Source organism: Protomyctophum parallelum (assembly GCF_964188405.1).
Source record: "Protomyctophum parallelum genome assembly, chromosome: 9".
NCBI classification, from domain to species: domain Eukaryota; kingdom Metazoa; phylum Chordata; class Actinopteri; order Myctophiformes; family Myctophidae; genus Protomyctophum; species Protomyctophum parallelum.
Genome location: NC_139706.1, coordinates 1405215 through 1542500, shown reverse-complemented (window position 1 = coordinate 1542500; position 137286 = coordinate 1405215). Strand labels below are relative to the sequence as shown.

General features: G+C 43.7%; 2 protein-coding genes across 4 annotated transcripts in view; both read left to right on the top strand.

The window, feature by feature from the left end:
- Positions 1–2710, top strand: part of bmp16 (bone morphogenetic protein 16) — a 22147-nt gene extending 19437 nt beyond the window's left edge. Inside the window, exon 4 of one of the 3 annotated variants that reach the window (XM_083773792.1) lies at positions 22–2710. In XM_083773792.1, the coding sequence (XP_083629918.1) occupies positions 22–190 (169 nt within the window). In that variant the 3' untranslated portion in view covers positions 191–2710. The other 2 variants (XM_083773793.1, XM_083773794.1) reach the window with 2 other exon arrangements.
- Positions 2711–46205: 43495 nt separating this feature from the next.
- On the top strand, positions 46206–121049 carry ppp1r37 (protein phosphatase 1, regulatory subunit 37). Its single transcript, XM_083773494.1, has 13 exons — positions 46206–48257; positions 79119–79216; positions 89601–89646; positions 91589–91689; positions 98947–99066; positions 100671–100821; positions 102404–102559; positions 109908–110020; positions 114346–114487; positions 115098–115264; positions 117005–119762; positions 120031–120128; positions 120682–121049. Exons 1-12 carry the CDS (start codon positions 47504–47506, stop codon positions 120117–120119), a joined length of 4695 nt encoding a protein of 1564 aa, XP_083629620.1. The 5' UTR covers positions 46206–47503; the 3' UTR covers positions 120120–120128; positions 120682–121049.
- Positions 121050–137286: the final 16237 nt, after the last annotated feature.

Below are 137286 nucleotides of genomic sequence, written 5' to 3'. Positions count from 1 at the left end.
TATATATAGAGAGAGAGAGAGAGAGAGAGAGAGAGAGAGAGAGAGAGAGAGAGAGTGGACTAGTAGCCTAAAGGGAACAGCATATCGTTGCATGGACAACTGTAAAGTATATATTGATAAAAGGCTAGAACATAGGGAGGAGGAAGCTGGTGGTGACCTCAGGCACCTACAAGGGAACACTTGGTTATAAACATGATGAAACCACAGGGACGGAGAGGGTGAAGGAAACTGTCAATTGGAAACTGTGAGAAACACAGAGACACAAGATACATGACATGAAGAGAACGGGGAGATAAAATAAACTCATTAAGTAAAATCTGGAGTGTTAATTCAACGCCCAAAGGTGTACAAATTGAGCTTGATGATGGGCTCATGCACCATGAGGCTATATAGGGAAAGACGGTCTGTGAACCCCCAGGAATTTATTTAGCGGTTGGACCCACTGCACTGACGACGTGGGGGTCTGAGACCATCAAACCACAGCTTGCTTTTCCAGTGTTGACTGTCTATAAGGACCTCTCTAACAGCCTGACTATAAGGACCTCTCTAATAGCCTGACTATAAGGACCTCTCTAACAGCAACAGCCTGTGTATGTGTGTGTGGCTTTGTTACCCATTTCATCCTCTCAAATGATTCTGACAGACACGTGCAGTCATTAAACAGACAGACAGACACCTGCGCATGACTGCTGAAGAGAGAACTGGCATGGATTGGTCTGGATTGGTCTAAAAGACGATAGTCAGCGTGCACCGATAATGCAATGGACAGCATTTAAACGTTTACTCATTGACTTATACGCTCAGGGCCTTTCTCAGCTCCACCCCTCTCCCATTGTTTATATTGTGTTTAAGACCCAAGATGGCCGCAGCACCAGGAGGAGGTGAGCGGGCGGGGTCGACATTTGCCCTTACTGGGCTGCATTCAAGACACTTGCCTTGTGTCTGAACACATGCTTTGATGGATGTGTTCTGCCCCCCCCTCCCCCCCATCAAACAAAATGTTTGGTCAAACCATATGGGCTTCCATTGGAAAGCGGCCATTAAACACAGACACAAGACAGACACAAGACAGGTGTCTTGAATGCTCACCTCCGCCCCACCCCCTCCTGGTGCTTGGATCCTAAACACAATATAAACAATGGGAGAGGGGTGGGGCCGAGAAAGACCCTTAATTATTGTGCTGATGCTGACTGACACGGTAGCGGAGGTTTATGAGTGTTGTTATATTTCATGTTTCAACCTGTAGGGACAAGGGGTGAATTATCCAGTCAAAAAGCAACAGAGATTGACAACTGTACTGAAATATGCACCCGCATCACAGTGTATTTAAAACCACAATGATAATACAGAGGAACTATTATGCTATTATTTGAATGTACTGTTATCATGATTATTTAAAGAGTCATTTTTTTTTCTCTCCCCTGTACATTTCTTTTACTGAGATGAAGAAAGTCCAAGTGATAGTTGTGTTATCATTAAACATAATTCCATAAATCTAACTTAAATGACACGTTGTGTATTTAAATAGCAACCAAACGGTGTATTTAATCTTGAGAATATTTAAGATATGCGCACTCTTCAAAATGGTCAACCTGTAAACCTGATGCCTGTAATAGTCCATACCATATACTACTGTATGTCCACAGTGGCCATTTAGCGCTTATACCTCACACTAAACGCCTGTGGTCTCCGAGGCTATACACTAAGGCTGGGAAACCCATACTTACATTACCATAGATACTGTACTGTACATATAACTGGATTTCCCAGCCTGTGGGTGATGTAAGAGCAAAATTGCCACTGTGTAAATATGGTCAATTGCTTTGGTACAGTAGATTATGGTGGCGCTACATCTGTACTTACTGTATATGGTCTCTGTGTGTGTGTGTGTGTGTGTGTGTGTGTGTGTGTGTGTGTGTGTGTGTGTGTGTGTGTGTGTGTGTGTGTGTGTGTGCGTGTGCGTGTGCGTGTGCGTGTGTGTGTGTGTGTGTGTGCGTGTGTGTGTGTGTGTGTGTGTGTGTGTGTTGAATTAACAGCCATTGTTACTTCAAAATGTCTATCCTGTCATTCACATATTTTGATGTACAATACATGATAACAGAGTTAAGTGGTGTTGCCTTTATAAGCTCAACTAATACGTCAACATTGAAGCTCAATGTATTGTAGTCTACTGAACCATATGTAGCAGCAGGTGTCTTTGCTAGTTGTAGCCTAGTCTCGCGTTGCCAGACTGTTGCCTCTCGCAATTTCCAAATGCTTCCGTCACACAATCTGGAGCAACGGAAGAGCTGCCATGAGTAAAATATAAATGCTTCCATCATACAGTCTGGAGCAACGGAAGAGCTGCCATGAGTAAAATATAAATGCTTCCATCATACAGTCTGGAGCAACGAAAGAGCTGTCATGAGTCAAATATAAATGCTTCCGTCGTACAGTCTGGAGCAACGGAAGAGCTGTCATGAGTAAAATATAAATGCTTCCATCGTACAGTCTGGAGCAACGAAAGAGCTGTCATGAGTAAAATATAAATGCTTCCGTCATACAGTCTGGAACAACGGAAGAGCTGCCATGAGTAAAATATAAAGCGGAAGTGGAGCCTCCTCCCAACTTCCGTTTCATCTTTACGGTCGCGCAAATTTATCCTAATATAAATATAAAACAGCTAAGCATATATAAGCTTGTTGTTTAGCAGAAAAGGAAATTCAAAAAATATATATATATATTTGTGAACGGAAATAGCAGCTTCCTTACTCTGTAGTTCCAGAATCTATATAACATTCTGGAGGTGTAGTTCCAGACTCTATATAACATTCTGGAGGTGTAGTTCCAGACTATATAACATTCTGGAGCTGTAGTTCCAGACTCTATATAACATTCTGGAGGTGTAGTTCCAGACTCTATATAACATTCTGGAGGTGTAGTTCCAGACTCTATATAACATTCTGGAGCTGTAGTTCCAGACTCTATATAACATTCTGGAGCTGTAGTTCCAGACTCTATATAACATTCTGGAGCTGTAGTTCCAGACTCTATGTAACATTCTGGAGGTGTAGTTCCAGACTATATATAACATTCTGGAGCTGTAGTTCCAGACTCAATATAACATTCTGGAGCTTTAGTTCCAGACTCTATATAACATTCTGGAGCTGTAGTTCCAGACTCTATGTAACATTCTGGAGGTGTAGTTCCAGACTCTATATAACATTCAGGAGGTGTAGTTCCAGACTCTATATAACATTCGGGAGGTGTAGTTCCAGACTCTATATGTAACATTCTGGAGGTGTAGTTCCAGACTCTATATAACATTCAGGAGCTGTAGTTCCAGACTCTATGTAACATTCTGGAGCTGTAGTTCCAGACTCTATATAACATTCAGGAGCTGTAGTTCCAGACTCTATGTAACATTCTGGAGCTGTAGTTCCAGACTCTATATAACATTCTGGAGCTGTAGTTCCAGACTCTATGTAACATTCGGAGATTGGGGAATAGTTGTCTGGCAACGCGAGACTAGTTGTATAGCATATCTGCATGTCTTTAAAGACTAATGCTAAAAAACGTGACTATAGAGTGCCTTTCAGAACAGGGGCTTTGCAAGTGTTCTCTCTCTTCCGAGCTAAATATTCAGAGTAATTGTTTTTCAGTGTTGCTTTGTCCCTCTAAACCAGGGGTTCTCAACCTGTGGGTCGCGACCCCTCGGGGGGAGAGGGGGGGAATGGCTGGAAAATGGGAATTAAGAGTTTACATAGTACACATAGTACATGCATACACCTTCCCTAATGATTATTTCTGGGTTTTAGTATTTATTTATGGTGTATTGTCTCTATTATTAAGGTTATTGTAGCAGTCAATTTATATTGGGGGTCGGGAGGGGGCGGGGCGGGGGTCCCGAGACATTGCCAAAGCATGTCCGGGGGTCCCCGGCCCAAAACGTTGAGAACCCCTGCTCTAAACGGTATCATTTAAACCGCCTGTAAAATGTCTTGAGAAGTCATTATAATGTAATAAAGGGAGCAACCAGGACGGCTGTCATGTGACTATTCTTTTACATTAATATTCAACATTCACACTTTTTCCTGGCCTAATTATAACTAAAAATACATGGCATGGAGGCACCTATCCTCTGATGTATCCTGAGGTCAACGGGGTTCCGGGTCTTCCAACAGCATACCCCTCACTCAGGCGACGCAGCCGGGGTTGATCAAATCCCGACTTACGTCCCAGTATAACTACCCTCGATCAGTCCATCAGGGAATGAGCAAGGCCACACAATCCGTTGCTCCGGAGTCCGGAACTACTCTGCCGGGACTGGGAGAACAAGATTCTGGCACAGTTTAGGCACAGATATATGTATCCAAAGGAGCCACAGACACGAGAGGTTGAATGGTAACACAAACATTCACTGGGAAACAACAGGGGGAAATGACGGTACAGAAAGATCCGGTCACCTGGGGCTCAGGTGCCTATATGCTGTTCCCACACTGACACGTTGCCATGACACTGTTGTCATGACAATACCCATATCATATCATAATATGATATGATATGATATGGGTCATGATGTATTGTCAAAAAGGAAAAAGGGTGGTGCCAGGAATGATATTATCATTCCTGGCGCCACCCTTTTTCCTTTTTTCTCTTTTTTTTCCTTCTTTTTAAATGCGTTTCTGTGGGTTGACTCCGGTCCGGGCCCCTCCTACGTCTCACCAGGTCCACTCTGCTCTCACCATGGTCCAGGACCTGTGCGTTGCACCAGGCACTTCATTCAGGAGTGGTGGACTATAATGGCCCTCCTAAAGGCCTCACCAAGGTTTGTTGGGCTTCCTCCTCACGGAGGACACAGGCTGGGGCGCTAACCCATACTGCTCATCCGGGTGCCGTCTACATTCCGGCTGCCACCCGTCTCTCCGGTGGTCACCAGACTATATCCTGATGATGTCACATAGTCTATTCCTATGAGTCACTATAAATAGAATATAAATTAGAAATGAAATAGGCTACTCCCTATATTTACAATTGGCTAAATGTTTGTTTGTTTGTCCAGGCTACAGATGTCAGGGAGGTTGGCTTTGACGAATGATAGTATTTAGCCGATATTTTAGCCTACTCGATGTTCAGGCCTGCGTAGTGGCCCGAACGAACCTCTAGTTAATTACAATCTCTGTCCATCAATATTCATAAAAAAATCACACCTGTGTGAAGTGATCGAGGGGCGCTAATATATTAAAGTCTAACTCATGTTGATTAGGGGATGTAATGATGATGTAAATGTAACCCAGCCAACATGGCAACCCGAAAATGGCAACCCATTGTTTACAATAGGGTCCACCATGTCCACCATTCATTATAACATTTAGAGACGTACAAATATACACTTCTATATAGCCAAAAGCATGCCGGAAATCATCACAGAGGAGGTAAAAAGGGGAATAAAACATATACAGTGAGGGGAAAGAATTCAGATTTTACGATGTACGATGCTAAGAGCGCCCCTCACTTCACACAGGTGTGATTTTTTCATATCTATGCTAGATACCACCTTGCTGGCAAGATGGCTGTGGTCTGCATATGGTCTCCATTCATCTCCAACTCTTTATTAAACAGAAAATGCATTTTCAGGTCAGACAAATTTGGAACAATATAAAAATCACACCTGTGTGAAGTGAGTGGTGCAACTCTGTGTGGGGTCCCCGGAAGTTCCAGACCCACTGGATCACGGCCAGGGTGCCGGCCCGGTTCCGGCGAGCCGCCCCGCGTCCGAAACGGTTGAGAAATGACAGAGTTACCGTGTGGGGCTCCCTCTACTGTTCTGTACTGTACTGTCACTGTACTGTACTGGCAATTAATATGTGCGTGTGTGTTTGTGTGTGTGTTAGGTTGCGCACAGGTGGTGAAAAACAACCATGCTATTTCCGTGCTCATACCCAGGCACCCAGCTACCCAGCCACACACATAGCTCCGTAAGGGAGTGGTTGCACCACTCAAAAATGAAGCTACACTCTCTCCTGATTGGCTGAAATGTTAACTTGTGACCTACGTGAAAGTCTTTGTTGAGTGCAGCAGGCCAGCCTGACGTCCGCTGTGGTAACCTAGCAAGGAAGGTATCCCACCTTTGTCATATACCTCATACTGTACATAATGTATTGTTGAGGAGAGAAGTTCACATCACCACTACTGAGTTCAATTCAATTATTGTACAAGGCTCCATGTCTCACTATACGCCTCCCACTCTGGAAGCTGTTAAACCAGCTTATCAATTCACCACACACGCAGCACGCACGCTGCACGCACACACACACAGGACTCCAGCAGCACACCTGTTTCTGATCCCAGAACCCAAACGAGAGAGAGAGAGAGAGAGAGAGAGAGAGAGAGAAGAGAGAGAAGAGAAGAGAAGAGAAGAGAAGAGAAGAGAAGAGAAGAGAAGAGAAGAGAAGAGAAGGAGGTGGAGAAGGGAAGGAGATGGCCGGTGTGTTTGGTTGCAGATCATTACTCATGTTGTGCACACAGCGGGGGTCAAACCGACTCTACGGCCTGCCTGACCCCCCGCATTCCTGTGTGTTTGAAAGGGAACCGACGGGGCCGCGTCCCGGCCAGATGGGCCCAGTGCACTGGAGAGAGGTGGCTGGACGTGAAACCTGCAGCGCCAGATCCTTCCATCCTGGGAGAGGGGATGACCCGGCTCCTGTTGGAGGCTGGACGCGTTCCAGGCCGTTCTGGAACCGTCTGGGTCCCAACATACTCCTCTCACCACCTGTCAGCGGCACACGGTGGGGGTCCTGAGAGTGTATGTGCGTGCGTGCGTGCGTGCGTGCGTTCAAACGCTCAAAAAGAATTGCATTCCATATCATGCATCGTATAATATCATAGCCAAGTTGCTCACCTATAGTCACTCCTTTAATCACCCGGCATCGACCCAGTCTTCATCCTATGATTTCTCCTTCCCTTCCATTATCTCTGATCCCTCAGCGCACTCTCAACGTTTTGTGACCAAGTCAAGTCAAAATCCTGCCCCACAAAAAAGGCACACTTGTATTCGTAGCGAAAGTAGAGGTTCCAGAAGCAATTTTAGATTATTTTATGTAAGAAAATGCTAACAACAAATATTACAATTTTGCCTAATGTCATGCCCACAATAGGGACAGATTGAAAGTTAATATATATCTAGACGTGACCTTTAGTTTACCGGAGACTTTTCTCATCTTTAACTTTCACCCTCGGGATGGATTTAATGTTCATCGCATCAGCACCTCTTTCACAATTGAAATACATTCTTCATCACCCTGACACCCTTCCTCTCCCGTGCAGGTCATGAGACGGACCAGGAATGCCTCTGAGGCTGCGAGGCAGGCAGCATCCATGACCCCCGCTGGCCCTCGAGAACATCTTCCCTTCGCCCACCATAAATCTCAATGGAGCCTAGTACAAAACACAGACACCACGCTGCGCCTCAGACCAGGTGCCTGGATTTATCTGTGATGGACCCCAGATACAGTAGACCGGCGCGGGAGAATTAACAGCCTGGTATTACAGACTCTCTCACAGAATGAATGGGTTTTTTTTTTTTAAGATTTCTTTATTGACAACTTGAAGTTTAAGAGATTGTGTCACGTTAACATGCTGAAGCGATATATATTCAGGTTCAGGGGGAAATGGCCAGCTTCAGTCCCAGCCGATGCATGGTGCTGAATCTGGTAAAGCCTGAGTTCAGTGTGTGGCTGAGAGCCCATGGTAACTTTCCACTGGGGGTTTCCTTGATTAGTTATTGCACTCACCTGGCTGCTCAGAATCAGAAGGAAATGTTTGAGGCAAGCAGCAGCAACAGAGAGGTGTTGCTTTTATGTAAATGTGTGTTTATTCATGTTATGTTTGTGTGTGTTTTAAAGGCCCATTCTGTATGTTATTGTTTTATGACCTGGTTTGTAATGTTTGTATGTTGTAATTTTATCTTGTTTATTTGTCCTATAGTTCTTACGGTGTCTGTCCAGAAAAGAGGTGTTTCACACAAAGGAAAGGATGTTCAAAACAAGGTCTAAGGCTGAGCATAATTAAAACCTTCTGGAAACATCAGTACGCTTCACCATTCTCTGGCTTGGGTTCGCTTCAAAGAAGATACGTTGTTAACTGTCTGTGGCAATGACACATGGGAAGCTGTCAAGCACAGAGGTGTTGAAGTCACTTGCGTCTCAATTGGCCCCCTCCCTGTTAGTTTTTGTTATTCTTTACTTTGGTTACAGCGTTTGATTTTGGTTAGTTTAGTTTTAGTTTTGTTTGGTAGTTTATGAGGAGTCTGGGCACTCCGACACATAGTGCGTCGCTGAGACAGGCTCCCCAACGTATTAGTTGTGACCAGCACATCCTTTTGTTTGTTTGTTAGTATATTTAGTTATGTCTTTAGTTTACATGTATTATTGATTTCGGATTTCGGAGTTATTATGGTATGGTCCTGGTGTTCGAGCCAAGTCTTACCGTCCGTACGTAACACCCACAAATTATCATGAAGAGAAAGCAGAACATTTAGAAGGGTGAATTCTTGTAGGCGCAAAAAGGCTCAAAGATACTCAATTAAAAGAATGAATGCCAGCACTCATTGAATGTCCTTTTTCACATGTTTATTTACCTCTGAGTCTGACGGGCCAACATACGCGTTTTGGCCAGATAGCGTTCGTTGTCAACAAAATTATCATCACAACAACAATTCATGTGCCAAAACAATTCCCTCACAGTTGGCCAGGGGCCTGTTTCACGAAACTTGGATTAACTAATCCAGGATTTAGGCCAAAACCAGGCTTTTTCAATCCTGGTCTTTACAGCCTGGTTTATTCCGTTCCACTAAAGCCAAGCGAGGCTCAGAATTGGCGGATTTGGCGAGCCGGGATCAGCAAGCCAGGCTTAATAGACAGTCTGGCTTTTTGTCTCTAGACCCATTATGTGGATCACAGATTTACTGATCCTTCTTCATGGGGTATTAAGGCAGTTTGCATACTTAATAGTTGCATTACAGCCCCCTTCTGTATATCTCATTATCTTTACTAATCTATTCAAGACTTACTGATACAAGGACTTAAGCTTCTAAAATAAATACTGCTGCTGTAATTAAAGAGAGAACATACTCTCAATAGTGGATAGACTGAATGATTAACTACCCCAAAAATAAAGTTTACATTTTACCACTACTATTAACTTAAAACAGAATTCTTAATATTGTAAGCATAATGATATTGTCGCATTGTGATATTTGGCCATAACTGAGCTACCTTTGGGGAAGGGGGTTGTTGTCCAGACAGGGGCCAGACTGGTGAGGGTCATGGGTTCATGTAGCATGCCAAAGTTTGTGCTATTGCTATTGAGAATGCATTGGGCGTTTAAGTTAAATAACTCAGAAACTACAAAACATTTCAAAGTAAAAAGTTCCAGCATGTGTCTCCACAGTAAGCTGAATTTGACAAAGTGTGAATGGAGTTTCTAGGTGAAAGTGATTTTTTGAAGTGCCACTATCTGCCTATAAATGTCTCAAATTTGAAAGCACTATATTTCTAAAACTATGAAACATTTCAAAGATTCCTTTTCAGGCACACATGTCCACCGTAGGATGAACCTAAATAGGTTTGAATGGGGTTTCTATAGGTGTAAGTATGTAGGACTAGTAGTGGGTGAAACGTTACAATGGTAATATGTTGTAAAACAATGAGTAATGGTAATATTTAGTGGTTTTCACTTTTACAAAAAAAATAAGAATAATATAATATAATAATTATTCTTAACCGTGCACTTGCATGACAGCAAACCTATTCATGGGGAACATTCACCAAAAGCAGCTGAACTACAAGCTCACAAGCTGTCATGATGCAGCTTATGCAGCTTGTGCAGCCTATATATTTTGGTTATTTGATTTTATATAGTGCTTAAATTAGTCCTTTAATGCAGACCGATACAAATAAGGCAAGATAAACCCATAATAATTGAATAAATCTGGAAAACATCATTGGTTTGACTGCTTAATGAACAGTAAAGACATCAGGATTAGGTTAAACCTGGCTGTTAGCCTGGTCCGGAGCAGGCTAATAGTCCAAAGCATTAGTTTCCATGGTAACTAATGTAGCATCACTTTCATGAAACCGAATCAAGCCTCAACATATCCAGGTTAACTGGTTAAATTAATCTGGCAAGATTAACCAGCTTTCATGAAACCGGTTAATCGCTGATCCAGGATATATTAAGCCAGGATATGTATTAAATCCCGGCTTAATCTCTAATCCAAGTTTCGTGAAACAGGCCCCAGGAATATGCATCATAACATCATTTTAAAATAGCAGGTACTATAGGCTACATCAAATCCTACTATAAATGTGCCTCTTTGTGTGTGTGTCTGCGTGTGTGCGTGTGTGTGTACGGTTGTAATGCACGTAACTTGAGAACCGTTTGCCCCACCGACTTCATATTCGACACACACGTTCCACACCCCCGCAGGGAGTGCTGTGCCCGGACTCGAGTCGGTCGGACCTACGGTTCTCCAGGACCACCACAAAAGGCTTTGGTCAGGCTCTGACAGTGGGCCTATAATCGGCCAAAATCCCCTCACCTGTGCAATTTCCAGCCTCTGCCTCAGCCAATTGATTGCCATGGCAACCTGTTACGGCCGCAGGCCTATAGGTATGTCTTTGCGTGCGTGGTGCGCACAGTGCGCGCCACCTTTGCCTAACCCCTCCCTGTAGATCCGTCAGCGCAGCCATTGGTGGGGAGCATTACCGTCTCTCAACTGTTGGTCGCCCGCTCCGCACCTCGCTCCTCCAACCGGCTTCTGCACCTACGCCCACCTGACGGCATAAAGCCGTCCTGCAGCCTTCAATCACGGCCGCTGTCCAAACAGTCACTCCAGAGTGGAGCAGACTAGAGGCAGCGCGCCCTCCGTGCAGTGAGAGAATGTACGGAGTAATATTATGGAAACCTCACTACCGCAAGAGTTGCTATATGTGTGTGAACCGTTTATTGTGTAGTATTCCTACGCTCTGAGCACCGGGCCACGGAAGCCTGCTTTTTGTACACTTTGTTAGATTAGAGTAGAGTAGGCAATAGTAGGGCACTGTTGTCTCTTTATTTCGTTTGTTAGGTTAGTGTCTAAAACTCAAGAGGTTAGTTTTAGTATGCTTTTGATTATTTCCCTTAGTTGCTCCGTGTGTCATTTATATGTCTGTAAGTAGACTAGAGTAATTCATATTGAATACTTATGTATATATTGTTTTCCACCATTTGTATGCCACAGAGAATAACTAGAAAAAGTGCCCTTCCGGGCACAGGTCTCCACCAGGTTATCCACAGATCCGTGCAGTTAGAGGTAAAAACACTTTTCGGCCAGTTATAGCGCCACCTTGAGGCTGAGTTGAAATTGTTCATGTGGCATTTCGTCCTCGGCCTAGTGGGAATGTGGGTGCACAATTTCACGGAAATCACGCGATGTGTTCATGATTTGCAGCATTTTGTTTGAAACTGAGCACTCCTGTGAACTTTGGAAGCCAATCTTAACCAATCAGGATGGAGTCTGATAAATCTGAAAGACCCGTTTCGTTGAATGGCTCTAGAGAGACTGTGTACCAATTTGCGTGATGTTTGGACAAAATCTGTAGGTGTACTGTGCAAAAACTTGTTTTGCACAAAGCGGCCTCCTGGTGGCGCTATAACAGGCCGTTCTGGAAAGTTTGGGGCAGAGGTTCATGGTTGGCATCCAGGGAGTGTGTGTGCAAAATATGGCATCGACCGGGTTAACGGTGGCCGAGATTAGCTGTTCACGGACACACGGACACACGGACGGACACACGGACGGACACACGGACGGACGGAGTGCAAAACATACTCTCCCCACATGCCTTCGGCCTGGTGGAGACAATAAAGAACTTTGGCATCTCACCAACTTGCCTTCTTTAACCGCCCTAGACTCGGTGAGTCGTAACACAACCCCACACCTGACAATTGATTAGCCTACTTAACCAGTCCACTTTTCACAGTCAGTCAGTTTTCCCCTCTTCAGACACAGGCAGACACAGAGATCTCCATGTGGGACACAGACAGACAGACAGACAGACACAGAGATCTCCATGTGGGACACAGACAGACAGATACAGAGATCTCCATGTGGGACACAGACAGACAGATACAGAGATCTCCATGTGGGACACAGACAGACAGATACAGAGATCTCCATGTGGGACACAGACAGACAGACACAGAGATCTCCATGTGGGACACAGACAGACAGATACAGAGATCTCCATGTGGGACACAGACAGACAGACAGACACAGAGATCTCCATGTGGGACACAGACAGACAGATACAGAGATCTCCATGTGGGACACAGACAGACAGATACAGAGATCTCCATGTGGGACACAGACAGACAGACACAGAGATCTCCATGTGGGACACAGACAGACAGATACAGAGATCTCCATGTGGGACACAGACAGACAGATACAGAGATCTCCATGTGGGACACAGACAGACAGATACAGAGATCTCCATGTGGGACACAGACAGACAGTTAAAACGGGTGCTATGACAAGTTGACAACGGGTATTATTAGGTTCCCAAGTTGAATCGTTCTCTTCAGTCTTTAGCAGTCCACAAAAGAGTCCCAAATTATGGCATATGTAGGCCTTTATAAAAAAAATCACATTGTGAAGTGAGGGGCGCTAATATAGTCTAACTCATGTTGATATGGTGATGTAATGGTGATGTAAAACAAACGGTGCAAACACAAACATTAAACGCCATTAACAATAAAGACATATATTAATAATACACAAATATATGACATATAATGAGGCCCATTATGAATTTATGATGTACATTGTCAATGGCGTTTACAAAACAAACATTGAACTAAAGACAAACATTAAACCTGTGTATAGGTGGGGCTCAAACACACAAAACTCTATATACTTTGTTGTCCCCTATAGGGCTACCTGGTCCACTTCTTCTCACAACCCAAAACCTTTTGTAACTCTAGGGTTCATGTGGTTAAATCAGACCTTCTTTTGATTCAAGTTAATTTAGTCAAACTGGCAAACATTGTTTTTTCATTTACTAAAACCGATTTGTAATCTACCTATAGTGAGTGATTCGCACCGGGCTTGGATCGAACCCCAGTCTCCCACCGTGCCGTATTGAGCTGAGGCCGAATGGCGCTGTTGGATCCAAAGTTCTGTACATTTATAACAAGGCGAGCTCCTCTCCATCCTCCATCTCCATCCTCCATCCGTCCTCCTCAACAGACATTTGGAACGGATGAAATAATACAGCTTTCAAATAAATCACACCCGTGTGAAGTGAGGGGCGCTCTTATCATCATACATCATCTCATTCCGGCCAATCACAATTTGCGTCCTCACTTTTGTTTTCAATGTTTGTGTTTATGTGATTGTTTGTGTTTACGCAAACACTCAAAAATGGCCATTCATTTTCAATGGCCTTTAAAGGACCACTTCACCACTTTTCAACCGATCTTCATATAATAGGTCCTCACTAATAATCATGATAAAATGGCACGATTTTTTTCTACTCAGTCTGTGTCTCATAGGAGGGCTGTGGGCAGTTTAGAAACAGTCTTCCAGTGACATCATCATTAGGCAGATTATTTTTTAAACAAGATTCTTTTACAAAAATGTTTAGATTTTCATTATCGTGAGAACGATGGCTTCCATTTTCGCATTGCAACTTTTCAGGACTAGAAAGCCTGCAGTTTTTATTAGCTTGTATTCCCCATCGATAATGTCACTGGAAGACGGTTTCTGAACTGCCCCACAGCCCTCCTATGAGATGCAGACCGAGTAGAAAAGAATTGCGCCATTTTTTCATGATTATTAGTGGGGACCTATTATATGAAGATGGGTTGAAAAGTGGTGAAGTGGTCCTTTAATGTTTGTGTTAGGATAATGTTTGTGTTTACACACACCCTCAAAGCTGGACATAGGAGGGGCTAGCGGCCCTCAATAAAGAAAATGAAAACGTAAAGAGTTGGAGGGGCACTAAAGCTACAGGAATCTCTGTATGTACAGTATGTACAGTAGTGTAGTATGTCTGTGTCTTAGAGTATATGTTAATAGAGAAGGCACCCGATTTCTCCTCCCATCCACTTGCATTCAGTTGCTCAAAAGCGCATATGAGGCGATTTCACTCCTCCTTCCGGGTAGGAACAGAGTGCATTCTGGGATTGATTGGGCCAAATCGATTGAACGCGCTGTGCCGTTGACTATCATTGCACGCGTTCACGTATGAAACAGCGTTCACGTGTTCATCATGAACATGCGCAATGATAGTCAACGGACCAGAATTGGCCCAGCGCTGCAATACCAGATTCGGCCACTATGTCCATTTGGCCTCAGGGTTTCCTCCGGGTGGCGTCTCTATTAATATATACTCCTACTGTCCTCTGCATTGCGCAACAAGTCATTCATCCTGATCGCAGGGAAGTGCCGTGTTGAGTGTGAACTGTGAAGTGGATCAGAACAGTGGTATTCCAGAACGGTGCCGTGTTGAGTGTGAACTGTGAAGTGGATCAGAACAGCGGTATTCCAAACAGTGCCGTGTTGAGTGTGAACTGTGAAGTGGATCAGAACAGCGGTATTCCAGAACGGAGCCGTGTGGAGTGTGAACTGTGAAGTGGATCAGAACAGTGGTATTCCAGAACGGAGCCGTGTTGAGTGTGAACTGTGAAGTGGATCAGAACAGCGGTATTCCAGAACGGAGCCGTGTTGAGTGTGAACTGTGAAGTGGATCAGAACAGTGGTATTCCAGAACGGAGCCGTGTTGAGTGTGAACTGTGAAGTGGATCAGAACAGTGGTATTCCAGAACGGAGCCGTGTTGAGTGTGAACTGTGAAGTGGATCAGAACAGTGGTATTCCAGAACGGAGCTGTGTTGAGTGTGAACTGTGAAGTGGATCAGAACAGTGGTATTCCAGAACGGTGCCGTGTTGAGTGTGAACTGTGAAGTGGATCAGAACAGCGGTATTCCAGAACGGAGCTGTGTTGAGTGTGAACTGTGAAGTGGATCAGAACAGTGGTATTCCAGAACGGAGCCGTGTTGAGTGTGAACTGTGAAGTGGATCAGAACAGTGGTATTCCAGAACGGAGCCGTGTTGAGTGTGAACTGTGAAGTGGATCAGAACAGTGGTATTCCAGAACGGAGCCGTGTGGAGTGTGAACTGTGAAGTGGATCAGAACAGTGGTATTCCAGAACGGTGCCGTGTTGAGTGTGAACTGTGAAGTCGGTCAGAACAGTGGTATTCCAGAACGGAGCCACTCCAAGCCGCCATGTGTATCCAGATTGCTGCAAACTGCTCATCTGATCAACTCTATAAACTTGGCAGGTGGATTCCTGAAGCATCCGAGGAAGTGCATGCAGTGTGTGTGTGTGTGTGTGTGTGTGTGTGTGTGTGTGTGTGTGTGTGGAATGAATCAGATCAGTGAGAACCGGACCATTCCGGTCGGCATTGCAAATGGTGGATGACACGTACGCCCTGAACAGGCTTGAATGTAGGAAAAATGAACGTTCAAAATTAGTTTCTGCTTTCACTCAAATAGAAGATATATTTGGCAGGCCTTTAAGAGTGGGTGCTTCCTGACTCGGAACACTGTGGTCCGAGTGTGGAGCAAGTTTATCATCATGGAAATGGAGTTAAGATTTTACGGGCCTGCCAATCTTCACACACACACACACACACACACACACACACACACACACACACACACACACACACACACACACACACACACACACACAGTCAAGCCGTAGAATGTCCCTGGTGTCCCCTGCAGATTGACAGGCTGCTAGCCGCTCACGTTGGCACATGGTTCAGTCCTTGGACCACTGCTGGTTATAGTAATACTCTGCTCCCCATCGCCTGTCTGTCAAACGACTGGCTATGGGGTCAACTGTGCAGCCCACCCACCAGAAACAGACACGCACGCAATACGCATGCACGCACGCACGCACGCACGCACACACACACACGCTGTGCACTTAAACAAATAAAATACGACTGTGTAAAAGGCTCTATGCTCTTACCTAAAAGTTACAAAAGTCTAATGCTACAGTTTCAAGGCACCCGCACAGCACTCAAATAATAAATACATCAATAGATCAATAATTTAATAAAAGCCCAGCTTGCAGTGCTTACAATTAATCAGGGTGTCAGTTTTATTGCAGGGTTCAGACATTTTCCCCCAATTTACATTAGAAATACAGAATATTCCACCTTGTACGCTTGCTTCTTCAGTCATACACACAGTAAATTGCAGTAACGATACATATTGTATATCAAACAATAAAACAATAGCGTCCTAAATCACCATACCAGGTGCGCGTGTGGTTGAAACGTTTCCATGCATGTCGCTGCTGAGTTGGTGGTTTTTCTTTTCTTTTTCTGTATTTTCTTCTTCTTCTTTTTTTCTTTTTTTCTTTGGTCTGGAATGCATAAAACAGATAGCAAGGGTTTCGGGTTTCGGGCTCCGTGCTTCAAAGAGAGACACATGGCCCAAACGGAGAGGCCAACCCTGGACCTCTGGGGTCCGGAGCGAGGCAGGTGCAGCGCCTAAACTAGTTGGGCAGGCCGGCCGGAAGAAGGCCTGTCATGAGCCGGGAAATGGCGTGACGCTCTCTCTCTCTCTGTGTGTGTGTGTGTGTGTGTGTGTGTGTGTGTGTGTGTGTGTGTGTGTGTGTGTGTGTGTGTGTGTGTGTGTGTGTGTGCGTGTGTGTGCGCATGTGTGCGTGTGCATGTGTGTGCTCGCATGCGTGCTATTGGTTGATCCGTCGTTGGATCCATTCCTCTCTGTCTCTGTCCCGTTCGGTTCACAGGGAAGAAAAACGATGTTTTTACAGGTGTCCCACAATATGCCGATATGCTCCCCGCTTGAATGGAAATCACATTCATTCCTTGCCTCCGCTCTACGGTATATCCTTCTCTGACCACCTCCGATACGCTTTACACACTGGGAGCGTACCTACGTATGTTCCCCAGGTTATATGTTCCCCATGACCATGCAAAAAAGGTTCTTTGTTCCCCCACTTAGAATAAACCTAAACCAGAAACCTAACCTAGTAATTTTAATAATTCTAAGACTGAAAGTATTTGAGCAACTTAGTCTTAGTATTACTTTTAGTAGCAAATTGTGATTTAAGCTCAGTCTTTGAACAATCCATTGAACTTTAGGCCTGCCTAGGCTATACTTAAACTATAGTCTTAGCCAACTAAAAATTAACACTGGCATACAATTGCATACAATTGTATAGTACAAAACACTGCAGTCCTTAAACCAGAAACCTATAACGCTAACCCTAAACCCTAAGGTAAGTGGGGAACATATAGAACCTGGGGAACATAGAACCTGGGGAACATAGAACCTGGGGAACATATAGGGATGACCCCTCCACACTTACTCCAGACATGTGTCTAGTGCAGTATGTGGTTCTCAAACTTTGTCATGTCAAGGACCCCCAAATTGACATATATTAGAGACCCCCATTTGAAAAGATATGCCAGGGACCCCCATAAGATAAGTTTTACGGTTATAGCAGCGATTCTCAACCATTTCAACTTCAAGAACCCCCAGTTTGGCATGCCTTAGGGCGGCTATATGGACCCCCATTTAATGGCATTTATATCTCTGGGACCCCAATTTATATTGTAAAATCAATGGAACCTATAACGGGAACATTTGGTTCCATTTGTACACTCCCAGAGTTATACTGTACATATACCCATAAGGGTCTATTAGGTTCCAAACTATCATTTAGCTGGGGACCCCCTGAACTCCCTCAAGGACCCCTGGCTGGGGATTTGAGAGGAAAGAGGAGATGTGCAGCTTGAATGAGTCTGATGTGTGAAGACAGAGGTTTGGATGCTGCCTGCCTGGCTGCCGGAATGTTGTGAAGACAGAGGTTTGGATGCTGCCTGCCTGGCTGCCGGAATGTTTCCCACTCCCAGCTTCCCTCAAGCCCGAAGGCGCTTGGGCGACTCTCCGAGAAGTGCTTAGTTCAAAGTGCATTGGTGAAAGACACGTTCTCCTCATCCAATCATCTGAAACTATATCTTTCAGTCTGTGTCCTTAATGTCCTGGCTTACTACCATCACAAAAGCGCAGCACGGCATGATAAAAAAGGGCATATAAACAATACACATCCATCACTTCACTTGTGGTCACTTCTGGTTGATGAGCCGACAGACGAGGAAGAAGGGGGGCGGGCTCAAACTGACAGGAAAGGAGAAAGAGAGTTCAAGTGTACATTTAGTAGAGCAGGGTTTCTCAAAGTAGGGTGCAGGGACCCTAAATGTTCCTTGGGGGGGGCGGGGTCCAAATGGACTCTTACAGGTCTGTAAGAGACAGTACGAAACAGAATTTTAAAGCTGCGCTAGAGCAACAAATGGAGGGACGGCGAGGAGACGCGAATTCAAGATATAGCCGGGGCTGGTGGACAGCTGTTGGGTCTGTTTACTTAGGGAGGATGTCACTCTTCTCCAGATGTTTAGAAATTAGGAGTAGTGTGTGTGTGTGTGTGTGTGTGTGTGTGTGTGTGTGTGTGTGTGTGTGTGTGTGTGTGTGTGTGTGTGTGTGTGTGTGTGTGTGTGTGTGTGTGTGTGCACGTGCATGTGCGTGTGCGTGTGTGTGTGTGTGTGTGTGTGTGTGTGTGTGTGTGGCGACAGCTACATGGAGGGTTGGAGGGATGGAGAGATGGAGAAATGGAGGGATGGAGAGATGGAGGGATGTGGGTGTTTGCCTATGGTTGCCATGAGGGAATCGTCATAGCATCGGTGTTGGGTGGTTAAACAGTTATACTTTTTTAGGAAATGGAAAGACGAACCTGCACCTGTTCCAATGGATCCAATGCCGTTATTATTTTGTTACGAGCTCTGGGGTCCGTATACGCTTTTCCGACCAGTCATTGGTCCGACATGTGGAAAACGACCGGATTGAGGTTTGGCGAACATGCGCTGTTCCGTGCTTAGGGCTTGAGGTAGCACAGGTCTCCACCAGGCCAGGTAGGTTACTGTGGCCTCCTGGTGGCGCTATAATAGGCCAATTCTTCTAACACCTTTGTGGCAATTCAACATTCAAAGTCGTGATTTGAGGCATGACAGGCGAGCTTAGCCAATCGGGATGGAATATGGGAAATCGGAAACAGATCTGTGTTGTTCATATGACTATAGAAATAGTCTATACCGATTTTCGTGATGTATGGATAAAATATAGAGTAAAAGGCCTTCAGCCTGGTGGAGACAAAACCCCAGACAGGCTTCACCATGTTCACTTGAAAAGCAATTGTCGTATATATACCGTGGAATATGGAGATACGAGGTTTCTGCCCGACAGCAACGATATATCTGTATTTTATGACTTTAACATTCAGTTCTAGCCGGGGGGGAGGGGGGAGGGGGGGGTGCCCTGTCTGCAGAACAATCAGAACAGAGAAACCGCACAGGAAACAAACATCATTCTCGGCAGCCAGCAACCAAACGAAAAGTCCTGACATCTTCCTCAGTCAAAGTTTATAGGGGAATAAAATTGATTCATTTGACGCCGCGGTGACTGAACGGATACAAATCTATTAAATGTCCAAAATGTACAGTAGGCCTACCTGCAGAGGTCATTGCGACAATAAAGATTGTAACAGAATTTGGCAGTGTTCACTGCCCTTACAACCCGCCTCCTATACAGATAGAATATTAACATTTGACTTAACAGTCTGTGGTCTACTAGACTCTAGATTTCTTAATGGGAAAGATTCTGGGACCACCTCTCACTGCAGATCGACCAGTTCCCAAACGTTATCATGTCAAGGACCCCCACATTGACACTCGTCAGCCCACGGACCACCATTTGACAAGATATGCCAGGGACGTCCCCCCATAAGAGAAGATTTTTACAGTTCTAGCAGTGATTCTGTGTCCGTGTTCTGTATCCCTGTTGTATTGTTCCTGTGTTCCTTTCTTTTGAGTTGGTGTTTTCCTGTGATTTTGAAGTGTTGTGTTTTTCCCTGTTTCTTAGTTGCAGTTAAGAGTTTCACCTTTTACCTGTGTACCTTTATTTTGTAGTCTTGTTTTGTGCCTTCCTGTCTGCCCCTGTAGTCCTGTACCTGTCTTGTCAAACCTTGTGATTAGTCTAGTTTTCTCCACCTGTGTCTTGTGAGTCTCCCAGCCAATCCCTGTGTTGATTTGTCAGTTGTTCACCTGTGTCTAGTTAGTCCTTGTCTATAAGTATGCCCTTGTGTTTTCAGTTCTTTGTTCGTTCGTAAAATGTTGTCAGTGTTGTTTAGCTCCTCGTGATTCCTTGTATTTTCCTAGTCCTAGTCTTATTTCTTGCTCCTATGGGTTCCCTATAGTTTATTCTTGTTCCTGTGTTTGCTCCTGCTCCTCTGGTTTTTGGTTAATAAACGACCGTGCACTCGACCTGCCTTGTGTCTGTCTCATCCTCTGCCTTTGTCCTGCGCTTGGGTCCTACACCTCTCTGCCCATGTAATGGCATTTCTATCTCTGAAACCCCAATTTATATTGTAAAATCGATGTTAATTTAACTCTGAGAGTGTACAAATGGAACCAAATGGGCTTGCTCTGCTCTTTGTTTGTGAGTCGCATCGCGGAAGTGGCTTATGTGTCGGTTCATTTAGAAACGATGGGACTATTTTCAGCCGGATAATCATGATGCAGAGCTAGAATTAGAGATGCAACCGATCCGATATTATATCGGTATCGGCCTCCGATCCAGCTTAATTAATGTATCGGAGATCGGATTTGATGCCACCGATACACGCTCCGATACAGGAGGGGGACACGTGTTTAATGTTTACAGTCCGTCCTGCACAGAGAGTGCAGTGAGCGAATCCAACCTCCAGTATGTAGGCCTACAGACTGTAAACAGTTTATAGAAAAAAGCCCCACTAAGGTAAGGTGCAATATGCAAGAGAATGGAATCACTTTCATACAGACTTAACAGTAATAAAAGTATAACGTTTACCCGTCGTCGCACTGATCAGTCAAGTCACTGCAGTTCAGTTGTGTGGTGGAGTCTTATCATCTAGCTGCGTTCTGACATTGTTGTTGATGAGATTGCTCTTGTAATCCATTCTTCTGCTATATATTTACTGCACACACGTGCTGTTTAGCGCTATGTGATTCAATCTTTGTAACTTTATTATTGCCATTGAAAAAGAATGCTGCTGTGTGACGAAGATGATGATGATGAAGAATAAGCGCATGTCGTCGTCGCGGTTAAATCCGTCTTTATATAATTGGCTCAGTTATCAAACCATGACATTGTTGTCAGAAGCTCAAACACTGATTCAGATTGTAAGTGTAGTGCAATTCTTAAGACAAAGACAGAGTTTGCAAACACAACACCAGTGCAATAACAAACGTCCTGAGGTATTTTTTTTCTCCCCGAGTTCTGTCGGTAAGGCTCAAGGCTTTTGTCACATGATAGTGCACTGCGCAGCTGATTCAAGGCATCGCATTAGGGGTAAAAAGGTACCACGTGTATATAACAATAATAATAATTACTATTATTATTATTATTAATAATAATAAACCATAGAATGAATTAACAGGTTACATGCAGGCATCACTTTAGGGGTAAAAAAGTACCTTTGCACATAATAATAATCCATAGTATTAATTAACAGGTTGCCATTCCCTTAAGGTTTACAGGTTAAACAGTTCATATTCTTATTTTTACAAGTTAAACACTTAACCATAAACATCCCCTCTTTGATTTTTTTTGTATTTATTTGTTTTGCTATGTAGCCTACAGCAAATATCGGATCGGAAAATATCGGATATCGGGAAATTTCAAAATTAATATATCGGATCGGATCGGAATTGAAAAATCAGTATCGTTGCATCTCTAGCTAGAATTACGTCGCATTGACTCTCCAAAGGTAACTGTAAACATCGGCAGCGACCTTAACTTATTATAATGTTAATTACGGCAATAAAGGTGTTAAGATTATGTTTTGTCCATTCAAATAAGCCAATAAGTTGTAACTTCAAGGTACGATCTTATGAATAATACACAATCGCTCTCGTATAATGAACGATTATTTTCATTGGTTCATATCTTATCACACTTATTTTCTCAAGCTTTCAGTGATCCGCCATATTTCCAGGCTTTGTCCACAGGGACAGTTTTAGATAAAGCCTCTTTTGTTCCAAGCATAGCGTGTCACATGGCGATACAGAGGCTTAGACCGCAGGATTTGGGTTTTGCTCTAACATTAACGGGCAGTGAGAATACCTCCTGTACACATACAGTACATCCGCTCAATCCCAGGGAGCTGGGAGACATAATATTTCAATGTGGCTACTGTGTAACAACACATGAATCCCTTTCCTATCTGGCAGGAGATTGAAGGAGAGGGGGAGGCAGGGAGAGAGGGGGAGGCAGAGAGGGAAGGGGAATATTAAAGGGAGAGAGTGACAGGAAGAGAAATGGAGTCAAACCTCAAAGTATATCCTGAAAGAAATATGAAAAAATAAAACATGAATTGGCATGAAAGCGTGACGATATCCCTCTCTGTCCCACTTGGAGTCATACATTAACATCAACATCTGCATTAGCGGGCTGCAACTATCGATTGTTTTCTTAGCGATTATTCTATATCGATTACTTTTTAAATAGTCGAATAATCGAGATGCACATTTCTTTTTAATGATAATATTAAGGAATCACTTTCATACTTTGTTTATACTTAATTGTCTACTGTGTCATACTAAAATTGTTCAGGTAGCAGATCTAATGTCATACTGTATGCGTAACGTAACACACTGTGAGCAGATCTACTGTAAGCAGTATTTTTGAGCTTTTTGTCTACAATAATCTATTTTATGACATTTGATTACTTTTTTGATCAATTAAATCGATTAGTTCGATTAACTGTTAACCCGTCATGATAAACTCAATCTCAATAAATTACCCGGCAAGTGGATACAATTCTAATCAGCCCCCCCCCTCCCCCTCCAAAACAATATTAAATAAAAACCTCTTCCATATTCCTTCTTCATTACAGCTTTCCGTCCTTTCCCAGGCAATGTTCGCGTTTGGCCTGCAGCATGAGAGAGGTTATTTTTCATTATATGTAATTCTTTTTCCCCTCTCAGCAGCTCTTCTGGACTTCCTCATTGCAATGGCACATGTGTCTGAGTGTCTGAGAACAGGGCCTTGATAACAGACACATGAATAACCATCCATGGGTTCCATCTCTGAGCACTGCAGCGTACACGGTGCTCCTGAGATGCATTAACATGAGCCGCTGCCTCTCCAACTGCTGAGGAGAAAAGCAAGAGAGAGGGGGGGGGGGGGGGGGGTGGGGGAGGCCTGGCATAAACATTAGATTAGCACTTTAACCCATTTAGACCATGAGGACGATTCTGAAAAACCCTATGTTTCTATATGTCAGTGCGGTTTTCATTTAATTTTCATGTCAAGGACCCCCAAAAATGTATGTAATTTCCCGCCGACCCCCATCTGAAAATATGTTGTTCCAGGGACCTCCTCCAGAAGCAAAGATATGAGTTAAAGATGTTCACTCTGAATGAATATATATTCAAAGGTGCAAGAAAATAGCATATCTACAAGCTACACAAGTTTGTAGATCTGCTATTTTTCCAATAGCTAAAGTATAACATAATGCTTACAACACCAAAAAGGGGTTCCCGTCCAGAGTGGCTTAAAACATCTGTGAATTCGTCCGGCCCGAGCTACCGCTTCCCCACAGATTTGAGCCTGATCTCTCATTCTCTCTCTCTGCTTCCCTCCCTCCCTTCCTCTGTGCTCAACTTCCCTCTGTCTTTCACCTCACCCCCCACCCCCCCACCCCCCCCTTTTTCTGTGGTTCATGGTCTGCTCTGTGTTTCCTACTTCACGCTGCAGGCCTGTTTGGCACAGCGACCGGGGATTAGAGTAGCAAGCAGCAAAATGTTTTGATGTTCCTGAAACAATTTTAACGGCGGAAAAATTTGATAGCTTTTTTTTCTTTTTTTAGGGGAAAAAACAGACAATTATTGGTTCTCGTGTTCCACATTATTGACGTGGCAGTCAAAGAAACTCAACGGGTTATATCAGGCTGAAAGGTTATTTTGGTTGAATATATATTATTATTATATAAATAATTCTCATGCATCACTCCTGCCATTGACAGTCTTTATACTGTCAATGGGATCATGAATGAATGAATGAATTCTATTTGTATAGCACCTTTCCAAACATATAGTTACAAAGTGCTTTACAGACAGGTTATAAAACAATAATCATAAAAACAATTAAAAACTATATTAGGAAAAACACTTGGCAAAGCGTTTTAAAAGAAGGCACTGATTCTGCTAATCTAAGAGCCAAAGGCAGGGAGTAGAATCATAGAATGGTGCAGTAGACCTAGTGTTGAGTACAGACGATTACTTAGAGGTATTTATGTATGTACAGTATGTTGTGGTGCTGCTCTCGGCTCCATTACTTGCTACTGTATATGCCTAGAGATTGTAAACACAGATAAGCGGAAGTGCTTAACAGTTTACTCCACTAAAGGGGTGGAGTGGCCTCTACCCTGCAGTAATCGGCCCCAAAATACTCATGTATAAGTCCTGGTTCTTCTGAGCTTCCTTCTGTACCGTTATGTACTGTAGATTTGCAGTGTCAGTTCCCATCAACCTCTTGGGCAAGCATGTCATTTCCGCAACGTATTTTCTTTTCCTCCAATGTGTGATCTTCAACTTCAACTTCAAAGAACTTTATTTTTCCGTTCGGAAACTTATTTTGTGCAGTGGTAAAGACAACAGAAATCACAGTATACACACAAACACAGTTACTATATAAAAGATCATAAAACGTTTTAAGAGAGACTACTTAAAAGCATAATATAAAGAATCTGTTCTATAAGTAATAATAATTAAAAATCTAAATATTTACTGGTGGGCACAAAGCTAGCTTTGATGCTCTGTATCGCCGGCCTGAGGGCATTAGTTCGTAGTGGTTATGGAGGGTATGTGTGTTGTCCTCAACTATTTGAGAGGCCTTCTTTATTGTCCGTTTTTTATGGATTGATTGATTGATTGATTGATTGAAATATTTATTAACAGTTTGTAGAATTTACAGTACATTTTAAGCACAAACTCAATACAAAGACTGTCAACTGTGAGTGGACGACCCAATTAAGCATTACACTTGTTTACAACAGGGTCCACATTGTTCAATTCATCAAAACATTTAAAGACATACAAACATTTAGAGACATACAAATAGACATTTCTATGTAGCTAAATTCATCATATGGGAAGCAAAAAAGGGAAAAGATACAATATACAGTGAGGGAAAATGGGGTGGGGGGGTGGGGGGGATTCAGATTTTACAGAGGCCAGTTTCGAATTGCAGCCATCCGTAGGTGCCCTTTGAGAGCGGTTTTGAAGGAGTCAAGGGATTCACATGTCTTAATGACTGTTGGTAGGGCGTTCCACATTTTGGTGGCATAGGAGCGAAAAGAATTTAGTCCCTTGTTTGTGCCGAATCTGGGTTGTACATGGTTTGTTGCACTCCCTCTGGTGTTGTGGGTGTGGACTTCGTTTACATTAAGGAAGTATTTAGACAGGTACATGGGTATCTTGGTGGTGTATCGAATCTTGTGGACCAGACCCATTGCAAGATGCTGTACTCTGTCGTCGACCCTAAGCCATCCCAGCCAGTCAAAGTGGGCAGGGGTGAGGTGGGTTCGGGGGGTGAGGCCAAGTAGGAGCCTGACCAGTTTGTTTTGGGAGGTCTGGAGCCTTGTTTTAAGGGCCTTTGAGGTGCTGTGGTACCAAGAGGTGGATGCATAGTCAAAGAAACCTTGTACGAGGGCTCCTGTTAAGGTCTTCAAGGTGTTTTTGCTGACCAGTGAGGAGATCCTGTAAAGGAATCTTGTTCTTTGATTGACTTTTTTGATTACGTTGGTGGCCATCTTATCACCGGAAAGATTGGCCTCCAGGATGGAACCTAGGTAGGTAATTTGATCTTTTCGTGTGATAATATTGTCACCCACTCTAACCAAGAAGCCATCTGCCTTGCTGAGATTACTATTTGATCCGAAGAGGATGGATTCAGTTTTTCCCAGGTGTAAGGATAGTTTGTTATCAGCGAGCCAGGTGCAGATTCTACCGAGTTCAGAGCTGAGGGTCTTTTCAACCTGCAGTTTGTTCCTGTCCGAGACCAGCAGTGCTGAGTCATCTGCGAACAGGAACAAGCTGCAGTCACAAGCTGAAGTCATGTCGTTAACATATATTAGGAACAGTAAAGGCCCTAGTATGCTTCCTTGTGGGACGCCACAGCTCACTGGGAGGGGAGGGGACAGTGTTCCGTTCACCTCCACCATCTGTTCTCTCCCCTCCAGGTAGGATTGCATCCAGCTCACTGATGTGCTATCAAAACCAATAGCTTTAAGCTTGTTAACCAGTATGGAGTGGTTCACGGTGTCAAAAGCCTTTTGGAGGTCCAGCATGACCATGCCGCAGTATTTTCCAGCGTCCACCTCGTGTTTGATGTGGTCGCTCAAATAGAGGAGGCATGTGTCAGTGGAGTGGGATGTTCTGAAACCAGATTGGAACTCGTACAGCAATTTATTAGTGGCAAGATACTTTTCAACCTGTTCATAGACTATTTTTTCCATCACTTTCGAGATGGAGCTTAGAATAGAAATAGGGCGGTAGTTGCCGGGTTCTAATTTACTCCCTTTTTTGTACAAGGGGGTTACTTTGGCCAGTTTAAAATCTTGGGGGACCTGTCCCTGTTTGATGGAGAGGTTAACTATGTGGGTGATGACTGGAGCTATGGAAAAGGCTGAGTCTCTGAGAAATTTGGAGGGGATATTGTCATGGCCAGTGGCCTTGTGGGGTTGGAGGGCACTCAGTTTTTTAAGTACCTCCTCGGTTGTTACCATTGCCATTTTGAAATCATCTTTACAAACACCAAGGTTTTTGTAGAAGGCTTTGATGTGCTCTACACCAAAACGCCCAGAGTGGGAGGGCAGTTTGCTAACCAGCTTTGTTGCAATGTTTGTAAAGAAGATGTTCAGGTGGTTGGCTACATCAAGCTTGTCAGTGATGAGGGTGTTATTCGATTTGATGTTTATGTTAGTAAACCTGGTTTTTAGTTTCTGACCACAGCCTAGTTGGTTGTTTAGTAACTTCCAGAGTTCCCGAGGATTGTTTTTGATTTCCTCGGCTTTATCATTGATAAAGTTACATTTGGCAGATTTGGTCATGGCAATTACACCGTTTCTTAGCTTGTTACACTGGGTTTTTAGGTTGCACAGTTTGGTCTGGAGATTACTGTCGAAGCGCTTGGCTAGCATGGACTTGCATTTAAGAAGTTCAGAGCATTTGTTGTCTCTGGCTTTCATTGCAGTCAGTATGTCCGAATTCATCCATGGCTCCGAGCGGGTTTTGACCCTGATGGTTCTCAAAGGAGCCATGATGTTTAGTACTGATGTAAATTTGGTTTTAAAGCCAAGCCATGCTTCTTCGACTAGTGAGCTCCTGAGCACATCGGACCAATCCAGACTCTCCAGTTCTAGGTTAAAGGCCTCACTAGAGTAGGTTTTGAGGTCCCTAGATATGACTGTTTTGTGACAGTCAAACTTTAGTTTTTGTATTTTGCGGGTACAGAAAATCATAAAATGATCACTGAGCCCACATACAATAACCCCTTTCTTGGAGATTCTGGATTTGTCCGAGGTCAGAATGAGATCAATGACAGTTTGAGTAGAATCACACACTCTTGTGGGTTGGGTAATTAGCTGACTGACACCATGCAGATCACAAAACCGACTAAATGACTTAAACACAGGTGCTTCCTTATGAAGCATATCCGTATTGTAGTCGCCAATCAGGATTTTCTCTACACATTCCTCCCCAGCTAAGCACCCCTCAAGTATATCATAGAACCCATTCTGATCGGGCGGTCTATAGACGGTGCCAACTAATACTGATTTAGCATTTTTGAAAATTAATTCAACCCACACAGTTTCAATTTCATCATGCTGTAAGTCAGTACGAGTAACATATTCAGTGTCTTTGTGAATATACATGCACACGCCACCGCCATGCCTGTTTCTGTCGTTCCTAATGATAGTATAGTTCTCTATTTCTATCTCTGGGTCCCTGGTGGACTCGTCCAGCTTTGTTTCAGAGAAACTTAGGATGTTTACCTTACCGCTTTGGAACACTTGTCTGACCTCAGCCAGTTTGGGTCCAAGGCTGTTGATGTTCAGGTGAAACAAATGGATTCCTTTGACGCTGGCAATACTGTTAATGTCCTCCATGTTAAAATAGGGAGGTCCATTGTTTATGTCTGCAGTAGTTGCGGCCGCGGGTAACCGTGGGGGGATGGTGGGGGGTGCCGGGAGTGGGGGGAGGGTGGGGGGTGCCGGGAGTTGGGCTGCGGGTGGGGGGAGGGGTCCCTCGTCAAGGTTTGAGGGCGTTGAGGGCTCTGGTGGGGTTGATTGAGCCATGGTCCCGACTGGAAAAAAAGCCGGGAAAGAACGCCGATGAGGCCGACAAGGTCCGTCTCCAGATGCGATGTCCCCCGTGGTTGGATGCGGGGACTCTTCATGCCTGTAGATGGGGGTGTTGACCGTGTCTTGGGCCTTGACTGTCGCCGGTAGCAGGTCACTCCTCAGTCTCCTGCCTTTGCCTGGGACACGCTCGGCCCTTGCGAATACAGGATTCACAACCGGGATATTAGCGTGTATATCCAGCATGATGCAGGTTGGTTGAGGAGGAAGGACGCCAGCGGTGTTGTAGTTGTTGTTCATCGCTGTGTCGGCGGTGAGGGCCGCGAGTCCATTGTTCTCCACCAGCGAGCGAGCGGTGTTGTTGTTGTTCGCTGTTGCTGCTGTGTCCACCGTTTCCTGTTCAAGCAGTCTAGTCCTTTGTCGAGTGATCACGGGACCAGGATTACTTTCGATGTCGCCAGCCAGTAACAAAATAAAGAAAAAGAAAAATCTCTTCACTTTGCTAAGCTGGAGCTTGTCTCTTCGGGCTGAATAGGATTGAATAGTTTCAAAGCCGTACCCAGGGTGCTTCCCGTGGTTCACGTTGAACTCGTCGTCTCTGACCAGGTAAAACTCGCTGTGGGAAAGATGTTGAAACTCCCCTTTTACCGGTTCGTTTTTCTCCAAAACAACTCGATGTAGTCCCTTGGGTGTATTGAGGTAGGGGTCCATACACCAGAAGAGGAAAAAAACAAAATTGATAAAAATCAGCGACTTTGAGTCAGTCGGAGTGCAGGAGCGAACGAAAACACGTCTTGTCATGATGAAAGCGGATGCTGCTGAGTGACTCCTGGTCCCTCCCAATGATCTTGCCGCTGATCCTAACCACCCTGTCGAGAGGGTTCCGGTGATAATGTGTGTTGCATTAAACACTCTTGTAAGTCATCCATCCCGGTGAGCATATAGTTTCTAAAAACGTGTACATCACCAAGAGGGGAAAAGCTTGGGGTGGCCCTCTCGTGGGCTTTAAATTCTAGCCCACAACACTCAGAATAGAGTGACGGTGGTATACATGTTTTTGTAAATATTGAGCTATATTCTTGGCGACAACATAGTGAATCAACACCAGGATGGATAGAAAGAACGTCGGGCCCAAATACATTACAAGGACATGGAAAATGTTGTGAACAAACACGGCTGTGCTTAGATACTTTGTTGAACGCTATGTCTCTGCGCCCGTGCGCCGCACAGCCGAGATCCAAGCCATTCTACGTCTTTTTGTGAACTCGTCAATCTGGGTTCCTTGATGTTTTCTCCATGCTGGAAAGCTGAACATCTAATTCCGTTTTCTGGCTCATTCCCTCGACGTGACCTGCTGTGGCACTTATTTACTGAGCAAGTCTGCACCATTGTGAGGTCAGTTTAAAAAAAGAACGTATACAAGCACACCGGATAGTCGCTCAATGTAAACAAACCAGACAAGCCAACAAGTATGGCGGCCGCTACCACGTGACATATATGTTGACGCCCCCTCCAGGAGATTTTGGTACACACTATATGGCGCACTATAGAGCGTCGCAGTCCCGCCCCCTTTCAGAACGACGAGTGGCCCAGGAAATTATTCTCCATTAATTTTCTCCATAGGCTTTTCGAAAAGTATTTAAAGACGGTTACGCCGCGGACAAAGCCAACTCGGATCGTGACAAATCATGACAATAATTACAATGTTTTGGGCCGATCAAATAATTAGTAGGAAGAAAAACAAAACAAATAGTGTTGTATCCTGCCTTTATTTTCTTCTTTAAAATTATTTGATCGGCACAAAATATTGTGTTTGATGATTTGTCACGATCCGAGTTGGCTTTGTCCGCTGCGTAACCGTCTTTATATAAATACTTTTTGAAAAGCCTATGGAGAAAATTAATGGAGAATCATTTCCTGGGCCACTCGTCGTTCTGAAAGGGGGCGGGACTGCGACGCTCTATATACACTATATCCCCATCCGACCGCCACCCCCCGTCCCCCTGCATACAATTCCCATCATGCACCATCACCACAACAAGCATGTGACCTGTTTGGACTGGCTTCCTCCCTCCCTGTTCCTCTCTGCCTTTTAATTATGAGCTTGTCTCCAGCAGCACCACTGAGCTGTGACTCCGAGGGGAGGAGCTTGTCTCCAGCACCACTGAGCTGTGACTCCGAGGGGAGGAGCTTGTCTCCAGCACCACTGAGCTGTGACTCCGAGGGGAGGAGCTTGTCTCCAGCACCACTGAGCTGTGACTCCGAGGGGAGGAAGGGTGGGAACGGCGTGAAGACACAGTGATGGAAGGCCTGATACAACACCCTCTCATCTCCACCGGTGGCCTCGTGGAGACCAGATCACTCAGGCTGAGGACGGAGGGGAGGGCTATAAACGCTGACGGATAATAACAGTAATTCAATCATTCAGCGGCCGGGGGGGGGGACTTTGAGCAAGTTATTAGTCTTTAAATTAATGAAATAAATAAACAGTGTGGGCTCGAGTATAGCTCCCTCCTCGACGATGATGAATTTGTATCTTCCTATTGGTTGCAGTGTTGTTTTTGTCGACTGAAACTAAGACGGAAAATGTTCGTCGACTACCTTTTTTCACTGACGAAAACTAAATGGAAACTAAATGAAAACTAAGCTATGATGACTAAAACTAAGACTGAATATACTGAGAATTTCGTCAACAAATAAAGACTAGACTAAATAGACTGACTGACTCATACTGGACAAGAGATCCAGTATGAGTAATTTTACACAGCTGGATGATGAAGGTCCTTGAATACTGTCTTATGTCTGATTGTAATGTTAGGTTAAGTTGTTCCTGCTTTCTGTCTCTGACTATGGAGTATTATCAAATCAATCAATCAATCAATCAATCAATCAAACGTGGATGCCCCCCTTTTTTTAAAGGCCTAATAAGCCCCCTAACCTTCCCTTTTCACTGCCATTACCCCTTCCAGGCCCTGCAGGATCAACCAAATGTCCAGTTGAGATCACTGGAAACACGTATGGGAAGCACCGTTTGTAAACAAAGACTCGCTGCTACATACATACGTCCTGCTGATTCCCATAACTTGGCCTGAGTCATGCCCAGGTGTACTGTGCGTGCGTGCGTGCGTGCGTGCGTGGTGCGTGTGCGTGTGTGTGTGAGAGACATTAATTTAGACTGACTCTGCAGGGTCCAGCAGCTACTAGGAAGGAAGAGAGACGGAGCCAGCCAGAGGAACATGGAGCCATTCCATCCAACGCTTACGGGACATCAACAAAGCCTGTTTTAATAACAATGAGCGCTATACCAGATACTCCAATATTATCCTCATTTTAAAGACACCTGGCAGTGGACGCTGGAAATTCCATTTAATATATGAAAGGATATTGTGTTTCATTGAAAGAGGGAGACTGACAGATTTGGTTCACGGCGCGCCAAAACAACACCAAAGAGTCTGATGATAAACATCCCTCTCACATTCACAACACATGGAATTCACCAAGATAGGCTGAGAGGCTACTGCAGCCTACTGCGGCCATGACAACACAGTCTGCAGCCGAGACAACACAGACTGCGGCCGTGACATTGGAATCCATTAAAGCAGAGCGAAGAGTGTCTAAAGTAACTGCATATAGCCATCACGTTCACAGTTAAGGGCAAAGCACAGTTAAGATAGAATAAGATCAATCATTATTGCATTAAAGGCCCAGGAGTCAGAGCAGTGAGCTATAGGCGGATCATGAGATAATGGGCCACGACATCCAAAGGCAATTGTTGTAATTAGGGTTGTCCCGATCCGATCACGGGATCGGAAATCGGGGCCGATCACATTTTCAAGTGCATCGGGGCATCCCTTTAGTATCAATATTATATCCATATCATGATATTAGACTGGATATTGTACTAGTATAGTGATATAGGTTCTATAAAAACATAAATATCGGATCGGGAAAAAATTGTATCTGCAGATACTCAAAACCAAATGATCGGATCGGAAGCAAAGAAACATGATCGGGACATCCCTAGTTGTAAATTGTAATGTGTGAACATTATAACATCTAACACTCTACCCCAACCTCCCAGTCTCAGGGGGGCGACACTCTAACCACAAAGCCACTGAGCTGATATTCAATAACACAAACAAATTCATGTAGAATTTGCTTACTTACTTACTTACTTACTTACTCCTCTTCGTCCCCTATGGGACATAAGGCTCTCCATTGCATCTGATCCCTGGCAGCATGTTGAGCCTCTCCCCAGGACAGGTTCATCTGATCCCTGGCAGCATGGTGCGCCTCTCCTCCCCAGGACAGGTTCATCTGTTCCAGCTCCTGCGTCACAGTTCTGACCTGGGAGGCCAGGTGGTTTTGGGCCTCCCAGGTTTTCTTTTGCCTGGTGGTGTCCATCTTAAGGCCACCTTTGTTGTGCAGTCCTGCTCCATCCTCAGTACATGTCCTATAGCCATCTCAGTCCTGCTCCATCCTCAGCACATGTCCTATAGCCATCTCAGTCCTGCTCCATCCTCAGTACATGTCCTATAGCCATCTCAGTCCTGCTCCATCCTCAGTACATGTCCTATAGCCATCTCAGGCGTCTGTGTGTAATGTCGGCTCCCTGTTTGTTTGTACAGTTCATTGTTTGATATTTTATTCGGCCAAAAGATCTGACATATATACGTCTGAGGCATCTGTTGTGGAACACTTCTATTCTCCTAGTGTCTGTTTTGACCACTCTCCAGCTCTCAGAACCATACAGCAAAACAGACTTGACATTGCATAGTCAGAGCACACTGGCCCTCCAGGTTGGGGGTTGGGCGTGGCACTAACAATGCCACTCCATAAAAAAAACATTGTTACAGAAACTAGAATTTTGTGTGTGTGTGTGTGTGTGTGTGTGTACTGTATTGCACAGTAGTATCACTCAAAAGTATAGAGCAATTAACTTGTGCCACAATATGTGCAAGTTGTGAAAGTGTGAAAGTTGGGTCTGTGAGTATAGTTGATAATGTCCGCGTATATTTCTCTTAGTTTTTCTTGTGAAGCACTTCTGTATTTATAGGGGAAATAAAGATTGCTGTGCCACATCTCTCTACTACTGTTTATCCATGAAACTATAGCAGCAACGGTCAATCGTTTGCCTCGGCGTTCAAGCAAAGACTGAACCTGGAGTAAGAGTGTAAAGCTGTCAAACAGCTGTCAACATCTCAAGGCGTTGCCAGGGACCAAGAGGAGCACCCCAGGAAGCAAGGCGTTGCCAGGGACCAACCCCAAGAGGAGCACCCCAGGAAGCTACCTTTAGGGGGAGCAACTGGAGATAACTTTTATTTTTCTTGCGCTCTGACTTATGGTGCGTTACCCGTTCAAATCATATACTGGAAATAAAGGTAAAAAGAAAGTGCACATTTGTCCAGAGTGAAAAGGGCAGGGTGCTCTAGCACCCCCTAGTGTCTATCTGTGTACGCCACTGGGGTCGCACACACCAAAACTGCATTTTAGTTTTTATTCTTGCATGATGGATATCGGAGACAAACGTTTCGGAAGTTTTGTGACCCATTACCTCTATTTACAGCAACATGGGGATCCACATAAATAATAAGAACCAATACACGTTTCTGTTCAACAATCTGTCTCATTCCTCTGGCCTTTCCATTTTACTTTATCTCGTTCTGGCCAAAGCAAAGGCACAATAGTGGAAGATAGATTGTGAGAAGGTCCAGAACAAAAAATAAAACAGGCCTGCTGTGCTTCAGCATCTGCAGTTTACCTTCCCAAAAAATACTAACATAAACACTCACACGGACACAAACACACGTAAACAAACTGAGAAGAGCCTTGGGCTGTCAACATGGTGGACTCTGCTCTGGAGAAAGGCTATTTTTACACACACTGACAACCAGGGAGAGACATCAGCCTATATGTGTCGTCCAGGTGGGAGAAGTTGGGAAGGAGAGGTTGGATGGATGGATGGAAAACCGGCGGGGATACAAGGAAAAACAAACTAAGGAGATAGCAACAAAGGAAATGTTACTGAATGAAGAGAAGAAGACGGAATGGTTAATACAGGGAGGCATCGTTCTTTTTCAGGTTAATTGCATACATATGAAAAGGTACACAATAAAATGTGTAAAATGTGGCAACCACAAGCACTCCAGGTTAGTACAAAATCCTTCTAGGTGCAAGGCTCGAAGATACAAGATGAAATGAAGAAAATGCAGCACTCAAAGGCCTTCCTCAGCGTTGGACAATGCTGAGGAAGTCCAACCAGGCTGAAACGCGTACGTTGTCCACTGTCGTCAGAGGTAAATAAAATCATGTGAAAGGGACATACAATGAGTGCTGGCATTTCCTTCATTTCACCTAATGGTTCTAACACAGTATTCACTATAGCAAGAAACCACACCACTGCTCAAGATTAGGAATATTTACTGCACAAGTGAGACGTGGGTGTGGGTGTAATGATGAGGGGTAATGATGCGGGGGCGTAGTCTCTGGAGTGTATCGACCGACGTGCTCTGCCCGGGAGCGGTCAGTCGCCTCTGCTCGGACTCTGCCCCCCTGGGGGCTCCTATACGAGAAGGAGAGAGAAAGCAGAGATTACTATTATTACTATCACAGACTGCCCCCTATACAGCCCACCCTCATAAGCTGGCCTTTTATACTTACCAGAGACGAAGGCATGGCTGCATGACACTGAGTTGGCCATCTGATGATACACGAAAGAAGAAGAAGTATTATTACTAGTATTGAATAGAGTGTACATGTGATGTAGGCTATCTTATATACAGTATAGGGCGTTTCTATTCCACCTTGTCCTCATACAACAGCAGAATATATAGGGATCAACCTCAGGACCAAATAATCAGTTCCACAGACATGGGTGATTTCCCGGTTCCTTTCCTTCGCCTCCCAGGATATTATCGCGTCCTCCAGACCACCTGTGAGACTGCGGAGGCTTCCTCAGTCTATCAAGATTTGTGTACATCTGATGAAAGACTCAAAAGATTGATGTGTTCCAATATGCCGGTCAGACAAAACAAATCTGCTCCAGCCAGCGCTGAAATATATACGGAATTAAATCAACTTAAAAATAGAATTTGATTCACAGCGCACGCAATTTCACGATGTGCACTCGGTCGGCGCCAATTTTTATTTTGAGACATTCCTGGACTTCCTGAATGACAACCAGGGGATTATTTCTGTCAAGAAAATTAAGCAGATTTTTTTTTTTTTGTAGAAGTCCCCGCAGCTGTGAAATAGAGTAATATGCTGAGTTTATTAGAGACCAGAGTTGTGCTGGTTCTCCTGTAAAGAGGCACATATTGTCTGGGAAAAGATCCTAGATAGCGACAACCATGTTTCGAACAGAAACCAAGGCCAGGCCAGCGATGCTAAATAGACAGTAGCGTTTATGGCTGCGGCCGCCGGTCCACCGCTGCATGGTGTCACTCGCTCCTTCGCCACCTTTCTCTGGCTCTGTTCCTGTCTGTTCTGTCTCACTCATTGGCGGTCTCCTGCTTTGTTGCTTTCTGTCTGGGAATATAAGGTGGGAATGAGGGAGGAGGACGCCACGAATGAATGAATGCCAGGACTGTCACTTCCTACACGGTGGTTCTCAGGGAAGCAGAGAGAGCTGGGAACAGGAAACGGAAATTAATATTTAAAGAAATGTTTCGTGCGTGTGTGCGTGTGTGTGTGTGTGTGTGTGTGTGTGTGTGTGTGTGTGTGTGTGTGTGTGTGTGTGTGTGTGTGTGTGTGTGTGTGTGTGTGTGTGTGTGTGTGTGTGTGTGTGTTGGACATTACTCTGGGAGGGGTGCAGGAAGAGAATAAAATTAAATAAAAGAGGAATTGTACAGCAGAGAATAGTGTGAAAGGAAGCCAGAGAGAGAGAGAAAGAGAAAGAGAAAGAGAAAGAGAGAGAGAGAGAGAGGGAGAGAGAGAGAGAGAGAGAGAGAGAGAGAGAGAGAGAGAGAGAGAGAGAGAGGGAGGAGAAACAGATGGAGGAATAGAAGGCAATGAGGAACGGGAGCCTTGCACAGGTGGGCTGATCAATGGATGGATGGATGGATGGATGGATGAAAGAAGTGGAAAATCTTTCTTTCCTCCATTCATTCTGTCTCTCTTTCCTTCTCCTTCTTCTTCTTCTGATGACGTAGTGGAACAACGTAGTGGAACAGTGGCATTCCCGTCCCCAGTCTCCCCACACACAGGTGCTTAGTGACAGATCAAATACGGCTCTTTTTTTATATATAAATCTCCCAAGGTCAACCCTGTGTTTTTGTAATGTTTAAAAGAGGGAAGTGGCTTGATTGGGAAAACGGCTGGACATGTGGTAGCCATCAGAACGGGCTTATAAAGACCCGAAGTGGACCGAGGATGAAGAAGAAAGGTGGTGCAAAGTGAAAGGAAGATTATAATGAGAGGTGGAGGAGAGGAGAGGAGGCCAGCCAGCCACACGCACGCACGCACGCACGCACTCACGCACGCACGCACGCACGCACGCACGCACGCACGCACGCACGCACGCACGCACGCACACACACAGACAGACAGACACACAGACAGACACACAGACACACACACGCATGCCAACAACTGGAGGAACAGGAACACTCCTCTTGATTCTTTTCAACTTCAGAAGTTTCCAGAAATAGTATGCACAGGAAGGACTACCTCTGGAAACAGACCTCTAATACCATTTATTACTTTCCCAGAACAAGCCCAGACCTATTTTCAATACAACATGAACAAGTTAAACAGGAGGACTATCAAAATAAAAAAGGAACACTCAAAGTCAAAGCACAATCCATTACATAAGAAGAGCTTTATCTTGTGACTCACATTAATTAGAACATGCATGGGGTTTCCATGAGAACTAGAGTTGTCCCGGTACCATTTCTTTCAGACTGAGTACGAGTACAAGTATACTTCATTTTTTGTACTCGCCGATACCGAGTACCGATACGAGTACTTTATACCGTCGCAATGGCAGATTTTACTCTTTAAACAGCCGATCTACAAGCTCGTAGATCTGCTATTTTCAGCATGCAACCAAGTGTAAAATGACTTATATTGGATCTCTTGTCCACTAGTCCCTTCCTAACATTTTAGTCTAGTTTTTATTTGTTTTTGAAGAAAATAATGGTCAATATAAAAGTTAGTCGACGAACATTTGTCGTCTTAGAACACTAGGTGGCAGGTGTCATCAACCACACAAACACAATTATCATCCCTATTCCCTATTCAGGGCATGTCAATAGACAAAACAGGCAACCATTCGCCAAGATTGTAGATCAACAAGCTCACAACACGTCACATAGCATGTTGCAGTCGATGCACTGATTAACTTGTAAATCTGCTAGGCGTCTATACCTTTTCCCCTGCAAAGAGATTTGCAGGGGAAAAGGTATAGACGCCCATGGGTGACACCAGTCAATGCGACCCAGTGTATATACGGGAAACGCCAATTATATAAGATCACATCCGCAGAAAGTTAAATAACACTTCACAGCCAAGCAGACCTACATTCATTCATCCACAACCGTGTCTTCCGTTACGAGGGATCCTGTGGCTTCGTTAAACAGCCTGGCGGCTGGCGGTGCGTTGGTGGACCATGGCTTGGACCTCAAAGGATACAGAAGAGTTGGCTGAGAATTAGGAGAGAACTGTACACCTGGGTCTGCTCACGCTATAGTGTGTGTGTGTGTGTGTGTGTGTGTGTGTGTGTGTGTGTGTGTGTGTGTGTGTGTGTGTGTGTGTGTGTGTGTGTGTGTGCGTGCGTGCGTGCGTGCGTGCGTGCGTGCATGTTTGAACACGCACAGGTGGATGTACTATGTGTAAAAATATATGGACGGGTACATTTGTGTTTACTACGTGTAAACTTGCGCATGCATGTGCGTATCGCAATTGCGATTTGTTTACTTCCATGCGTTTACAGTACAGTATGTGGTTTGTATACATGAAGGCATGAAGGCCAGAGCTAAAACTACAACGCTGGGTTAGTCATAAGGACCAATGTTACCATCTTTCACTACAGTTATCTGTCTCTCTCTCTCTTTCCCTTGGTTTCTGATCATTTGAACTATACATTTAGATACTCCCTGTTCAAGGACATGACACACTTTCAACTCAGTACTCAATGTTGTTTATCCGGGGTGCATACTTAGTTTAGACTAGTCATTGGTTAGACATGGGTTAAGGTTAGGTTTAGGTGCTGCCCCGTGGGAGGTTAGGGTTAGGGTGAGGGTTTGAGATAGGTTGTAGTTGTAGGACTAATGACTGGTCTAACCAATGACTAGTCTAAACCAAAAACTGTCTAAACTAAGTACTGCACCCGTTTATCCTTCATTTAATGGAACTGTGGACAACTCCGCCCTGAGACAGAAGTCATGGAATAGCTATCACAGTCCCACGGAGGTGTGGTGGTCTGTGTGTGTGTGTGTGTGTGTGTGTGTGTGTGTGTGTGTGTGTGTGTGTGTGTGTGTGTGTGTGTGAGAGATCGAAGGGACAGACTTTGAGGCCATATGGACCCATGCAGTGACCCCGAGAAGCACAATCTCCTCTCTGGGTGGTCAATACGGTTTTACGCTATAAAAGCAGATCTGGCCCCGAGCGCGGTTCCTGACTCACTCTCCGACCGTGGAAACCCCACCCGTAATTGTCTCTTCATTACCTTCAAATTACAAGTTGGCCAGACACATTCATTACCTGCTCTGCTGTCAATGTACCCCCACACTAATATGGCTGCTGTCTGGAAATATGTGAGTGAGGGAAAAGTGGCTATTAAAATAGGCTATTATGCACAGAGGAAGGTGAAGGTTTTCAAGTTGCAGAAGTTCGTTTATTTCCTTTCCAGAGTTATATCTCTTTGAAGATGGAGACAGCACATGCCCTGTGTGTGTGTGTGTGTACGTACTGTACGTACGTCGCGCATGTTTGTACAGTATGTGTCTGTAGTGTGTGTGTAGTGTGTCAGTGCTTGCGCGCGAGCGTGTGTTTCTGTAAAACCACGAGGTGATTGACTCTCGGGATTGGTTTATTTAGAAGATTCATTCCTTTCCTGGGACCTGGTCGCAATCGTCCCCGCTCCCAGACTGACATCTCCATAAAGTAGACCAGTCCAGAGGGGGGGAAAAAGAAACATGGAGTCAAAGTTAACAGCAGAATCCTACGTGTCGTCACATTGTTGAATTTATCACCAACCGGGGGTAGTGGAGGGGCCTCTCTAGCCATGGGACCTCCTCATTGGAACCTCTCGCCTGCTCCATGCTCACTATATAATGCACCTGTCCACCTGTCACTTACAGGTACTGTGGATGCACACATTGCACGCACACACGCACACATGCACACATGCACACCCACACCTGCCTGCTCGAGCTGGCTGGCTTGCCGGGAACAGGCAGGCATGCATGCACACACACTGTATAAGCCATTCAAAAGCGTGCACGTGCTGCAAGTGGATGTGCTTTTTAGGTCATTGAATGTGATGGATGGCATACAGGCGGCAATACAGTATTAGTTATTAGTTCCTGCTAAAGCTACGTTATCAGATACAAAATCATTCTTATTATGGGCTATTTGGGTTTCTGGATTTGTCTTCAATGTCTGAAATTTATAGTAGGTTTGGTCTATTTCACGTTGTTTCCTCTTGGTCTCTCCTTCATCTTTCTGTCCTCTGCTCGGCAGCGGGCCATGCGCTTTCACTGTTACTACTAGCTACTGTTGCTAATAAATACAGAGAGAGCCTTCCGCCCTTCATGTCCGGAAGAAGACTCTCAGGACAACTAGATAAAACAAATGGCTTGTCCCAACGATGACATCTTCCATGATGAAAACCTATATATACAGTCGCATATAAACCGATATATATTCTCTCCTGAGTTAAGAATATATATTGTGTTGGGAGTTTCGCACAGCATGTGATCTGCATTTCTTTTACGCCTTCTCCTCACCTGAAAGTCAGATTGGTGGAAAGATATATATGGAGAGATACAGTATATACCTGCTCTGTGTGAGTCCTGTCTACTGTCCTCTCTGTGACGTTAACGGGACGATGTTGAGAGGTTGAACAGATCGCATGCAATCTGTCCAAGGACGACCCGCTGGGAAGGTCCCCGCTTAATTTGTCTTCCCGCCGCGAAAGCGACTGGCTCCATGCCATGCTTAATCCATTTTGGGCGGGAACCCATGTTGGTGTTTTAAGCATTATGTAATACTTTAGCTATTGAAAAATAGCAGACCTACAAGCTCATAGCGCGCCACCGAGTGGCGCGCTATGAGCTTGTGGGTCTGCTATTTTTTGAAAAGTCGTGAAAATGTGGCGCAAATATTTGAATATATATTTCAGAGCGAACATTTTTAACTAAAATATTGGCTTCTGGGGGGTCCCTGGAACAACATATTGGATACACACAGATGGGGGTCTGCGGCCAAATACAGATAATTCTGGGGGTCCTTCACATGAAAAAGGTTGAGCAACACTGACCACTGAAACATGGGTTTTGAAGCCTTTTTTTAATCGATCAAAATGGGTTAAAGTGAATCTGAACTTTCACTAACCCCCCCCCCCCATCTCTCTCTCTCTCTCTCTCTCTCTCTGTCCTCCTCGACTTATTTCTGCATGTTGTTAGTGCAGGACAGGGGTAAGGTGCAAAGAAGGATACAGTTGCTTTTCCTCAATTTTGGCAACCAGGGGGGTTGGTGGTGGTAATAAAACAACCCATTAATAATTGCAGAGGAAATAGAGAAGACATGGGGTTGGAATAATACAGTGTAGGCCTTTTTTTTTATCATGAGCTGCTGCAAGTCCTTCCAATCTGATGTTAAAATATTTACTTTAAGTCACCAGTGGGACATCTTAGTTCTGTTCTGCAATCTGTTCTGTCTCTGTGTGCCACAGGCAAATTATATCCTTGTCACTGCATTAATCTGGAGGCGAAATTAAGTTGGCCATGTCATGTCAGGTGCTTTATGCCTTATAGTCTCTACACTATACTGGTTAAACTGTGTGTTCAGTGTATAGATAGATGCACCCATCAGGCTCGGCTGCAGCATTAACGTTTTTAAATCCAGGCTAAAAACCCTGTTTCACTCCCAAGTGTTTGATTGTCCGTGATATCTTATTGTTTCATTTTTTAACCTATTATTATGATTATTCCGACGATAACTTCAGTTTACTTATAAATGTGTTTTACTGTCTTACATGTCGATGAGATGTTCTGTTCAGCACTTTTGATATACAATGAAAATTGATTTTAAATGTGCTTTATAAATAAACTTGATTTGATTTGATGAAATGACTGAGGGGGCAGTTGAAAATGGCGAGAGGGCACAAATCATTTTATACAGTAAAACAATATGTGCATAAAACTTAACCCATTTAGGCCTGACGTAGAAATAAATAAAATAATCTTCTAAATCCTGACAGTTTTCTGAAATACCTCATGTTTCTGTCAGTGATAGTCAAAAATAGCAGACCTACAAGCTCGTAGCGCGCTATGAGCTTGTAGATCTGCTATGTTTCAATAGCTAAATTATAACATAATGTTTAAAACACCAAAAGGGGTTCCCGCCCCAAAATCTTAACTGAGGGGGCAGAATTTGCAACTGATGAGAGTGCCAGCCTGGCCCCCTCTGGCCCCTCTGTGGTGGTGGGCCTGCCTGGCCTGGGGCCCCCATGTCTGTTACACTGTAAAAAAAAGGTATCAGTACTTTCAATCAATTCTGGTACATGTACTGTACCTCAACACCTGGTATGGTACTTTATTACATAACTAGCATAATTAATATTACGTAGATTCAGCATTACTGATGAGTTTTGTCTGTGGTCTGTGCTGTGCATGCATGGTCTATACTGCACTGAGTGTTAGCACTTAGAGAGGTATAGGGTGTGAAATCCCGTAAGAGAAACAAAAGTAGTGAAAATAGCTGATCTACAAGCTCGTAGCTTAATTGTAGATCAGCTATTTTCGGGGGCCAAACTAGTCTTTATTTACTAGAGATGCGGTGTAACGACATGGATTTCGAAACAAATTAGTTAAAAAATAAAAAAGGCAATTCTCTCCTGAATGCTGGCTTCCGGTATAATGGCATGGAAAGGAGAGGAGGGGGCATTTGCATTTCTTTCACCATAGTCTAGACTAGAGGGCAGTTGTTTTACAGACGGGGTAAAAGGGGCAGGGGCTCGATGCCCTCTTTGATGTCTACTGTATATGTACACGTGCTTGGTCTATATACTGCCTGAATGTACATTCTACGTTCTGCATTGTGATGTTACTGTAAAGTGAACCTTTTATGCTTATTGAGTCTTTGTTAGATTATAGAGTATGCAGTGCACCGGTCTGGTTACACTGGCCTACATGGGCCACCAAAGTCAAATGGTCACTCAGACGGTGCCCGAGTTACAGTATGTCCTGGAGTGGAATTACACATACCACACATACAGGTTTTGTGAATTTATAGATGGACGTCTGTCTGTTGCCTTGTCTGTAGTTAGCCTGTTGCATATAGGGCCATAGGCTATACTGATTTTGAACAACTGAGATAATGAACATGCACCTCCAATTTCCAAATTTCATAACTGGATGCATTAAAGGTCCATATAGTATGAATACCGGTATGTTTTTGTCCAGTTATGATAGTTGGAACTTAGAGGTGCATGTTGTGCATGTCAACTAAAACTAAGACGAAAAATGTTCGACGACTACCTTTTTTCACTGAGGAAAAGTTAATGGAAACTACATGAAAACTAAGCTACGATGACTAAAAGTATAAGACTAAATGTAGTGCCAATTACGTCAACACAAAAACTAGACTAAAATGTCAATGGGGCCCAGGCGGTGGCGTAACCGTCTGGGCACCCGACTGGTAATCCAGTCGCAGTGTGCCGCGGGTTCGACTCCCGAGCCCGACAGGGCCTTTACTGCATGTCTTCCCCCCATCTCTCTCCCGTTTCCTGTCAGCCTACTGTCTGTCCCTTCAAAACAAAAACAAAAAAAACAATAAAAGGCTTAAGCCGCAAAAAAAATATCTTTAAAATGTCAGGAAGGGACTAGTGGTCAAGAGATCCAGTAATAACTAAAACACTTGGTTTCATGAAAATAGCTGATCTACAAGCTCACAACGAAGCTTGTGAGCTTGTAGATCGGCTATTTTCAGCAAGTGTAAAATCAGCCATTACGACGGGATCAAGGCCCGCCGAAATACATTGTAGTCTACTAAATCAACTGTAGATTTAGTCGACTAAAATCTTATGACATTTAGTCGACTAAAACTAGACTAACTCTAAAACATTCCAGGTGACTAAAATGTGACTAAAACTAAATTAAGTTTCATTCCAAAGACTATGACTAAACTAAAATTGAAATTTGCTGCCAAAAACAACAAAATGCTATGCTGAGGCGTGATTCAGTTGTATATATGCATCACATAACGTGATGTCCTCTACATGTCCTCCGTGAAACACATTATATTTTATGTCATTTGCGGTAGGCTTGCTTGCTTACCTGTGGCACTGTAGATGACTCATCCTCGTCTCTGCAGTTAGTAAGCACATCATGCCTTCACAGAAAAAGTCACACAGAAGATATCTCATCAGTGATTGCAAGCAAAGTGAACTGAAGGACAACCAGAATTGTGACACACTCCACCACCTCACCCCCCAACACTACTCATTCCTTATCATTCTTGTTGCCTATATTTTTTGATTGACACATGTGCAGATCAGATGTATATGTTTGTTAATTGTCCACACATGCTAATTTTATAGCCATATTACTGTTTGCTAGTCCACAAATGCTAATAATGTTATTTTCGATAGGCCTATACTGATGTTTGGCCAGATGCAGGTTTGCCTACCTGGTATCTAGTAGGCTATAGGCCTTCCTACTTTGCACCCTTGATTGATTGATTAATTGATTGATTTATTAACAGTTTGCAGAATTACAGTAGGCCTACATTTCAAGCACAAACTCAATACAAAGACTGTTAACTGTGAGTGGACGACCCAATTAAGCATTACACTTGTTTACAAGAGGGTCCACCATGTTCAATTCATCAAAACATTTAGAGACGTACAAATAGATACTTCCATAAGTCAAAGATCAGAACAGGAATTCATCATAAAGGAAGCAAAAAGGGAAAAGAAACGTATACAGTCAGGGGAAAAGTACCCGTGTCATTTATATACTCTCTATGATTGCATGTTATATGTCGCTCTGGATAGGACTGTCTGCTTAATTGCCACAATTGTTGAATTGTATTGTTTTCTATGCAACGCATCCCTAACTATGTGCCATTACATTTAAAAGAACCGCATGGAATGATGGAAGCCAAGAGGTAGCTGTAAATTAAGGAGTGTGCTGCCATCTGCTGTTGATAACCTACTATAGGCCTGTTCAACAAGATGATATAGAGGTTTTCCAGGTCCATTATGTAGGCCTATATCATGTATATATTATTATTATTATTAGTAGTAGTAGTAGTATTATTAGTATTATCATTATTATATAATAATAACACTAATAATTATAATTATCACCAAAAAGCAAAGGATATTGAACAAAAGGCGGCGATCCGAGCACAAAATGTTATTAAAACGAGAGGGTGGAAATGTGTGAGTTCTCAACTTCTCTCTCCTGATTGATATATAGGTCTGAGAATATGTTTTCTGAGCTGGAGAGACCTGGAGACCCCTGTTACCCTGCCCTGAACAAACACTCAGAATAGGTATAGAGCTATTAAACATTTATTTATAGAATGTCTAATGTACAGTATGTAGCCTTTATTTTAACCAAAAATATCTACGGTGCTCCCTTGAACAAATAAACAGACAAACAAACAAATATTGAGTTTGTGCTTGAAATGTACTGTAATTCTGCAAACTGTTAAAAAATAATCAATCAATCAATCAATCAATCAAGCAAGTCAGTTTTGTGCAGGGATCGAGTGGCTGAAAATGAGCTTTGATTGATTGATTGATTGAAATATTTATTAACAGTTTGCAGAATTACAGTACGTACATTTCAATTTTCAAGCACAAACTCAATACAAAGACTGTTAACTGTGAGTGGACGACCCAATTAAGCATTACACTTGTTTACAACAGGGTCCACATTGTTCAATTCATCAAAACATTTAGAGACATACAAATAGACATTTATATGTAGCTAAAGAACAGAACAGGAATTCATCATATAGGAAGCAAAAAGGGAAAAGATACATATACAGTGAGGGGAAATGGGGGGGAGGGGGGTAAGCTCAGCTACTACCCTGGGTAAATAAAGGAAAAACAAAAGGTAAGATGGGGTTCCGCGGCTGCAAATAGGGAATACCAGGAATAGGCTACGTGTATTAATTATTTTGGAGGTACTTTTGGTTTGATAATCACTGACTGTCTGATCTACAAGCTCACACTGAGCTTTGTTGCAGATCATGCAGCTGCTGAATTTGAACGTGTCCCTCTCTTATTGTTTTTATTTTTTTGTGTACGCCGCCGTGTGCGCTAACGTGGTGACGTGATGACGCTGGGACGGCTGGGAGCCTGGGACGTACGTATAGGGACAACAAACAGTTGTGTTGGACTGTGGCTACTGGCTAGCTACAGTAGCATAAGGTAACCAACTGAACCAAGGAAAAAAAAAAGGAAAAAAAACACACACACACACACACACACACACACACACACACACACACACACACACACACACACAGTACATACAGTACAGTACTACTTCTCCTCCTTCTCCTTCCAGGACTCTGACTGTCATAGAAAACGACACGCACGAATCGGGGCAGATTTGAAGCTTTATTTTTGTTTTATTTTATTTAGCCCCAAAAAAACAATAAGTGTCGTTTATCGAGGAGTGTACATGGTCTACTCTGTACTGTACGACGGTGTGACGTGTTGAGACACAGACCCATCCAGACAGTGAAACAAACATGCTCACTGCTCGGAGCATGACGCCTGTTTTTCCCCCCTGCTAGCCGAGGAGGAGGCTCCGGGCTCGGGATGCGAGCCGACGACAACAGCGACACTTGGAAAAGCCGTCGTTTCCCTTTCACAGCAGCAGGAGGATGGACGTTGAGGAGGGGGGTTAAAAGCCTTGTTTGTTTGTTATTCGAGCTTACATCATAAATCATATTAGTGTATTAATAATACTAGCCAGGCATGCAACATTACATCGCCTGGGCCCCGTGGTTGTCATTGTTGTTTATTATTGTAGATATCCAACTTTAGCAAAGCAATAAGCTAGCTGCTAGCTCGTTCAAGTTCACGCAAATGAAACGGTCTAGTAAGTCTTGGGCTAGCTGACTTTTTGTGCTGCTAGCGTAATGGAGGCGCCCTGAGGGATTTTGTTATTCATTTGAAAAACTGACCAGCCTACTTGTCTATATTAGAACACTGACGGTGCTTAATGTGTTTAAAGGATAAGCACATTTGCATTACATTATAGCTTCGCATTACACTTGTAGTTTTTTTTGCACACGTTTGACATCAAATTATATCAATACTATAGCTAGCCTGGCTGTCGGAGTTGAGCAAAGTTATATAATTTTGGCAAACAAAAGGATTACAGTATAATTGCAGCTGCTGATATCCACGTCTTATCATACTATACTTCGGAATGTTTTGAATTTCGTATAATTGCGGGGAATTCATTTCCCTTTTATTTACGTTGCGTTTGTCGATGATGTGATGGAATCGGGCACATTAACATCTTGTGTATGGGTTTTAGGGTAACCCTAACCCGCCATTGTCAAAGCAATTGTGATTACCCTATGTGATACAAGCAAACCATTTTTCAAATATAATAATATTGGCAATAACAGACCAGGGCAGTTGCACAACACAAAGTGCATTTTGATTTTGAAATAGCAATCAGCAGTCTACCATCAGTAGACGGGGCTTAAACACAAGTTTAGCATTCACTCTTATAAGCCAAAAAATAGCCAGCCTGACCGATACTGTTGAGTAATTGAGATGAAAACATGAATATCGAGGAGAAATCTTTAGATTTGTGCAATGTCAAGACAAAGAGCAACGTGGACGATGACGAACACAACACCACCAACAACAGCAGCAGCACAGAGGGGGTCACGTTCCGGATCACAGAACTGATGGACAGGGATGTGGGTAAGCTGAACATTGTTACCTCTGAGGTCCCTGACACACAACTCACTGAAAACCAACCAGGGGCAGGGGAAGACCAGCACCAGTCACACGATGCCCTGGGAATTGACGAGGTCAACGGAAATAAAAACACCAGTGTCCAGAATGCCCCTGCTGTGGCGAATCCCATCGAGGCTTCTGTTGAGCAGAACAAGGGTAATGCTGTTGTGGAACTTATCCAGGAAGATAAGGACACTGGACCTGCGAAGTTTGTCGAGGGAGAAGGAGACGATGGTGGGGACATGGACATAGGTGTGGACCTAAGTCTGGATGAGAGTGGCGTTTTGGAGGCTGAACCGGCAAGCCTCGGGCCCTCTCAGTCGGATAATACATCAGACCCTCAAAGTACCGAGACGGAGCACACAACCCAGGGTGTCTTAACGAATAGTAAGACAAATAGTCCTTCGGAACAGACCCAGGACAGCGTAACGACGGTCTCTGTCCAAGACCAGGCCCTACTGTCCCCCGCCGCGGAAGATGATGAACACAAACACGGTGGTAAGAGGGTGACGTTCCCCTCGGACGAGGACATCGTCTCTGGAGCGGTGGAACCAAAGGACCCCTGGAGACACGGTAATACTCTGTGTGTTTGTCCTGTCTGTATGTCTGTCCCAATATACGTACGTACTGTCCTGATTTGATTCATTTCTGCCCGTCTGAAATCTCAGAACCTCAATTTGAACTAAGGGACATTAACACTGTAACACATGCATTTAGCTCAAGTCCCATTAATTCCACAAACATGAAATCTAAGGGTATAAAATGGTTATTTCTTTAACGTGACCTGCTGTGTTCAGGGTGGCATGTATAGCCATTGGCAACATTCCGCTTGTGGAACGTCAACTCTTGACACCTGATCGGTGTGTTGATGAACCAGTGTTCCAGTGGAATGTTGTACTATATTGTGTCTCCTTAATTCCCCTCTGGCTTCAATGGCTTTCTGCAGACAAATCCGATTTGCTTCTCTCAAATATGATCATCTGCACGTCTCCGTTATTTGTAAGTGATCTGATCGGACTTGTGTATTCAGACTTTGTCAACCTGTCTGCATTGGCCTTTCTTTGTGGAGTTTGCATGTTCTCCTCGTGTCCCCTAGGGTAGTACTACTACTAGGTAGTAGGTACCCTCACAAAAAACATGCAGTAATCCTGGTCTCTAAACTGCCTCCCCCTGGCCAGCCGGGGCACCTGTTCCTTCCACGTGCTACGTCCGGCTGGGGAAACTCCCCCTTTCAGGTGAAAAGAATCAGCCTGGACTCCTCATGCATAGAAGGAAGCGTGTGTTCAGTCTGCTGCCCCCCCCAGGTTGGCAGAGTAAGCGTAGCGCCCAGGATTGCATTCGATAATTGACACTGGGTGAAAAAAATGGGTTGCAAAATCGTGGGATAAAAACAAACAAAAAACTATCTGCATTAGTTACTGTGGTAATAGCGTAACATAGGCATGAGTAATATTTCATTTATACTCTTATCGTATGACTGTAACTCGCCGAAAACAACAAGCCTACACTGTCTTACCTTACAGTATAAATAAGGCTTTCAGCATTCGAGGGTCCAGACTTCAAGAAAGACATTTCAAGCCATCCAGGAATATGGCTCAAATCTGAATTGTAAACATCAGGTTCCATCAGTTGTTTTGATTTCAATCTGGATAATAGGCTCAGAATCCAGTCTGAACCAACCAAGTGACAGCAGAGTAGGACTGTTATTGAACGAAGGCCAAGAAAGAACCAGGGAACAGAGATATGTATACTTGAAACCTAACTAGAATCTGCTTTGACCCCAAGCAGTGCTTTTTGCCATGATGGCAAAAGTGACAAAAGTCGGCTTCCCGCTGGATGTTGTAAGAGGTAATGTAATAATAACATAAATTGGTCTGTGTTTTGTGCTGGAAGGCAAGGGCTCAAGGGAGCCTGTGTATAAAAGGAAAGACAACAGGTTGCGGATTGGCAGCGGATTTCTTTTTGTTTGTTTGTTGTTGTAGCTATATAGGCCCAGGCCTGTGCTCTGTACAGTACACGTGTACACAGTAGGTGTGTGTGTGTATGTACAGTAAGTACAGTACGTGCATATCCCGTCACTCCTCAAGTTGCTTCGTTTTAGGGTACAGTTTGTTCATTGAAAATCATCCGGTAAGGAGGCGGCTTATGTTGGATATGGCAAAGCCTTTTCTTTTTGTATAAGCTACCTTAGCCAAATGTTTGTATGCTTGTGAGTGTTGTTTTCGGGAACCGTGTCGTGGGACGATTACATTTAACATTTTAAATCTATTAGGCTATTCAAAAGTGAGTTGTAGTCTACATATGAGGGTTTTCATTGTAGTAAGTTTCTTCATTCCTCTCCTCTGTTCTTTTTTGCATATTCTTTCAATGTGATCTTCCTTGTAATCTTGCTGGCTGTATATTTCCGGGTGTACAAAAGCACAAATATAGCCGGCCACTTCAAAGCAAAAGCCTTTGTTAAGGCATGGGTGTCTTAACACCGAAAAGAGCAGATCTACAAGCTTGGCAACAGTCACTCACTTACTAGTACACATTGTACTGCAATGCGTTTGCAGAGCTTGTAGATCTGCTAATTTTGTTGTATAACACGGGCGTGAAACTAACCATAAATCAGGCAAAGGTCACTGATGCATCATGCAGGGTGGGGGATGTTGGTGAACAAGGTTCACTCACAGTCTCACACACGAGCAACAATGTTCATGCCTTGATTTCTACCTCAGGATGTGAATCTAGCTCATTTTGTGATCACTTGTCTGTAGCAATTAGCAAATACGAAACATTCCTGGGATGAGTCTAGTGGAGACAAATAATTGGCTATTAGACCTCATAATTCAATTTGGATTTGTCCATTGGCTATAATCTTCAAAGAGTCCACATTAAAAAACATTTAATTATTCATAAATAACACATCTTATTCATCCATCTTTACACAACTACACGCGCGCAAATGTTTAGCATTACCTCACGATGTTTATCTCGCCAGAAGAAACGTTAATATTTCAATCGCGATGCGGTGAAAAATCACAAATCAGATCCGAACATCGGATGTGTGGTCAAAACCACGTACAGCGCTCGTAGTTTCGGAGAAAACAGCAAGGGGGAAATCCTATTTTAAATGGGACTCTATGGGGTGCGCGTGCGTGCATGTTTCCTGGTGCATTCAAATGTCTTTACCCTTAAGAGCCTTGGCCTTGGGTCTTCACTCTTCACTAGCTGCTTTTGGTGAAAATGCTTGAACCGAGTGATGTTGGCCTGAAGTGTTATTCCTCTCCTTCTATCCCAGTCTATAGACCCTTGAGAAAGAAATGTCCGATTGTGATTCATTGTATTAATAGTAATACTTTATTGATGTAAACGGCACATGGTACACTCAAGACATTAAGGCTAAATACTTAATAGGATAGGATAAACACACATTTTTAATTGCTGACATGTAAAATCCTGTGTGGTTTGCTTTGTTTTGTGATTGCCCCCTCTCAGGAATCCCTGAAAAAAGAAAATCGAATCATGTGTGGATCTCGGGATCCACATGGAAACGGTGAATATCCAGAACAAATACATGCCGACATTCAGTGACCGTGTCTTTCCAGGTTAGCCGTACATACTGAAGAGTACAGACTAACCTGAAATAGAAGAATATATGTTGTTGATCATTTGATTAGAACAGTAGCTTGATATTATCCAGCTTATTTACGTCTCATAGTTACAACTGATAATGTCCATGGATAATAGAGTTAGACAGAGAGGGAGAGATGGCATCTGGTCAATCAATGATTTAAGGCATTGTAGGCACAGATATGTCTCTCTGATAACATAAAAAGAAATCCTTTTCAGCCTGGGGAATAGGCGGACAATGATATCAACTAGTAGATAGACCTAAGACAGATACCATAGAAATTTGATAACATTGATCCAGATTGATGACTTGCTTTCTTGAGCACGATATTTTAGTATTGTGTGTGTGTGTGTGTGTGTGTGTGTGTGTGTGTGTGTGTGTGTGTGTGTGTGTGTGTGTGTGTGTGTGTGTGTGTGTGTGTGTGTGTGTGTGTGTGTGTGTGTGTGTGTGTGTGTGTGTGTGTGTGTGTGTGTGTGTGTGTGTGTGTGTGTGTGTGTGTGTGTGTGTGTGTGTGTGTGTGTGCGTGCTCCCGATGTGCAGGTCAGTGCCTTGCATGGTTTCCTCCAGGCATCGGTGTGTGTGAATGTAATGCACAATCTCTGTAAAGCACCTTGGATAAAGGCGCTATTAAATGCAATACAGTAGGGAGAGAGAGACAGAGAGAAAGACTTACAATGTTGAAGTGAACACTTTAAGTCACCTTTTTACGCTTTTAATATTTTACTATTACTGTGGAAACTCTACCTATCATCAAGCACAATGTCTCCTTTAGAGGCCTTTGTCATCTAAGTCAGGAGCAACATTGAAATTGGATCGTTCTATCGTGAGGAGGATGTGAAAGTCTCACAAGTCTTCCAGTGCATGCTCTGAATTCCACTCTGATACTGCTAGTGCCAGCCTCCATAAAACAACACATTTCTATTAACATTTCATATCCGTCTTCGTCAGCCTCATAATACAACGATAGGATTCAGGTACAGGTAGAGATTGCCAAAGCCGGCTTCTATTATAACAAGGGAACTACTAGTACTAATGTCATGGAATCAATCTAGCGTTTCCCCATGATCCTATACTCAGGAAAGGTTGTCTAAAAATAAATATAACAGCCTTTGTAATCTCTGCGGAGCGGGAATTATTCTAAATGGCAAACTAAAGCTCCCAAGTTATGTCATACAAACATCCCACATCTTTATTTTTGCTCTCAGCTGCACCCTCTCTCTCTCTCTCTCTCTCTCTCTCTCTCTCTTGCTTTCTATTGGCACTCGTCCTTTCCCTTTCCTTCAGGCCTGGGCAAACCTGTTACCTCATATCCTGAGATTGCTGAACTTCCTAAAAATGCCACTTTGCTTCCTTGCCTTGCCTCCCTCCTTCTGTTCCTGTTTCACTCTTCCTCCCTCCTCCTCCTCTACCTCCCTCCTCCCTCAAGTGCACAGTTCAGTTTGTGGTCGTCACAGTCCAGGCCCACATGAGCAGCGCTTTACTATCCACACACACACCATCATCATTGCATCATACAGCAAGCATGCACCAGCCAGGTCATCTATTGTCATAGAGCTATCTGTGTGTTTTAGCCCACCACTGACACGACTGATATTTGTAGACTGCTGTACGCACACACACGCGCTCGCGCAGTTGTCGTGACAGTACTGGACTGAGATGCTGCAGTAATGATATAGCACTTAATGACAAATAAGACCCTCTTGATGTCAAGCCACAAGCCACCTGCAGTGAATGATTGAGGGGGCTCTGTCCGGTTAAATCTTCAATCTGTTGTCATTTTGTTTTAAAACCATATCAATGTGGGGTATATCTTGGAGAGTTAAACTCAAGATGGAAAGATGCTTTTTGGATAACATTACCAGGCATTCATTTAGCTGATTACATTAATCACACATTAAAGGTGAATGTTTTGACAGTATTTGTTTTGCACAGCTTTGCGTAAGGAAGGCTAAAGCTCAAATCTAATTGTAATGTGGAACATTATTTGACTCTTGGACAGCAACAGGCGTTTACTCTGTGGCCAACAGGCAGTCAGGCTGTTTGCTAGCCTACGTGCAGTACAGTCTCGTGTCAACAGACCCAAGGCCCACTTGGCAGCGAGTCTTTAGTGGTTCACTGACCCATGAGATGTTGTGTGATGTGGCTGGCGGACCAGTGTACGACCCGAAAGGCCAAACTCGGTGCAGAGCATGTCTACACACAGTGCTTCAATATCCTACAGGTGCGTGCGTGCGTGCGCGCGCGCCCTCAGTGTCAGAGCCTGTGTCTGTGCACATTTAGCTCTGTCCTCTGTGTGTCATGATGACGCCGCTGCATTTCTGACTGTCCATCTGAACGCTCCAGTAATGTGAGTATGTGACCTTTGGACCGTGGCCCACAGAGGAGGGAGTCACCTTGGTCCAGTGACACCCCACAGAGGAGGTAGTCACCTTGGCCAGTGACACCCCACAGAGGAGGGAGTCACCTTGGTCAGTGACACCCCACAGAAGAGGTAGTCACCTTGGTCAGTGACACCCCACAGAGGAGGTAGTCACCTTGGTCAGTGACACCCACAGAGGAGGGAGTCACCTTGGTCAGTGACACCCCACAGAGGAGGGAGTCACCTTGGTCAGTGACACACACAGAGGAGGGAGTCACCTTGGTCAGTGACACCCACAGAGGAGGGAGTCACCTTGGTCAGTGACGCCCCACAGAGGAGGTAGTCACCTTGGTCAGTGACACCCCACAGAGGAGGTAGTCACCTTGGTCCAGTAGTTTTGGAGTGTTTACTCGCTCGCTGTGTGTGTCTTTCTCCTGTCCTGGTTTACACCTGTAAGCCTGTGATGTGACAATGAAGCATCTGTTGTGTTTAACATCTTGGCTTGCGCTGACTGTTCCACTTTCATACTCATTTTGTTTTTCTCATTCAATTTTTATTTGTTTTCTGATCAAGCAAAAACACAGTACAATCATTTTAAAGCATACAACATTGAACTTAAAACACGCACTGGGAATGAAGCTACTACTCCCTCTCAAAATACAACATTTTTGATAATTCTTTAGAGTGTATTAACTACTGATTTAGAAGGCATTTGTAATTGTAAAGTGAAGAGAGGAGAGTCCGCACACAGGTTTGTTCCAAGGTGTTTGCTTTTTATTCAAAACACCATAAGTAATACACAACGTTTCGGCCGTGAACGGCCTTCATCAGGTGATAATCGGCAGTATACTGTATGTGACTGTATGTGACATTTTTTTAATATTTTTTATATATTTGAGATTTTGCATTTTTTAGTTTGTTTTTAAGATTTAAGATTTAAAAAGCTTTTGGTACCAAAAGTAGTTTAGAGTTTGGGCAATCTGCTCCAAAATAGTATTAGTCAGTCAGAACAATATCAAAGGGAACAGGTAAGAGACACATGAAGGCTAACATTCAAGATCAATGGTTCTCTGGACATTGGCCAGTAAAGCCATCAAGATTAATTTAATTTAATTTAAAGTGGACGAACCCAGATAAAAGACAAATACCGAGAAGTATACTTCACAAGACCAAAATAAGTATAAATATCAAAAAGAATAGAATAAAGAGTCGGCATGTAGTTCAGTTCACACAGGGGAATCTAATTGTTTAGTCCTTGCTCACTATTTACAGGAAGGCAGATAACTCATAGTCCTCATTTAGTCCATGGGGTTGTAGTGTGCGGAGGGTGTAGGTCCAATTATATGCCTCCCTTCTTAGGAGGAGATTATGGATATCACCACCTCTCCGGGGTAGCTGCACCCTCTCTATGCCCACATATCGGAGCGATGCCACGGCATGGCCCATTTTATTAAAGTGTTGGGCTACTGGGCTTTTGGGATTGGTGTTTCTGATGTTGGATCTATGTTCACTAATACGTGTTTTTAGGGCTCTACTGGTTTGTCCCACGTATGAGAGGCCACACGGGCACGTCAACATGTATATAACGTTTGTAGTTAAGCACGTGATAGTTCCTCTGATTTTGATGGCCTTGCCTGTGTGTGGATGGTTGAACGTGTCACATCTGGTGGTGAAGTTACACTGTGTACAGGATCCACATTTGAAATTGCCTGTAGGGACATTTTTGTCCAGGAAGGTACAATTTGTAATTGTAAAATCAGCCTCTGGTCTTAATGGTTATGGTTATGGCCGGAGTGAGTATTACAACTGTCTCACTCCACTCAAAGAAAGCTCGATCACGCCATCACGGATCACATGACAAAGACGAACCTGGGTTCTTATCGCGGGTCTGAATTGCTTTGTGATAAAGTTAACAGTTAACACTTTATCCTCCTTTGATTTTCTCCTCTCTGCTTTGTGATAAAGTTAACAGTTAACACTGTATCCTCCAGTGATTTTTCTCCTCTCTGCTTTTAGTTGAATGTTTACATCTGTCACATACAGACTTCCTTGTCCCCGGGCCGCTCTTATCAGCCGTGACAATGTTAGTGGCCAGCATTATATTCTCTTCACAAACGGTCCCTTATTTACAAATGGAACATAGCCACAATAGCCAGTGATTTCACCCTCTCTCTCTTCTTGTCTCTCAGTTACTGGCTGCTGTTGACCCATCAGCTCTGTTTGCCATGATTTAATTATGAAAACGGAAAAAAAGAAGAAAGGTTTGGTTGATGATTGAGAACCAAATTGACTCTCACTGGGTTTGTTTGTTGTGTTGGCACACATCCAGCCTCGCTGGCCGGCACACATTGGACAAAGCGGGCAGACTAACGTTGACGTAGAGAAATGCATTTTCATACTTCATTCTACTATTCCATTCTGTATACGTTGCCATATACAATAGATAGTGAACATAGCTGATCATCTATAATCAAACCATGTACTAGTGGCTACTAGCTGCTGCACAATTAATAACAAAATTATTCGCGATCTAGATTCAGACACCTATGAAATCTCTTGTGAAGAATGGTGCAGCACTAGTTGGCTGTCCAATTCATTTTAGTGACTCTTATGTTTTTAAGTGGTGCAACCACTTCTACATCCAGCTTACAATGTCCGTGTGCCTGTTTGTGTGTGTGTGTGTGTACCCATGTCCGTGTGCCTGTTTGTGTGTGTGTGTGTGTGTACCCATGAGCATGAGTGGTGTTTTTCTACAAGAGAGAGAATAAGAGAGGTTTAAGCCAAGCTTTGATGTTGTCTGTTCAAAGCCACAGTAGTTGGCTCCAGGTGCCACATTTTGAATGTAGTATTGTTGTTCAGCAACTACAGGCTTTTTCATAGAAAATAATGAGAATTCACGTTGTAACAAGAATCGTGCAGCACTGCACTACCAAATACTGTACATACCTACCTGCTACTACATCTGATTATTTCACCCGTTTGACTTTTTCTTTTCATTCCGGCTCACTTTCTCCTGTCCTGGTTTACACCTGTAAGCCTGTGATGTAAGCCTGTGATGTGACAATGAAGCATCTGTTGTGTTTAGCATCTTGGCTTGCGCTGACGGTTCCACTTTTCATACCCGTTTTGTTTTCTCATTACATTTTTATTTGTTTTCTGATCAAGCAAAAACACAGTACAATCATTTTAAAGCATACAACATTGAACTTAAAACACGCACGCACGCACAGTTGCACACACAGACACCCCCCCCCCCCCCCCCCCATCCTATTCACAGAATAATCAACCCACAACACATCCATTACATCACCGGGTCAGTGAGTCTTTCATGTCTGACATTAGGTCTGTCCACATTGAAATTGTGCCCTCTTGGGCCTGATTAATCCTTGCCGATGACAGTTCCAGATAGGCGATGTCCAGAAAGCCTCGCAGCCAATGTGTTTTGGAAAACGTCTCGTGGGGGATTCCAGCGTTGGCCTATGATCTTTTTGGCTGCCGTAAAGCCCAGCCAACCAGAGCTTGCGTGTCTTTGCCGTAAGATGTAACATAGAATCATCGGATGTACAAAATATATCATTTCATGTTGATATACTGTAGCTCTATTCAACTCTTCCCCACCCCATCCCCACCCCCTTTCTGCTGGCAACTCAATGTAAACAATGTGTTCTCAGTCAGTAGGACTACTTTGACGACGACGTGCAATCCAAAACCGTCTGGTCTGACTGGTAGTTGTGTTTATGTGTGCATGATTGATGGTTGAGGTTGGTTAAGGTTCAAGGTTGTGCTTTATTGTTACATCTTGTGTACAGCACAGGTACATGAGAGTAAAACTTATTTTAGTTTGGCTTCCTTACAGACAATGCAGCAGCATATAGATGGCATAACATTCAAACAACAACAAACACAGTTGTATCGGTGTCCGATCTTTAGCGTCATTCTCAATGTAAGATTTATCGTGATCCACTATCGAGATAATTTATCTCCCAGCCTTATGTCTCCATCGGGGTGAATTCATCTGAAGGGCATACTTCTGGTAATGATATTCTCTTAATGAGTGCAGGCTGTTTTGTGGTGTTGATGGGAAACGCTGATCTATACAGAGATAGAGAGATTCTAATGGCAATTTCCTCAGAATTTGTCTAGGTTGGTGCACACTGCTGTCTGTTAATTATTGACCAGCAAGCTGCTAGCTTGCTCCAAATGATCCCTCTGTGTTTGCATAATCACATTCCTCTCTGGCTGTGGATTTAATGGTTCCAACTTCCAAGCACTGTCTATAGAGGGTATGCGCGTGACATCATCGTACCTGGAAGTTATGCGGGAACGCCCACTGAGTGTCAAAAAACTACTTTCTGGCCTTGACAGCCCATTCATCCAAACAGAAAAGTCCTGTCTTAAACAATGTTAAACTCACCAACATTGCAGCTGTACGAAAAGCTTGAATTATCCTTTCTATCTGCAAAGTTTTTGTTTCATAGAAATCCACCATAGAAACGTTATGAGCTACTTTCTGTCAAGAAATGCCCTGCATTTGATTATTTTTCTCTAAGTGTCAGAGTTTGGAAGTGCTTGTTTTCAATGACACAACATTTTGCTGCCTCCTGCATTATGTGAAAACATGGTGCTTCCAAACAGGTGCTTCCACACTCATCATGCTGCTCAAATCAATGTCTTGCCACTCAGTCTAGATGACGTGTCCTGATGGGAAAATCATGCATGTGCATACTCTCTACTCTTCAGCATTCTTCTCGCTATATCTCGATATAGAACAGTGCATGAGACTATTCTTAAAGAGACTTAAGTTCAACCAGGTGTTTCTATAAACAGGTTGGGCCATCTCTTTGGAAAACTCCCTTCACTGTGTCTGTCTGTCTGTCTAGTGTCTAATCACTGGCCCTCTTCATTAATCTGGAGCTTTTCATTGAAGGATCCACAGGCAGTGAGAAGGAAGAAGTATAGAGCGACGGAGTCGTGACATCACTTGCTCATCCCCTGGTTCACGGTAGTAATTTATCTATGGAGAATAACATGGGGTCATCTTAACATCATCTCACACAAGCATTGTGGTCCAAGAAGAAACAAAGTGTCTCGTCGAAATTGTCAGGGAGGTGGCTCTGTGTCGTTTACGACCGTCAGTCACTCATATTTGATACCGTCTGTTTCTAGCGAATATTTTTTTTTTTAATTTTTAAGATATTTTTTTTGCGGCTTACGCCTTTATTGATTTTTTAAGGGATAGAAAGTAGGCTGACAGGAAACGGGAGAGAGATGGGGGGATGACATGCGGTAAAGGCCGTGTCGGGTCCGGGAGTCGAACCCGCGGCACACCGCGACTGGATCACCAGTCCGGTGCCCAGACCGTTACGCTACGGCCTGGGCCTCTAGCGAATATTTAACTAATTCTGCAGCAGTAACATTAGCGTTTTCTCTCAGTCAGTTGATTCTTCATATCCATATGAGTGAAACGGCCGGGATGACATGGTCATTTTTCAAATGTGAGGCGATCTAAAATCCCCCCTATGGGGATTACAATGCAAATATAAAGTGCATGAACCCGTGGACTTAGAGCCCTCTACCGATATTGACGTCAGACTCATGCTCATGCCGTCTGCCTGGCATGGATCTTACCCTCTGCCTCTGCCTGGCCTAGACCTTAACCATCTGTTCTTTTCCCACTAACTGGGTAAGAAGTCAAACTCCAGTGTGTTTTTTTTTTAATTAACAGTCTGAACAATTCAGTATGGAAACATTGTATTCTTGTATTGATCATTTTATTTTTGTGTGCTGCACACAGTGCCCAAATCCCAAAATAGCTCAGAATCATACAGTGTTCTGTCTTTTCTCCCAGGGTTGACAAATGAAATTTGCCACAACAAAAAGCTCCTTTAACGAAACATATCTCAAGTCTTTCATAATCATTTAACTCAAGGAAATCACCACAAATAGTTATTTGTTGGTCAAATGTCTTCTCTTATATCGTCATCATATTATTTAGGGCAATAAAAAAAGAGGTTCCTGAGCGTATTTTGTGCACAGAGAGATCTCTTGTCTTTTGCTCAAATCATACGTCACATAAGGTTCTGCAGTGTACACTGTCCTTTATGAGATAATATGCTTTTAATTTAGGTGTTATTATATCATAATATATCACTACACCATCTCATGAACACCACATTGTAACTTAAACTTGTTAAAAAAAATCACACCACCCGACACCCGTGTGAACTGAGTGGTGCAACTCCCCCCCCCCCCCCCCCCCCCGCCCTCTCTCTCTCTCATTAGCAGGCAACAGTGCAGCACACTCTCATTATCTCTCTGTTTCTGGCACAACAGCGCCCCTACTGGTACTAATAGTCATACTGGTGCTAATTAACGTCACACGGACACATAGGTGAACACACAGGTGACACGGACATTGCTGTTCCTTGGAGTGGTCACTCAAAAATCAATACAATACAATCTAAATCTAAATTAATTTCTCCAGGGGTGACGGAAATCTAAAATCACCAGATACTTTTTGATATGTAGGAAAATGGGTCTCCCTCTCTGTCTCAGCTGTGTGTAGTTTGTCTAATTCCAGAGATTTCAGACAGTGTTGAAAAGTCAGCCAGCTGTTTTATGTGTTGTTACTCAACTGATGTTATGTTGCCGTCAATCTCCCAAAGCACAGCAGTGTGAAATGGCAGAGATGCGGACCAGGGACTATAGGAGACAGGCTATTTTAGACATTGGCACTTAGATGCTAAGTAGGACTTGGCTACAGTCCTTCTATACAGACCAGCCCCCCCCCCCCCCCCCCCCCCCCCCCCACACACACACACACACACACACCACACAGTCCACAACCCCATCCCTGGAGAGTTGTCTGAATGTGGTCTCCTGCTCATGACAAGGGAGGTCCTTGTCATTCCATACATTCAGTGGTCGTTCTGTGTTCCAGACAACTTGTACCATACCACCACACCCTTTTATCCCATTGCCCTGTTCTAGTGCACTGATTGACCCCCATTTGAAAAATACATGCCAAGGACCCCCATAAGACATGTATTAGGCTACGGTCCACTATTTAATGGCATTTCTATCTCTGGTACCCCAATGTATTATTGTAATGTAAAATTAATGTTAATTTCTTTTACTCAGTGTGTACAAATTTGTACACTCAGAGTTACAGACCCATAAGGGCCCATTTGGTTCCTAACTATCATTTAGCTGGGGACCCCCTGGTACTCCCTCAATGACCCCTGGGCGTCCCGGGACCCCACTTTGGGAACCACTGATCTAATGGGTCGGATCCAGGACTCTACTCTAATGCTTGCCAGTGGCAAGTGCATTTTCGGGCCAGCTATCAGGCGTTGACAGAACGAGAGGGGAGGGGACCGGGCAACCTGAACGAAAACTCCATCTGCCCCAAAGTTTTATTTTACCTTTACTTAGTGTCAACGCCTGCAACTACAGTATATGAATGCAAAACAGAAATACCTACCGGTATACAGAACACCCAGAATGGTACAACCCGTTTTTCACCTAACCGTGATTTACGGCTGTCTCCGTAGCCTACTCATCAGGACCATGCGTCCAGTGAGAGAGACTTAGAAATTCGAACTGTGCCTTAGACCCATCGTAATGACCAAGTTGTACAACAACAAGCAGGCTAATGTTATGCTAGCACCTGCATGGTTCCCCGGCTGGACGTAGCGCGTGGAAGGAACATGTTATTCCGACCAGTCCCTTCATCAGGCACCCCGGCTGGCCAGGTAGTTTAGAGATCAGGATTACTGCATGTTTTCATGTGGGTACCTTCCTTGGGGACAGGGGGGGGGGGGGGGAGAACATGCAAACTCCACACAGAAAGGCCCTTTCGCCAACCCCACCTCGGGTATGGGCACTGACGACACGGAGGAGAGAACACGCCCACAGTGTGTCCAGCGGGAATCGAACCCAGGACCTTCTAGCTGTGAGGCGACAGCACACAGCGTGCCCCTCCTTGTGTCTCACATTCTCAGATCCTACAGTGAGTAGAACGTAAGTGGGTCAGGCTGCTCTTGAGCCCATTTTTAGGAACACAGTGAACTTTTCCTCCAACGCTCCTCTCCTTGGCTGCGTGCGGTAAACTGTCTGAAATGACCGACTGCCATGATTGTACAAAATGTGGAGTCTGGAGCAGCCATGTGAGGCAGTCATTTTGTTTTTTTTGCACGATGAAGATCTAGGCAACATTCTCTCAACACCTGACCCGTGGTGTGACAGAGGTTTACACGCAAAGGCTAGAATGGCTTCAGGCACTGCGGGACACTGCAAGTACTGTTTTGTGTTTTCTTTTTCTTTTTTACTGTGTGTTTACAGGTCATGTTGAGCATCATAAGCAAAGGGGGACAAACTGAGAGGGAAGGCATGTTGATGGGAGTGATCAGTCAAATGCTTGAACCTAAGGTTATGTTGGTCCTGCCATCATGATGATGATGATGATAGTCCCAGTCCCACCCTCACCCCCAGACTAGCTCTTACAGTGCAAAGCACCTCTCCCAGTCTGTTTTCACAGGGGATCACTGTGATGGTAGGTCTTGGATTACTTACTGTCCCAAGTCCACCTCACACCAACCTGTGGGATTAGACGTAGTATAATAAGCTGCACCTTAGTGTCCCTGTGTGCTTGTCGGCGCATACGTCTGTGTGCCTGACGATCATTTCTCATACAACAAGCCTTCATTTGTTCAGATCAGTGACTCACCGGGCAGCCTCTTTGAGAGGAGACAGGATGGGGTGTGTGGGTGGCTTTGTATTGTCCCTAGTTTTGCTGCATCATAGACGAGCGTTAAGAGCAGCGGCCTCATCTGGCTCTGCCTGCGCTCAAAGTTTTCATTGTCAAACCTTGACCCAGCTATGGTGCTTTTATTAGTGCCTCAGGTTGTCTTTTTCTTTCTTCCTCGTCCTCAGTAAAGACACTTTAATAACTATTACCCCCCCTGTGCCTGCATATGTCTCGTCAACGAATGTGCCTGGACTTGTAGCCCGTGAAGGTGTTTCCACTTTGATCCACTGTTTAATGTTATCGTAGTAGAGGGATACTCCCTTTTAAGACGGTTTGTCTCTCCTGAAGCTACCAAACCAGCCAAACAGTTGATCAACATTCAAACCTTGGCATGTGTCCATGATGTATGAATGTATTTTCCATGTTCTCTTCCTCATTTCTCACCATTATTACTCACGTACGTGTAGGTGTGTATCTGTCTGTCTGTCTGGGGGACTGCAGTGCCCATGAGTCCGACACCCGGTTAGTCCGACCTACGTGACCAGGGGCCTATTTCACGAAACTTGGATTAACTAATCCAGGATTTAGGCCAAAGCCAGGCTTTTTAAATCCTGATCTTTACAGCCTGGTTTATTCCGTTCCACTAAAGCCAAGCGAGGCTCAGAATTGGTGGATTTGGCGAGCCGGGATCAGCAAGCCTGGCTTAATAGACAGTCTGGCTTTTTGTCTCTAGACCCCTTATGTGGATCACAGATTTACAGATCCTTCTTCTTCATGCGGTATTATGGCAGTTTGCATCCTTAATAGTTGCATTACAGCCCCCTTCTGTATATCTCATTATCTTTACTAATCTATTCAAGACTTACTGATACAAGGACTTAAGCTTCTAAAATAAATACTGCTGCTGTAATTAAAGAGAGAACATACTCTCAATAGTGGATAGACTGAATGATTAACTACCCCAAAAATATAGTTTACATTTTACCACTACTATTAACTTAAAACAGAATTCTTAATATTGTAAGCATAATGATATTGTCGCATTGTGATATTTGGCCATAACTCCCTCCTCTGAGGGAGCTACCTTTGGGGAAGGGGGTTGTTGTCCAGACAGGTCCGGGTCATGGGTTCATGTAGCATGCCAAAGTTTGTGCTATTGCCATTGAGAATGCATTGGGCGTTTAAGTTAAATAACTCAGAAACAACAAAACATTTCAAAGTAAAAAGTTCCAGCATGTGTCTCCACAGTAAGCTGAATTTTACAAAGTGTGAATGGAGTTTCTAGGTGAAAGTGATTTTTTTAAGTGCCACTATCTGCCTATAAATGTCTCAAATTTGAAAGCACTATATTTCTAAAACGATGAAACATTTCAAAGATTCCTTTTCAGGCACACATAGGATGAACCTAAATAGGGTTGAATGGGGTTTCTAGGTGTAAGTATGTAGGACTAGTAGTGGGTGAAACGTTACAATGGTAATATGTTGTAAAACAATGAGTAATGGTAATATTTAGTGGTTTTCACTTTTACAATTTTTTTTAATAATAATATAATATAATATAATAATTCTTCTTAACCGTGCACTTGCACGACAGCAAACCTATTCATGGGGAACATTCACCAAAAGCAGCTGATCTACAAGCTCACAAGCTGTCATGATGTTGTGCAGCCTATATATTTTGGTTATTTGATTTTATATAGTGCTTAAATGAGTCCTTTAATGCAGACCGATACAAATAAGGCAACATAAACCCATAATAATTGAATACATCTGGAAAACATCATTGGTTTGTGATCAGTTTGACTGCTTAATGAACAGTAAAGACATCAGGATTAGGTTAAACCAGGCTGTTAGCCTGGTCCGGAGCAGGCTAAGTCCAAAGCATTAGTTTCCATGGTAATTTATGTAGCATCACTTTCATGAAACCGAATCAAGCCTCAACATATCCAGGTTAACAGGTTAAATTAATCTGGCAAGATCAACCAGCTTTCATGAAACCGGTTAAGCACTGATCCAGGATATATTAAGCCAGGATATGTGTTAAAGCCCGGCTTAATCTCTAATCCAAGTTTCGTGAAATAGGCCCCAGTTAAGTCTGAGGTTAGGGTTAGCGACCTACGTGGCCGGTTAAGACTGAGGTCCATGCACACACAGTCTGTGTGTGTGTGTGTGTGTGTGTGTGTGTGTGAATCCTTTGTATAGCTATCCTTGTAATCCAATGGGAACAGTTCCCACGGTAGATTGATCAGTGCAGGTAGAGGGCACTACACACAGGTTGCATTATTTTAATGCCTAATTTATACTCCCATCACACAACTGTCTTGATCTTGTCCGCTAGCAACAACATTGTGTGATGGCTTATATTTTGAGGTTAAGTTTCCTACTTTTACATTTTCCTTGACTCTCTCTCCTATTTTTGGTTAAATACTATCATACAATAGATGGTGAAAATAGCAGATCATCTGTACCCGCGATTTTGACACGTATGAGAGATGTTCTTATTCTTAAATACCTGCCAAGCCAATGTCAACACTACAACCGACAGCTGTGCGTGAGGTGCGATGTATAATGGTTTGGAAGAGAATGGCCTAGCTGAGAGTGTACAAAATACAACCAAATGGACCCATAACAGTCCATTTGTACAGTCTCAGAGTTTATTGTTATAAAAGGGTCCTTTGGTTCCATTTGTAGTAGGCTAAGGCTACAGTCTACTAGTTACAGTCACCTGCAGGACAGATCCTGTTGTTGTTTCCACAGACACACATAAATACAGATAGACGGATATTTACATTTCATAGCACAATTCTAGAGATATATTTTTCTTTATTCCTGTACACAGGTTTAATGTTTGTTTTATAAACGCCATTGACAATGAAGGGAACATTTTTGTCATCATGTGCCTCATTACGTCATATTGTCTCTTTATTGTTAATGGCGTTTAATGTTTGTGTTTGCACCGTTTGTTTTACATCACCATTACATCCCCTAATCAACGACTTAGACTTTAATATATTAGCGCCCCTCACTTCACACGGGTGTGATTTGTTTTTACCCTTAAGTTGTGTGGTACCTGATCACCTGGTATTTCCAAAAATAGGTGGTTGTGCTACAGTAGTTAGTATCGCAAGTAAACATCAAACTACGTCATAGAATCTCTCGCCTGTGGTTCTGCCCCTCTTCGCACCCATTGGTTGCTGTTCCTCTCTCTCCATCCACTACCATTGAAATAACAGGTTTTTCAGTTGCTTCGTATTGATATTCTGTGCATTCCAATCTTATTTTAAACTTGGTGTCAGTAAAAAGGAACATCACAGGTGCAGCATGGTGACTGGGCATATCATGTTTGTTTTTAGTTTTTTTCCAAAAATGATGTTTTAGCTATTTCAACATAAACTAGGCGGAACCACACCAATATATATATATATATATTGGTGTGGTTGTTGTGTCATGTGTTTATGAGGTGACAGTACTTCATTAGACCTCTTGGTGTTGTTGTTATGTCATGTGTTTATGAGGTGACAGTACTTCATTAGACCTCTTGCTGTGGTTGTTATGTGGCAAGGTCACGTGCACGCATCCGCCTGGGGGACGGCAGTCTGCTGGGCAAGCGCAGGGGCTTTGGCATGGGAGGGGTCAGATCAACAGATGGAATGAATTCTGTACTGGCCATATATGGAGCGTGTCTTGAGTGTACAGGGTTTGATGAGGTCAGATCAACATAATGGAATGTCAGAACAGGTCAGCTCCATATATGGAGATCTAAGGGTGGCAGTGGGGGCAGTGTCTTTGAGTGTACAGGGTTTAATTTGCTGTCATTTCATAATATATCCACTTAATACTTTTGTATTAAGTGGTTCTGATTCATGGAGCTTTGAAAATCCTGTTTGGAACCGAGGTAGATGGTGGTCAGACTGTTACGTCCCATAGCTGGAAGTGACGGGGCGTTGCCATAGCAACCGGACCAATGCCAAAAGCTGCCGTGGGGCTCAACCATTACATACACGGAGTATACCGAGGAGTGGGTGCGAACATGCACGTAGCTGGCTGATAACGTCCCATAGCTGGGTGGCACGAGTATATTTGTATAAGTTAAGTACATTTTAGTGTGCACCAAAGGACTTTATAATTTGGTGCACTGATCCATTTTTGTCTTGTCATTATATAGCCGTCCAGAGCCTTGAAGTTTGACGTCGCTAGATGGCGCTATTTCTTGGGTTCGTGTATTTCTATTGTAATCCCCATATAGGGCGATGTTAGATCGCCTCATATAATTACTATGTTTTAAAAAGAAACAAATCATCCCGGCTTTTCTGTCAGGTGGGTTGGCTGTACGTCGTTCATATTTGATACGGCCTGTTTCTGGAGAAAATCTAATTAATTCTGCCAGCAAGAGTCTTAAAACTACACTGCCTGAAATCAATGCCGCTCCTAAAATACGTCACGCCCCGCTGTCGTGTCAATACATTCCTGAGATTCAGCAGGCCTGGCATATAAGGCCTCATTCACACCTAAGACACATGCAAGACACACGTGTGTCCTGTGCATGGCTGTCTTCTGCCCTCCTGCCCCCCCCCCATGCAACAAGGTTGTGTCATGAAACCATGTGACTCCCATTGGAAATGCATTGAGGCAGCCATAACACACAGAAGACACAGAACACAAGTGTGTCTTAGGTGTGAATGAGGCCTAATGTAACAGAACAATAAATATCCATAACAAACCTCCCATTCCCCCCCATTCTGTTTAGCCTAGAACTGGAGGTCTGAAATCTCAGTGACATCACAAAGATGTACTTCATAATGTTACTGATTTGTTTCAGACCTCCAGTTCTAGGCAACACAGAATGGGGGGGACTTTTTATTATTTACACACAACAACTCTAAGGTATAATGTATTAATCCCCTTTAATAATAAACATGGCAGTTTCTGTTTTTGACATTGTCATTTTTGAGCGGTGGGCACACGTCTCCATCATGTAGCTTTGTGTGTCCCTACTGTATGTCTGCCTGTTTAGGGTACGACCAACAGGTGAGAATGTTATTTGTTGACGAAAGTGTCAATACATTTAGTCTTACTTTTAGTCGTCGTAGCTTTTTTTTTCATTTAGTTTCCATTTCGTTTTTGTCAGTGAAAAAAGGTAGTCTACTAACATTTTTCGTCTTAGTTTTAGTCGACGAAAACAACACTGGAAGAGAGGGGAGAATCACTTAATATTTGATCTTCTGGCTGTCGGTGTAGTCACCATGAAACTCAAACTCTAGTGTGAAATCTGACAAATGCATAATACCATATATGTAAGATGTTTATATCGAGGTCAGACAACTAACTGGTCTTGTCAGGGGCCAGCATGCGCGATAAATTATATCGTGTTTCGGTAAAGTAGTTAAGTAAAAAAATGTGTGAACTGAGTGGTGCAACTCCCCTCTCCCCCCTCTCCTCTCTCTCATTATCAGGCAACAGTGCAGCACTAATACTATCTCTCTCTGGCACAACAGCGCCCTTACTGGTACCCTATAGTCATATACTGGTGGTCATGACCACATAGGCAGACACGGACATTGCTGTTCCTTGGAGTGGTTGCACCACTCAAAAATCAGACCCGTCTGAAGTGAGTTGTACTGTACTGTACTGTACTGCAGGGGTAGGCAACCTTTTTTACATGAAGTGCCATGATTGGTTCATCCTGTTGAATTGAGAGATCTGATCTATTCAAACATAACGAATAATCAATGCAAAGTTCACTTTGGGCCAATCATTTCTCAGTTAGTAACAGTGTGGAGAGCGGCTGAAAAATTGCGCAAGATTGATTTGAAATGGAATTCGTTTTCCCCAGTGTTCAACAATGATGGTTTGCTTTTGGACAATCGTCCTATTCGTTTTCCCAGATGGAGTTCCAAGGGGATTCATACTTTGGGTGATTTATTTGATGTTAATGGTTTACGTTCTTTCCAGAATTTATGTGATATTTTTAACTTGCCTGGTAACAATTTTTTTTTCCTATTTACAATTGAGAACTGCCATGAGGACATATGGGGTGCCATGGCAGACCCCCCTTGCAATGCACCCTTTGCATAGACTTATCTGTGATGTTAGGTCAAGAGGTTTTGTTTCCGTATTGTATGATTATTTATTAGAATCTAGTTATGGGACCTTGCTTGTCGATACTGTATGGAGGAATGACATACCAAATCTAGATCCAGATTGGAGCTGGGATACAGTGTGGTCTAATGTTGTCCTGTCTTCTAGGAATCCTGATCATCAACAAATTCATTTAAATTTTGTTCATAGGACATACTTAACCCCCCGTAGATGGTGTGCTATGCGGATTTTAAATAATCACAACTGCACGTTCTGCACTTCAAACACCATAGGTACATTCTTTCATATGGTGTGGGAGTGTCCGAGTGTCCTCACATTTTGGAATTTGGTTGCTACTAACCTTTCGACTATTCTACAAGTTAACATCACACCCTCCCCATCTCTATTCTTATTGAATGATGTATCCCAGTTGCCATTAAATAACACCCGTATTCGTGTCTTCTTTGCTGGCGTAACGGCCGCAAAGAAGATGGTTGCTTCGCACTGGAAACATTGTCATTTCGCCAATGGGCTTTGACCTTCCTAGATATCATTTATCTAGAGATGTCTACAGCAAGATTGCATGGTGCAAAAGAGGAAAACATTGAGATTTGGTCTGGTATTGCAGATTTGGTTAAAGGGACACTTCACCCTTTTTGCAAAAAAATATATGTTAATGACGTTTAGAAGCTTTAGATCACTTTCCTGGGGGTATTTATGTGTGTAATATGTGGTTTTAGATATTTTAGATTGTAGCAGTGAGCCTGTTGTCTCTGATGTCATGGATTCTGGTCTCACTACCTTCCTGGACTACAATTCCCATAATTCTTTGGTGCACTGCTCCTCCTTGTGGATAGGGGGAGAGCTGTCTTACTGAGACAACATGTAGTCCAGGAAGGAAGTGAGCCCAGTGTCCATGACATCAGAGACAACAGGCTCACTGCTACAATCTAAAATATCTAAAACCACATATTACACACATAAATACCCCCAGGAAAGTGTTCTAAAGCTTCTAAACGTCATTAACATATATTTTTTTGCAAAAAGGGTGAAGTGTCCCTTTAAGGGCATGGTTTAATCATTATTATTATTATTATCATTATTTATTTATTTTTTGTTTCCATTGCACAGTAGTAGGAGTAATGACATTTTGTGGCATCTTTGGTCTCTGGGGGGGGGGGGGGGGAGGAGGGGTGGGTGGGATTGTTTGTTTTTGTGTTCCTTGCTTTTGCTGTTATGTGTTGTTTTATGTGTTTTGTTTTCTTTAAGTCATTCATGTTGTTAACGTGTCTTATTGTGATTTTTGTCTTAAAATAAAAAACATTTGATAACAAAAAAATGAAGTGCCATGATATTTTTCCTTGATACTCAGAGTGCCATAGTAATACATTCCCTTAGTCAATAGTACATTTCCACGGTTTCCACATATTTTATTGTCCATTTTGTGTTTCTATATGTCATGCATATTTCCACATTAGAACAGTTGTAAACTGAGGGCAATATGTCCACCTTAGAACAGTTATAGACTCATTGTTTCACATCATGACAGAACAGACTCTTTTTGTTTTAAATAAAATAAATTAAAACAAAACTCAGTGCAATATTTTCAGAACAGTCTCTTGCTCTCCTTTTTAACTAAAATAAAATAAACATGAGTCATAGATCAGTGCAATATTTTCAGAACAGTCTCTTTCTCTCCTTTAACTAAAATAAAATAAACATGAGTCATAGATCAGTGCAATATTTTCAGAACAGTCTCTTTCTCTCCTTTTTAACTAAAATAAAATAAACATGAGTCATAGATCAGTGCAATATTTTCAGAACGGTCTCTTTCTCTCCTTTTTAACTAAAATAAAATAAACATGAGTCATAGATCAGTGCAATATTTTCAGAACAGTCTCTTGCTCTCCTTTAACTAAAATAAAATAAACATGAGTCATAGATCAGTGCAATATTTTCAGAACAGTCTCTTGCTCTCCTTTAACTAAAATAAAATAAACATGAGTCATAGATCAGTGCAATATTTTCAGAACAGTCTCTTGCTCTCCTTTTTAACTAAAATAAAAGTAACAGGAACTGTCATAGATCAGTGCAATATTTTCAGAAGTCTCTCTTTCTCTCTCTCATTTTAACTAAAAAACAAACAAAAAACAGGACAGTGCAATATCTTGTTATAAAAAAAGAGGCCATGTTGCAGCCTACAGAAAATAAAGAATGCCTACCAGTCAGTCAGTGTGAGCCCTGGCCCTGTTTCCCTTTGCTAAGCTCCGTTATCTGGGGGTTATAATTGGTCACTTTCAGTTGCACACATGCTTCAGAGCGGTCAACAGTCAAACGACTGCGGGAGGGCTGAGTACGTCCTTCATGTGTGAAAAGATTTGCTCACAGAGATAGGTTGCCAATGCAACGTTCTTGAGGCAGCAGAATTTGTCTGGTACGGATATCCAACACGTGTAGATGCAGGTTGAATGATTTTTCACTGCTGTAGTTTCCAACTCTTCGCTTTGTGCAAAACACCTACAGATTTTGTCCAAACATCACGCAAATTGGTACACAGTCTCTCTAGAGCCATTCAACGAAACCGGTCTTTCACAATTCTCAGACTCCATCCTGATTGGTTAAGATTGGCTTCCAAAGTTCACAGGAGTGCTCAGTTTCAAACAAAATGCACAACACATCGCGTGATGCACGCATATTCCCACTAGGCTGAGGAAGAAATCCTGGTGGAGACCTGTGCCCAGAAGGGCACTTTTTCTAGTTAAGATCTGAATTTGACATTTTTGCACAGAGGTTTTCTTAGTGTATTATGCAGTGTAGTTTCATGACGGGGTGCCCGACTGCATCCTCAATCAATTTGACAGCTCCTATGTTTTTCCCAGTCATGGCAGCAGCGCCGTCTGTTGTCACTGCAAATATCTTCTTGATATCAACCCCTCGTTCCTTAAAATGGTCAATAAACACCTTTGCTACATCGGCACCTTTTGTTGTGTCGGGCATTGGTTTTTAAGCAGCAAAGTTCTTCTCTTACAGGCGAATCACAGTATTTTGTCATTACTGCCAAACGTGGCATGTCATTTATATCCACGCTCTCATCAAGTGCAACACTAAATACAGTGGCATCTTTCAACCCAGCAGTTTGCTGTGAATTAACATTTTCTGCCATTTCTTCTATGCGTCGCTGGACTGTTCTGGCAGACGTGGGGATTTATTTTATTCTGGACTTGATTGTCTCTTTATTTGGCAAGCCATCAAACAAAGCATCTGCACTTAACTGGAATGGCTCTTTGATGTATTCCCCGTCGGTGAATGGCTTACCACGTTTTGCGATGCAGTGGGCAATTTCATAACTTGCTTCAGTGCCATGGTGTTTAGCAGTGGAAAAAGCATTCAGTGTGTTGGTTTGCTTGTCGTAAGCGGACAGAGCTCTTTTTATTGCCTCTGTCTTGTCTGCCGTATATTTGAAATATTTTTCGTGTCTAGTTTCAAAGTGACGCTTAACGCTTGACGTCCGACACACAACATTCTCAAGACATAAAATGCAGACAGCGCGATCTTGCTGCTGAACAAATCCATATTCATCTCTCCATGTGGGCTGGAATGCTCGGGAATCTAATTTGGCCTTTTTAGCCATCTTTGTAATGTTCTCTCACACGGAGCCACAACAACATGAGTGCAGTCGCACATGCGTCACACACCGGCGTCCTGCGAATATGACGTAATGTTAACAGCCCCGCTCCGTGAGTTGAAAACAGCCGATCTACAAGCTCACAATGCGTCGCATATAGGTGAGCAGCACCTAGGTATAAAACTCAGCATGAATACTGCAGACGGTATAATTTATTTTACAACATGCACATGGAGGGGACTTGCAATTAATGTAATATAGAAAAAAAAAAAAAAGAAAAGATTCTCCCAGAATCTGGCAGGTACCAGCCGATACCACCCGGCATGCCATCGTTGGCACGCGTGCCTAAGGTTGCCGACCCCTGCTGTGCTGTACTGTACTGTACTGTACTGTACTGTACTGTACTGTACTGTACTGTACTGTACTGTACTGTACTGTACTGTACTGTACTGTACTGTACTGTACTGTACTGTACTGTACTGTACTGTACTGTACTGTACTGTGTCGCACCACACCTTGATGTGTGTGAATGAACAGTAAAGTAAGTGTGTGTGTGTGTGTGTGTGTGTGTGTGTGTGTGTGCATGTGTGTTGCGTGTGTGTGTGCGTGTGCGCAAGATTATTCCAGCAGTCATCAGGGGTTTGCTCTTCCAGTTAATTGTGTTTTAGGAATCTTTATATTTTTCTCTTTCTCCTCCTGACAAAGTAGGTAGTTTACACATACACACGCACGCACGCACGCACGCACGCACGCACGCACGCACACACACACACACACACACACACACACACAGTAGTGTCACACACACACACACACACAGTGTCACACACGGTCCACAGCAGTGCTGTACGGAGTGCAATAAACCCCAGAGTGATTAGAGAGCAGTCAGCAGCTGTGGCTCTGAGGTCTTTACGACTCTGCAGAGCTCACACAGATCTCCTGACTGCCGTTTAACACCTCCTGTAGCTCTGCCAACTGCCAAGCAGTACAGTACAGTACAGTACAGTACCGTTTAACACCTCCTGTAGCTCTGCCAACTGCCAAGCAGTACAGTACAGTACAGTACCGTTTAACACCTCCTGTAGCTCTGCCAACTGCCAAGCAGTACAGTACCGTTTAACACCTCCTGTAGCTCTGCCAACTGCCAAGCAGTACAGTACAGTACAGTACCGTTTAACACCTCCTGTAGCTCTGCCAACTCCCAAGCCACGCCAGTACAGTACTGTACAGTACAGTACAGTACAGTGCGTTTAACACCTCCTGTAGCTCTGCCAACTGCCACGCCAGTACAGTACAGTACATTACCGTACAGTACATTACTGTACAGTACAGTACGTTTAACACCTCCTGTAGCTCTGCCAACTGCCACGCCAGTACAGTACAGTACAGTACAGTACATTACCGTACAGTACAGTACGTTTAACACCTCCTGTAGCTCTGCCAACTGCCAAGCCACGCCAGTACAGTACAGTACAGTACAGAGCAGGACGGGGCAGGGTACACGGTGTACCCTGCCCAACACAGCTCTCTCTTTCTTTATCCCACTTTTGTTATCACTAAGGTGTGCAGGTTGAGCCATTTTCTCTCTCTCTCTTTATCTCTCCATTTCCTCGTCTCTCTCTCCATCTCTCCCTTTCCTCGACTCTCTCTCTCTCTCTCTCTCTCTCTCTCTCTCTCTCTCCCTCCCTTTCCTCGTCTCTCTCTCTCTCTCACCCAGCTGTCTCTTTGTTGTTGACCACGTAGAAGCGATAGATTATTATTCATCAAATCAGATTGTGTTCATTGTTCTTCCATCTCGCTTTCACTCTTGTGACGCATGCACGCTGGCACACACACACACACACACACACACACACACCTCCTCTGTATGTTGAGCGTAATTGTTTTAGATTCTCCACAGACCACAGCCCCACTTTCGGCTATTGGTTTTCCAAGGACATTGTGTGTGTGTGTGTGTGTGTGTGTGTGTGTGTGTGTTTTTTGCGGGAACAGGCTTGCTACCGCAGCAAAATCACATGCCATGTACTGTATGTACAGTATGCACATGCACGGCGATGGCAGGGAGCCGGGGACCGCGGGCACTAGTAAGCACACACAGCACTGGTTTACAAGGTTAACGCACCCAGGTACAGTGTTGACAGGAGCAGACGTGTACCTGGTACCAGAGAGAATTGAGCCACGGGACACCCCGCCCCTCCCCCCATCCCTTCACCGAACAGTAGCTGTAGACTATAGAGTACGGCTTCAGGTGATTTGACAGACAGGGTTATTCAGCCGCGACCAGTGTTTCTGATCGTGGGTGTTATACGGTGGTCTGGAGGCCGGCTGAGAGGGAAAACATTTAGATGATTGGATGACTACTTTCAGTCCGTCTGGGTGTCTGAGAGCCTGTGCGGGTGGTTGACACTAAGGTCTCAGAGGCACTGAGAGCCTGTGCAGGGCTTGACACTAAAGGTCTCAGAGGTCATATTCTACTACGCCGTTCATTTTAACTTTTGTAATATATTAGTGTTTTTTTAATGATTCATTTTTTTATACATTTTTAATGAATAAAAACAACACTATAACATAGCCTTACAAATGCATGGTAGGGAAACCTTTTCATGGCAAGGAAGGACCCCAAAATGTACACTTATTAGCCCTGTTTGACATGCACCACAGAAATTATGGACAGCCACACAGGTGAATAGTTTTCACTTAGTCACGTTTTAGTCACCTGGAATGTTTTAGTGTTAGTCTATTTTCTTAGTCGACTAAAATGTATTTTGGCGGGCCTTGATGCCGTCGTAATGACTGTTTTTACACTTGCAGAAAATAGTCGATCTACAACACGTTGCGTTGTGAGCTTTCCGGCAGAATCCACCGGGAGAATGTGTGTGTGTGTGTGTGTCAATTTAACACATTTGCAGACGATCAGAAATCAGCAGAAAGTGATCGACGTTTGCGCTACTCTATGCCGAATTGAAGTGGACTTGGCCCCAGACCTTGTTTTTCTCTCCCTGGAAATATTCTAGTTGTTATTTGTTGACGGAATAGTCAGTATAGTTAGTCTTAGTTTTAGTCATCATAGTTTAGTTTTCATTTGGTTTCCATTTAGTTTTCGTCAGTGAAAAAAGGTAGTCGACGAGCATTTTTCGTCTTAGTTTTTAGTCGACGGAATCAACACTGGTTCCTTGGAATGCCTCTCTGTCCCCCATTCATGCGCTCAGCCTCACACCGTTGACAGAGTCCCTTGTGTTGCACTCCGGCAACGCCAGGGATATCCCATGGTGACACATGACTTCTTAGGGGGATCACCATATTATTTCATGAAGAGGTTGAGTCACTGAGAGAAGAGAACGCTGCTTTTTTAGGATTCCTTGTGACCTCATGTGTGTCTGTCATGAGGCCCAATGCTGACTCGAAAGCTTGTTGAGTGCACTAGACACTAGTGCTGAATGAGGTCACTGGCTGCCCTGGTTTCTAAGCTGTTTAACTGGTCAGATAGACAGACAGACAGACTGACTCTCTGGAGGAGACATGAATGAAAAGGGACAAATTGACTGTCTATATGATCCCTGTAACACCCAGCGTTGCAATACTACAACATATTTTAATTATTTATTTAATTAATCAATTAATTAAAACATTTTTTTTTTTATGTTATTTTTTCACCTAAACGTCGTCATTGATCATTGCAATGCCATTGGTCCTGATATTTGCATATAAATACCCCCCCACAGAGGCTGAAATTCACACAAACTCTGATAAGTCCTAGTAGTAAAAAGTAGTAGTAAAGTTGAAAGGTAGAAATTTATCCGGGTTTTACTGTAGGGATATCGGCAGTAAAAGTGCTGAAGGAAGCACAAAGCCTTATGCTAAGGTATCATATACTATAGTAGTGTGGGTGTGTATAGTACACGTGCTGTACACACAAACGCACAACGGGGTGTCGTGTGGATGTGGCTCACTGTACAACACAATTCTCTCTTTCTCTCTCTCTCTCTCTCATGTCTATGAACTGTAATCCTGGGCTCTACTCTCCCTCTGTCAACCTGGGGAGAGCCCCGAACTGAGCTCATGCTTCCTTCAATGCATCAGGGGTGAGAACGAAGGCCGCTTCTTATCTTATCTATCACCCGATGAGTGAGTTTCCCCGGTAGGACGTACGTGGCGCGTGGAAGGAACCCGTTATTCCAACCAGTTCCTTAACCCCTCCATCAGGTGCCCCCGCTGACCAGGGGGAGGCAGTTTAGAGAATAGGATTACGGTATGTTTTTTTGTGAGGGTAGCTACTAACCTATCCTATAGGGGACACGGGGAGAACATGAAAACTCCACACAGAAAGGCCCTTTCGCCAACCCCGCCTAGGGTGTTGACATGATCAGGGCTCGACGCTTAGCATTTTTCCAAGTAGCGCGCCTAAGTTGAAAAATCTAGTAGCACACAAATTATTTTAGGAGCACGATGAAAAATGATGTATTTTTAAGGGGCGCTAGCCCCTCCTATATACAGCCTTTGTCCCCACACATCTCAAAATGAGCCATTGACAATCAACAGAGAAATTACGTCAAAATTCTGCTAAATAAGACATAAATTAAATGCCATTGACATTTAAGGGAAAATGTATGTCATATGTAAACGAGCAAATCAGCTAACCAATCACAGGCAACAGGCATTCTGATTGGCCAGTATGAGATGATATCTGATGATGTATGATGACAAGAGCGCCCCTCACTTAACATGGGTGTGATTTTTCTTTAATGAAGTGATATGAGGTAGGGGTGGAAAATAATGTCAAAATATTATATCACTATCTTTTCAGCAATTATCACAAAATAGTGATATTCATCATGATATCATTGTTATGTTTGTTTTCATATAATCTATATAATCAATTTGTTTTATGCTAATACTTTGTAGATAGATCGATAGTAGCTCTGTTCCATACCTCTAATACATGCAACACATTAGAGCTTTGGACCAGAGCTAGATAGAATATGTTGCTCATGGATGGATCCGTTTTTATCCTGCTGTTCTGTCATGTTAGTGTGACATTCAGACAGTGCAGAGGCTGCTCGATGGTGAATTAGTATTGTAACATTCTCCTTGGCTTTGACTGACTGACTGATATTAATACGGTAATCCAGCCAGTTCGGTCATTCGCATTATCATTTATGCTGGGCACACGCTCTTTTTGGCGAACGACACCGCCGTTCAGAAATATAAATTTAGGTATAGAACCGCGACTATAGAATGTGCACTTGCTGTAGACAGAGACTTGTCTTTATCACGATTGAATGGTCAAATCCTGTAGTCGCACCTGTGCTACAAATCTAATTTTACAAGTCGCACGGTGATATTTTTTGTCGCAAATGCGAGTACCTAGTCGCACTGTCGAGCCCTGGACATGATGACGTGGAGGAGACGACGCTATACCAACTAGGGTTGGGTGACGATACGAATACATCGTCAATCGCGAATATACGAATCCAATCGCAGAATATTTTTATTAGGCGATTTCTTGGGATGATTTAGCCCAATTAACCTATAAAGTGTGAGCAACATGTGAATCAATTTGGCCCAGCAAAGTAGTAACAGCGGCCGGGTGGAAATCACCTCCTCCGTTATAATGTATGCTCCCACAGTCCCCGCACTCAGCAGCATCGGGCACCGGGGCACGGCACTTACGGCAGCCGCCAGCCAAAGTAAAGGCTGGGAGCCTTGGTTGCTGAGGGAGGCTGTAGCCTACATGTTGTTTAAGCTCCGGAGTCCAGACCCATGCAGTTTAATAATATACAGTCACAACAGAATGCACACTGCTGTCTCGTGTCTCATCACAATCCCAATGCCTCACCCGTGAAGTCGGGGGGAAAATAAAAAAACTGTCTAGTGTTAGTGTATAGGCTCGGGGATCATAATAGCGCTTAGCTTAGCGTTAGCTTAGCGTGTAGCCCCTACTGGTGCTGCAACCCACTGTTGAACTTCATATCCGCCTGTAATCTAAGTTATTTTTTATTGAAAACGTGAACGAACCCCGACACCAGCGCTGCAAAAATAGACAGATCTACAAGCTCTCAAGCTCTCGGCACTGCAAAAACAGGCAGGACGCAATGCCTTGAGAGCTTGTAGATCAGCAGCAGCCCGGCCGCAGCAGCTTGTGGGCTCCGCTCCGAGCCTCCGACTGACCGGTGCGGGGAGGCAAGGGAGCAAGTTACCCTGGCTGCGCAGCTGTGCTGCAGAAACAGACTGATCTACAAGCTCTCAACGTCTAGCGAACGGAGCTGCAAAAACAGGCAGGACGCGGCGCCTTGAGAGCTTGTAGATCTGGCTTTTTTGCGACCTGCAGTGAGCTGTTCTCACTTTACTTTTATGACACGAATACATCGTTAATCGGCGAATATTTGTCAGACGATGGGCGGTTGAAAAAAATTGCCATATCGCCCAACCTTAATACCAACTGGACTTGCTTTTTCTTGTCTCTGCAGCTTCTATGCCTCCTTCAGACATTCTGTTGAAACTTGGAATAATGGGTATAAATGTATCCTAGTCATCTGACTGGCGTTAGTGCTCCAATAGTCTGGAGTGGCACCAGTGGGTGACGCACGCACGTACACGCACGCACGCACACACACACACACACACACAGAGAGACTAAGGAGAACAATACTTTCTTTTTAGGCAACTGAAGTAGAGCTGCCTTTGGAGGGGCTACAGTTTCTGTTCTTTGCTTTGATAAGAAAGTGCAGTGTAGGCACCACACACACACACACACGTGCACACACACACACACACACACACACACACACACAGGCAGGCTTGTACAAATAAATCACTCAACAGCCTTTTTTATCCTACACTACCTTACCTAACTTCATTAAAACTGAGAGATAACAAGTGTTGTGTTTTCAGTTCTCACCTCACTGTTGTGTGTGTCCCCACGTGTACGTACGTATGTATGTGAATGAGAGAGAAAATGGTGTCGAGTCAAAAAAGCAATTCTAACCTCCTGTGTCTGTGCTTTTCAGCCCAGAATGTGACCGTTGAGGAGATCGTGTCGGCCTACAGACAGGCCTGCCAGAAGCTGAACTGTAAACCCATCGCCAAAGTGCTCAAACAAATACAGGTATGGCTCAACTAAACACGCACACACCAGAACCTGACTGACAGATGCACACACATGCACACACACACACACACTCTCACACTATGGGGCTCGAACAGTGTCGATATTACCAGTAATATCTTATAATCACACGTACAGTCTGCGCACAACGCACACACGCATGTGTGTTTAGAAACTATGTGCGGCGCAACGCAATTCATGTTTAATAAAGAAGCCGATGGAGCCACACACACACACACTCTCAGTTAAACTTTGAGCTTGAATCTGGTACGTGTAAAACCAAGGGCCTTCGAGAGATAAACAGATCAATATCGGGGATGGTTTTGTCAGGATGGTCTTCTTGGAACAAAACAAATAGGTATGAGCGAGCGCACACCAGTAGTGGGGAGGTGCTGACCGCAGGAGATAAAACTTGAAAAAAAGGGAAAGAGTCCGCATGCACAGCTCCTAGTCGAGACGCAATAATTATTTATTGAACCGACGTTTCGGCAAAACAAGATGCCTTCATCAGGTATATGACTCTCTTAAACCCTGATACATCTTGTTTGCAGAAACGTCGGTTCAATACAGAAGCAATGATACGAGTTAAAAACGTTGGCTCTGAAAGAATATATATTCAAAGATTTGCACCATATTTTCATGATTAAAAAAAAAATAGCAGATCTACAAGCTTGCGGTTTTGTGAAGGATGAGGCGACTCCCTCATATGAACGAGACGGTTTTAACCCATTCTGAACGGGAACCCATTTTGGTGTTAGCATCATGTCGTGCTTTAGCTATTGAAAAATAGCAGACCTACAAGCTCGTAGCGCGCCACCGAGTGGCGCGCTACGAGCTTGTAGGTCTGCTATTTTTGAAAAATCGAAGAACGACTGACATTTTTAGAATCTGATCTCAGGTCAGAATGGGTTCATCAGACCAGCGTGTGTCCAGTGGAAACCTCGTATAGAATCTGATCTCAGGTCAGAATGGGTTTTAAGTGCCTTCATGGCTTCATTCTTTTCACCTCCGAATGTAGCTTTATGTCGACACCAAAGAGGTGAGGCCCGACCCGAGACAATAATGACAATAAGACATACAGTATTTCCTCTTTATAGTTGTCCAGTAATTAATTACATTAAGCTAGTTGTCGATGATGGAAGCCTGATGCCGGATGAAGGTGTAATCTGTAAAGCTAAGCTAGGACTGGACAGAGAAGTTACTTGTGTGTGTGTGTGTGTGTGTGTGTGTGTGTGTGTGTGTGTGTGTGTGTGTGTGTGCGTGCGTGCGTGTGTGCGCTGTAAACTGGGTCAGCGATGATTTGAGGTTCTGGTTGTGTGGCTTGTAGGCCAAATGGTCACAGCTTCCTGCACGGCGGACCTTAAAGTGTGCCTGGCTGTCGTGGTAATGGAAAATGCATTCATTCCACCCCTCCCTCCCGCCCTCACCAAACAAACATGCAGCCTTGTTTACAGTACATACAGTTGGTGGAGGAAAAAAAAGCACTTACTCTGACCCTCAACAACAACAACAACAACAACACTATAGCTATTAGCTTATTGTATATCCAGTGATCTAGGTCAATTGAAGCCTATTTTTGTATACTACGCTTAGCGCCATTGCCGTAGATCAATTGCAATTGCCCTTTTATAGTGCATTCGATCGATCAAGCCATAATGCTACTTACATTAGCATCGGGTACCTAGTTGTCGCCCATCTTAGATCGTCATCACCATAATAATCCATTCTATCCGTTTCTATCTCCTATTCCTTGTCCTCAGATGGCATTTTTGGTCAAAACAACGTTTCTTTCTTTCTCCAGTGCCCCGGTATAGACCCATTATGTAAACAACAGTTGAACGAGACCTGTTAAACTTACTAGGATAATACTACTTCCGATAGTCTGGAAATGTGGCTTTTCAAAATGAGAGCTCAACTGGGAAAAATGCTGGCGTTTTTTTCAAAATGTACTAAAGTAAAAATACTAATTATGCCAAAAGAATAACCCATTTAAAGTTTTCAAATGTATACAAATGCAACACATTGTGAGCTTGTAGATCGACTTGGCCTATGGTGTGGTATGTAGGGGTGGATGTATGTTTTGTAATAATCAAAATCTACAAAGTAACTATAGTAACTAAAGTTTTCAAATGAACGTAGTGGAGTAAAGTATTTTGGATCCAAGGTGTAGTGGAGTGGAAGGAAAAGTATTTGGAAATCAGAAATACTCAAGTAAAGTACAAATTCCTCAAAATTGTACTCTAGTACATTACTTAAGTAAATGTACTTGGTTACTTTTCACACCGCTGATTGCATCACGTGTACGTATAGGGAGCGGAAGCCTTTCTGCGGAATGTCTGTGAATGGATTAGTACTCGTTGGCATGTTGGGGGTTAAATGCCTGCCTTGTGTATATTGTCAATAGAGTTGGATAGTGTGACATACATGTTTCTATGTCAGTGGTTCTCAAACTATTTCATGTCAAGGACCCCCAGAATTATATGCAATTGGCCCGCCGACCCCCATCTGAAAACATGTTGTTCTAGGCGGGGCACCAGGTGCCGCGCTATGAGCTTGTAGATCTGATTTTTTTCAAGGGTTAGGGTTAGGGTTAGGGTTAAAATAAAGTTTAAAACAATGGTGGAACGTGCGCTGCTCCCGTGTGGTGGAACATGCGCTGCTCCCGTGCTTGCGGTTATGGTTAGGGTTTGAGGTTGGTTCACGATTTCATGCTGTACTGATGTTGGTACCACTAGGAGAGATAACAGGCAAAAAGTTGATCAAAATAACAATTATTGTACATGCTCTAATTATGTACGGTACCACACCAAATGTCAGAGATGGTAATCTTTGGCGCATGCACGCACACACACACACACACAGTCACACACACACACACACACACAGTCACACACCAACGCTGTGGGAGGGAGGGAAGCATGTTTCCTGATTCTTTTTTTCCTGAGCTGAAGCAGGCTGCAATTTGAGCCGGTCTCAGCCATCCTGCTGAATAGAACACTGACTCAGACAACAACGGTTGTCTGACATCGACAATCTACAATCTATTCCAGACCGAGAGAGGGAGGTCATGTGGCGCTTTGAGGAAGCTGTCTGACAGAAACGCTGTTATGAATCCATAATAACTCTGTTTCTCTTTTGTGTGCTTGTCTGTCACAGAGAGAGTAGCCTGGTGTCCACTTATGCTTTCTAATCTATGGCAGTCAGCTCCCGGCAGGATCCGCCGGGAGAATCTAGACACAGCTGTGTGACATGAGACTAATTCATTAGAGCGACAGAGAGAGAGTGTGTGTGTGTGTGTGTGTGTGTGTGTGTGTGTGTGTGTGTGTACGTGTGTGCGTCAATTTAACAAAGGTGCAGGCGATCAGAAATCAGCAGTGACATTTGCGCAGATCGACATTTGCGCTACTCTATGCCGAATTGAAGTGGACTCAGACTTTATTTTTCTCCCTGGAAATAAAAACGTCTGGGTTTCCGAGGCTACAGAGAGAGAGAGAGAGAGAGATAGAGAGAGGATGATTCAAGATTCAATATTTGTATTTGTTGCATCTCATATACAGGTATGCAACAGTAACACTATGGGTTACTGCTGCTCCTCACTGCAGCAACAACAGTAACACTATGGGTTACTGCTGCTCCTCACTGCAGCAACAAGCAAAGAGAAACATGATGATCTCACCAGTCTGAGTCACACTCCGAGGGACAGGACACAGAACAGCAAATGTGTTATTATTTGTTGTTCTGTCACACTCATTTGTCACACACGCACCCACGCACAATCCTTGCCTTTCACCGGGGTCTCTCTCTGCGACAGAGCTTTGGACATGCACGTTGCATGTTTTTTCCGAGGCTCGACGCAAGGCGAGCCTCCAGCGCCATCACACGCTCTGCTGATGCATGTTGACGATCACCTCGCCCACGCAGCGTTCTCTCTCTCTCCACCACCGCACTCTGGAACAGCAGGGTGGAAGGAGGAGTCCCTGTGACATCACAAGGAGGAGTCCCTGTGACATCACAGCCACTTGTGGAAAGACGCATGCATGTGCTAAACTGCTGCTGTGGATGCCTGGGCCTCACTGAGAGCTACAGGCTATAGACACATTTTATATGGGTATATACTATATACAGGCTATAGGCACATTTTATATGGGTATTATACTATATACAGGCTATAGGCACATTCTTATGGGTATTATACTATATACAGGTGAGGCTATAGTAGGGCTGGGCGATATGACGATATATATCGTATTTTCGATAGAAAATATCTATCACGAAAAAAAAGCTATATCGCTTATATCGCCGTTTCGCTTTACGGCAGTATTTTACGTCACAGCGCTTATATACGGCATGCCCAGCAGCCCACCGCGCGCACTGAAAACAGTGAGCCAACACCTTTCGGATGTCTTCTCTATTATATACTCTAAGGCCAACACGACCACAACACAAGCCGAGGTGGTGCTTGCACCTAAAAGAGGGAGATGATGATGATGGCTGACGAGATTCAGAGCGGTGTAAGGGGCACGTTCGGAAATACCACACCGGAGCGAACTCATCTATCAGTTTGCATTGCACAGTGCGCCTAGTGCGCTATTTCCGAACGCGCCCTAAAGTAACCGGTCATTCACTGTTATAAATGCAGGTTTCATTTTGGGTCAAATTGATAAATTGCGTGAGCCACGCATGTTTTACACAGTTGAACAATAAGCTTGTCCGTCGTCGGGTGCACTGCAAACTTCTTCCAAGACGAAGACGTTCCTCTTACCTGTGCAGTCCTCCTGCTGCGTCTGTCTTGTTTTATTGTTCCAAATAAATTATTCCATTTGAAAAGTCCTTAATTCAGCAACAGCTTACAACAACAACACAAGACGCTGACTTTGTTGTGATCATCAAAAAAAAAAAGGAAAAGAATAAGCCCCACTCGTCCCAGACTCCATACGCACAGCTGTGGGCATGGAGAGTTGACGACAAGATCGCGTTCTCTCTCACTCTCTCTCACTCTATCGCCTGTAGTCAATTAAACATCGTTAAGCTGCCCAACGTCTTTAACAAACTAAACTATAACTACAACAGAACATGTTGATTCCCTATACAGAGCTTAAATGAACTGAAACAACTGTAGTGACAAACTGTGACATGAGATATTTATTTTTTCCTTAAGCCAATTTAATGCAGACACAGGCCTGTACTTCTGTGTCTGAATGGCAACGTCTTATTTCTTTCTTTTTTCTTTTTAATTGTCATAATAATAATTATTATTAATAATACTAATAAAACTTTATTTGTATAGCACCTTTCATGACATGAAATGCAGCTCTCAAAGTGCTTTACAGAGCAATGGAGAAAAAAAGAAAAGCAAGGCAACGACATTAAAAAACAAGCAGTGATGCAATACAGTGAGGACATGAATAACAAAAAATAAAAGATCAATTAAAAGCAATGTTGTAGAAGTGGGTCTTGAGCTGTGCTTTAAAAATGTCTACAGAGGCTGAACAATTGAGTTCAGCCTCTAATTATTATTATATACATTTTATTTTGTAATATTTTTGTACTTGCTTTGGGCCTGTCTGTGCATGGGAAGGGCATCAGTATTATATTCATATAAGTAGACTGGATAATGTGAATTTAATTGTTTTTTGAGTGGTGCAACCATTATAGACAGCTATGTGTGTCCCTGTCCCTGTATCCGAGCACGAAATAGCATAACTATTGTCACCACCAAGTGTCACTGTTGTGCAGCCTAACACAGACAGAGGCCAGGGAGGAGAGCTTGTACAGTACAGTACAGTACAGTACAGTACAGTACAGTACAGTACAGTACAGCCCAAGTACAGTAAAGTACTCGACCTGAACAAAAATCAATTCTTTTAGATAAAAAAAATAGGTATCGTAAAAAATATGCTATATCGTGAGTATATCGTTATCGTGATAAAATAAATTCTATATCGTGATATGAGATTTTGTCATATCGCCCAGCCCTAGGCTATAGGCACATTTTATATGGGTATATACCATATCGTTGCTGTCTGGCAGAAATCTCTTATCTCCATATTCTAACTTTGGCCTGGGGTCCAGCGCTCCAGAGGCACCTTGGCCGGTAGTCCCAGGTCTGGCGTGGGGTTAGAGGTCCAGACACCTTGGCCGGTAGTCCCAGATCTGGCCTGGGGTCCAGTGGTCCAGAGGCACCTTGGCCGGTAGTCCCAGGTCTGGCAGTGTGCCGCGGGTTCGACTCCCTAACCCGACGGCCTTTACTGCATTGTCACCCCCGCTCCCCTCCCCATCTCTCCCCATTTCCAGTCAGCCTAATGTCTGTCCCTCTATAAAAAAAATATATATATATATATTTTTTTGATCTGCTACTTATGAATTTGAATCCTGACAGACGATATATTTAATTGGTCAGCCTCATGCAGGGTATTCTATATTCTGGAACGACACATTTCCAGATTGGGGTCGGCGGCCAATTACAATTTTTGTCCGTCCTAAATGGTTAAGCCTTTATCACACAATCTTTCCCTCCTCTCTCTCTCTCTCTCTCTCTCTCTCTCTCTCTCTCTCTCTCTCTCCCGCAGTCTCTCGTCCAGTACACACTATGTCATTTATGCTTAGTCATCCTCTGAATAAGCTGGATATATAAACATCCACTAACCACTAACCAAATGGCGGGCTAAAGAGGGAGGGAGTAGGAGGAGGGGGGTGGTGGCGAGGGGCGAGCCATTTACAGTTTGATTTTTTTTTCCATCGCTCCCTCTGTGCTATAAATGCTTTCCTTATTGACACAGTACACGTGGCAAGCAGCCAGGCCAGTGGAGGGAGGGAGGGAGGGGTGGGTGGGTGGGTGGGGGAGCCTCCTTACAGCCTATGTACTGTACATTGGAACGGGGAAGTTGTTTCTATACGTCTCGTGTGTTTGTACGAGTGCGTGTTTAGCAGCTGTGTGTTGAATGCACGCTCCTCCGTATAGCTAATAGCACCTTTCCCCGCAGCGCTGCCTTGGGACCTGGACACTTGGCGGCCTTGTGTCACATTGCTGCCCGCTGCCTGTGGGCCCCGGGCCTAAAGCCTCATTGTGCGCTTTGTCGTGCGGGCCGCGTCATCGACCCGGAGATGACGCAAATAATTGCCAAATCTGTCATCTTTCGGTTTGGAGACGCTGTCGTCGTGATAAAGTGACGAATTAGGTGTTATTAAACCATTTAGAACTAATAATAATAATAATAATAAAACTTTATTTGTATAGCACCTTTCATGACATGAGATGCAGCTCAAAGTGCTTTACAGAACAATGGAGAATAAAAGAAAAGCAAGGCAACGACATTAAAAAACAAGCAGTAATGCAATACAGCGAGGACATGAATAACAAAAAATAAAAGATCAATTAAAAGCAATGTTGTAGAAGTGGAACTGACCTCGATTCTACAAATGTCTTCTTCTAAATCATGACAGTTTTCTGAAAAATCCTCAAGTCAGTCGTTCTCAAACATTTCTCACGTCAAGGACCCCCAAAATATATGTAATTGGCCGCCGACCCCCATCTGAAAATATGTTGTTCCATGGACCCCCCCCCCCCACAGAAGCAACGATTTGAGTAAAAAAAAAACGTTTGCTCTGAAAGAATATACAGTATATTCAAATATTTGCGCCACTTTAGCTATTTTTCAATAGCTAAAGTATAACATAATGCTTAAAACACCAACAGGGGTTCCCGTCCTGAATGGGTTAAAGTAGTGACAGTTGATTGGCTAACAAAGCTCAGAATGTACGGTACAGAAATACAGTGTTGCTTTTTAGAGCGACTACATGGTATCTGTAGTCGTGTAGCGACGTGCCAGTAATGTTAAAACCTTGCATGTGATTGTACATATTCAGATATACACACATCCACCTGCTATATATGCTGCCCAGTGACCAACACTTCTATTGTAAGTAACATGAAAGCCCAGTGTGCTGAGCGCAGGAATATCATGTTCCTCATTCATAAACGCCCGTCACACACTCACAAAGCCATAGTTACACACACACACAAAGGCTTGGTAGCGAAGGAAGTCATTTCAAGCCAAGGACAAACGATCTTTGAAGGCTGTTCAGGAGCAAGTAGTGCAATTAGATCTACAGGGTACTAGCTGTTCTGTTCAGGAGGTGGCTTTTCTATCCCTCTCACACCGTCGCCCAAACCACATGCTTGTAACGTGCGGTCCACCCTCACCAGTGGCGTGCACAGACGTTTAGAGGGGCAGGTGCTCAAGTGAAAAAAGGGCACCTTGTTCAGCGCGTGGAACCGGCCGGTTGCCTTATTAGTGTGAGATTATAGATTTTGGGGCATAAATAATATATTGGAAGCTTTTTTTTTTTTATCAAGAATTGTTCAATGTCACCATGGTCCACATATTGTACTTTTTTTAGGGGGGGGGGGGGTCCAACCTTGGGGTCGTCAAAGATCAGGACTTGTCTGTTTGGAGTTAGTCCAAAGAAAATGAAAAGAGAGGGATACTGTGTAAAGAAATCAAAATATTCAAATGGAGAGAAAATAATCATCATGCACCTTGATGTGACACGTTGTAGCAAAATGTTTTTATGTTATTAATAAATGGGATTGGCAGCTCCTCCCAACTGGTTATCGTTATCGGGTAATAATCTCTCTCGGTTTGGCCACACAGCTCATTAGCTAGGACTTCATTAGTTATACTTTTTTTTAATTATTATAAAAAAAGAAAATTGGCAACAGTCACCTGTTTCTTCTGGTGCCTGGCAACCACATTGAGCCCGTTGGGTCATGAACCCTGCTGTTCTGTCCAGCTAGACTCAACCCGCTGGGCTCCAACATGGAGGTCATCGAGTGCACGGTGAAAGGGCTGGGCCGTGCACTGGAGAGGGATTTGCACGGTGCATATTTTGGAGTGGCAGCTTTGTGCGTGCGTGTGTGCGTGCGCGCGTTTCTATGCAGGAATAGGACACAATAAGGCATAAAATGTAATTGTGTCCAGTTGGTATTCCATACTGTGTTAATACAGTATAACGTAAACAGTTGGGGTGGTTATATTTGGTCTCCCTGCTCTTCACACACACACACACACACACACACACACACACACACACACACACACACACATGCATGTACGAGTTCTGTTCAGGAATCATCATGTCCTGCTGTTCTTTATAGACGTGCCGTAATTCACCTTTAGCTAAGCCCCGCCCTCTCCCACTTAGACACTTGGACACGTTCCAGCCGGGCTCACTCATGCCAATGTAAATATCATGGATTTTACACATTAAATTAGGGATGCACCGAAAGGGAAATTCTTGGCCGAAACCGAATATAGGAAACAGTTGGCCGAGTCAAACCGGTAAATTGTTATGTAAGATATATTGATCCTGTCATCTGCCACGTGGAAGACCTCTCTGTAAAAAAAAAAAATGTTCATGGATTCTGTAGACAAAAATAAATAAAATAAAGTCTAGACTGATGGAGGGGAGTGTAGGTGCCCACGCACGGTGACCGTGCATACCGTGCATACCTCCATATTTATGCCAAATATCTCAATAGTGATACAATATACATGGATTAACACTTATTTTATATTTTAACCCATTTAGATCTGAGGCTGCATCATTTTCGACCTTATAGTTTTAACCACTCTCTAACCATTATTTTAAACTTTACCTGTTGAAAAATGGCAGATCTACAAGCTCATAGTGCGGCACAGAGTGCCGCGCCACGAGCTTGTAGGTCTATTTTTGAAAAATCGTGAACATGTGGCACAAATCTTTGAATATATATATATATATATTCACGTTTTTTTACTCAAAACTTTGCTTCTGGGGGGAGGGTCCCTGGAACAACATATTTTTAGATAGGTGTCCGCCAAATACAGATCATTCTGGGGCTCCTTGACATGATAAATGTTGAGCACCACTGACATAGAAACACCAGAAAACTGTCATCATGATTTAGAAGAATCAGTTCTCAGGTCTAAATGGGTTACAATAAGGCCCCTTTCCCACCGGTTGGTTCCCAATGTGAACCGGTTCAGTTCTTTTTGGTTCTTAGTCCATGAGCCAGAACTCCAAAAATTGGAACGTTAATTATGAATTGAGTGGGTTTTAACTAAGCATTATGTTATACTTTAGCCATTGAAAAATAGCAGATCTACAAGCTCTACAAGCTATCGTGAAAATGTGGCACAAATCTTTGAATATAATATTCTTTCAGAAGACTTTTTATTTATTTCGACGTCAGGCCTAAATGTGATATTACAGTGCCATAGTGGTGTATTTGTTCTGCCTGGCCTGACCAATCCAGTCTCTGGTGTGTGCTATACTAGACCAAAACTCATCTGCTGAAATCCCTGTTGTACACATGTTTTGTTTGTTCTCTTTATTTCTTTAGGAACTGAAGGATCTGACCCAGCGAAACGAATGCCTCGATCTCAAAGGTACGAACAAACGGCATGAAACGTGATTCCCCACCGTGATACGAATATATGACTTTGTTTTGTAATCAACAGGCTTTTCGCCAGGAACATCAACAAGTGGGGCAGTAGGCTCACACGTTTAAGTTTTATAGTCTGATGTAAAATGATGAATACAAAATGTTCCTGCTCATTTTTCTTTCTTTAAAAAAAAAAACCTAGAACACTAAAACTGTGTAATTTTCACCACGACTGATTGATTGATTGATTGAATATTTTATTAGACAGAAGGTAAAAACCATACAGTCAAACACTTAGTCCAAAAGGGATAGCACAAAGAAAGTCCTTGCGGTCTCGTTTCCAGTCCAATTTGCATAATGTTGCTGAGTTGGGTGGGTCCTTGGGTTTACAGTATGTGATTTACATAACGTTGCTGAGGTGGGTGAGTCCTTGGGTACTGGGTAGCTTCATGATGCTCTTTGACATCATAGAAGGTAGGTTTATTTCCCATCCCACGTCCCTGAGGGTCGCTAACCTCTCCTATATATAGCTATAGAGCGTCGCTGTCCCGCCCCCTCGAGAGACCCGGAAAATAAATCCCTGTTGTATTTATTTAAAGACGTTTACGCCGCGGACAAAGCCAACTCTTGTCATGACAAATCATGACAACAAACAAACAAATTCGGCCTGAACAAATAATTAGAAAGAAGAAGAAAACGGCAGGTTACAACACTTTTTTGTTGTTGTTTTTCTTCTTTGTAATTATTTGTCACGACAAGAGTTGGCTTTGTACGACGCTTATAAGGTCTTTAAATAAATACGTTTTGAAATGCTTTGGGAACTATTTGTCGTCATGAAAGGGGGCGGGACTGCGACGCTCTATAGTGTATATTTTTGTCCTAACACAAACATTAAATGCCATTGACAATGAATGGAGAATTTACGCCATATGTAGACGAGCAAATCGGTATTTTAGTTTAATTCCCATTGACAATGAATGGAGAATTTACGCCATATGTAGACGAGCAAATCGGTATTTTAGTTTAATTCCCATTGACAATGAATGGAGAATTTACGCCATATGTAGACGAGCAAATCGGTATTTTAGTTTAATTCCCATTGACAATGAATGGAGAATTTACGCCATATGTAGACGAGCAAATCGGTATTTTAGTTAAATTCCCATTGACAATGAATGGTCAATTTACGTCATATGTGGAGGAGCAAAACGACATGTTGCGTCATGTACGATGATAAGAGCGCCCCTCACTTCACACGGGGATGGTTTATTTTTTAAACAGGCAGGTGTTCAGGTGAATTTCACCTGGGGTTTAATGATAGAGGCTTAAAGTCAATTTGTGCTTTACTAGTGTGAAATTGACCGTTAAAATGATGTGATTGATGTCTTTATCAAGCTTCTGCTTGCTATTTACAGACCACATATAGAGTAGATTAGATTGTGAGGTTTTTCCTCTCCCTACCTTTTGTTTCACTTGCAAATCACAACCTCAGCAACCACTTTATTATTGTTAGAATAGAAGACGGTATAATTAATAATGCCTTCATCCATCAAGCAGTTGACATTTGAATGACCTACAAACACATTTCTCTCTATTGCTGACTTTGTCTGGATGCGTGTCTGAAGCAATGACTAGTGGGAGAGTTCTTTGGACAGGCGATCGTTTCCGTGTACTATTCCTGCACACACTTTAATCCATTCTGGGCGAGAACCCCTTTTGCTGTTAGCATTATGTTATGCTTTAGCTATTGAAAAATAGCAGATCTACAAGCTCATAGCGCGCCACCGAGTGGCGCGCTACGAGCTTGTAGGTCTGCTATTTTAGCAAAATCGAAGAGCGACTGACATAGAAACATAGCTTTTTCAGAAAGCTGTCAGGATGTAGAAGACGTTTTCAGAATCTGATCTCAGGTCGTCAAAATGGTTTAATCTCCTTGTGTTTTCTAGGTGAGAAGCTGGACTACAAGGCATGCGAGTCCCTGGAGGAGGTTCTGAAGAGGGTTCAGTTCAAAGTGGTGGACCTGGAGCAGACCAACCTGGATGAAGACGTAAGTTCCACCGGATCTCTTTTCTCTCGTTCCGGCCTTGTTTTCTCTTCTGTTCCCCCCTCGCCTTGCACCGACAGGATATGGAGTGTTTCCCATGGTTTGACTGATAACTGCGCGTGTGTGTAAACACCATTAACCCGTTCTGACCGGGCACCCATTTTGATGTCGGCATCATGTTATGCTTTAGCTATTGAAAAATAGCAGATCTACAAGCTCATATCGCGCCACCGAGTGGCGCGATACGAGCTTGTAGGTCTGCTATTTTTTGAAAAATCGAAGAGCGACTGACATTTTTAGAATCTGATCTCAGGTCAGAATGGGTTCATCAGACCAGTGTGTGTCCGGCGGAAACCTCGTATGAATCTGATCTCGGGTCAGAATGGGTTCATCAGACCAGTGTGTGTCCGGCGGAAACCTCGTATGAATCTGATCTCAGGTCAGAATGGGTTAAGAGAGTTCTGGGTCTCGTAGACACGCACGGATAAAGACCGCGTTCCCCCAGACGAGTGCTGGGACACGGGCCTGACCACTTCCTGTCACGCACCCTCCTCGCGCGCAGATAACTCTGCCCTGGGCTTGGGGGCGGGGCCGCCGCGTGCCTCTCGCACAGAAAGGGATAGAAAACCATCATCATCATTTATTCAACCCATTCTGACCTGAGATCAGATTCTAAAAATGTCTATTACATCCTGACAGTTTTCATTTTGACCTGAGATCAGATTCTAACGCACAGAAGAATGGTGGTTCTTTAACGCATTTTGACCTGAGATCAGATTCTAAAAATGTCTATTACATCCTGACAGTTTCATTATTAAACCCATTCTGACCTGAGATCAGATTCTAAAAATGTCTATTACATCCTGACAGTTTCATTATTAAACGCATTCTGACCTGAGATCAGATTCTAAAAATGTCTATTACATCCTGACAGTTTCATTATTAAACCCATTCTGACCTGAGATCAGATTCTAAAAGTGTCTTCGGTTTTTCAAAGAATAGCAGACCTCGCAAAGCTCGTAAGCGCGCCACTCGGTGGCGCGCTACGAGCTTGTAGATCTGCTATTTTTAAATAGCTAAAGCATAACGTGATGCTAACACCAAAACGGGTTCCCGCCTAAAATGGGTTAACTCACGACCATGATCACATGGTTTGGACTCATAAAAGATTCATAAAAGTATACAATCGAAAGTATACAATACATTACAGATTACACAATATACATAGACATATCCGAAGGCTTTCCCTATTTGTACAGTGGAAGAACATTTTTCAGAAAAGCACCCAATTTGTAGATTACTTTTTGTTTTTCAGATTTTAGTAATGCAATTAATTTAAACATGGAAGGGTGTGTAAAAAAAATTAAAATTGGCAGGTATTTTTGCCTGAAATTCATAATGCCAGTATTCTTACATTCCAACACAACATGATACTCCTCTCCAATTCTGGCTTCATTACGTAGGTTACAAATCCTCTGACTTCTTTCCAATCCTTTATATCTACCGATGACCTTTGGGATTCTTGTGTTGTTTAGCCTAAGGTTGCAAATAGCCTGTCTATACTTAACGGTTTTCACATAGAAGGTATTTGTCTAATTTGAACTGTATTCTTCAACATAGATGTCACATGATGTCATACCATTGAGTTCACTTTGCCAGACGCTTGTTTTGCGCGCGTGACTCTGCCAGATGGATGTTATTATTCATACAAACACACTAAGGATATTATCCACGTCGAAGACCACACGACGTGTCGCTAAACGAGGACAACGTGGTAGTGTCAAGAGCAGAGTGGCATGAGGAAATGAAAGGGAACGTCTGCCATGCCTGGCTGCCGTTGTCACTGTTCTGTTCTCCCCACGATGTAGCCAGACTGACACACACACACACACACACACACACACTTATGTCACACTGTGTCACTTACAGTTCCCAATACACAACCATGCGCTCGCGGTGATCGGGGCGTTTAAGAGAGCGAGCCACAGCCCGTCCGTCTCTTTTCCTGTCATCTCACTCCGTTAGCCTGGGTGTTAACCCATTTTAACCTGAGATCAGATTCTAAAAATGTTCTTTGATTTTTCAAAAAATAGCAGACCTACAAGCTCGTAGCGCGCCACTCGGTGGCGCGCTATGAGCTTGCAGATCTGCTATTTTTCAATAGCTAAAGCATAGCATAATGCTAACACCAAAAGGGGTTCCCGCCCCAAATTGTGTTAATGAACGCCCACACTCCATTTTACATCAGCACCGTCACAAATTGCAGCCGGCTACACAGCTACAGCTACAGCCATCCATCTTAGGGCTCGTTGTTATTTTAGGTATCGCTGAGTCACCGACGAAGTGGGGATGGAACTATTCCCCCCGGAGAGCTGGAGAGCCTGTTGCTCCTTAACCTCGCCTCACCAGGCTTTCCACCACCTCGGAGGAAAGCCTGGTCTCTGTTTCAAAAGTCCGTATGATCCTGTCGGGAGTGGATGATATCGTTACATCATGTTGTATAGTATTGTTTTGTAGTCGACAGACAGGGACAACAGGCGGCAACTTCCTTTTCCCTCAAACCGATTTTTCTCAATAAAAGCTCTCGTAGCCTGTAGCTTTTATTGATATTGATATATGATCCCGACAGGATCATATACCCTAAATGAAATGGTGCCCAGGCGAGGTGCTCCTCATGCATGATAGTGAGTGTGAAATTATGTATTGTGATGGAATGACGGAAAGGAAGTGTAAAGAGATAGTTAGCCCTCATTCTTGGTTGTTTTCTCATTTACAGCTCTTGTGCAACCCAGAGTAATGTAGTAAGAGAGTGGTGACACGCTTTGATCTGGCCTGCAAAGTGGGTGCCTATGGGCGATAGTTCCAAACATTGCTCCTATGGCTGGAACTATCCCATTGAGATAGAATGAGCACTTCCGCATTCCATTGTTACAATGAGAGTGTCATTACTCCCTTAGTAGATTACTCTGGTGCAAGCTAGTCCTCTAGTCCAGCTGGTTTTCTCATTGGCTGATGTATGTGCTGCACCGTAAATATGTCCGGGACGGAAACTAACGACTGAGAACACAATAGGTCCGCCTTAAAGAATTTTGGTTCCTACCTAAACTACTGCGTTGAAACGGAGGCAGTTACAGCGGACCCCTGCAGATACCGGTAATGATAATGTAGCTCGTAATTAATTGATTTTCTTTTAACTGTCCGTGAGGGGAAACAAAACTCCATTCATTGGCTTTGCATCAACGTGTGTGTGTGTGTGTGTGTGTGTGTGTGTGTGTGTGTGTGTGTGTGTGTGTGTGTGTGTGTGTGTGTGTGTGTGTGTGTGTGTGTGTGTGTGTGTGTGTGTGTGTGTGTGTGTGTGTGTGTGTGTGTGTGTGTGTGTGTGTGTGTAAAACGCTTTGGATAAAAGCGCTTTAGTTTATAAATGCACCATTTATACTGCTATCCATAAACTATCACACATTATTTAACTTAATAAAATGTATAAGGCCCCTGATGATAGTTTTGTGACTGCTGATTAAAGCATAATAAACCTTCATCTTTATATTGAAAACAAATGGAATGGCCCAGGCCGTGGCGTAACTGGTAATCCAGTCGCAGTGTGCCGCGGGTTCGACTCCCGAGCCCGACACGGCCTTTACTGCATGTCATCCCCCCATCTCTCTCCCGTTTCCTGTCAGCCTACTGTCTGTCCCTTCAAAAATCAATAAAAGGCGTAAGCCGCAAAAAAATATCTTAAAAAAAAACAAAAAAAACAAATGGAATTAATGCATGGTGGCGGCAGTGCAGGCTCAGCGGTAGAGTGGCCGGATAGGAACGGCAAGGTTGCCAGTTCGAACCCTGTGGGCTCCCCCAGAGTTAGTGTCAAAGTGTCCTTGAGCAAGACTCTGAACCCCTAATTGCTCCTGATGTGCTGGTTGGTGCCTTGCATGGTTTCCTCTGTCATCGGTGTGTGAATGTGTGTGTGAATGGGTGAATGTAATGCACAATCTCTGTAAAGCGCCTTGGATAAAGGTCCTATATAAATGCGCCATTTACCATGGTGTCCATGCATTGTGTTTTACAGCACAGAACAGCACAATTATTATTTGATTAATCAATTACAATTTACAATTTAGGCATTTAGCAGACACTCTTGATCCAGAGCGACTTAAATTAAGCAAAAACAAAAGCATGGCATACATCACATATAAAAAGTAGTTATCGTGAATCATGTATAAACTAAGAACGTAACAGTGGAGTATCTATGTCAACTATACATACTATACTATATTATATATTATACAATATACATGTGTACTATAAAGTGCTATGACAACATAAAATGCAATTCTAGTGTTGTCTACGTAAGAAGCTATAAGTCTGTCAAAAACATTATCAGTTAAATAATCAATGTGAAAGTAGAGTAGGGGGCCGACATTCTCTGCTGTCACTACTACTGTCATACCAGGTGTAAGAACACTGTGCAAAACGACACGCAGTACATGACTACGTACATGCACACATGAAATAGTACAGTAGAAGAACATAATACACGTCATTTACGTAGAACATCACATTACATAAACATGTGTTTATGGCGAATAGATGGCTGCTGTCCAAATACATTTGGTTAGTTGAGGAGGGAAAGGATGTATAACCCATTCTGGGCGGGAACCCCTTTTGGTGTTAGCATTATGTTATGCTTTAGATATTGAAAAATAGCAGATCTACAAGAACGGCTGACATAGAAACATAGCTTTTTCAGAAAACTGTCAGGATGTAAAATAGCAGATCTACAAGCTCATAGCACGCCACCGAGTGGCGCGCTATGAGCTTGTAGGTCTGCTATTTTTGAAAAATCAAAGAACAAAATAGCTTTTTCAGAAAACTGTCAGGATGTAGAAGACATTTTTAGAATCTGATCTCAGGTCAAAATGGGATAATAATGGATGATGTACCGACGCCCAAAATGAACTGTTATGAAATGAGCGGCTACTAGTAGGCAGTAAAGGTTGCGCAGAGCGAGAGGTTGAGTGGTGTCACTGAGGACAGAGTTGGAGTGTTGTTTACTTCATGGACTGGATGGACTCCTGAGTCCTCCACTGAATGTTCTGTCAGTGTCATGGTCAGTGAGTGGTGAGTGTCATGGTCAGTGAGTGATGAGTGTCATGGTCAGTGAGTGATGAGTGTCATGGTCAGTGAGTGATGAGTGTCATGGTCAGTGAGTGGTGAGTGTCATGGTCAGTGAGTGGTGAGTGTCATGGTCAGTGAGTGATGAGTGTCATGGTCAGTGAGTGGTGAGTGTCATGGTCAGTGAGTGGTGAGTGCCATCCAGTGCAACGGGCAGGCCAGGATATTCTTAAAGATGGAGTGCCAATTTTCTTTTTTTTCCAGCTTTTCATGTGTCTATGGGGTGACAGTACTTCATTAGACACCCTGGAGTCGTTTTTATGTCCAATGGTGTAATAACTTTGTATTTAGGGTTTCTTCCTGGAGGCTGAACCCTTGACGGTCAAACGGGCCAATGAAGTAAACACGGATAGTGTGACGTAAAAATATTGCACGCACAGTGTAGTGTCACAGTGTGCATTCTTGTTGGCTGTTGTAGTCAATATGTATGTAGGTCCTAAAGTCTGTAAAGTCAAGAATTAGAAGTATGTTGTGTCGCGCTGGAAGTCATGTTGCCATGTCTGGCTATTACAAGCGACTTGGGCTTGTTTTCATATAAGTAACTTTCAAGGGAGATGTGGTTGACTTGACCAATGGTTCATGTGAAGGACCCTCAGATTAATATGTTGTTAAAAGGATTGGTGTTGTTGAAACGTTTTCATAAATATTCACGGCAATTTCTGTGACTTATTTTTGTGGACCTGGCCGCTTGTTTCTTTAAATCTGGCGACTTTTGCTGAAACTCAATGAAGTCAGATAAAGGACAGTTTTAATGCCAGGGTGCTTAGCTGGAGGAAATCAATAGCCTACAATATATTGTAGGCTAAATGATCTATCAAACTAATTGTTTCTGCTGTTAAACTATGATCGAATTGGATGATGAGCTGAGCTGATTGCGACAATAGGGTCAATATAATTGGAGGAAATAAATAAATGATTATAAAAAATCAGAAAAAACAGATCTGATATGGTATGGATGCATGGATTATATGCCTATACATGGATGGTGGCAGTATAAGTGCATAATGGTGCCTATACGATATCTCAGAAATATGGGAAGTGTTCACTTCTAACATTCACAAAAACATGAGTTTTTGTTACATTATAGACACCAATTTGCCATTTTGTAAACAAAAGGGCAGAGCCATGGGCTGTCCTTTTATAAGGAGGGGGAGGGACTAGGACAAGTGGGTGGTCTTAAAGGAGGAGGCGGAGGGACTGGATTAGGTGGGTGGTGCTATGGTTAAACTCACGCATACCTAATGAACTGGTGGGTGTGTCCACATAAAACCATCATTTTAACAAATACTGTACACTTTTTTTGAAAAAATTATACCTCATATACACCTAAATACACCTGATGATCATGTTTAAGTGTGGGAAAAAATCACGGCACTCCATCTTTAATGAAGGGTCTGTTGAAGAGTCGCATGAGGGGTTTGCTATGACGGTGTTAGTTTATTTATTTATTTTTATACAGTATTATTTTGGGTTTCATCTGTGCCATAGACCGGGCTCTCTAGACAAGAGAAGCTCTCTTTATTCATTTAATCTCTTCATCTTTACCCCAAGGCCCCTCTTTGCAATGTCCCAGCAGGACTGTCCCTGAGAGAGAGGGTTGTCACGGCGACCTGCACTCCCCCCCCTCTCTCTCTCCCCCCCCCTCTCTCTCTCTCTCTCTCTCTCTCTCTCTCCACATCGAGACTGTCTCCCCTCATATCGTTTTCTCTTCCATGTATTAATTATCACAGTTCTCAGAAAGACACTGCACTTCATGCTGTGTTAAAATGGCAGTATACTCTGTCTGTGCACTGTTTTGTTATTGCACTCTTAAGAATCTTATTTTCCATGTCTGTTGCATTTTTACCTGTTTATGCTTTTTTTAATACATTTACAGTAAATAATAATTCTGAGTGGTATTAAAAAAGTGTTAAATCTAACTCAACTAAAACTGCAGAAACCCTGTCATTTTCTCTCTCTCTCTCTCTCTCTCTCTCTCTCTCTCTCTCTCTCTCTCTCTCTCCTCTCTCTCCCTCTCCCTCTCCCTCTCCCTCTCCCTCTCCCTCTCCCTCTCCCTCTCCCTCTCCCTCTCCCTCTCCCTCCCTCCAACAGGGTGCATCAGCTCTCTTTGACATGATAGAGTACTATGAATCGGCCACCCACCTCAACATATCGTTCAACAAGCACATCGGCACCCGAGGGTGGCAGGCAGCCGCTCACATGATGAGGAAGGTGAGGATGGGCGTATGCACAGGCACTCACACACACACACACACACACACACACACACACACACACACACAGCTACATTTGGCGTTGTTGGTGTTGACTGAGTAGTGTAATGTATTGCCTGGAGCGACTCCCCTCTCATGTTCTGGGGTGCAAAGTGTGTGTATCTGAGCTTGTCCATAATGCACTGCAGCTCAGCTCGGCTTGTATGCACAGCCACCTTGGCAGCTGTCCGTCCTTGAACCCCGCTGTCAAGCACCGTTTGAATCCTTGATTTGTCACCTTTACAACGAGGTATAGCTTGTAAGGATTGGGCGTTGGTGGAATCAGCAACACAGCTAAACGTGTGGGTAGCGCCTCCGCAAGTGGTTTCCTTGCTTTGAGTCATTTTAGCTATTTATTACAATACATTTGACATGAAAACAAAGATAACAGGGTTGACGCTTCATGGGTACCTGAAGCCCTGACCACACCAAAGGGTCACCATGCAACTCCTTGGGTCCAAACGGTTCTAAGGAGTTAACGCTAAAACCGTCTCGACCCTTTGGTGTGGTTTGGGCCGTTGAATTCCATGCGTTGAATCACTAGGGTCAACGTGGGTCAACGTGCAACAAGACATACCACACTGCAGGGACAACGCTTAAACCGTCTTGACCCTGTGGTGTGGTTTAGGGCTTCAGGATACACATGGCACCTTCTCCTCCACTCAGACAAACTGCCTATAACAGAGCAGTGTTTGGCTTTGCTCTTTGTCATGCCAGCTATTGTTACACTACGTTTTAACAGCGGGCGACAGCCGGACAAATTTTCCAGAAGTGCATTATTTGTCAATGGGACCCTACAGGCAACTACTGGCAACTACTGGCGATGGAGGCGATAGCAGGCGAACAGGCGATGGTCGAAAAGTGGGCCGAGGAACATCGGATGAAAATATACAAATAATTCATCTTTTGGGCGACGTCGCCCGGCGATAGTGGGCGATTGGGCGATAGCCAATGAAATTCAACCAATGCTCGCTAAGGTCTCCCTCTGTTAAAACGTACTGTTAGGCCACTCGTGGTCAGTTTATGTAGGCTTCCGAATCTCACACACACACGAGGACGGACGGACGCACGCACGTGTGTTCCCATTAACATCTTGAGGGCCCGGGCCTATTTAATCCATTCATAAAATGTGCCCATCGTCAACAAGCGCCTCTAGGCTGTAGAGCGATGCGATCAGTTTTCATCGCACTAATTTGACGGAGATCAATCTCTGTCTCGGGGCCTATGACCGTGCACTTGAACTAGAACTCACGGGCCCCGATGGTGTTAACCCATTCTGACCGGGCACCCATTTTGGTGTCAGCATCATGTTATGCTTTAGCTATTGAAAAATAGCAGATCTACAAGCTCATATCGCGCCACCGAGTGGCGCGATACGAGCTTGTAGGTCTGCTATTTTTGGAAAAATCGAAGAGAGACTGACATTTCTAGAATCTGATCTCAGGTCAGAATGGGTTCATCAGACCAGTGTGTGTCCATGTGGAAACCTCGTATGAATCTGATCTCAGGTCAGAATGGGTTAATGTGTGTGTCAACGCTGGTGGTCTCCCCTCTCCTCCTCAGACCAGCTCTCTGCAGTACCTCGACGCCCGCAACACGCCCCTGCTGGACCACTCGGCCCCCTTCGTGGCGCGGGCCCTCCGGATCAGCGGCAGCCTGTCAGTCCTCCACCTGGAGAACGCCGGTCTGTCGGGGAGACCTCTCATGTTGCTGGGTAACTTTATTTGTATAGCACCTTTCATGACATGAAATGCAGCTCAAAGTGCTTTACAGAGCAATGGAGAATAAAGAAAAGAAAAGCAAGGCAACGACATTAAAAAACAAGCAGTAATGCAATACAGTGAGGACATGAATAACAAAAAATGAAAGATCAATTAAAAGCAAGGGTGTAGGCCCAGGCCGTAGCGTAACGGTCTGGGCACCAGACTGGTAATCCAGTCGCAGTGTGCCGCGGGTTCGACTCCCGGACCCGACACGGCCTTTACTGCATGTCATCCCCCCGTCTCTCTCCCGTTTCCTGTCAGCCTACTGTCTGTCCCTTCAAAAAAAATCAATAAAAGGCGTAAGCCGCAAAAAAATATCTTAAAAAAAAAAAAAAAAAAAAGCAAGGGTGTAGAAGTGGGTCTTGAGCTGAGCTTTAAAAATGTCTATACAGAGGCTGCCTGTCGAAGGTACAGTGGGAGCTTGTTCCATGCCGTCGGCCCGTAGAAGCAAAAAGCTGCTTCCCCGTATTTTTTTGTTGCCATTTTTTTAGGCAAAGCGAGCAGGCCAGCAGTGGAAGACCTTAGGGGGGCGGTTTGGGACATATTTAGGCAGGCAGTCATGTAGGTAGGAAGGTGCGAGACCATTGAGAGCTTTATACACAAGTAAAATAATTGTAAAGTCAATCCTAAAAACAACCGGAAGCCAAAACTGGAGTAATATGTTCTCTCATCTTAGTTCTAGTTAAAACTCTGGCTGCTGCATTTTGGTCAAGTTGTAATCTGTCAGTTGTTTTCTTAGGCAGTCCAGAAAAGAGTGCATTGCAGTAATCAAGCCGAGAAAAAACAAAGGCGTGGATTAGCGTTTTTGCATCGTCCAAGGACACATAGGCTCTGATTCGTGCAATATTTCTAAGGTGAAAAAAGGCAATCTTGGTAACATGATTAATGTGTGAATTAAAATTCAATTCAGAATCAATAATGACCCCCAGGTTCTTTACTGTACCGTTACTTTCTACAGTCAGGTTGCCAAGGTAAGAGGCAGTGGTAGAAGGAAAAGGTTTTTACTTAAGTAAAAGTATCAAAAGTATCAGTCATCATGACTGATGAAACGTTAGTCTTTGTATACTTTAGCACCTAAATAAAAGGCTCTAAATGTCCGTGCTGCTCCAGTCTCTTCTCCTTATGCAACTTATGTCCCTGACCGGATCAGCCGTTTCAGGCTTGAGGCACGTTGGTAGACTCCCTTTGTTCAGTTTACTTTACAGTTTATACAGTGTCAATATTACTAATAATAAATAATAATAATAACACTACCTACCCTAATAGTATTTATTTACTTGAGTATATACTTTGTTCACCACTGCTTCGTCTGCTTGTTTTCTTTCTGTTGTTGTTTGTTTCCCCCTTTCCCGTGTCCGCTCCTCGTCATCCGTTCTCCCGGACCTAATCATTTATTTATGTTTTCTATCGTCTTGCCACGGCTCTGAAGATGAACATGAACCTGAACCATTTATGTATTATGTTTTCTATCGTCTAGCCACGGCTCTGAACATGAACATGAACCATTTATTTATTATGTTTTCTATCGTCTAGCCACGGCTCTGAAGATGAACATGAACCTGAGAGAGTTGTACCTGGCCGACAACAAGCTGAACGGCCTGCAGGATTCTGCCCAGCTAGGCAACCTGCTGAAGTTTAACTACAACATCCAGATCTTGGACCTGCGGAACAACCACATCCTAGACTCCGGTACGCTGCTACAATAATATCTACTACAGTCAGTGGTTTTAAGATAGCTGTGTGACCAGTGTGCGGAAGCGTTTCCTGCCGCGCTGCTTGACTGCTGAATGCGTTTGATAACCGCTCTGAGACGGAGAGAGAGTTTGAAAACCGCTCTGAGACGGAGAGAGGGTTTGAACACAGGAGGGAACGTTTTGGGGAGAATGGAATTGCATACATATCGTATCCATGCCGACGGTAACGGGTATGGTCGCCCCAATTCCATCTCGCCCCAGCTTTTTTCCGCCGACCTCACGCCGACTGCTCGGTGCGGCGGTTCTTGTATTCTTTATTTTGTTTTACTGAGAATAAGGTTAGAAATACGTTTAGGTTTAGGCATAGTTTTACTGGGGTTAAGTTTAGGTATAGGGTTAAGGAGTTGTTTTGTTTTCGTCGTGCTGACTCGGGTCAGACTTGAGACCACAACACAGAGACGAGGTATACCTGCATATCGCTGGCTGTTTCCACACAACGAACATACACCAGGGAGTGATTGTCACGCATGAGTGTCTCAACAATGTGTAGTCAGTGAGGCAGTCGGGTCGGGATGTTGACTCTTACAGGATGGACCCAGCGTGCTGTAAAAAGCTACACTGACCACAGTGGCCAGTAAGTAGCCTTGCCGTGCCATGAGGCCCATAGGGCAGGAGCCTATCTCCTGTTTTTGTAGCGTGAGGCAGCTTGATGTACAAGTACACCCCCTGGACATGACGCTAGTATGTCGCAGGGACTTACCCCCAATCCAACCCTTGATGCTGAGTGTCAAACAGGGAGACACTGGGTCCCATTTTTACAGTCTTTGGTATGACCCGGTCGGGGATCGAACCCCTGACCTCCCAGTCTCAGGGCGGACACTCTTAACCACAAGGCCACTGAGCTGGTACAGTGGCCAGGCCATGTGGCTTTTCCATGACATCTCTATGCTACAACATGTGTTTGTGTTTATGGGGCGTGTGTAACATTAGTTAAGCTTGCAATTAAAATGGATGAAAAGATATATTGTGTGAAAGTTTAAAAATAGAATGATAAAATGTAGTGGTTTAATACAGTTTGGGCTGATTTCCATTTCCCAGCTATTCAGTATGTCTCGGCCAATAGAACCAAGTGTCCCGATTTAAAGGTTCTGTTAGGCGCTCTCTCTCTCTTTATTGGCATGAGAAAACGTACGTTTACATTGCCAAAGCAATTGAAGACAATCGAAATAAAACAATTTATTTACAAATAAATAATTGAATAATAAATACGAATTAAATAAAGGTGTAAACAGAGCTGTGTTGCATTAACACTTTGGGTAATACTAACTAGATTGTGCATTTTCTGTCTGAGATGGTTATACATCCATATAGGAGACGTTGGCTTTATACTTGTGAAAGTTGACAGCAGTATTTCAATGTTTTTGCATTCACTTAGTATTAAAAAAAAACATGTGCGACAAGTAGCAGCAATTTATTCAAATGTAATTGAATTAAAGTTAGCGACTCTGTTTATATAACAGTTTATATGTACCGAGGTCATTTGCTAATCCAGTGGTTCCCAAAGTGAGCTCTGTGGACCCCTAGGGGTCATTGAGTGAGTTCCAGGGGGTCCCCAGCTAAATGATAGTTAGGAACCAAATGGACCATTATGAGTCTGTAACTCAGAGAGTGTACAAATGGAACCAAATGGACCCGTTCAGAGTTAACCCATTCTGGGCGGCAACCCCTTTGGTTGTTTTAACTAAGCATTATGTTATACTTTAGCTATTGAAAATTAGCAGATCTACGAGCTTGTAGGTCTGCTATTTTTGAAGAATTGTGAAAATGCGGCACAAATCTTTGAATATATATTCTTTCAGATGACTTTTATTTTTATTTTTCGACGTCAGGCCTAAATTTAGCAGTGATTTTTGGGGACCCAGAGATAGAAATGCCATTCGATGGGAGTCCATAGCCTGTTGCATATCAAACTGGGTGTCCTTGACATCTCTGCTAGAGCTGTAAATATCTTCTCTTATGGGGGTCCCTGGCATATCTTCTCTTATGGGGGTCCCTGGCATATCTTTTCTAATGGGGGTCCCTGGCATATCTTTTCTAATGGGGGTCCCTGGCATATCTTCTCTCTGGGGTGTCCGGGGGCTAATGAGTGTCGTTGACATGGACAAAGTTTGGGAACCACTGCAGTGGAGTGTGTAAACACAACCACCCTAATAGTGCAGCATATAGCCATAACAATCGTTCAGTTTGTGATAAAAGCATGAAATTTGGTACACATATAGCCAAAGGCATCCCAAAGATAATTGGATGTGGAGGCATCCTGAATTTTCAACATGGCACCCATGGCAGCCATTTTTCAAAATGGCCGCCAGCAACAACTTTTCTTATGAATGACATATATAATATGATATTTGAGACTCATTTACAATATATAGTACTAGGTAAGTGTATTTTGCATAATTGAAAATTGTCATTGCACATTCAAGATGGCCGCCATTTTTCAAGATGGCCACCAGCAACAACTGTTTTCTTATGAATGATGGATATAATATGATATTTGAGACTCATTTACCATATATAGTACTAGGTAAGTGACTTTTGCATAATTTAAAATTGTCATTGCATATTCAAGATGGCCGCCATTTTTCAAGATGGCCACCTGCAACAACTGTTTTCTTATGAATGATGGATATAATATGATATTTTAGACTCATTTACCATATATAGTACTTGGTAAGTGTATTTTGCATACTTGAAAATTGTCATTGAATATTCAAGATGGCTGCCATTTTTCAAGATGGCAGCCGTCACTTGTATGATTGTCTGATATGGGTGATCTCGGTGTCAAATCAGTCATTCTTTTATGATCCAGAATTACATTTTTGAACTTTGAAATTGGTCAGAAGCTTCCTTACCACTGAATATCAACAGGGCATGTGTATAAGCTCAGGAGCCCATACAGCCCACGCAGTCTTTTTCCCGTGGCCAACATGCTTGACACAGTGTCACAACCCGTCAATGCATGGAACACTGGTAGTTTGCGTGCTTTCTCCTGCCATAGCCCTGCTGGAATTTAATGGGCTGCTAAGTATCGGCAATTGCTTATGGTGCTGACTATCTATGGCAATGACTATGGCGCTATGTCTACGGTAATGACTATGGTGCTGTGTGCTGACTCTACGGCAATGACTATGGTGCTGACTCTATGGTATACTGACTATGGTCCTGACTTATTGTCTCCACCAGGCCGAAGGCATGTGGGGAGAGTATGTTTTGCACTCCGTCCGTCCGCGTGTCCGTCCGTCCGTTTGTGTGTCCGTTTGTGTGTCCGTGTGTCCGTGAACAGCTAATCTCGGCCACCGTTAACCCGGTCGATGCCATATTTTGCACACACACTCCCTGGATGCCAACCATGAACCTCTGCCCCAAACTTTCCAGAACGGCCTGTTATAGCGCCACCAGGAGGCCGCTTTGTGCAAAACAAGTTTTTGCACAGTACACCTACAGATTTTGTCCAAACATCACGCAAATTGGTACACAGTCTCTCTAGAGCCATTCAACGAAACGGGTCTTTCAGATTTATCAGACTCCATCCTGTTTGGTTAAGATTGGCTTCCAAAGTTCACAGGAGTGCTCAGTTTCAAACAAAATGCTGCAAATCATGAACACATCGCGTGATTTCCGTGAAATTGTGCACCCACATTCCCACTAGGCCGAGGACGAAATGCCACATGAACAATTTCAACTCAGCCTCAAGGTGGCGCTATAACTGGCCGAAAAGTGTTTTTACCTCTAACTGCACGGATCTGTGGATAACCTGGTGGAGACCTGTGCCCGGAAGGGCACTTTTTCTAGTATGGTCCTGAATCTGGTGCTGACTCTATGGTATACTGACTATGGTCCTGACTCTATGGTATAAGTGGTGCATGTATATTGCGCCTTTATCCAAGACGTTATACAGAGATTGTGCTACATTCACCTATTCACACACACACACACACACATAGACCAATGCCGGAGGAATCCATGCAAGAACCTGCTCATCGAGAGCAATTTGGGGTTCAGTGTCTTTCTCAAGGACACTTCAACATTTACTTTTGGGGGAGCCGGGGATCGAACTCCGGACCTTCCACTTTCGGAACGGACACTCTACCTCCTGACTCCTGAGCCACTGCTGCCCCTATGGGGCTGATATATGGGTTGTCACACTGTATCAAGCTTTGATGGCCATGGGAAAAAGACTGTTTCCTGAGATTATACATGTCCTGTTGAAAATGTCGTCAGGCTCAAATGACATACAGTACCACATAAGGTAATGGCTGTTCACTGCTCTTAGTTGTTATGTAGAGGACGAATCTCACCTATGTGCATACTATAATAGGGTATAAGCCTATACATATTACATATGTGACAACAAACATCCCAAAGGAGTGGGGACTATTATATTATATGCAGGTCAGACCAGGTATGAACATCTCTTGAAAATATTGTACAGTAAGGTTTGTGTTGGGCAGTGCAAGTGCAAAAAAGCTCAGTTACAGTGCACACTAATAGCCCTCCATTTCTGTGAAGGTGAGTGTGAATTAGTCTTCCCTGTGCAACACCCTAGGTTTGGCTTCACTTAAAGATGGAGTTTTTGTACGTTTTCTGTTTTGTATGTGTCTATGGCGTTAACATTACTCTAATAGACCCCCAGATGTGGTTAGAATATTCAAATAGCATATGTCTTCTCTGTGTATTTTTGGTTTCTTCCTGAAAGCTGAAAGCATTTGAGTCAAAAGGCCCAATTAATCGAAAATACACCATTTGTGTGACATCATAACCCTAACCCCTCCCCCATTATCATACAACACTGTGGGCGAGGCTTAATTAAGTTCAGGTGGGTGGTGCTAAGGTGATAACCAGCTATACTTAATGAGCTGTTGAAAACTCACATGAAAACATAATTTGAACACTTTCTGTACACTGAAAAATAAAATAGAAATAAGAAATAAATCTTCCTCCTAGTATAATCATATAGTACCTGAAGATGTTTTATAGGGGGGGCAGGGGGGGGATCACAGCACTCTATCTTTATTGAGTCTTATGAGATAGAAGGAAGCTCTTTAGAAATTCTAAAGTTCCTAATTCAAATTTTGCATCAACAAAAATGTATAATTCGACACAGAGATCGTCCATACCTAACCAGCTAGAAAAGATGGCGGCCATTTTGAATTTTCAATGAGAATGTTCAATTATCCCAAAAACACATTACCAAGTACGTATGGCAAATAAATTCAACAGATTGTGTCAGCAATATCATTTTATATCCATCACTCATTAGAAAACAGTTGTTTCTGGCGGCCATTTTGAAAAATGGCTGCCATGGGCGCCGTGATGAAAATTCAAGATGCCTCCACATCCAAATCTTTTGGTAATGCCTTTGGCTATAAGTGTACCAAATGTCATGCTTTTATCACGAACTGAACGATTCTTGTGTATTCAGGAGCTAAGCAGCCGCACTATAAAGACTAATCATTGTGTATATTCCTGCACTATACCTGCATTGAGTGACCTTGGTACCAGGGCTCGACGCTTAGCATTTTTCCAAGTAGCACGTGTGCGCCTAAGTTGAAAAATCTAGTAGCACACAAATTATTTTAGGAGCACGATGAAAAATGATGTATTTTTAAGGGGCGCTAGCCCCTCCTATATACAGCCTTTGTCCCCACTCATCTCAAAATGAGCCATTGACAATCAAGAAATTACGTCAAAATTCTGCTAAATATGACATAAATTAAACGCCATTGACATTGAAGGGAAAATGTATGTCATAATATGACATACATTTTCCCTTCAATATTATGTAAACGAGCAATCACAGGCAACAGGCATTCTGATTGGCCAGTATGAGATGATATCTGATGATGTATGATGACAAGAGCGCCCCTCACTTAACATGGGTGTGATTTTTCTTTAATGAAGTGATATGAGGTAGGGGTGGAAAATATTATGTCAAAATATTATATCACTATCTTTTCAGCAATTATCACAAAATAGTGATATTCATCATGATATCATTGTTATGTTTGTTTTCATATAATCTATATAATCAATTTGTTTTATGCTAATACTTTGTAGATAGATCGATAGTAGCTCTGTTCCATACCTCTAATACGTGCAACACATTAGAGCTATGGACCAGAGCTAGATAGATAATATGTTGCTCATGGATGGATAGACAGGCTATCCGTTTTTATCCTTCTGTTTTCTATCATGTTAGTGTGACATTCAGACAGTGCAGACTGCAGAGGCTGCTCGATGGTGAATTAGTATTGTAACATTCTCCTTGGCTTTGACTGACTGACTGATATTAATACGGTAATCCAGCCAGTTCGGTCATTCGCATTATTATTTATGCTGGGCACACACTTTTGTAAGCAAACGCTAAGCAAGGGTTGTTTTTGATAAACATCAATTTTGGTTAAAAGTAAGTTACGTTTGAACTTTGAGCATTACAAACAGACTTTGCAAATAACGTGTCGCCGTGTCGGGGTCCAAGCAATTCCTTCTGCTATCATGCTAATGCTATCCCGCTCTGACTTATTTTCTGACTGCCGCTGCTGACAGTCAGCAAGCAGTGACAGGGAAGAGCACGGAGCAACAACACAGTGAGGGGAGGGGCGGTGGGAGCAAAGGGGACAGATCTTCAAATGAACACCGCATTGAGCCTCGACACGTTGTTAGCTTGTAGCTCTTCTCTTTTTGGCGAACGACTTTTGGCTCAGGCCTTTCAATAGTCCTTTCCACAGTGATGTTCAGCCCTCTAGAAATCACCAGGTCCAGAGTGTGCCCATGTTTATGAGTAGGCCCAACAACATGCTGAATAAAGTCGAAAGAATGTAATAGTTGTAGGAAGTCCATAGCCACGCTGTCTGAGGCATTGTCCACATGAGGCATTGTCCACATGCAAATCCACATATCCACATATTGAAGATTCTGACCTTCAAATGTACATCATTTTTGTTTTGATTGTATTGCTGTATTGTTGTATTGTTCTTTCTGCTTTGGCAATGTAAACGTATGTTTTCTCATGCCAATAAAGCCCTTTGAATTTAATTGAATTGTATATACAATGAAACGGTGTACACAACACAAGTTACACAACAATGATTTGTAGTGTCTATTTGTACGTCTCTAAATGTTTTGATGAATTGAACAAGGTGGACCCTCTTGTAAACAAGTGTAATGCTTTATTGGGTCGTCCACTCACAGTTAACAGTCTTTGTATTGAGTTTGTGCTTGAAATGTACTGTAATTCTGCAAACTGTTAATAAATATTTCAATCGATCAAACTCTCTCTCCAGGTCTAGCCTACGTGTGTGAGGGTCTGAAGGAACAGAGGAAAGGCCTGGTCACCTTGGTGCTGTGGAACAACCAGCTGACTCACAACGGCATGGGCTACCTCGCTGCTGCACTGGTACTGTGTGTGTGTGTGTGTGTGCGTGTGCGTGTGCGTCAGGTTCTAAAAATGTCTTCTAGGCCTACATCCTGACAGTTTTATGAAAAAGCTGTTTTCTATGTCAGTCTATGTCAAGCTCATAGCGTATTAACATATTGTCCTATTTTATCAATAGATTAAAATAAAATAAGCATACTTCCTTCCAGAAGTTCCAATTCCATGGAACTGGTACACCTTGTACCGGTTCCATGGAAGTTGTAGGTTAGTGACACCTTGTGGCAAAATTATGTTACTGTAGCTACATGAAATGAATGACAACTGAGAGGCATTGGAGACTACCGGCTAATAAGATTTGTATTATTTTTATTACAAAACACACTGTTCCTTGTAACAGAGTATTTTATTCTCTACATTGCAGTATCAATACTTTTTCTTGAGTAAAACATTTTTATACTCTTTCCACCACTATATTTTGTTTCTATGTCAGTGGTTCTCAAACTATTTCATGTCAAGGACCCCAAAAATTATAAATTGGACACCGACCCCCATCTGAAAATAAAGATTTATAGTTAAACATTCGCCCTTTGAAAGAATATATATTCAAAGATTTGCGGCACATTTTCACGATTTCTCAAAAATAGCAGACCTACAAGCTCATAGTGCGGCTTGTAGATATGCTAATTTTCAATAGCTAAAGTATAAAATCTTGCTTAAAAAGGGGTTCCCGCCCAAAATGGGTTAAAGCAAATTATACTGTATGATGAAGATGACACCACCAACACACGTGTGAACTGTACGCCTCCCAAAGGACGTTGTTGCAGCATATCTTATTAATAATTGACAGCAAATGATACAGTTGGATTTTATATTGTTACCTTCCTCATTTTAACGATATTAACGGTATTTAAAGTAATGAGTACAACTACCTTTACATTTTATGCAGCAGACTATTTAAGCAGAGTTTTTCTTTTCTTTTCTTTTTGTTTCTCCGCAATACACTACTACTGTAATACTACAGACTACAAAAAGGGCCATTTAACCCATTCTGACCGGGCACCCATTTTGGTGTCGGCATCATGTTATGCTTTAGCTATTTAAAAATAGCAGATCTACAAGCTCATATCGCGCCACCGAGTGGCGCGATACGAGCTTGTAGGTCTGCTATTTTTGAAAAATCGAAGACACTTTTAGAATCTGATCTCAGGTCAGAATGGGTTAATAATGAAACTGTCAGGATGTAATAGACATTTTTAGAATCTGATCTCAGGTCAGAATGGGTTAAAGTTACATGACCTCTTGTTTTTTTTATCCTTGAAGGACACACAATGAACACTGTGCAAAATAGAAATGAGAACATTATAGCCTAATATAGCCACTTAAAGGGTAAGACCACTTTTTTTGAGGTTTGGGTTGTGTAGTTACTTTGCCATGATGCAACTCCAAATGTGGACAAGAAATAAAAAATAACTGCTCCAGTGATTAGAAATTGATCATTCAAAATATGCTCCTCATTGACTTACATTGTAGCTAAAACAACTCTCAAAGTCACTCTTTTAGTACGTAAACAAACACAAACAATGTTGATTCAGACAATATAGAGCATCAGCAAAACTCATGTGGTTTTATTTTTTCATAAAAATATTATCTTCCTGTTGATTTGTCCATTTTATTGGGAAGAAAACCCGGACTGGATCCGTGGATTCGGATCCAGATAGTAAAATCAACAGGAATCTAACATTTTTATGAAAAAATAAAACCACATGAGTTTTGGTGATGCTCTATATTGTCTGAATCAACTTAGTTTGTGTTTGTTTACGTACTAAAAGAGTGACTTTGAGAGCTGTTTTAGCTACAATGTAAGTCAATGAGGAGCATATTTTGAATTATCAATTTCTAATCACTGGAGCAGTATTTTTTTATTTCTTGTCCACATTTGGAGTTGCATCATGGCAAAGTAACTACACAACCCAAACCTCAAAAAAAGTGGTCTTACCCTTTAAAGGGGTGTTTGAACTCTAAATCATTGAAAACACACATCCCTGGACATTGAGTGTTTTAACCATTTTGGGCGGGAACCCCTTTTGGTGTTAGCATTATGTTATGCTTTAGCTATTGAAAAATAGCAGATCTACAAGTTCATAGCTTGTAGGTCTGCTATTTTAGAAAAATCGAAGAACGACTGACATAGAAACATTTACAGCTTTTTCAGAAAACTGTCAGGATGTAGAAGACATTTTTAGAATCTGATCTGTCAAAATGGGTTAACACACGAGACACATGACTCCAGAAGTGTTACAAAGTGAAATAATTGGTTCATGTCAAAAAGAACGAACAAGAAAACCCTTGAACATTACTGAACAACACAACACATTTGCACGCCTGAGCTTACAGGCAAAACAAGTGGAAGCTACGAAGAAAGAAAACGTTTGTATTCTCTTTGATTATATGAGCTGCATGGATACAAGATTATGACTCCGATCATCTTCTTCAATATCAATGCTATCATTTTGCTGCTCGTAACTGACTCCATATTGGCTCATACTAGTGCTTTTGATTTTCCAACATGGATAAATGTCAGCTTACAATTTAGAAGGAAGGAAGTCCGCACACCGATCTCAAGCCCCATGCACTTTATTATATATATATAAACTTTATTACAGGCTCGTGGCCCACAAGGTAAGACAGTACATCACATATACGAGAATAGAAATAAATAAAAATACAGTACATTTACCCAGCCCCACAGGTTACTACTACTATTAACCCATTCTGACCGGGCACCCATTTTGGTGTCAGCATCATGTCGTGCTTTAGCTATTGAAAAATAGCAGATCTACAAGCTCATATCGCGCCACCGAGTGGCGCGATACGAGCTTGTAGGTCTGCTATTTTTTTTAAATCAGGTCAGAATGGGTTCATCAGACCAGTGTGTGTCTGGCGGAAACCTCGTATGAATCTGATCTCAGGTCAGAATGGGTTAAAGGGACACTTCACCCTTTTTGCTCACTGCTAAAAATCTAAAATACCTAAAACCACATATTACACACATAAAGACCCCCAGGAAAGTGTTCTAAAATTTTCTAAACGTCATTAACATATATTTTTATATTTTCCTTACGTCCTTTTGGACTCTTATTCCGCTGTCAGCTTACAGACGTCGACAAAACATATTTTTTTGGACCGGGGATCACCAGGGTTCCAAATGGACCCTTGTGGGTCTGTAACACTTGAATATACTGTATACAAATTCAACCAAATGGACTCTAAAAAAATGAACACAGAGGATTTTACTATATAGATTGGGGGAAACAAATAAGCTATCCAACTGGGGGTCCTTAGTTGAAATTCAAAAGGGACTGTTCTAAGAAGTCTGTAGGAGTTCCCATTACTGAAGCTTAGGGCAGTAGTGCGGAACACGCACGCACGCACACACGCACACACACACACACACACACACACACACACACACGGCTTGAACATTCCTCTTCAGTCCTCACTAATATGACATTATCCCATGACTGGCATGGCTGCTGTTTGGTAACCTCAGAGATAACCACAGGATGCACCAATGCATTAACCCATTCTGGGTGGGAACCCCTTTTTGGTGTTTTAACTAAGCATTATGTTATACTTTAGCTATTGAAAAGTCGTGAAAATGTGGCACAAATCTTTGAATATATATTCTTTCAGAAGACTTTTTTTTATTTATTTCGACGTCAGACCTAAATGGGTTAAGCTGGCTACATGTCATGTTTGATGCTCATTGTAGTTTCCTGTAGGGAGTCCATTACTTGCCTTTGTTTGCCATCTGCCAGATGGCAGCTGTAAATGCGTTTCCGTCGTCCATTAAAAAAAAAGTATATATATATATTCCCGTTCATCAGCCGACTTTCCCATTTCGAACAACTGGAACAACATATTTTCAGACAGGGGTCGGCGGCCAATTCATTAAATATATTTTTTGGGGTCCTTGACATGAAATAGTTTGAGAACCACTGACATAGAAACATATATTTTTAAGGTTTAACCCATTCTGACCGGGCACCCATTTTGGTGTCAGCATCATGTTATGCTTTAGCTATTGAAAAATAGCAGATCTACAAGCTCATATCGCGCCACCGAGTGGCGCGATACGAGCTTGTAGGTCTGCTATTTTTTGAAAAATCGAAGAATCTGATCTCAGGTCAGAATGGGTTAATCAGACCAGTGTGTGTCCGGCGGAAACCTCGTATGAATCTGATCTCAGGTCAGAATGGGTTAAGGTTCAATCCTGTTTAGGATTTTAGAAGACATTTAGTAGAAATGGGTTATTGTAAAGGGTCTGTTCTGGTCCTTCCCTGCAGCCATGCACCCAGAGCCTGGAGACTCTGAACCTGGGCCATAACTCCATAGGGAATGAAGGCGTCCACAAGTTGAAGGATGGACTCATTGGTAACCGCTCCGTCCTCCGGCTGGGCCTGGCCTCCACCAAACTGTCCTGCGAAGGTGGGATACAATCTTTTATTTCCCCCTAACTAGCGACGCCTGATTTCTATTAATTTTTCAGGATTTCAATTCAAAACTAGCAAAACAAAATTCAGGATTTAATTTTTTTTTTTTTTTGCTATGACAGTAATTTGCAATGTGGCCCCTCTGGAGTGAGTGTGGAAATATAGTGGCCCTCTTCTCCTAACTAGCAACGACTGATTTCTATAATTTCTATATTTTCAGGATTTTAATTCAAAACTATCAAAAGATTATTCAGGATTTCAATTCAAATATCCGATCTACAAGCTCAAAACGCGGCGCACTGTGACGCGTTTTGAGCTTGTATATCAGCAATTTTGCTATGAGCTTGTATATCAGCAATTTTGCTATGAATTTGCTATAAATTTGCAATGTGGCCCCTCTGGAGTGAGTGTGGAAATATATATAGTGGCCCTCTTCTCCTAACTAGCAACGCCTGATTTATATTTGGACATGGTGGCACACCAAAAAAAATAGCAGATCTACAAGAGCTGTGATGTGCTGTCAGCTCGTAGATTAGCTATTCTTCGCGGTAGCGCCACACACACACACACACACGGCACGTGACTTGTATATCTGTGCTCTCCAGGCGCCGTGGCCGTGGCAGAGTTCATCGCGGAGAGCCCCAGGCTGCTGCGTCTGGACCTCCGAGAGAACGAGATCAAGACGGGCGGTCTGATGGCTCTGTCTCTGGCCCTGAAGGTCAACACCTCTCTGCTGCGCCTCGACCTGGACCGCGAGCCCAAGAAGGAGACTGTAAGGAGACATAAAACATTATTACAGAGATAAGGACATAAAACATTTGATGTGTAGATGTTGGTGACAAACAAACATTGCATGCCATGCAGGCAGTGTTCATTTGTTGTTCTTATTCTTTTGAATAACACACCATTTAGTTTTAGTCCTAGTCATCTGAAATTGTTTGGTCTTAGTCTAGTCTTAGTTGACTAAATCTTAGTCTAAAGCCCTAAACCACACCAAAGGGTCAAGACCGTTTAAGCGTTGTCCCTGCAGTGTGGTATGTCTTGTTGCACGTTGACCCACGTTGACCCTAGTGATTCAACACATGGAATTCAACGGCCCAAACCACACCAAAGGGTCGAGACGGTTTTAGCGTTAACTCCTTGCAACCGTTTGGACCCAAGGAGTTTCATGGTGACCCTTTGGTGTGGTTAGGGCTTTAGTCTTAAAGTTAATTTTGACAGGGGCACGGACGGTGGCACAGTTGGTAGTGCTGTCGCCTCACAGCTAGAAGGTCCTGGGTTCGATTCCCGCTGGGGACGCTGTGGGCACTGCCGGCGTGTTCCCTCCTCCGCGTCATCAGTGCCCATACCCGAGGCGGGGGTTGGCGATAGGGCCTTTCTGTGTGGAGTTTGCATGTTCTCCCCGTGTCCCCTAGGGTAGATACCCTCACAAAAACATGCCGTAATCCTGGTCTCTAAAACTACCTCCCCCTGGCCAGCCGGGGCGCCTGATGGAGGGGAAAGGAACTGGTCGGAATAACGTGTCCCTTCCACGCGCTACATCCGGCCGGGGAAATTCCCCTCTGTCAGGTGAAAAGAAGCAGCTTGGACTCCTCATGCATAGAAGGAGGCATGAGGTCAGTCCGCTGCCCCCCCAGGTTGGCAGAGGAAGTGTAGCGCCCAGGATTACATTAGATAATTGGCACTGGGTGAAAAGAAAACTGGGTTACAAAATCGTGGGATAAAAATGTAGTAAAAAAAAAAAAAAAAAGTAAATTTTCCGATTTAGTCTAGCGATGGGTCAGATTCATCGATTAATCGTTAATAGGATCAAAATCGGTTATAAAAAAAGAAATGGAATGTTACAGCACCTTCTCAAAACAAATTGTGGAAAGGTTAGTTTTCCTCTGTAATATAATTCAAAAAGTAAAACTTTCATTATATCATAGATACAGTGAAATATTTAAAAACCTTTTTTTGTTTGAATCTTGATGATTATGGCCTACAGCTCATGAAAATAAAAAATCCATGTCTATGTTGTCATCCAAACCATGCCCATAGTAACTAACTACTAACTACATTTTATAGGATTATAGTCTACCATTTATTTTGTTATCTTAGGCCTGTAGTTGCACTGCAGGTGAGTTGAATGCTATATGGTGCAATGTTGAGTACAGGCCAGGGCCAACGTGTGCCTGCATTATGGGTATTGATGGTAATGGTATCTGTTATAATTGGCCTGATTGAGGCAACGTTTATGTGGATGGATAACAACCACAATCCCACAATTTAGCATTTTTTAACGCTGCTCCCCACCCGATTAATCCCTACACATCCCTAATTTAGTCTTAGTCTTTTGAACACACCATTTAGTTTTAGTCCTGTTTAGTAATCTGAAATAGTTTAGTCTTAGTCTAGTCTTAGTCGACAAAAAAAGAAACCTAGTCAACAAAATGAACATTGCATGCAGGTATGATTTGTTTCCTCTTGGATCCTATGTTTCTGACAATGTCCTCCGCGTGTCGGCCCTCAGGTGAAGAGCTTCCTGGAGACACAGCGCGCCCTGCTGGCGGAGATCCAGAACGGCTGCAAGAGGAACTTCATCCTGGCCAAGGAGAAGGAGGAGACGGACGAGAAGATGAGGCAGTCGGCCTCCATGGCGGAGATCGCCACGGAGGACGGCACGAGGGAGGAGGAGGAGGAAGGAGCCGCGGCGGAGGAGCAGGCCGAGGGGGCGAGGAAAGACGGCGAGGAAGGAGGAAGCGGCGCCAATGAAGGACAGACCGGCACCCAGACGACGGCCGTGGGCTCCTCCCCGGCGCCCGCGCCTCATCCGCTCATCCTGGAGTCGGACTCTGACACCGACGACGAGAACGGAGAAGGGGCCGTGATCTCCTTCGTTGTCCCGTCGTCGTCGTCCCCGCGCGACCCCTCTCCCTCCCCGAAACAGAACGGCCCCCCAGCAGCAGCCCAGCCAGAGGCGACCCCCCCGCCTCTCGGTGCCTCGCCGCTGTTGACCCTGGTCGTGCCCCCCTCCCCCGCTGCCCCCTCCGTGGGCCAGAGTGTCATATCGGGGATCACTGTGACGGAGACGTCCGCTCCGCCCGGCACGCCTCCCTCCCCCGGGAGGTGTATCTCCGTGTCCAGCCCGGGGCGGGGCCACAAGATCTTCATGGTGACTCGGGTGGAGAGCCCCCCCGACCAGCAGCAGCTGCAGTTACAGCTCCAGATGAGCTCTGCCGCGGCCTCTAAGAAAGCCGCGGCGAGCAAGCCCGCGGCGTTGTCCCCGGTGTTGTCCCCGGTGCCCAGTCAGACGAGCAAGCCCGTAGCGTTGTCCCCGGTGCCCGTAGCGTTGTCCCCGCTGCCCAGTCAGCAGCAGACCAGTCAAGAGGCGTCCACGTCACCTCAGCCTGTCCAAGTCTCAACTCACAGCCTGGCAGAGCAGGCGACAGCTCAGACCACCACGCAAACGCAACTGGCAGAGGAGGGAGGGAGGTCGAGACCGCCCGCACTGTCGAGAGACTGCGACCCAAAAGACTGTGGCGCGACAGAGCGGAGCCCCGCGGCACCCTCACAACCATCGGATGCTCCCTCCCTCCACACAGAGTCTGCACTTGATGTCACACTGGCCCAGGCACAGGGCACTGAACACCAGCCCGGAAACATCACACTGGCCCAGGCACAGGGCACTGAACCCAGCCAGCCCGGAGACGTCACACTGGCCCAGGCACAGGGCACTGAACCCAGCCAGCCCGGAGACGTTACACTGGCCCAGGCACAGGGCACTGAACCTAGGGCACTGGCCCAGGCACAGGGCACTGAACACAGCCAGCCCGGAGACATCACAGTGGCCCAGGCACAGGGCACTGAACACCAGCCCGGAGACGTCTCCCTGGCCCAGGCACAGGGCACTGAACAGGCCCAGGCACTGGCCACTGGACACAGCCAACCCGGAGACGTCACGCTGGCCAGCGTTTTACAAACGGAGCGGGCCGAGCAGAAACCACAAGCACTTACACCAGACCAGCCTTCCCATTCCTTACCAGCGGCCGTGGCAGCGCTCACAGGTCCACTACAGACGCTGCACCAAGTGACGGAGGACACCGAGGACATTCCTTCGGAAGCTTCGGCTGTGAAACTGCAGTCTGCCAGCGAAGGAGAGGAAGCAGAGGAGAACGGAGGCGCTCTGACAGAGGAAATACAAGCAACGCGGTGCCCGGATAGCACAGAAACGGGCACGCAGTCAGGGGAGAGAGATCTGTGTCAGGCGGGTGCCACCGTGTCTCAGACAGACACAACACAGCAGTGTGCGGGGGACTCCACGCAGGGAGAGACGGAGCAAGCCTTCACATCCAACAGCCCAACACAGGAACAGGCACCTGTGCAACAAACGCTACAGCGGGTGCCAGAGGCCGCGTCGGAGCTACCGAGCCCCGCAGAGACCGTAGCGGAGGAACTAGACAGTCAGCCAAGCCAAGAAGCAGACCAGATGCCAACGTTGACCACGATGGAGCAGCAAGCAGAGCTGCAACCAGGTGACGCAGTGGAGCGACAAGCAGAGCTGCAACCAGGTGACGCAGTGGAGCGACAAGCAGAGCTGCAACCAGGTGACGCAGTGGAGCGACAAGCAGAGCTGCAACCAGGTGACTCAGTGGAGCGACAAGCAGAGCTGCAACCAGGTGACGCAGTGGAGCGACAAGCAGAGCTGCAACCAGGTGACGCAGTGGAGCGACAAGCAGAGCTGCAACCAGGTGACGCAGTGGAGCGACAAGCAGAGCTGCAACCAGGTGACGCAGTGGAGCGACAAGCAGAGCTGCAACCAGGTGACGCAGTGGAGCGACAAGCAGAAATGCAATCATGTGACACAGTAGAGCGGCAAGCGGCGATGCAACAATGTGGCACGGTAGAGCCTGAAGCCGGACTGCAACCATGCGACGCTTCACAGGCGGCCGGCTCCTCCGTCTGCGAAGGTCAGGGGGCCGTCTGCGAAGGTCAGGGGGCCGTCTGCGAAGGTCAGGGGGCCGTCTGCGAAGGTCAGGGGGCCCAAGGAGAGACCCCGGAGCCAAGTCAAAGTCAGCCGGAGGAAGCTTCGGCGAGTCGACACACTGGCACGGAATCGCCCGACGAGAGCTCCGCAGACGGGGACGAGTGCCTCGGCGCAGTGGACGAGGAGGTCAGCGGCGGAGGAGGAGGAGGAGGTTCAGCTCTGCCCAACGGCCTGAAGCCAGAGTTCTCACTACATCTCCTGGACTCTGAAGGCCCCAAGCCTGGCAGCTGTGTGATGGAGCATGGTGAGTCTGAGCTGGCGCCTATGTGACGTTCACCTACCTCATGTGGCCATGAGCACCAGTATATGACTATGAGTACCAGTAGGGGGCGCTGTTGTGCCAGAAACGAGAGAGAGATAGTATTAGTGCTGCACTGTTACCTGCTAATGAGAGAGAGGAGAGGAGGGGGGGGGGAGAGAGGGGAGTGATTTTCTTTTTTACAAAATAGCGGAAATAGTTTATCTACAAGCTGTGTGTGTGTGTGTGTGTGTGTGTGTGTGTGTGTGTGTAGTGAGTTTGACTGCAGAGCTGAGCTGTGGACAGGATCTGGAGGAGCTGCTGCTAGACGCCAGTCTGGAGACGGGGAGAGATGCACCATGAAGTTAGGAGGTAAAGCCTTGTCTTCACACACACACACACACACACACAGAGAGATGCACCATGAAGTTAGGAGGTAAAGCCTTGTCTACACACACACACACACACACACACACACACACAGAGAGAGATGCACCATGAAGTTAGGAGGTAAAGCCTTGTCTACACACACACACACACACACACACACAGAGAGATGCACCATGAAGTTAGGAGGTAAAGCCTTGTCTACACACACACACACACACACACACACACAGAGATGCACCATGAAGTTAGGAGGTAAAGCATTGTCTTCACACACACACACACACACACACACAGAGATGCACCATGAAGTTAGGAGGTAAAGCATTGTCTTCACACACACACACACACACACACACAGAGATGCACCATGAAGTTAGGAGGTAAAGCATTGTCTTCACACACACACACACACACACACACAGAGAGAGATGCACCATGAAGTTAGGAGGTAAAGCATTGTCTTCACACACACACACACACACAAAAGGTTGACTGTATTAATTGCTAATTGACCTCCTCTTTTCCACTTCAACAGGGAACGGAGGTCAGGACACAGAGAGCGGTCATTTGGTTTGTCTGGCTCTACAATACAACCGGTCGCCCCCACCATGTTTTCTTTCTTTTTGTTGTTGTTCCCACGATAAAAAAAAAAACACTTCCTTTCTGTGAAGATCTGAAGATCTCAATCGGTGTCATTGTCTAAGTACAATAAAATATACCAGAAATAAGAAGGAAATAAACTATTAAAAATGACACACACAAACTAAACGTGGCCGTCAGGTCTTGGTCATGCCATTAGGAATTCCCTGCACTCTCTCTACACTACATCATCCACTACTGAAATGAGACACACAGGAAGAAACAGTATGTTAGAAGAAAAGAGAAAATGAGGAGAAAAGAAAACACACGGTTGTCACTACATCCCGTCAGCCTGTAGCAGGGAGCCAGAAATGGAAAAGATAACACAGAGATGCGGGGGGGGGCTGGGGGGTGATACAGCAAAACACTAACCAAAGACAGACCTTATTGCTCATCGTCATGCCCTGGCTAGCTCTATCTACGTTATGGGTGTTTTCCGTAGGTTCCTTTGAGATTTACACTGTAGTAGTGGGGGGGGGGGGGGGTGGGGGGGTTGAGTTGGAGCTAAGCTTTCTTCGTTATGTCACAGACACACAACCATACTGTTGCTCCACGTGTAAGAATAGAGCAGGGCCCTGGTGGATCATGAACCTAGGACTCATGAGCCCCTGCTGACAGACAGACAGTCAGAGGACCTGTTGCTTTTTGAATGTGCAGAAGACTTCTTCCAGAGGGCAACGTACTGTATACTGGGTCTTACACAACGAAGGCAATGGTGCGTGTGTGCGCGTATGCGTATGTGTTAGGTTTTCCGTCTGCGCATCCCAAAACTCTGTAAGGGACCTCTGCCAAAGTGACCCCCCCCCCCCCCTCCTCCTCCCCCTCTGTTGACTTGGGTCCCTCAGGAATCGGCATCCCTTCCAGTCGGTCTCCATGGATCTGAGGTGGAGAAAAACCGGAATGAATGGTTTCTCTTTTCTCCTCTCGCCTGCCAAACAAACTGTCTCTGTCTCTGTAACAACAAAACTGGGTTTGCTTTGCGGAAAAAAAACAATGTCGTTCATTTTACTCTGCAAACTGAAGCCTTTAGAAAGGAAGAAAAAAGAGAGAAAGAAATAACCTTCTGTGAATGTTGGTACAAGAAGAGAGCTGCCTTTTTGTTTAAGTTGTGTTTGGTCGTTACAGAGAAAGTCTCATCACTTTTCCTCCTCCTCACTTCCGGACTATTTTGTTGTGGGCTTGCATTTACCGTTGAATGTCCAGCTGCGGTCACCGTTGTTCCAAACTAAACTCGCTAGGAGTAGAAGAAGTGATTCTGTGCATTTCCCCCCCCCCTTCTGTCCCCCACCCCACCATTCAACATTCATGTTGCCTTCAGTTCAACACTTAAGTAGAATCTCATCTCTGTTTTTTGCTGCTTTGAGAAATCAGTTTTTGTTTTTTTTTGTATTTATTTTATAGCTTTATGAGCCTTCTCTCTGTGTGATTACGTTTTCTCCCCCTTCCCTTCATCGCCCCCCCCCCTTTTTATCTTTTCTTTTCCATTGGGGTTTTGCTTTTAAAGACTTACCCTTTTTTTGGTGTATATTTCTGATTCATATTAGAGCAAATATCTATAGTTTTCTTTTATTATTTTGGCGGGGTGGGGGTGGGGTTTTTGGGATAAACACAACAACAATGTTGGGTGGCGGGACGAATAAAAGATTAAAGGCTCATGGCAATAGTGGGGGAGGGGCTAGTGGGTTCATTATGAACACACACTGAGGGGCAGCGTACCCACATACGTTGTCATTGTTAAAACACTATTCTGCTATGTTGAGGTGTGACCACAAGGGGGTGCTGGGGTTTGTGGTTCAATGTGCTCGCCCATAGACGTATCTATGTGCTCTCCTACCACATAAATGATGATGGCCAATGGGAGTGTTCGATGCAGGAGCGCCTCCTACCACATACATGATGACGGCCAATGGGAGTGTTCGATGCGGGAGCTCCTCCTACCACATACATGATGACGGCCAATGGGAGTGTTCGATGTGGGAGCTTCTCCTACCACATACATGATGACGGCCAATGGGAGTGTTCGATGCAGGAGCCCCTCCCTAAAAGAAAGCAGACTTTGATACCATACATAAAGTACAACAATTTAAACCTACTGTATGTCAGATACTGTGGACTCCTTTCAAACCAAGCATATTTTATTTTTTTCGTTGACAAACCAAATGATATGAACGGCGGCTATTTCACTCTTGCATTGTACTTGGGGAGGGAGGGAGGGAGGGGGAGGTGGGGGGGTGAAATCCCCCCCCCCCCCATATGTGTCACCATTTGAATCCCTCTGTCTCTCATTCTCATACCATTATTTCAAATCCACATTGCTGTGCTGCCCCCCCCCCCCCCACTGTTTGTAATGCTTTATTTTTCCCTTTCTTATTTTCTTTTCTTTATTTTTTTAGTAAATTTTAGTTATTTGTTAACTTAATCAAAATGTGCTGGTAATCACAAAATATATGTATGGCAAAAATTTGTTCCTGAAATAAATGCATGTAATGACTAATGATGTGATTGTGAATGTTTCACTGAAATTAAATTACTGAGTTTGGGAGTTCTGCTAGAAATCGTTTGCAGAAAAGTGTGCATGATAAAAAAAAAATGGAGATGGTTTAATGATGAGTAAAAGTTCTTATACGTTGGCTGGAATTTTCATCATGAGATAGCCGGTTCAATAATTTCACAACTTAATCTGCTGTATTTTCCGCAGCAAGCATAACGTTATGTTTAAGAGAGAACGATGGAGTGGAGGGTGGAGTCAATACAAACACTGGTGCACAGACCAGCGTAAAATACCGTACCTCCTGTCGGTCCAAATAGAGCCCCGTGGTCCAACAAGGGACCCCAGCATTGGTACACTCCTGTAGGTCCAAATAGAGCCCCATGTTATTGTTTCCTTGGCCTAGTTTTCTAAAGACCTTCATAATGAACAGGAAAGAAACTATAGCTGTCTGTGCAAAAATGACAATCACATTTTGTTGCCGTAAGGTGTATGTATGTGGCCTGGATGCAATTTGCTGATGGGTTTCCAGGATTCCTCCTTTCTCAAAGGACTAAAAACACAATGAGTTATATATAAAAACGGGGGAGCTTGATGTCTCAACATTTTTTTTTTGCATTGTATTACGTGTCAAAAATCAAAGCAGCCTTTTGACAGTTTCTGCTGTGTAATGTTTAGCTCATGGAGTGAGCTGTCGTACGTTGTGAGGCCCAACACTTCATTAGTCCCTCTAGGCAGGCGGGGACTTGACCTTTTAGTGAGGTGAACTCCAAAACATTCACGTTGACCAAACTATAATATATAATGTGGTGGTTAGAGGTGAGGGGGTTCACTTATCCTGAAGCCAAGGTATAGAGCAGGGGGGTAAACTAGAGTGCAAGAGCTCTATTCTGTATGTATTACTGTAATTCTCTCCTGAAGGAATTCCAGACTGTACTAATCCACTCCTCCCCTCCTCTAATAATAGGGGGGGCGAGGGTAGGGAAATAGTCAGAAGATATCATGGTGTGATTTTAATAAAAACCTCCATGACTTTATGAGGGTCCAGCATTTCAATTGCTCCTAATACTGTAGGCCTATATGATGTTGGGGGTTTGTTTTTAATTGAAACTGAACCTTTAAAAAAATAATATATATATAGACTAGCAATTGCCAGTCTAATTGTACTTGCATGTGATCATGTTGCTGATTTGATGAGATGAACAAGAGTGCAGGGCTTTGAAACATATGCATTCGATTCTGACCTTGGTTGTAAAAATAACTTAGAAATAGGGATTTCAATCTGCTCCCCATCCCCGACCAAATAAACCAACCAACTTGTTAATTGGAAAACTGTAAAAAGTCCTCTATTTTTCTTGTTCTTTTTTGCAACATGTGGGTTAATTCATCCTTTTAGGCTTCTGTGCCTTATTTCCAACGTCACTGAGGTTTGTCTGGTCTAACCGTGAGCCCATATTATCAGCATTGACATTCTTTAGAATTTAATTTCAGCTCCCAGCCCACCATTGACCCTCCTTTCCTATCTATGCAACTGCTGTATGTTCACCCCTGTAATACATCCCCGTCCCTCCTCTTTCCAAGATTCTATTCCAGGATATAGGCACAACTTAAAAAGTGATGTGGCCTTCAGTCCTAAATTGACCATCCTTAGCTTCTTCCTCGTTTAGCCTTGATTTCACTTCTTTATTGGATCTGAAGTGTGGGTCAAATTTTTAATTTTTCTTGAGCCAATAAGTTTAACGTGAGTTGAATGAAATCATTGGTTTAGCAGCTACATTGTGCAATATTGCATTCAGTGTTCATCAGAATTTATTGCTTGTATAAAACATCCATTCTGTAAAAGTGAATTCTGTCTTGCATTTTGAGTTTGTTTATTCGGGTGACCATGAAGTCCTGTACGTCTGTCATATTTCCTCAGCATTCATACAAACCTGCCATATTGTAAATGTACTTTGGTAACGCTATTTATTATTCACTGCAGTTGTACAGGACTTAAACTGTACCCACTCAGAGGCTTTCTGTTGTGACGTGTCCAAAGTGCAAATACTATTTTATGATATAGAAATTATGTTGTTAATTGTCAATTAAGCACACCATCACATCATGGAAGATCTGAGAAAATCACGTCAGCAGATCAGGGTTATGGTTTTATTGCATACAGTACTAGTACTAGTACTTAGTACTGAGTACTACATTGGTTTCTTGTATATTCTTGGTTCAAATAAAAGGTTTCTTAATGCTCTAGTGGTGAAGGTCTTGTGTCTGCATGTTTGTTGTTGCTAATACATATATAATTATACTTCTTTTGTTGACACACTGGAGCAATACTGTACAGTACTCCTCACACACTCACATCCATTCTGGTAAATTATTAACATTTTCAGAAAAGCAGAATCTTTCTTCTTTACATCGTAAAATTGTGGCGCAAATCTTTGAATATATATTCTTTCAGAGCGAACGTTTTTAACTCAAATCTTTGCTTCTGGGAGAGGTCCCTGAAACAACATATTTTCATATGGGGGGGAGTCAGCGTCCAAATACAGATAATTCTGGGGGCCCTTGACATGAAAAAGGTTGAGAACCACTGACATAGAAACAGAGGTTTGTCAGGATGTAGAAGCTTTTTTTTTTTAATCAGGAGCAAATGTCCTACTCTAACTATATATATATATATATTATTTATTTATTATTTAATCAGAGAAGACCATTGAGGGCATGCTTTCTGTTGCAACTGCAGTAGCCTGCCCTACAGCCTATGATGATGATCTATTAACCCACATGACGTCACAAGGAGTGGAATAATAAATGCAATTATTTTTGGGGTTTGTCTATGAATAAAGTCGGGCAATTACTATGGTCTGATTACCCTGTCAAAATAAAATAAAGTTCAATATAATGAACAATAAAAAATAATAAAACGTCATAATGCAGTTACATAAGGGCTACACAAAGCAGGTGCTGTCCTTGTATAATGTGTCCTCAAGTAGCTGGGGTAGAAAAGAAAAAGAAAAAAATCTTTTAGAAAGAGAAAAGCATAACTTATTTCTGTAAAGGAAAGGGAAACAGATTTTTACCCTTAGCTTTTTTGTTAGGTGTTCCACGTAGCTCTTGAAAGAGTACCAAATGCCCAGATATTTATAAAGAGGTGATAAACTAAAATGTGTTCACCTTTAAAGATATGGCTACCTAGCTGTGTTCGGGGACCTTGTAAATGGCATACATTTAGTCTTGTTAGAGTTCAAGACAAGCTTATTAGGGACAATTGAAACTTACCAAAAGCAGTCTGCAGGTTTGCAGTGGCCAATTCAATCAACACATTATATAAAATGGTTTCGTCTCCCTATAATTGTGGACATCGCAAAGCAGTGAGGGAATAAATATTGTAAAGTAAAAGAGGACCCAATATGGACCCCTGTGGAACACCTTTACCAGTTAAAAGATGGGGGGGGGGGGGGATTGGGTATGAACGGTATGAATTTGCCAAATCCACATAATTATTTCTCTCTTGCTGACCTCTGAGGGTCATGATGACACACCTGTTCTTGACCTCTGAGGGTTATGATGACACACCTGTTCTTGACCTCTGAGGGTCATGATGACACACCTGTTCTTGACCTCTGAGGGTCATGATGACACACCTGTTCTTGACCTCTGAGGGTCATGATGACACACCTGTTCTTGACCTCTGAGGGTTATGATGACACACCTGTTCTTGACCTCTGAGGGTCATGATGACACACCTGTTCTTGACCTCTGAGGGTCATGATGACACACCTGTTCTTGACCTCTGAGGGTTATGATGACACACCTGTTTTTGACCTCTGAGGGTCATGATGACACACCTGTTCTTGACCTCTGAGGGTTATGATGACACACCTGTTCTTGACCTCTGAGGGTCATGATGACACACCTGTTCTTGACCTCTGAGGGTCATGATGACACACCTGTTCTTGACCTCTGAGGGTCATGATGACACACCTGTTCTTGACCTCTGAGGGTCATGATGACACACCTGTTCTTGACCTCTGAGGGTCATGATGACACACCTGTTCTTGACCTCTGAGGGTCATGATGACACACCTGTTCTTGACCTCTGAGGGTCATGATGACACACCTGTTCTTGACCTCTGAGGGTCATGATGACACACCTGTTCTTGACCTCTGAGGGTCATGATGACACACCTGTTCTTTATAGGAGAGAGGCAGAGTGATGTAATGCAGTGGTTCCCAAAGTGATGTCCCGGGACCCCCAGGGGTCCTTGATGGAGTTCCAGGGGGTCCCCAGCTAAATGATAGTTTGTAACGAAATGGACCCTTCTGGGTCTGTAACTCAGAGAGTGTACAAATGGACCCTAACAGGTCCATTTGGTTCCATTTGTACACTCTCAGAGTTAAATTAACATGGATTTTACGATATAAATCAGGGTCTCAGAGATAGAAATGCCATTAAATGGGGGTCCGTAGCCTAATGCATGTCAAACTGGGGGTTGAGAATCGCTGCTAGAGCCGTATACAAATCTTCTCTTATGGGGGTCCATGGCATAGCTTTTCAAATGGGGGTCCACAGCCTAATTGGTGTCAATTCGGGGGTCCTTGACATGAAAAAGTTTGGGAACCACCGTTGTACAGTAATGCATCCTCGTCCTTCCTTTCCTTTGGCTCAGCCTCGCCTCAGGAATGTGCAGACAAGTTGATACAGGAGTCAATGGGACGTCAACCCATATCTGGCCTGTTGGTCTGCAGTCCACTGGACTGTACCAAAAAATATCACTAATATTCACCCGAACAATGATGTCACCGAGTGAGCAATGCATCATAAAGGTACTGAAAGGCCACATCAGACATCAGCAACTAGCAAATTACAAAAATATAAATACAATCACTTGTGTTTATAGAAGAGTGTCTGTTGAGTGTCTGACTGTGTCATTGTGATTTTAAAGAACCCTGTGAAGAGTTCTAATCGGTTGGGGCAACAACCTCTAGATGTGCACATATAGGCCTATTTCTTGTGGTTTTCATTTTGTCATTTTGTTTTTGTGTATTATGTAATTTTATATGTGATAAGCCTATGGACCTTGAGTTGAGTTGAGTTGAGTTGAGTTGAGTTGAGTTGAGTCTAGTTGAGTTGAGTTGAATTTAATTGAATTTAATTTAATTGAATTTAACATATAAGCGCCACAGAACAGAAGACAAGGAAGCACCATGTGTGTCCATGCAGTCAGTGTCCACCAGTGTGTGTCCGCGAGCAGCTATAATCCATGACATGATAATCTTACCACCGCACCATGGGATTCATGTAATAAAATAAAATTGCTACAAAGGTGGGTCGTGGGTGGGCTTTGGCTTCGGCTGTCTTCTTAAGGTATTTATGGTTGAATGAAAAGAAAAAAGACGAGTCGAATTCGCCCTCACATGACTGCGATTAAGACAGAGGGTGATTGGTGGGCGAGAGAGAGAGAGATCAGAGAGAGAGAGAGAGAGAGGAGAGAGGGGAGAGAGAGAGAGAGAGAGAGAGAGAGAGAGGTGGAGAGAGAGAGAGCTGGATACTAGGCTACAATACTTTGCGCACTAACGCGACAGCAGCACAAGATTGCAGAAGTTTTACGTAGCCTATACTGGCCGAGATCGTCCACTTCTCTGGGGTAATGTCAACATTATTCATATTATTATTATTTTTAATAGCCTACATCTGCAAAATAATAGAAAATCATTGTGCTTTTTTATTTTGACAAAACAAACCATAGTTTTTTTACTTTGACAATAATAGGCCTACATATGTATAGCCTAGTAGCCTATAGCTAATTCATTTATTGGCAAAAGTGCTTCTGTTCTGAACTTGCAGGCTGTAGCATGTTTACGGTATAGTCCTACTTGTGCTGCAAACACACTAACTGTGACAATCAAAATGGAATGGTGCTTAAAGTGCTTTAATAGTAGGAGCTTTGATTGATTGATTGAAATATTTATTAACAGTTTGTAGAATTTACAGTAGGCTACATTTTAAGCACAGACTGCCGCTGGATTATACAACTACAGTATGACACGCACGCACGCGCGCGCGCACACACACACACACACACACACACACACACACACACACACACACACACACACACACACACACACATGCTCTCTCTCGAACTCTGTTTCTATCTCCATGTATGTTAGTGTTACACACACACACACTCTCTCTCTCTCTCTCTCTCTCTCTCTCTCTCTCTCTCTCTCTCACACACACTCTGTTTCTATCTCCATGTTGTATAGTGTTGACTGTGAATTGTGAGAAAGTTTGCAGATAATGCAGAGCTGTGCATGCAGCCAGGTTTATGATCAATTATGTGTGGGAATTGTACTAGGCCTACTCTGTAAATAAAATACCCAAATGGAGGAGCTATAGGGGTCCAGACAGACGTCCAGTATGAATTGGTGTGTAATAATCTCTGTCTCTATATTATGCTCCCTTTAGCTGCTGTCTGATATGGGGCCAAACAGGCTGTATGCGCTGCACTTGTGCTCGATGGCTGCCACGCTCCTACTGCTGCTGTGCGAGGTCATGATCAGCCAACACTGCCACTCCATCATCAACCTGGTGGACGGCTTCAACACCCTGTTCATCCTCATGCACATGGCTCTGTCTCTTCCTCCACCCGCACGCAGCGGCCGCACGGAGGACGCCCCCCTTCCACCGGTGCCAAACGGATCCTCCTTCTCCTCCGCTCCTTCCACCCGACCGGGCCCTTCTCCCCCTCCCTCGCCCCGCTGCGCGGAGCCGCGGCTGACCAGCCCTCCTCCTCCTCCTCCGGCTCACGTCCCGGTCCAGCCCATCGCGTGCGGCTTGTCGATCCGTTCCGACAGCGGGCCGCCTCTCCACCCTAGCGGTCCTAATTTAAGTCAACTCGCCCTCTCCAATATCCACGCCGTGAACCTGCATTCTGTCCCTCTGAATTCACATTCCTCCACCGGTTCAGCCACCCTCCCTCGCCCGTTTTCATTGAGCCGTATACTTTCCTCGCCCCCCTCCTCCCCGACGCCACACACCCTGCGCACCCCCCTGTGTGGTCTTTTTTACAGCCACGCCAGGATTCAAGTGGTGGGGGCTTTTCTGGCGGCTCTGGTCCTGGCGTCTCTGTGTGTCTCGGTCAGCATGGAGGTCTTCAGCCACCTCCTGCAGCCCCGGCCTGTACGGCAGCAGCCATATTTGGTGGTCGTGGGGGCTCTGAGTCTGGTCCACAACCTGGCAGTGCTGGGACTGAGGTGGGGTCGGACGCTGGGCGTCAGCACTGGACTGGTCTGGACCCCACGCCCCCGTAATGGTAAAGATATGCCTAAATCACTGGCAAAACAATAAGATTTGATTAAGAAAGAGGGGCGAGCACTTCACTTCAATAAAGTTAAAACATTTTTGTTGTTACTTTTGTTTGCGCTCGGATCGCCCCTCTTTCTTGTGCTATCGTAGATTTGATTGATGATATAATATTAACAGTTATAAACCTGAAAAATGTCAAGGCTTTTTCTTTTTTTTTTACTTTAAGATTTATTTTGGGGCTTTTATGCCTTTATTGATAGGACAGTAGGCTGACAGAATAAGGTTAGAAATAAGTTTAGGGTAGTTTTACTGGGGTTAAGTTTAGGAATAGGGTTAGGTTTAGGCATAGTTTTACTGGGGTTAAGGTTAGGAATAAGGTTAGGTTTAGGCATAGTTTTACTGAGGTTAAGGTTAGGAATAAGGTTAGGTTTAACCGTTTAAGCATAATTTACTTATAGGTTATACTTTAGGAATACCAGGCTGCACAGTTCCGCCATGAGCAGTACGCCCGGGGCAAGTTGGTAAAGGGGCGAGTTGGTAAAGGGGCGACTCGTTTGGTATTCGAGAGAGATGGAGGGTGACACTGACAACACGCAGCAAAGGACGTCAGGAGGGGGATTCAAACCCGCAACACGGTGCCAGGCCTAGGTCCTTGACCGCTACGCAAGTCGTCCAGGCCAGTGTCATGCCATTTGTTTGTTTAAAACCTTTGAACAATGAGTTTTCATTGTGATACCGATTAATAGGAAAGTAATAGTATAATATACTATGTTAGTTCCATTGATCCAAACTGGAACACAATGGATTGCTTGATCATTAAAACAATCATGCCCTAAAAATGGCCCATGGTTTTGTAGTTTCTGAGTTATTTAACTTAAACGCCCAATGCATTCTCAATGGCAATAGCACAAACTTTGGCATGCTACTAGTCCTACATACTTACGGTACACCTAGAGACCCCATTCTAGCCTACAGTACTTAGGTTCATCTTACGGTGGACACATGCTGGAACTTTTTACTTTGAATTTTGTTTAAATATAATAAAAAGTAGGATGCTTATTTTAACCATTAGGCAGATGTTTTCTCTTACATGTTCCACTTTGAAGTAGCTACTGTATGTATATTCAGCTGCAACTCACATCAGACAACTGAATGTCGATGTTTGTTATTCACTCCTCCCTTCCACTCCCTACAGCCAAGGCGATGGAACAAACCAAACATGACTCCAAGCAGGGCTGTGTTGTGGATGAGGCATGCCGTGATCTCTCTTCTGCTGTGGATGCTACATACCAGGGAGGAAGCCTGATCCTCTGCAACGCAGGAACCTCCAGTGTCCTGGAACTAGACTGTGACTTTAAGGCCCAAGACCAGAAAACACTGCCCTCACTCCTCCAGACTCAGAAACCACCACCAGAAGAGCCCCACGTCGTTGCAGAACTTCCACAGGGCTCGTCCTCTTTTCCCCAATACAGAGCAAACCTATTCTTTATTGGTTCAGACACACTAACCGCACAGAGCCAAGACCACGGGGGGCCAAACGGTGTGACGGTTGCAGACGCTTGCATGTGTGATTCTCATAGAAATGGACATGTCAGTGAAATATCAACGGTATGTGGTACTAAGGGACATTCAGGTAAGTCTTTCCAAGCTGTGATGCCTTCCCTTTCTCATTGTGTCTTGAAAATCTGGTAATATTCTTTTTCATTGGTCTCAAGAGATGACTAAAAATATATTCCTGCACACTGCTCTTGCAGTCAAGATAGTTTCTACTGTGTGCAGGATTTTCTTTTAATAGATGCTTTTCAACACACCTGCAAAACAATAAATGGTGTACTTACACATTTTATCAGTAGGCCTACAGTTATGATTTGTGTTTTTCCCCCCCTCAGAGAATCAAAACCTGTCTCCAACATCCCCCATCTTCAAAATGGATCAACCAACTGAGAATCCCGTAGCGAGGGTTCATTTGCGAGGTTGCTGTTCATCCCTCATTACTGCCACGCAGGGTCTCGTCACCTCCATCCTGGCTCTCACCAACGCCCTGGTTCTGCGTCTGGTTGTGGCGACGTGGTGCCCGCAAAGATCTTGGTCATGTGGTCTCCTTGTTTACATGGATCCTGTTTTCTCCCTGCTGGCAATCATAGTGATGTTGTCTACAGTTCTACCACAGGTGAGATACTGTATTCCAGGTGCTTGTACCTAGAAGTGTCTATTTGTACGTCTCTAAATGTTTTGATGAATTGAATGTTGGAGATGTTGGACCCTCTTGTAAACAAGTTTAATGCTTAATTGGGTCGTCCACTCACAGTTAACAGTCTTTGTATTGAGTTTGTGCTTGAAATGTACTGTAATTCTGCAAACTGTTAATAAATATCAATCAATCAATCAATCAGATCTCCTTTGACCAGAATAAGGTGTCATCCCCAGGTGAACAGGTATGGTCTACAATTGCTTCAGGCCAGCCCTCCAGAGGTGTGTGTGTCTGAGCTTCAGCGGAGAATCTCCAGTGTTGCTGGCGTCCAGGGTGTCCACGACCTCCACGTCTGGCAGCTGACAGACATGTGCACGGTGGCCTCCGTGCACGTGCACTGCCACTGGGACTTTCAGACTCACAGGTGGAAGTACTAAACTATTAAAGTTGTTGGGCAGGCTATGCTGTTTGTTTGTCGTCGTTACATTAGAAGTTCTTTTCAAGCATTTGTTTTTAATATCCACTCTGCTGAAAGCTGTGGGATGTCACCAAAACCCAAGTCAAGTTTTGTTTGTCAAGTTCATTATTATACAAATATTATACGCACAATGTGGGTTAGAAGCATGGTCCTGAAACATTACTAGACTAAATTGAGGCTGAGAATGGAACTTTAGAACATAAAAATAATTAGGCTAACTGCAGTAAATACTGTAGAATTCATGTATGCTTTTTTTCCCTCCTCTGGAAAGACTTGTCGTCAGACATTTGATAGATATAATTCAATATTTGTCTTGTGCCTACAAATCTGTTTAAAGTGATTATTTGTATCATGTCCAGATGTGGCGATCTGATTTCTGGAGTCACTAATGTGTTAAAGAGCGTGGGCGTGACCTGCTGCACAGTTCAACCAGAGTTTCTACCTTCATCTACGACCTGCTGCACAGTTCAACCAGAGTTTCTACCACAGTTCAGCCAGAGCGTGCAGGGCGTAACCTGCTGCACAGTTCAACCAGAGTTTCTACCTTCCCCTACGACCTCCGACAGCAGTGGAGACATCAGCAGCCGCCCCGTCGTCGTCCACACAGAGCAACCCTCTCTGTCTCCCACCCCGGCTTGTAGCCTTGCCTGTGGTAAGGCCTGTGCTGGGAGAATGTGCTGCTCGCTGCCCAAAAAGGACCCCTGCTGCAAGCCACTGGCTCCGTCTGCTGGGGAAAGTGAGTCTGTGGAAAGTGAGTCGGAGCCCCACATGTTGGTCATTGAGAACACTTTCCTGTGACTCGAAGTTTGAACCAAGAGTTACGATTGCTACTAAAAGACACCCCCAACCATGCCACCGTTACCCAAGATGAGCCTGTGTTGAGCTTTTTGTTATGTTAACCTATACATTCTTCATCTGTTGATACATATCTGGCCAAGCTGGTTTTTACCTTCAGCAGAAAAGATAAGTACATTGTGTGATGATGGCCCATGGAAACATGCTGAAGAATGACATCACACATTCCTTTTAGCATTGTTTGGTATGTTTTATTCCTTTTAGCATTGTTGTTTGGTATGTTTTGTTGCATTACAATTTCACCACATACATAACATGTGGTAGACTGGTAGTAGCATTGATAACCAGGGTGATCCTTAAAAATAAACATCTAACCAAAGTGTGTAAATGCATCTTTATAAACCTATTTAGCCTTTTAAATCAACAGTATAGTACAAAGGTGCCCAAAAGGTAGATCGTGACCAGTAGATCACAAAGGCTGTGCAGGTAGATCACATGAAAATTTAATTTAAATATAAAAACAATTTTTGGCATGTGCCACTTGAATTAAGTTGACTTGATTGATTGACTGACATAAAAAAGTGCCTGTCAGCTCAAACCCATAATGCAATACTTTGTTTTCAAGAGTGTTGCTGCGCACAAATGTCGGTAGATTACAAATGAAATACAAAAAATACCTATTCCATTTCTCCCCTTTCCCATTCCAAGTGCATTTGTCTTAAATGTAAGACTATTCATTTTCAGCAATGGTGTTATAATGTTCAGTGAGTAGATCTTGTTGAGCTGGTCATTTTGAAAGTAGCTCTCATGTAAAAAATAAATAAAAGAGTGGGCACCCCTGGTATAGTACAATGCCACGACATACTCAAATCATGATCTCACAGGGCTCTAAGGCATGTTCCAAGTCCTAGGTTGAGGAATTGTGCAGGCAGTGGACACAAGGAAAACCAACATGCTCGCTCCGACTTGGGTTTTGGTATAGTCCGGCATGCCGACTTCTTTTGTTTAAAAGTGGGAAGTTTGGTATATAGTCTTTTTTATTGTCTATATACATACATGAATCCACTTGCTGACCGGCTGTCAGTATTGAGCCATTTTTTTTATAGGGGTTTCTTCATTTCTTGTGACCCTACCATTAACATGAACTCTCTCAACCTCAGATCAAATGGTTGGTTACGCTATGTCGTGCCCCCAACAAAATCTGAGGCTGGGAAAAAAAGCATTGCTTATTTCGGACCCTGGTCTTGGAATGACCTACAGTCCAGACTCAAACTGGCTGCTGTGATTCCCCTAGTGAGCTTTAAATGGATTGCCATGGGCACACTTCCCATATACACTGCTCCTGCTTTGACGTATAGCAACTGTCTGCTTGCTTTTTTTTAGTCAACTAGCAATTCCCGTTGCTTAGATTTTTTAGTCCTTATTGGTCGCGTTCCTGTTCTCCCTTTTAGCTTCTTTGGTAGTGGGTATTTATGAGCATTGTATGTCTGTCCTGTTTTTTGTTGTTATTTTTTGTTACTGGCAGAGTTGTGTCACTTATTTTGCCTATTGTTCTGGCCAGTTCACACTTGTAAAAGAGACTTCAGTCTCAATGTGGTTTTTACTGGTTAAATAAAGGTTAAATAAATAAATGATAACATCCTATGGCAGGCAACATTGTCAAACTTTCCTTATGCTTGTAGCATGTAACATGTCAAACTAGGGGGTTCATGATTCTGAATCCATTCCAAGCATTAGTTTTGCACACAAAAAAACACTCCTTGGGCTAAAAACGGCCATAGATGTCATGACAATGTCATCATTTTTGGCACATTTGGGTGGCTATGGCTCATTGATGGTCATTCCAGCCAGTCAGCTGGCCGACCAGCAGAATATAGCTTAGCTGGCCAACTATACTGACAGACCAGCCTGGTAAACCAAAAGCTGGCATTTTCAGTCACTTTAAGTTGTCATACTAGTATAGGCCTACTTACAATATCAATTTTGTGTAACTTGTGGCGCTCAGCGCTCTGCGCCTTTAACGCTCTCCTACGTCACGTGCCCGTGCGCTACGAGAATGAATGGACGGAACGGGAGCGCGCTACTCTTGGTTGACAGTTTGACACTGACAGCTGTCAACTCGTCGGGTCCGTGTGTAGCCTAACTCTGGCTTGTGAGAGACAAAAAGTTTGTAGACCGCTGTGGGACTAGTCAACACCACACCATCCAACTTAAGAAGTGAGCGTTAGTAATTTCCCCGACGGAGCGTGGCTGCTCGTCCGACGCCCGGTTTCCGCTGGCGACGCTGACACCACCGTGTGGATCATCCCGGATGGTTCGATGAGGAAACGCTAACCGTCATCAACTGTCAGTAATAAGGGATTCCACAGCGCTCTGATCGTGACTGACTCTGACTTGTTTTTATTTGACAGGGGGAACATTCATTAAACTGTCTGATATTGGTGTTGCGTGCCTGAACATTATTGGTGCGTCATATTGGTTCACACGAGTGACGTGGGAACTGAACATTGTCTGCAAGAACACATTAGATGGTTCTGTTATGACTGCTCCTCTGCATGCTGTAGTGTTTAGATGGTTCTTTTATGACTTCTCCTCTGCATGCTGTAGTATTTAGATGGCTCCGTTATGACTTCTCCTCTGCATGCTGTAGTGTTTAGATGGCTCTGTTATGACTTCTCCTCTGCATGCTGTAGTGTTTAGATGGTTCTGTTATGACTTCTCCTCTGCATGCTGTAGTGTTTAGATGGTTCTGTTATGACTTCTCTGCATGCTGTAGTGTTTAGATGGTTCTGTTATGACTTCTCCTCTGCATGCTGTAGTGTTTAGATGGTTCTGTTATGACTTCTCCTCTGCATGTTGTAGTGTTTAGATGGTTCCGTTATGACTTCTCTGCATGTTGTAGTGTTTAGATGGTCCTTATGACTGCATGTTGTAGTGTTTAGATGGCTCCGTTATGACTTCTCCTCTGCAGTATTTTATGTTCAACAGTGAACATAAAATACTGCTCACTGGTAAATGAAGTCCTCGTCTGTGCGCGTTTCCTTTAATATTCTGTATGGTATTGTGTGTCTACTGTTTGTTCCAGGGGTTGATATATTTATTTGTCTGGCCTTGTACGGTGGTTGGGGCTGTTATTTTACCTTATTTGTCGGACTGGGTCTCTGACTGGCATCCCGACCCGAGCTCTCCCCAACAAACCGCTACAAACTACATGCTTTTTGTTCTTGCTTTAATGTAAATCGC

Coding starts and splice junctions, on each gene's coding strand:
- ppp1r37 (XM_083773494.1), top strand. CDS start 47,504: ATGAATATCGAGGAGAAATCTTTAGATTTGTGCAATGTCAAGACAAAG. Junction 48,258..79,118: donor AAAGGACCCCTGGAGACACG/GTAATACTCTGT, acceptor TGTGCTTTTCAG/CCCAGAATGTGACCGTTGAG. Junction 99,067..100,670: donor CCGCTCACATGATGAGGAAG/GTGAGGATGGGC, acceptor TCTCCTCCTCAG/ACCAGCTCTCTGCAGTACCT.